This window comes from Gossypium raimondii, chromosome 9, assembly GCF_025698545.1.
Source record: "Gossypium raimondii isolate GPD5lz chromosome 9, ASM2569854v1, whole genome shotgun sequence".
NCBI lineage: Eukaryota > Viridiplantae > Streptophyta > Magnoliopsida > Malvales > Malvaceae > Gossypium > Gossypium raimondii.
Window position 1 is genome coordinate 49,266,503 of NC_068573.1, and position 107,130 is coordinate 49,373,632.

General features: G+C 30.1%; 10 protein-coding genes and 2 long non-coding RNA genes across 15 annotated transcripts; 9 read left to right on the top strand and 3 right to left on the bottom strand.

The window, feature by feature from the left end:
- The first annotated feature begins 443 nt into the window (after positions 1-443).
- Positions 444-1,093, top strand: LOC105800766 (monothiol glutaredoxin-S10). The gene has a single exon (XM_012632078.2). The coding sequence runs from the start codon at positions 519-521 to the stop codon at positions 825-827; it is 309 nt and encodes a 102-aa protein (XP_012487532.1). The 5' UTR covers positions 444-518; the 3' UTR covers positions 828-1,093.
- A 5,831-nt stretch (positions 1,094-6,924) lies between these two features.
- On the top strand, positions 6,925-10,248 carry LOC105800765 (serine/threonine-protein kinase PBL27). The gene is made up of 5 exons (XM_012632077.2): positions 6,925-7,414; positions 7,777-7,979; positions 8,061-8,250; positions 8,743-9,134; positions 9,230-10,248. The coding sequence occupies exons 1-5, from the start codon at positions 7,270-7,272 to the stop codon at positions 9,803-9,805; spliced, it is 1,506 nt and encodes a 501-aa protein (XP_012487531.1). The 5' UTR covers positions 6,925-7,269; the 3' UTR covers positions 9,806-10,248.
- A 423-nt stretch (positions 10,249-10,671) lies between these two features.
- LOC105800764 (ISWI chromatin-remodeling complex ATPase CHR11) lies at positions 10,672-17,125 on the bottom strand. 2 transcript variants are annotated; one of them, XM_012632075.2, is made up of 25 exons: positions 16,812-17,125; positions 16,298-16,429; positions 16,112-16,218; positions 15,856-15,962; positions 15,661-15,758; positions 15,345-15,524; positions 15,045-15,266; positions 14,643-14,777; positions 14,278-14,560; positions 14,131-14,204; positions 13,767-13,987; positions 13,603-13,690; positions 13,426-13,519; positions 13,149-13,337; positions 13,030-13,061; positions 12,843-12,919; positions 12,662-12,751; positions 12,510-12,579; positions 12,351-12,405; positions 12,209-12,264; positions 11,974-12,139; positions 11,627-11,805; positions 11,316-11,531; positions 11,138-11,236; positions 10,672-11,044 (listed from the first exon to the last, which is right to left on the bottom strand). In XM_012632075.2, exons 1-25 carry the CDS (start codon positions 17,016-17,018, stop codon positions 11,027-11,029), a joined length of 3,195 nt encoding a protein of 1,064 aa, XP_012487529.1. In that variant the 5' UTR covers positions 17,019-17,125; the 3' UTR covers positions 10,672-11,026. The 2 variants fall into 2 exon arrangements, with proteins under 2 accessions (XP_012487529.1, XP_012487528.1); XM_012632074.2 differs by having other exon boundaries at positions 12,209-12,267.
- Positions 17,126-20,003: 2,878 nt separating this feature from the next.
- LOC105800769 (uncharacterized) lies at positions 20,004-23,337 on the top strand. The gene is made up of 3 exons (XR_008188483.1): positions 20,004-20,362; positions 20,799-20,882; positions 23,284-23,337. It is a non-coding gene; the product is annotated as an uncharacterized LOC105800769 (long non-coding RNA).
- A 6,359-nt stretch (positions 23,338-29,696) lies between these two features.
- Positions 29,697-30,741, top strand: LOC105800767 (transcription factor bHLH148). Its single transcript, XM_012632079.2, has one exon. It carries the CDS (start codon positions 29,861-29,863, stop codon positions 30,530-30,532), a length of 672 nt encoding a protein of 223 aa, XP_012487533.1. The 5' UTR covers positions 29,697-29,860; the 3' UTR covers positions 30,533-30,741.
- Positions 30,742-38,718: 7,977 nt separating this feature from the next.
- On the top strand, positions 38,719-39,204 carry LOC105797785 (uncharacterized). Its single transcript, XR_008188694.1, has 2 exons — positions 38,719-38,865; positions 39,004-39,204. It is a non-coding gene; the product is annotated as an uncharacterized LOC105797785 (long non-coding RNA).
- Positions 39,205-50,493: 11,289 nt separating this feature from the next.
- LOC105800771 (probable WRKY transcription factor 48) lies at positions 50,494-52,244 on the top strand. The gene is made up of 3 exons (XM_012632082.2): positions 50,494-51,051; positions 51,417-51,560; positions 51,640-52,244. Exons 1-3 carry the CDS (start codon positions 50,681-50,683, stop codon positions 52,001-52,003), a joined length of 879 nt encoding a protein of 292 aa, XP_012487536.1. The 5' UTR covers positions 50,494-50,680; the 3' UTR covers positions 52,004-52,244.
- A 3,786-nt stretch (positions 52,245-56,030) lies between these two features.
- Positions 56,031-61,541, top strand: LOC105800770 (galactokinase). Its single transcript, XM_012632080.2, has 13 exons — positions 56,031-56,274; positions 57,399-57,583; positions 57,813-57,859; positions 58,055-58,149; positions 58,260-58,342; positions 58,410-58,478; positions 58,620-58,805; positions 58,903-59,037; positions 59,136-59,270; positions 59,800-59,870; positions 59,965-60,042; positions 60,494-60,635; positions 61,174-61,541. The coding sequence occupies exons 1-13, from the start codon at positions 56,112-56,114 to the stop codon at positions 61,282-61,284; spliced, it is 1,500 nt and encodes a 499-aa protein (XP_012487534.1). The 5' UTR covers positions 56,031-56,111; the 3' UTR covers positions 61,285-61,541.
- Positions 61,542-65,456: 3,915 nt separating this feature from the next.
- LOC105800772 (uncharacterized) lies at positions 65,457-67,392 on the top strand. Of its 2 annotated transcripts, none has more exons than XM_012632083.2 (4): positions 65,457-65,595; positions 65,861-66,549; positions 66,772-66,919; positions 67,049-67,392. In XM_012632083.2, the coding sequence occupies exons 2-4, from the start codon at positions 66,051-66,053 to the stop codon at positions 67,104-67,106; spliced, it is 705 nt and encodes a 234-aa protein (XP_012487537.1). In that variant the 5' UTR covers positions 65,457-65,595; positions 65,861-66,050; the 3' UTR covers positions 67,107-67,392. The 2 variants fall into 2 exon arrangements, with proteins under 2 accessions (XP_012487537.1, XP_012487539.1); XM_012632085.2 differs by lacking the exon at positions 65,457-65,595 and adding an exon at positions 65,641-65,703.
- Positions 67,393-72,505: 5,113 nt separating this feature from the next.
- Positions 72,506-75,196, bottom strand: LOC105798000 (galactinol synthase 2). The gene is made up of 4 exons (XM_012627861.2): positions 74,742-75,196; positions 73,767-74,087; positions 73,001-73,135; positions 72,506-72,908 (listed from the first exon to the last, which is right to left on the bottom strand). The coding sequence occupies exons 1-4, from the start codon at positions 75,039-75,041 to the stop codon at positions 72,666-72,668; spliced, it is 999 nt and encodes a 332-aa protein (XP_012483315.1). The 5' UTR covers positions 75,042-75,196; the 3' UTR covers positions 72,506-72,665.
- A 2,090-nt stretch (positions 75,197-77,286) lies between these two features.
- On the bottom strand, positions 77,287-86,940 carry LOC105800773 (E3 ubiquitin-protein ligase UPL6). 2 transcript variants are annotated; one of them, XM_012632087.2, is made up of 26 exons: positions 86,500-86,940; positions 85,678-85,775; positions 85,352-85,479; positions 85,029-85,140; positions 84,514-84,694; positions 84,166-84,348; positions 83,655-83,837; positions 83,206-83,278; positions 82,893-83,002; positions 82,473-82,777; positions 82,252-82,348; positions 81,707-81,850; positions 81,420-81,503; positions 81,245-81,331; positions 80,910-81,050; positions 80,671-80,796; positions 79,983-80,081; positions 79,777-79,844; positions 79,621-79,687; positions 79,307-79,477; positions 79,126-79,215; positions 78,735-78,815; positions 78,460-78,533; positions 78,268-78,339; positions 78,018-78,107; positions 77,287-77,838 (listed from the first exon to the last, which is right to left on the bottom strand). In XM_012632087.2, exons 1-26 carry the CDS (start codon positions 86,656-86,658, stop codon positions 77,772-77,774), a joined length of 3,090 nt encoding a protein of 1,029 aa, XP_012487541.1. In that variant the 5' UTR covers positions 86,659-86,940; the 3' UTR covers positions 77,287-77,771. The 2 variants fall into 2 exon arrangements, with proteins under 2 accessions (XP_012487541.1, XP_012487540.1); XM_012632086.2 differs by having other exon boundaries at positions 82,893-83,011; positions 86,500-86,939.
- Positions 86,941-103,769: 16,829 nt separating this feature from the next.
- On the top strand, positions 103,770-106,118 carry LOC105800779 (transcription factor MYB78). Its single transcript, XM_012632095.2, has 3 exons — positions 103,770-104,105; positions 105,071-105,200; positions 105,416-106,118. The coding sequence occupies exons 1-3, from the start codon at positions 103,949-103,951 to the stop codon at positions 105,933-105,935; spliced, it is 807 nt and encodes a 268-aa protein (XP_012487549.2). The 5' UTR covers positions 103,770-103,948; the 3' UTR covers positions 105,936-106,118.
- Positions 106,119-107,130: the final 1,012 nt, after the last annotated feature.

The following is a 107,130-nucleotide window of genomic DNA, read 5'->3' on the forward strand; positions in this document are numbered from 1 at the left end:
TATTGAAATTGATAAATGTAAAAATTTAATGACATAACATAATTTTAAAGTGTTAGTTCATCAAATCTTGATAGAATTCAAATTCAAATACCAAAGTAGACACAAAATATATAGATATTAAAGTGGAGCAAATTGCTAATTTTAAAGACTAAAAATTATATTAACACATATATATTGAATTTTTGGTAGATTCTAAGCGACAACTATCTAGTTAAATAGTTTGAAGAATACCACACAAGTCAATATCAAATCAAAAGGGTGATTTTGGGAGGTGGCATCCATCCAAATAATCTCAAAGGAACCTTCACTTTTCTTATTTTTTATTCATTATTTTCATTTACTTTTCCAATATTATAATGTATTTTCCTATTTCATCAATACCCTAAATTTCCCTATATATATACATATATAAGTTCATCAAAGCTTTACATCTATCACAAATCCAAAGCATATAGTAACAAATTAAGTAGCATTTGCTCCGAAACATAGTCTTCAACTTGAAAAAATATATCGGATCGATGGATCGGGTAGCAAAATTGGCGTCACAGAAGGCAGTGGTGATCTTCAGCAAGAGTTCATGTTGCATGTGCCATGCAATCAAGAGATTGTTCTACGAGCAAGGGGTGAGTCCAGCTATATACGAGCTTGACGAGGACGCCAGAGGCAAGGAAATGGAATGGGCTCTGATGAGGCTCGGCTGCAACCCATCGGTCCCAGCCGTGTTCATCGGTGGTAGGTTCATCGGGTCAGCTAACACTATCATGACCCTTCACCTCAATGGTTCCTTGAAGAACTTGCTAAAAAATGCCGGTGCTATTTGGCTTTAAATTTTAAAAGAGTTACAATTTCCCCCACAGCATGTAGCCCGGCTTTTAATTTGTATTGAAAATAAATCTATAGAGCCTAATGTATCTTTATATATATATATATATATGTACGTGTATATTTTATGCTTTGAAATTTGAACTTCATTGGAGTTTACTCTTGAAAGTCAAAGCTTTTGACTTTTTTTACCCAATAATTCTTCAAGTTGTTATAATCCTTGTGACTGGTATCAAATCGAAAATAGTTGGATGAGAGGATTTACGGTCAAGCTTTTCAATTTCAATCTACAAAAGTTATCTTTACCTCCATAAAAAAGATTAATATAACGTTTAATTCTTGAACTTGGCGACTAAGTTCATTTTGATTCCTGAACTTGACAAAAGTTATCTTTACCTCTAAAATCATGCCACGTCATCAAATTTAGATAGAATCCAAGTTTAGGGGCCAAAATAAAAGAAATTATCAAATTCAAGAACTAAAGAATATAATAACCCTTTCTTTTATAAAGCTACAATTACACCACATTTTGTAGTCATGGATCAAGATTCCATTCTATAAAATGGTAAGAGAAATTGGGATTTTGGTTTCTATATTACGTTTTTGTAGCAGTGGAGACAAATATATATGTCATTTATATGCATATATTCCATTTTTATAAATAAAATCCTGATTGTTTGCTTGAATTATATTCTTGTTAAAGTGTTGTTCCATCAATGCATATATTTTAGGAATCAAGAAATCAAAATTCTTGAAGGTATGGCGATGGAATCATTTCCTCATTTGGTTTTACAGTGATATATTAATTTAATTAAATTCCAAATTAAGTGTTTTAAGTGAAAGTTATTAGCACTCAAAACACAAAAGATTTCCTTTTATTATCATCACTTTGGGTTTAGGTTCTTCTTCTTTTCCAAATCAATCAAAGCAATTGCAAACAAAACATATTAATTCCATTTTCCAGCATTATGTGTGCCCATCCCCATGTGGAGAATATTGCTCACCAACGTCATGCCTTTATAAAGTCTCTTTGTCAATTCATTCAGATTATGGTAGAATCTCATTGTCAACCTAAATTTAATTAATCTCTTTTTTTAATTATTATATCATTTAATTTCTAATGAGAATTTTGAAAATTTTAGAAATTTTAAATTTGGACAATTCATCAAAAGCCAATCACATATACGCAGGATTGTACCATGGAGGGAGGCAGCGGTCACGACTCCCTTGATTAAATGGAGTAATAACAATTTTAGTCCCTAAAACTTATTAATACTTCCTTTTAAGCTTTTTTTAAAATATAATTTTTAATTTTGGCCTATAATTTTTATTTTGGTTCCTTCACTACCAAATTCCTGGCTATACATCCTTGTATATATGTATACGTACATGGGAAAGGTTCTTATATTTAGCTATGAAACTCAAAGGGGCATTGGTATCTATGCTCAATGCTTTTAGTTTATCGTTTCATATATTTAGAGTGTCGTCAGACATTCATTTTATGTCAATCTTTGATGACAAAAGGATAAAAAAGTAAACACGGAAAACTATAGCCACTATTTTGAGAATTTTCTACTTTGGGGGTATATATCCACAAAAAGCAGTTCATCAATGTGATGAGGCCGTTTCAATTTCAATACATCTTCTTGGGTCTATGGATTTAGTCCTCCTACTATGCTAAATTTAGAATTCAACCCCTTTAATTTGGCATAACTTGATTGTTATTTGCTTTTATAATTTTATTAGTAAATTCAAATGTATGACACCATTAGTTTCTACCGTTAAAAAACATGGGTTTTTTAAACAACTTTAAGCATCGAACTCGCACATTGTTGATTAGATTTAAAAATAGTTTTAATCATGTGACCGAATAACAACAAATATTTTTTACTTTTATCAGTTTAACAAGAGCGACTACCAATATTATCAATTTGAATATGCTAATTATATTATAAAAATAAGAGAAATAAATATGTTAAGCCAAAACTTGACCCAATTCTCATTTTGCACATTGGTAGATATTTGGTCGACGAAAAACTAATGAAATTTCAAGTTATATTACGCAATTTGGTTCAATGAATATCTTAATAAATGATTGAATCCAAAAAATGTACTATTTTTTTATATCATCTCAAATTTTGTTATTATTTATAAGTTGTGGATTTAGTTTATGCATTTTAAATTGATCAATTTTAATTTTTATATTTTTAAAATTTAAAATTTTAGTCATAGCACAAATGATAATAGTTAAATCATTGGGTTAATTTTGCTATTAATCCTATATTGTGCATAAATCATTCTATTTTAATTCTTATATTTTTCAATTTTAAAATTTCAATCATGCTTCAAATCAGACTCCTTAAATTCGTTATCACTCATCACTTCAGTTAATAAATTTCAACATATTTTTAACCTAAATTCTAGAGATATTTAAAGTCATCCCTTCAATTAAATGAACTATAAATATCAAATTATTTAATATCTCAAATTAAAATATAAAGATCAAATTCATTTTCAAGTTTGTTCATGGACTGAATTTAGGTATGATATTGGTCTTTTTTGGTAATTTTGGAATCGACTTGAAATACGGGCTTAATTTTGAACCAACCTTGATCAAATTAGGAAAAAGATTGGGCTTGGCTCAGCCCACCAACATATAATTTTCATTTTTAGGAAATATGATTTTTGTGATATATTTTTCCAACTTTACTCGCTGGGATCCTTGTCGAATAAGGTTCATCAAATTTGTATCGAAAAATAAAACGATATTTTGGATTTAAATATTTATCATATATAATAAAAATATATTATTATTATTATTATTATTTATAGAACAAAACAATTAGACATTAGAGGTTGATATTTGAGTTTAAAGCTTAATTACTAGGCTGGGTGGGGCATGGGTTTCAAACTTTTTGTTTAAAGCACACTTATTTTTTAAATTAGTTTTTTTTTTCAAGTGCATATTTTGGAAATCATATTTATGTCTAAATATCCTCAATTTTCAAATAAATGTTCAAGCGCTTTGACGGTTAATCTTACTCTTCAATAGATTTATACATATATATATATATATATATATATATATTTGCAATTTGATTGAATTTTAAAATTATGGAACGTGTCTTGTATTTTTGGACCAAAAAAAAAAGTCGCTGACGTCCTGACAGAGCTTTAAGAGAATTTTGTATTTTAGTCGGAGGGTTTTATATTTGGAGTTCAAGGTTTGTTTTTTATAATCTCCATCTTGTACTTTTCAAATTACTTTCTCATTAGTGAAGTCTCATTTACCTGTGATTTTTATTTTCTTAATTGAGGGTGTTTTACGTAAATATTTGTGTATTCGATTTTCTCTATTTTCTTATTTGTTATTTATACGAGTCGATCCCCAACAACTATCAGTTGCACTTAGCTAAATGCAAACTCACAATCTCGAACACAAAGAAATGTACTTAGCAGCCGGAATACAATTTAATCTAAGTAATTTTTACCCCTACATTATTTTATGTGTGAGCTTAAGAGTTCAAAGTTGAAAATTCAGATATGATGATAACACTTTTAAAAGAATTTGTGGATACTTAAAGAAGATAATTTCAAATTATATTCGAATTACAAAATTTCAGCATCAATAATTTTTTTATCCTCAAACTACAACCTCCTTGAAAAATAAAAAATAAAAATATTATTCATCGGCTTATTTCTTTAAATGGGCATGATGAGTAAAAGTATTCATGGATCAATCAGGTTAAAGTCCAGTTTTAAAAATTTTCAATACTCATTTTACTATTAAAAATATGTTTTAATTGATATTTTATATTTTTATTATTTAAATTGAATTCGAGGCAAAACGGCTTAAGATAAGAAAATCCTTATTCAAGTGTAGGTGAACCCGACCATTGGGCAGATCTAATGGTGAGGCATGCTTGTGTTCATCCATGGTGCAGTAAAAAGTATTGGCAAAATATTCATCTTGTCTAAAGAGTGATGGAATTTATTCCATTTTATCTTAAAATAGAAAAAGATACCTACCTTTTTTGTCCTATTTTAAAAGTTTTTAGGGTTTGGTTTTCTCCACTCCATTTATCAAAATAATTGGTTTACCATTTAAAATATAATATATTAATATAATTAAATTTAAAAAAAATTCTAATGTTATCAAATATTATATCAAAAGATAAATAAATAAAAATCCAAACTCAACCCTAATCCGGATTTATCAAACCGGATGCATAACTCAACTCTTGAGGGATCTATTTTCAAAAATTTATTTTTAATTTGAAAAGAAAAAGATAGAATAATTAGTGCATTAGTGCTCATATGATGATCATTTGATCAAAGTTGGTGCAGGCAAAAACAAACAAATAAATAAAATGGTCCCAAAAGGTAAAAACAGTAAAAAAAAAAAAGGTCTCATAGTGATTTTTTTTTCTAAAAAGTAAAAAAGAAAAAAAAATGTACTGACATACTTATGTATGGATAACTTGGCATCAAAGCTACTTCCTCGATATGCTATAGATTTCTCAAGTTTTTCTTAAATTAATAAAATTATTGTTTATTTTTATATATAAATTATATATTTTATCTTATGTTTATGAATGGGGTCAGACTTGTGTATAATATTAACACTATATATAATTGTTCAAGTTTAGAATAAATCTAAAATATGTATATTAAATTTTATTTTAAATTCATCTAAAATTTTTTGAATTTAACCTAATGCTTTTTGACACAAATATTGACTGAAACGTTAAAATTTTAAACATGGTAATTTATATGTACTTCATGCTAATATTTTTAAGTATTTGTTGACGTGTCATATAAAACAAATAATATCTTGTTAACATGAAATTCACGTTACTATAACTCAAATTGTCACACTAACATAATTAAAATTATTATTTTAATTAAATATTTTATTAAATAAAATTAATTTGATTTTTAAAAATAATAATAATCGAATTTAGTTAAAAGAATAAGAGTGAAATTGACCCCAAAAAATAGAAATATGAATGACTAAATGAGTAAAATATCTTTGGGAAGTTAATATTTTTACATAAATGGTGTTAATTTAAACAAAAATAAAGATCTTTGAAATAGTAATATTATAATTAATTAATTATTATCAATGAATTTGGAAAGTTAATACTTTTACATAAATAATATATTTAAAATAATGTTTTGGAAGTTTAGTATATATAAAATTATGATTTTTTTTTTAAATTTGAAGTCGTACAAAAATAGAGAACTTTTTTGTCAGAAACTGACATTCTATTCTAATATTTAAAATTCAAAAAAGGATATTTTTAAAAAAGTAATTAAAAAACATTAAATAATACCGTAGTTGGATCGAGCATCATGACATCACTACCTTTTTTTCTCCATCGCACATCTAAATCCAACGGCTCAAACTTCAAAACACCCAAAAAGGAAAACACGGATATCAAGCACACCGAATCGAAGTCCCCTTTATTTATTTTTATCTACTTTTCTTTTCTTAAATGTTATTTATATATATTTTTAGAAAAAATTAAAACATGTGTTGAGAATTTCCATCACAAGTGTGGAAAGCACATCTTCTAAAGTGGGACCCACACATTTTTTCTCCTTCCGACCATGATAATTATTTTATTACTAGAAACTGCTCCTAATATTTTATTTCTTTTTACCATAATTATTCGACTATCGGATGGGAAAAAATTCGTTTAATTCCTCTCATAATATAAATCATTAAAATTGTTTTTTTCAATTTTGAATAAACAAAATTTTGCAATATTAGTTCCGCCAAAAAACTAATAACATTATTTAAACATTTTAACATAATTTTAATCTTCATCTCTTTAAAATTTTATAATTTTATTTCCATCTCTTAAATAAAATTTCTAAATTTTGTCTCATATTATTCTGAGATTAAATCTTGCGGTGGGTCTAGATATATTAGTGATTTATTTTTATATACTCAAATCCTTTAAAAAGTATAAATCTAAATAATTATGGTAAAATAAGTTTTTAAAAAAGGTAACCATTTGGGAAATTAATTTTTACCTATCACTATACGTAAGCCACCGCTTTTCTTTTCTTTTTTTCTTTAATTTCCATCAAATTAAACCTTTTTCTTTCTCCTTCTCTTTAGTCTTTACCTTCTTACACAAAGTAAGTTTTTTTTTTCTTCGATTTGTTGATCCACCACTTTGGTTTCGATTTTTGTCTTTAATGGTCATTTGAAATCATATAGAGAGAGAGAAGCTAAAACAAAAGGATTTGAAGTGGGGAAGAAGAAAGGAGTTGGTAAAGATTGGATTTTTAACTGAGAAAATACACAAAAAGGATGGGGTTTTTTTTTCCTTCTTTTTTGGGAAGTAATTCTTGAACAATTATCTTTAATTTTGGGCTTTAAATTCTGGGTTTTATTTGAATTTTCTTGGGTATTTCTTTTTTCTTTTTTGGATTATGGGTGGGTGTTTTCCTTGTTTTGGATCATCAAACAAGGAAGCTAATAACAATAACAATAATGGTGGAACCACAGTTAAAGAACTGAGCAAGAAGGACTCAACTAAAGATAGCTCAGTTCCACAGTCTCAACATGTTAATAGAGGTAAAAAAATGTTTTTTTTTCTTCATTTTCTTAGCTAAACTGATGCTTTTAATTTATTGTTTTTTTGGGGGGATTAAATTGCTAGTTTGATCTGATAACATTATGTTTGTTTTAGGGTTTCTTTAGGGTTCTTTGATGAATTCTTTAGTTTGAATTTTAGTATTTTAGGCCCGTAATTGTTTAGATTAAATGCTAGTAAATGCATTTTGAGTGAGAATTTAGAATATTCAATAGAATGTAGTAAATAAAATAAAGGTTAAAAGAATTGCTTGTGATTTTTCAAAATTTTTTTATGTCGAAAAGTAATAAATTTTAGGATTATAGACAAGCATTTTGAGACTTTTATTATTGTGGTTGAACAGATAAATCGAAGTCTCGAAATGGTTCTGATTCTAAGAGGGAGCTACCTGTAGTGCCTAAAGATGGACCGACGGCGAATATTGCAGCACAAACATTCACTTTCCGAGAGCTTGCCGCCGCTACAAAGAACTTTAGACCGGAATGTCTATTAGGAGAAGGTGGTTTTGGACGTGTTTATAAAGGCCGCTTGGAGAGTACAGGACAGGTTCGTAATGGTTGCTTTAAATAGATGTTAATGACCAAACATAAGCTTTGTAATACTTATTTTTAGTTACGGGTTTGACAGGTTGTTGCTGTCAAACAGCTTGATAGAAACGGGCTACAGGGAAATAGAGAATTTCTAGTCGAAGTTCTTATGCTTAGCCTCTTGCACCACCCAAACCTCGTCAACTTGATTGGTTATTGTGCTGACGGAGACCAACGCCTCCTTGTTTACGAGTTTATGCCTTTGGGTTCATTGGAGGATCACTTACATGGTAAGGGTGGTATTCATAATACTTGCAGTCCTCTAGCTTTTGGTTTTTTATTGCACTGTCAATTTGGAAACTGAAAGACGCTAGGATTTATTGATGAAGCTTCGTATTGACTTTGGTAGAACCATATTTTCCTTATAGAATTGTAATCATAGCAAGAATGGTTTTTGTTTCAATGCATAACTGACCTATTGCTGATTGATCTTGGCTTCATTTATGCTGCTAGACAAATACGTAACTAGAAATTCCGTTGCTTTGGTGCTCATTTTCTTCCTCCAAGCTTTTATGTCAGTTTTTCTTTACATCCCACACGAGAAAAACTTTTAAATTGTGTTCCTGTTATTCTATTGTATTTAAGGTTGCGCACTCAAGATATGTTGTTTTGTCTTCAGTGGCATTTTACACTCTCATTTCATTAATGTGATATCAGGTTTGTATTAGAAAATCGTGTTTTTGGTATACCTCGATGGTTACTGTGTTTCAATTTTGTTTCAGATCTTCCACCGGACAAGGAACCTTTGGACTGGAATACAAGAATGAAGATTGCAGCCGGTGCAGCCAAGGGATTGGAATACTTGCACGATAAAGCTAATCCTCCTGTTATATATAGGGACTTGAAATCATCCAACATCCTTCTTCATGAAGGATTTCACCCTAAATTATCGGATTTCGGGCTTGCGAAACTGGGACCCGTCGGTGACAAAACCCATGTGTCTACACGTGTGATGGGTACTTATGGTTATTGTGCGCCGGAATACGCAATGACCGGCCAACTTACCCTAAAGTCTGATGTGTATAGTTTCGGTGTGGTCTTTCTTGAGCTTATCACGGGGCGCAAGGCCATTGATAATACACGTGCTCATGGAGAGCATAATCTCGTTGCATGGGTAAGTATCTTTCTCTTCTACCTGCCATGATTCCAAATTCCGACGTGATAGGCTTATTTATGTAGAATGAGTGTCGTATTTTATTTCATTTGTAGGCACGGCCACTTTTCAAAGACCGCAGGAAGTTCCCAAAAATGGCTGACCCGTTACTCCATGGTCATTATCCAATGCGAGGCTTGTACCAAGCTCTTGCAGTTGCTGCAATGTGTTTACAAGAACAAGCTGCTACAAGACCTCTAATAGGCGATGTTGTGACAGCCCTTACGTACTTGGCATCACAAACCTACGACCCAAATGCTCCTGGCAATCAAAGTAACAGAGTTGGTCCATCGATTCCAAGACCCAAGGAAGATGGATTGGACAGCCCGAAAGAGCACAGCCATAGAAATTCACCTGATTACAGGAAGAGGAATCACGCTAGGGAATCAAGCCTTGGAGCAGAGTTAGGTAGGAACGAAACCAGTGGTGGATCAGGAAGGAAATGGGGTTTAGATGATTCAGAACGGCACGAGTCTCACATAGACAGCCCTCTGAATACTTCAAGACCAAGGGAACGTAATCGTGACCTTGACAGGGAACGCGCCGTTGCAGAGGCTAAAGTATGGGGCGAGAATTTGAGGGAGAAAAAACGAGCAAACGCAATGGGAAGCTTTGATGGTACAAACGACTAGTGTTGCTGAAATCCTTTCCATTTTGCTCTTTCGATGAAAAAACATGTTGCATCATTTCAAGGATCGTCAAACGTGGAATCCTTACTTCAAGTCTCCATTTCTACCTGTTATCCAAACTTCAACTGTTGTTTGCTTTTGTCCTATAATCATCCTTGTAGTTAAGGGAAGAAGCACCACAAAGAGAGGACCAAGAGCGGTTGATCAATTTCGGGGATTAACAGGTAATGTTGGTACTTGTATGCAACATGTTAATCTATGTTTCTAGGGCCTTTTTTTGTTTTAGATTCATGTTACAGAAGATATTGAGATTCATGTGGGTTTTGTGTGGGGTGTCTCTCTATTGGTGTTTGCATCTTTTGTAATGGTACAGTTCTTTCTTATGTATGGATTTGTGAGTTAGCTCTGTTTTCAGCTTATACAAAGAGTTTTCATCATTATGTTAACAGCGGCAAACAAGTCGATCATCATAAATTCATAATCATCCTTTGTACTGTAAACTGTCGTTTTCTGATTATCATGGTTATCAATGGCAAACAAGTTGGATCGCTGTCGTTGATTATCAACGGTAGCAAGAAAAACTGAAAACCCAACTCAAACCAGACAATTTATAACATCCAAAGTTTATATTTTTATAATGTAAAAATTAAATACTTTATATTTAAAATAATAAAAATTATTAAAAAACTTAAAATTTAAAAATTAATATGAAAAAATCAAATCAAACCAAATTATAAACGGTTAAAAAAATTCAAAGAACCAGATCAAACAAATATTACCCCTAATCAATGTTAAACAATTAAAATTTTCAAAACAATTTGAGTTGAAGGTTTATGATAAAATCAAGTTAGATCAAATTAGGAATAAGATGAAAATTAACGAGTTCAATCCCTTGATAAATGAATTGGGCAAAATCCATACTTCTTGCTCTTCTAGTATTTATTATCATAGAAGAGAAAGCCATGGTTTTTTTTATCCCAATGGCAGGTAGCCAGTATATTTCAGTAAATGTAATGGACATGGTTACTGTTCTTTAAAAAATGACTTTAGTAATATACTCTCATTTACACAACTTCCATAACCTAATAAAACTAACACATCAATGATATTAATTAGACCTTTCCAAGTAGTGCGGGATAATAAGTTTTGTTGAATAATTCTAAAGTCAAGTCCATACAAAAAGTCGAGAATTATACCCGAGTCCCAAACAAAATCTGAGGCTTTTCATTTCCTCTTTTTTCCCTGCAAATTGAGATGAATATCACTTTAATATTAAGGGATATAAAGAAACAAAGTTCATCACCAAATTCTAAAAAGTTCCAGTAAGAAACGAACCGAGATCACGTAATCATCCATTGATAGCTGTTTTGGTTTCTTTGGTAAAGCAGGACTCTCAATCGGCTGCCTCCCACCTCGCTTAGATGGCGTCATGTTCTGAAAAAAAAACTAGAATAAACATAGTAACCTATGAAATATATAACTCTAAATAAGATAAAAGGAAGATATACTGAACCTTGGCAAGTTTCTTCTCCTTGCGGGCTTGTCGCTCCCTCTCGTCATATTCCTGATTTTCCTTCTCAACCAACCGGATGAGGGTATCGCATCTCCTTGCCAGCTCTTGAGTTGTCCGTGACTTAACGAACCAATCAAATCGAAACAAAGGAGACATTCTGAATGCTGCCTTCAATTCCTCCCAATTCCCATATCCAAGCTTGTGAACCATACATATCTGTTTTACATATGATGCACAGGCATAAATAACACAAATAAAACTAAGGTGAACCCAAAAATAAATCATGCGATGGAAAAGATTTAAAGACACACCATGAACCGATCACATTCTTCATTGTACAGCTTCCCTTTGTTTTGACCATACTGGATCTTCATTTCCAGCCATGGATTCTTGTAGCGATCCAATTTCTTGCCAATTGCTTTCTTGATCTCATCTTTTCTAGAGATTCTGGCTTCGCCTCTTTCAATGTTCTTTATTATCCTATCATAATCTGTTGTATAATAAAACTCACTAATTAATATAGCATTTAAACCTTGTGCATTATTCACATTCGTATGTTTACTTCAAATCATTTTAAAGCAAGCCGGGGAAACAATTACAGGTACATGAAACCAACCCAAACAAGGTAAAATATAGCATGGTATCAGATATCACTTGCCATTTAACTCCTTGTATCGTTCTTTAAAAACTTTAGCATATCGTTGAACTTCCTCCTCAGTTTTCCCTTCCATTTCTGAAGCAATACTTTTTATATCATTTCGTCCATACTTCTCACAAGCTCTTATGAAAGTATTGAAATCTCTTCTGCTCCATGAAGAAAACCCCTGATGCACTAAAAAATTAAGTTCAAGTAATCTATAATATGAACATAGCAAACACTGCATTCTACTCACCTCTTCTAATAGTTGTTCCTTTTCTTCCAATTCTTCAGCAGTTAGTGGATCTCCACCTTCTAGATAAAAGAGCCTTGGTCAAATAGGCACAAAGAAGATCGCGTAACATAAAGCAACGGCTTATATGGGAAAAGTACAATACCTCCAGGTTCAGCCTCATCAATTGAATCCTTTATCTGATTCTTCTGATGGGTTTGCTGATTTTAATGCATAAAAAATTAAATCAGAAAATGAATCACAACCAACAAGGAATTGATGGATGGAGTATATAGAAATTTGTATTTGCGCTATGTATCCATACCATAAGATAGCGCACTTCTTTCTCATACAACTCACTTAGCCTCTGAGTGTTAAAAAACTGGAAATCATGCCTGAGAAAGTGAAATATTTTATTAGCTACAGTTCTAACAAAGCAAAGTAATTAACAAAGCATAAGTTTCAGAAAGGGCTTACAGCTGAGGCATGCGAGGAATTCGAGGTTCCTTTGGTTTTGCTGGACCACCTTGGCGCAGGGTTTGTTTGAAGTACTCAGATTCTGAGTAACTGATTAATGGAAATGAGAAATACAAGTCAAATACGGATAAAAGATGAGCAATGCAAACTTTAAGCAGAAATGCTGAAAAAGGAGACTTACTTCCGCTTTCGCTCTCTTTTTGGAGGCTCAATCCAATTTTCAGTTGCAATTTTCTTGAAGTCAAACTTGTTTTCATCCTATATCCAGAAGAAGCAAAAGCACCAAGCATCAATAAAGGGCAGTGTAAATCACTAAGAAGAAATCAAACAGAAAGATTACAGATAAGAAGCGAGAAGGATGCTTTTACCTTGTCATCATCAAAATCATACAATTCAGCAGCTACAGAGACAGAAGAATGTCAGAAACCAAATGATTGTTTTTAAGAACATTAAGTAAAATAAAACACAGAAAGCAAGAGAGGCATACTATCATCCATCTTAAATTTAATAGCATCCTCTGTAAATTTCTTCATCTTGGCATCAAGTTCAGCTGTTGCTGCTTCTCCTTTGGCAATGATTCTATCAATGTCTTCATCCGTAACTGTGCTATCCTTGGAACTAAAGACCATTTCAGCACCAAATCTCACCATTTGAAGCAACTCATCTTTGTTAACAGCTGCATAAAACAAGATGTTGAAACGATACAGATATATGCTCGCAGAGTTGCATCAAGAAAAATAATTGCCTGCAAAGGAACTTCTTACTCTTCTGCTCTGCTAATCGTCCTTGTTGAATAACCAGAGCATCTAGGGCAAGCTTTTTGTAGGCCCTCTCTATCACCTTTTCCTCAATAGTGTACTGTTCCATAATAAACAAAAAAAAATAAGTCTACTGTAGCATAGAGTAACTTCTCAACTGGCATACAATGAGAATTTTCAGACCTCCGTGCAAAAGCGAAACACTTGAACTTCCTTCTTTTGACCAATTCTATGAGCACGATCCTGTGCTTGCAGATCAACTTGTGGATTCCTGCAAGGTTCCCCTTGTATCACCAATCCAACAAGGTATAAGAAAATATATATAATAAATGATGGAAGATGCTTACCAGTCACTATCATAAAGGATGACAACATCTGCTGTAGCAAGATTAATACCAAGACCTCCAGCTCTAGTTGATAACAAGAAAACAAATTTCTCACTTCCTGGCTTATTAAAGGCTTCAATAGAAGCATCACGGTCTTCTCCACCCGTATTACCATCAATCCGACAATAAAGGTACCCACGGAACATCAAATAATCTTCAAGAATATCCAGCAACCTTGTCATCTGAATACAACAAATTCCCACAGAAAAATCACAAATACAGAACTTGGAAAATAAAGGAAAACAGCAATAACTGGCACCTTCATATACACTGCAGAGGTATGTATTATATGCAAATGGAGAATTCTAGGCACCCTCAAAATTACCTGAGAAAATATCAGAACTCTAGAATCACGCTCCTTTAGCTTTGGCAGTAGCTTGTCCAAGAGAACCATTTTGCCTGGAAATAAATTAGTAAGGTCATCTTTCATTTAACAAAATTTGATTCAATATGTTCCGGGAAGTAAATTTACCAGCATTGGTTATAAGATGGTCCCCTGTAGTATATGGAGGTCCAGGTTCAGCACCTTGAAAAAGATATGGGTGATTACAGCATTTACGCAGCTGCATTGCAATGTTCAGAAGACGCTTACGCTCTCCGCCAGCATTAACAACTTCAAGATCTTTTTGCAGCAAAGCCCTGTAGTAATGTTTCTGCATCTGGGACATTCCTACTTTCAGGATAGTTTCCTTTTTGGGAGGCAATCCTTTTTCAACATCTGATTTCAATCTTCGAAGGAGAAATGGCCGAAGAACCTAAAGATTCAGGACAAAGAATCTTAGTTATTTGTACAAAACCATAGGCCTGGCATGAGTAGATATAAGATTTTTAACTTGCCTTGTGAAGTTGTTGAACAACTTCCTGCTCGTCATTTTCACCAGAAATCTGAAACCACTCGTCAAAAGTTTCGGCCGAACTAAAAATCTCTGGCAGTAGAAAGTTAAGAAGAGCCCAGAGCTCATGGAGATTATTCTGCACCAAAAATACCAAGATTATTACGTGTGCAAGTAATCAACAATACAAAGAATTATCAAAAAATCTTTTCAGTTGGCAACAAAAACTTATCCAAACAAGGAGACATGATACATGATCAACCAAATATTAAACTTAAACACAAGTTCGGTACCAGAAAATGGCATAGGTATTTAGAGGGCAACTGAGCAAAGCAGATGTCATGAATGGAATGAGACTAAAAGACTCAGTAAGCACTTCCATAGCAAATAACATTTGAACTCATACCTGAAGTGGAGTACCAGTAATAAGAAGACGGTAATTAGTGTTGTAGAGCCTCATTGTTTTTGAAAGAAGTGAATTCTCATTCTTGATCCGATGGGCTTCATCAATAACTATATAGCGCCAACTAAAACGACGCAAGGCAGACTTCTCCTTAATGGCCATCTCAAAACTTGTGACACAGACATCAAACTTCCCAGCAACAAGTAGCTCCTCACGAATGTATCTCTGTCAAAATTAGAAGACGTAAGAATCATAATGAAGAGCAAAAATAGTCATCAATGAAGCATGCAGAAAGCAACTTACTCTTTCTTCAGGATTCCCAAGAAATTTTACAGTTCGCAGGACTGGGCAGAATCGACGAATTTCATTCACCCAGTTACCGAGAGTTGATTTTGGAGCAACAACCATGTGAGGGCCAGTAATTCCCCGGTACTCATGCAGATAGCCCAATAAAGAAATAGTTTGCAAAGTTTTCCCAAGACCCTTTTGTTAAAAAATATTAGTAAACAAACATCAACTAATAACATATGACAAGATTATTGCGATAAAAAAAACCAAGCTTTGACATTGAACTTTAAACAATATGCAAACTATTAAAATCCATGGCTATGACACATACCATTTCATCTGCAAGAATTCCATTTATACCATTCTCATACAGTCGTATAAGCCAATTTAAACCAGCAAGTTGGTAGTCCCTCATTTTTCCTTGAATACCTGACAAGTGAGGAAAGAAAAAAGCAAAGAACATAAAAAAGAGATAAGAAACCAGTTGAACTGAGTTCTCCAACTGAGGGTTTCACAGAGAATTTACAAGTAGGTTGAGTGACCAATCGCGTGTTTCCAGACAAACCATCTTCTTCCTCCTTGAGGTACTCTTCATCTTCTTCCTCCTCAGTTACTTTTGATGAATGACGTCCCCTAAATTTAACAAGTGAAAGAAACTATTAAAAACCAAATAGAAAACAGCACCCATCACTTACAAGTTACAATCAGTAATATCATAAAAGCACCACAATCACGAGAAATCACCATTTCAACACCCTTGATAAAAAGAAGAACATGCATACCTTCCTTTCACCTTCTTTTGCGTTGATGATTGTTCACCTTTAGAAAAATGAGCAAACAACTCCGTCTGCTGCAAAAGATACTTCAAACGCCCCTTCCCCTTGTTATTCTACAATTAAACCAAACATCAGCAGCCCATGAATTACACATCAAATTAATAGAAATGAAACTTTCTCTATAATACGCACCATATCAGCATCAATGGCGGCATTTTGAGCATCCAATATTTCCTGAATCTTCTGCTTCTTTAGTTTCTCCATTTCTTTTAACCTCTCCTTTTCTCGCTTACTAAGATCTGGTTCAGCCCCGTTAGACTCATACTACAAGGAAAAAAAAACCCTCAAAACTCATAAAATATAAAATATAAACAATGAAGATGTTCTCGGCAGCTTACTAAAAATCCTAGAAGGAAAAACCATATTAAAGTGTAAATACTAAAATCTTAAAAAATATTCAGTTATCAGCAGACCTTAACTACAAATAACCAAAAAAATAAAGCTAGATCGAACAACTAAAAATCATAAAAATTCGAAAGCAACATAAGGGGAAATCCATAAAATTACCTACAAATAATCAAAATAAAGTGCAAACACTAAAAACTTAAAAAGCTTATTTTCAATTCTTGGCAGAAAGCTAGATCGAACAACTAAAAATCATTAAAAAAAATCGAACACGAAATAAGGGGGGAAATAGTAAAACTACCTCGTAAGCATCATCCGCGTTTGCATCAGGTGCAGCGTTATCATCTTCGTCTTCATCGGAAGCACCGGCGGAACGAGCGACGGCTTCGAGCTCTTCTTCATCGTCTTCATCGCCGTTGATCTGATCGTCGATCCTCTCTTCTTCCGATGAACTGGAACCATCGGATAATGCTTCATCGGACGACGTCGGTTTCGATAACTTCGCCATCTATTTCTCTCAAACAAGAGATTTTTTTTTCCTTTGTGTGTTTTCTTTTTTGTTTTGGCAGAGATCCACTTTTTCGTACAGAGAAACGAGGCGCTCCAAAATAAATGGGAGAGAGACGATATTTGGTGAGATTGTAGCCGTTAGATTTGAGTAAAGTGGAGATCTTAATGTTTTGAAGTGGATCGAGTGTCAAATGAGGAATTTCCCGCCAAGTATTCGGAAATAAGAATTTCCCGCCTAGTTAACCCGCTGACTCGGGGCTCGGGGCGTGAGCCAATCGACTCAATGGGGGAAACATGAAATTTGGGTCGTGCCGCGACAGTTAGTGACTTGGATTGGATGCACTGCGGATGATGTTTCGTTCATAGCAAAATTTTCAATCATACAGATTTTTATGTTAGAATATTTTTTTTATTGGTTATTAGTTTACATTTTTGTTCATCTTGGACATCGGCGCACAGGCAATCACGCATAATTTGGCGATAAGATGCGGGAATCATATACCTTTTCTAGCATCTCATGCGCACACATCTTGGTAACTCCCTCCGTCTTGACGATTAGTTAAGGTGGTGAAAGGAAATGGATAATCGTTAAGATGGTGGGTATGATTGTTGTTCCACAGTTTGGTTTTTATTTTGGTTCCCGAATCCACAGAAAATATTATAGTAATTCAATGTTTTATACATCCCAAAATAGTTAATATTGTAGTAATCAACGTACCTTATTTTGAGTTTATTGATAATTTTAAATATTTTTCACATATACATATTTATAGTCTAATTTTTTAATTTCTTAATAAATTATATATTTAAATATTTTTAATATATAGTCTGATTTGTAATTTCTTTCGAAATTATATGTTTTTGATAAAAAATAAATCATATATTATATATACATCCAAATATGTCTTTATTATATCTATGAAAATACATATGTAAATATAAGATTTAAAATTATTTATTAAGTTGAATAATTTAATTTAATAATTTTCCATTTTATTTTAAAATTATATTATTTAAAAGGATTGATCCGCGCATTAAAATCATGCTTTAATTTTGTTATAATATTATTGTTTTCGTGTGCTTTAAAAATATAAATTTCAAATCGATCTGCACATTAAATCGTGTTTTAATTATGTTATAATATTATTATTTTTGTATGCTTTAAAAATATAAATTTCAACAATAATGTTATACTAAATTTAAATTAATTATAAAAAATGTTATGACGATATCAGATATTAAAACATGCAAAAATATACTAAATTACAATGAAAAGAAAAATAAAATCATATTGTCTCAAGTTGACATTTCCAGTCCGAAGTCAAACGCGCTAATCCTAATCCACTGCGCTATGCGGCCCTCAATTGGTGAAAGCAGTTTTTTTTATTTATTTAACCTGTAAATTCAGCCTAGACAATCTAGTTCAAGTCATTTAGATTGGAGTTCAATCGTTTCATAATTTGAATTTTAGATTATTTTGAGTTTAAATTATTTTAATATCTGTTCAGTTTAGATTTGGTTATATAAGTTTAAGACTTGAGCTTTTTAAACTCAAGTTATTGTAAGTTCAAATTATTTTAAAATTTAATTATTTTAAATTCTAGTTAATCTGAGTAACTTATAATTTTAATTAATTTAAATTTGAATCTAATTTTCAAGAACAAACATTTTATATTTCCCAATGCTCTCGAGTTATTTAAGTTTTTTGATATGAAGGCTTAAAGTGTTTTAGGTACAATACAAATAAATATTCGAGTAATCACAAGTATCAAATTATTATAATATAAATCGTTTGAGTAATGACAAATAGAATTAAACTATTACAAAATAGTTAAATGAAGAACTAGTACAATCCATAATAAAGTCAATAAACTAGACTAAAACTCATGCATGACAACGACACATAATAGACCCAGATACCTATGTATATAATTGTGTATAATAAATTCCAAAATTGGATGCTTAAGACTCAAAACATTCACCTTTATCAATCATACATATACCTTATTGGATAAAATACTTCTTATATAAATTTATATAAAATCTACTCTTTATACACCCGTAAATCCATCACACGTATTTTTGAAGTCAAAATTTTATTTATTTTTTAATATTCTAGTTAATTTTTCGAAACACTTAGATTTTTGAAGTAAAATGTTTTAAAATTTAATATAAATTGTTTTAACTTTTAAATTGTTTAGTTAAAATTTTAAGTGCTACAAATACAATACAATCAAAGTATAATATGTATACTATTTAATTAATTATAAATACCAAATTATTACAACACAAACATATTAAAAGATGGTACAATACAGTCTAAAGTCAACAAATTAGACTAAAATCCACATATCGCAATCGGATATTATGAGAGCCGAATTCACACTAGAGGTGTTCATGAATTGAGTTGAACTTAAGTATGATAGCAACATACTTTACACTTGCTCAACCTTGACTTGACCTAAAGTGTGGGTCTAAAATTTTACCAAAGTTCACCTATATTTATAAATAATTACCCTAAACTCATTTTAAGCCCACCTATATATTTCGAATTAAGAAATACTTTTATTATTTTAAATAATTTTATATATTTGCATTTATTAATATTTTATATGTAATTGTTTTAATATTTTTAATATTTACATTACAATATTAAATATTATTATAAATTATACAATATATTAAAATAACATAATATAATATATTATGTACATAGAAAAGCGAATCACGTTGAATGTTTAAGCCACGCTTAACTCATATTTTAAACGATTTTATTTTTTAAGTTTACTTTTCAAATTTAATATTTTTATGTAAGTTGTTTTAAATTTAAGGTGGATGAATAGTCAAACCTATGAATAGATAACTTAAAAACAATTAAAATGTGATAAATTAATTATTAAAAAAAGTGATAAATTTGAAGGAAATGAAGGGTTATATTAATAGAAATCGAATTTTCTACCGCCAAAAAAGCAGCAACAAAATACAGAGCGAAATTTGAACAATGAAAGAGAATGAAAACGAAACAACGCGAAAAAAAAGAACTCCCTCGAAGTTCAGATATTGACAATCGCCGATCAAAGTTTTCTCCGGCGAAGAAAACCTCAAAGAAGGCAAGTGGTTTTAATAACCAGTAATTTATTATTCGTATCCCCATTGTTTCCTCTGGATTGCGAGCTCAATTCCCCCCCTCTGTTTCCGTTTTCGTTGTCATCGCAGATTGATCATAAAAAGGTTTACCAAATCGTTCGTTTCACTGACTGGAGATGTTTTGCCTAAAATTTCATTGATTTCTCTTCGATTTCTATCATTTCAGGTGCCAATTTAAACGGTGAAACCTCACAGGTATGAGTAATTCACGTATTCTTTTTGAAAAAAGAATACGTGGTTTTGAACGGGAATGGATTGCTGGAGGTTGATTAACTGTTAAGTTTTCAATTAATTATTAATCTGAAATTTGAGTTAGATTAATATCTGTCATTTCAATTCGAATCATGTTTTATGATGTTTATTCTCCGTGAAAAATGTAGCTCACGAATGAATCAACAAAAATTTCCAGGTTTCCAGCAAAAATCTGATAAAAAAATGACAAAATCCTAAAAACTGTTGAGCGATAAATCTTCAAACACAAGTTCGTTTAACAAATCCAAGAAAGTTCTAAGATGCATTGATCACTTTCATATTTAACGATGTTTAATTACACTCTGCCTGATGAGATTAAGAAAAACGACCACAACTCGTTTGTGGAAATGCTTATTTCTCTGCTTCTTGCTTTGGGCAGTAGCGGGCTTGCTGTTTTCCTAGTATTTGGTGATATATATTCAAGAATCACTTGCATTTTCACTGGACTCCCGCCAACTTGAAGGTACCACTTTTGCTTTTTTGGATGTCAGTGGCATTTAGTTAGTTATTTTGGATCTTCTTTGTGATGCATATTCAAGTTTTTGATGATATGCTTTGTGTATTGCGATTGTGCTAACATCAAATTGTCACTATATTGCACTATCCTATAGGTGAAAATGCAAGCTATTAGAATTCAACTCATAAAATTCAAACTTGATTAGATAATTATTGAGCTGAGCTCAAGCTCGAATCGCTTGAGTCATCGATCGAACCGAATTTAAGCTTAATAATACTTGGCTTAAACAGTTCATGAACCTTATCAAACTTTTTCATTTTCAATATTTATTTTAAATATTTTTATATTATTAAATTATGTTATTACTCTTAGTATATATTATTAATCTTAAGCTTAATTATCAAGCCAAGTTTGAGTTTGAATAGGTATGAGCTTAATTGAGCTTTAGTGCGAAAAGTACTAAACGAGTTTAATCGAGCACGAGCTCAATTATATCTCGAGTTGAGCCAAATTGAATCTCAAAAATAGATTTTTGATTGTGCTTGAGCTCCAAATTTTGATTCGAGTTCAAGTTTACCGGTATTCAGATTTGGCTTGGTTGCAGGGACATGCATGTCTACCCACCTTTATTTGTCCTTAACTGATAATTTGATGACACTCTTCTGGTCAATAATTGAATGTCTAAACAACTAAACCATGTGGAATCTGTCTTCGAAGAATTAGTTTTATACATAAAATACTAATTGCATTGAAAGCCATACATTTGGTTTATGCCGTAGTGCAGACCACTTTCAAATGCTTGTCTCATTGCACGTTCACGGTCAGGTTACATATTCTGGTTATTTCACCGCTTAGGTAAAAGTATCATAGAAGCTCTTATACTTAGAGTCAGATTGTATTTTACTCTGTTTACTTAAAAAATAAGTAAATTAATCATTATATGTAAGATTAAAGAGCAAAATTATTCTTCTTGTTAAAAATATCATCCATTTCTACTATTGAAAACTAATGTAGCTAATGAAATAACCAAATAGTTACACGTGGTGTATTACGTGTATCTTATGTTGAAGTATAGGGACTAGTTTACCTATTTTTAACTATAAAAATGAATGAAATTTTTAATAGAATGATCAGTTTGTTTCTTGATATAACGTACATGGATCAATTTATATTTTTTGAATAAGAGAAATAAAATGCAATTTAACTCTTAGTATTAGGGCCTCCATGATAATTTTACTGACTGCTTGATGTAACTTGTGTGTGGCTGTGGCATGCATTAAGTATAAACTATTAGGTCACACTTTCAAATTCTTTGGCGTTTCATATCTTTGCGTTTAACATAGGTAAAACAAGTCAAGGTAGCACTCACAACATTAATCTGAATTTCTAACATAATGGAACCAAAAGAGAACGTGACTCATGAGTTAGGTATGATTGTGGTGGGGGTGAAACACTAGACAACATTATGATGACTCCTAGAATGCACAATCACAAGCTTAAACAACATTTGTTAATTTTTATGTTATCAACTGTTTTTATTCTTGAAGTAAATTAAATAGTTATATGATAGCTATGATAAAAAGGCTGACTCCTAGAATGCACAATCACAAGCATAAACAACATTTGTTAATTTTTATGTTATCAACTGTTTTTTATCCTTGAAGTAAATTAAATAGTTATATGATAGCTATGATAAAAAGGCACAGTGAATGAGGAATGTAAGGCTCTTTTTTTTTTTGAAGTGGTTTCACAGAGGGGACAAGTTAGGGTCTAATTGACAGTTAGATAAATCATTAATAGGTCAATAAAACAAAGTGTGACAGTAAATTGATTAGTACTTAACTTAAAGAATGCCAAGAAGGAGATTTTTTTCCCTAGTGATATGTATGGTAAAGGAGGAAGAATTAGCTGGATTAATGTAAATGGTTTGGTGCAATCCACAAAACTTTTGTTTGTTTATGACCAAAAGCATGATTAATACCCACTTTTAGGTCCTGGCTCTACATAAGAATAAACTTTTAGGTCCTGGCTGTACATAAAGAGCCGAGATTCGATGTAATCCACAATGATTTAAATTGCTAAATAGTTAAAATTTTTTGTTTGTATGTTTTAATCATAGTTACTTTAAAGCAATGTTTAGGATGATAAAAAGAATATTTTGAGTTATCAATGAGAGATTGTGACATAATCATTGAATTTTTGCTTTCTATCAATAAGTGTCTTTGTGCTAAAGTACTGATTACTCATCAAGCAAGAGAAATTCAGCTCGTCTTGTTCAGACTGAAATGTTTAGACCATGTTCTTATTCATCTTTTTTTTTTTTGGTGAGAATATTCTTATAAATTATCTCTGATAACATGGTAAAACTGTTGTAGCTAATCATCTCAATGTATAATGCTATGTGTAGAGAAATTAGGCAGCAGAAACAGTCATTTCAGACTTGGTTAACTCAAAATCATGTACGTACTGAGGTGCTGAATCTTAGACAACTTCTTTCTCTTATTTATGTTATTAGAATTTTTCATTTTCTCAAATATGTTTGACATTTATTCAAATATTTTGTGTTGACTTTTACACATAACCAAACGAATATAGTTTATAGAAGAAACAAAATTACTCACAATTTGCATAATTTCAAGATGGATAATATTATCGGATAAACATTGAATTTATATATTAACTTTGGTTCAATGTGCAGTTCATGTATATCAATTTTATATATAAATTGTCGTGGTTCATATCTATACATAAAATTTTGATTTAATTGTACATATTTAAAGAAATGAATGCATACATTTATTTTCATATTGGATTAATATAATTGTCTATGTATTCAATATATCAATGTAAAAGAGTGCTAGTTTGATAATATTGCTAGTGATTTGTGAAAATTGAATTAAATTTAAATTTTATGTATAAAATTATACAAAATTAGTTTTCATGTATGACAATATACATTAAATTAAAATTTATATTTAATTTTGATATTTATCCTAATGAAATCATTTGTTGCTACAATGTCATCTTGCCAGCAAAATTTTACCTGTAAAGCACATTGTATAGGAACTGCCGTTTTCGTTCCATTATTTTGGAGTTTTTTTCTGAAACAACATTATTGTTGGAGTTATATACTTAGTATGGGGCCATTTTTTATTTCTTTCCTTTCTTGAGTTGACTTTTGCTAGATAATTTAAGTCAATTGACTGTTCTTTTTTTTTTTTAAATCTTTTTATTAATTGTTCTGCCATGAGATAAACTGATTTTGGTTTGAGCCGTGGTTCATGTGAAATTTCAGAATCTGGTTCTGAATTTATTGACGCAGTAATGAAGTATTATTTATTAGATTTGATGAGCTAAAATCGTTTCCCATGCAGGTTAGGCTTCAACTGGTATTCTTTCCTGCACCCTTTATCAGGTATTTTCCAAATTCTGTTCTTTAAAGTTTAAACTAGTAGGGCGGGTTGGTTCGGTTAAAAGATTGAAAAATCCACGTAAGCAATTAATTTCATACTTTAATCGATTAATTGACTTAACATTAGTGGATTCAGTTCATTAAACAGAAAATTTTTTTCTTTTGCTTCCTTCATAGCATGAGAAATAAAACAAGTATGGGAGGTTGGTTTGGGTTTGATTAACTTTTATCATACTTTATAAATATAAAAAATTAAATTAAAAGTTAAGTTAACCAGATCAATTATGCATTTCACAACTACTTACCAATTGATTTTATTCACATAATATTTACTTTTATCCATAATCCTTCAAATCTTTAAATTAAAGGAAAAAAATGTTTAAGGGCGTTTGAATCAATGTTCATTTTGTTGCAATAGCAATGACGTGAACTTCTTTCAACTAAATACAAAATCAAATTAATTATTATAATAGTAAACTATACTCAATAGTATTAAATTATTAGTAAGTTTATATTTTTGTCACTCAATTTTAAAAGTTATAAAATTGTTACTGAATTATTTGATTTTTTCATTTAATTCATTGGACTATCAAAATTGCCGTTGTATGGCATTATCTGTTTGCATCGTTTGTACTAATTAAAAGCTCTTATTTTTTTCTATTTTATAATTTAATTTTTTATGAAACAAGTTTAAATATCATGAATTTACTAATTAAATTTCAAACAACTTTCTTCTTTGGTCTTAACATTGATTGTTGATCTATTTGAATCTAAGATGTTTTTTATTATTTGTTGATAGGCATTGATTTCTACTGTATTGATCATTAAATGGTTGCATGAGGTTTACTAGTTTGAGACTTTTTTTAAAAAAAAAACTCAACATTCTAATGACTTAGATAAAATTTTTGAATAACTTAGTGTCTTACATAAAAATTTTACATGGCCAAAATATAAATTTACTAATAATTTAATAAAAATATCCTATTATAATCCACTTAACCGAAAGACTGTCAAATTTTTTTTCTGGTGCCGTTTAATGCTTTCTTCCCCTTTTTTGATTATCGTTTTATTATGTCTCGCATACGGGAGGCAATCGCTCTGGCACATCATAATTCCCAACTAGTGTTTTAATATTTTATAAACTTTATATTAATATTTCCTCGAACTAGTGTCCCTAGAATTCATTAGCATACACATGCTAAAATGATTTTTTTTTGGTGAGAATTAGGATTAGGTTCATGATTATATTAGAATTTGGACCATCCTGTTTTTTTATTATCCCGAGGTCAGGCAACCCTCTCTGTTTGTTGGCTGTGATTTCTTTACTGATAAAATGGGTTTTGCTTTTCATTAACGATAGAATCAAATCAATTTAATCATTCAACGTTTCTTTAATAATTTTATTATATATTTTAATCATATTTTTATATAATGTTTAGAATTATTTATAGTTTCTTTCCAACTCATAAATAGTAGGATAATACGTTTTGGTGTACTCAAATCTACATCTTTCTACATTGACAATAATATATATATCAATTGAGTTAAGACTCAATTAATATTTTACCATTAAAGTTTTAATTGGTAGGAAATTTGATAATATTTTTAATTGTTGTTGATAAAATGGGTTTTCTTTTCACTAACAATACATCATTATCTTAAATTTTGATTTCTATTTTATTGGTAGGAAATTGATAATGTTTTTAATTGTTGGTAAAATAATGGTGTAAATTTTTTTAGTAAGAAATATGCTTTAAAATATTCTATTGATGTATATGTTAATTGAATTTTACATTATCAATTTTACAATAATAATTAATAGTGTTATCAATTTGAATTTAATAATAATATTGTAAAAAAATTAATTATGTCAAAATGGAGAAATTAAAATTTGAATTTCAAGGAATTAAGATTATAATTAGACTTTTGAAATATTTTTATGTGATTAGGTTATAGGTGGGACATTTTCTTAAGCCATCATCTATAGTCATTATATATGGCTTTGACATCTTGTTGAACTTTTGTGATCGGGGCTAGTTTGGTAAAATACACATCTTTTCCCAGCTGGAAATTTAGTAATGGGGATTAGAGAGTAATAAGCTAGAGCCAATAAATGACAGAAGAGTGACGTACAACACAAAGATTTCTTTATTTATATAAAGGTTTTTTTAAAAAATATTTCGTCTTTGAATTATATCTATTTTTTTACTTTAGTACTTATGCTATAGCTTTGTTATACTTTTTGGTCCTTAGTCATTAACGGTGTTAAAAAAAATCACCAGCCAATTAGAATATGTCATTTGTTTCCATTGGTTGGGTGTTGACCATGTTAATTGGACGTTGACCAAACCAAAAAAATAAAGAAAGGTTGTAAAAAAATATTAAAAATTATAAAAAAGCTGAAAATTATAAAAAAAATTAAATAAAATAGTACAAAATATTAAAATTTGTAAATAATTATCAAATATTGTAAAAATATTTTAAAATTGTAAAAAAAGTTATTAAAAATTATGAAGTTTGTAAAAATTTAACAAATCAAATAATTCTTCTTCAATTTTCTTCGCAAATTCTAAAAGAACACAAGGAGAAGAAGAAAACCCTGATTCCACAATGGAACGAGCTTTCCAAAGAACCCAAATTCTCACCAATTACCTCTTATCTTGCCCACCATTGCTATCCCCAACCCTTTATCTTCGAACGCTTGTTTAGCTACTCATCGCTTGAACTTTTCGAGAACTATGAATTTGACATTAGGGAAATGAGGAAGCTGATAGATGGCCACAACGTGGAGGAACGAGATTGGTTGTTTGGGTTGATGAAGCAAAGGAGATGACTTTGAAACGATTTTTCACGAATTCTAATATTTTTTTTACAATTTTTAAATTGTTTTGACTCGGTCAATGTCCAGTCAATTTGGTTGACACTCAATCAGCAACCACATCATTAGCTACATCAATGGTCAACGGGGAAACATGTTGTGTTTTGAGTGGTTATTGAATTTTTTAACACCATTAACGGTAAGGGCTAAAAAGTGTAACGAAATTATAGTTTAGGTACTAAATTGGAATAGAAAAAGTTTAGGTATTAATATGAGAAAATGGGTATTGTTAGGGTCAAATAGTGAATAAAGCCTTATATATAGGATGATATAATTTTGTCCCTAAAATTAGTAACTAGATCCACTTTGGTACTTCTATTTTTTATCCATTTTGGTATTTGAACTTAGTAATTAGATTCATTTTAGTTCTAGAATTATAAAAGTTTGATATTGTCACATGTAGTGTTACAATAAATGGATTCACGATTGAATCAATCATACCATTGATTTTCAATTCAATAAGTTCTACTACTAGACAAGCAATAATTGAAAAATAAGTAAAAGTCATAAAAACATTAAATTGGGTCAACATTTTCAACTATTAGCTTTTGTCTTAGTTTTTTTTTTTACCTGTTTCGAATATTTTTTGATTCAATTGGTGCAATCCTTTTGTTTGGATTAGTATATCAATCGATTCTAGGTCCAATCGATTTGATCGATCAATACAATCATATTCTAAGAACACTGATCATATTATTTAATTTTAACAGAATCTAAGTTCATAGACTAAAATAGATTTTAGTTACCAAGTTTAAGTACTAAAAATTATATTACCCTTGTATATATGAAAAATCATATATATTTATAATGAAACTTATACGTCTTTTAAGATATTCGAACAATTAATAGAATCATTGTTGTTAAAGAAGGATAGGATTAGTTAGTTTCAAATAAAAAAATGGTTGGGATCAGAGAATTTGGGTTCCATTTGAAGAAAATGTAGAAGACATTATATATATATATATAATAAAGGCGAATATAAAAAAGGTGACGAGAAAACAACCCACATTGCACATGCATTTTTATTTTGTTACTTGTTTATGGTTTTCTTTTTCTTTCTATTTTCATTCCTCACCAATCCAATCATGATTGCAAAGAACGAAAACAATTTTGTCAATTAGTGGAAGCCAACACCCCAAATACATCCAACCATCATCCGCCACCTTAACGATAGTTTATTGACTGAAACCCAAAAAGCAAATCAATAACTCTTAACTACATTGATTTATGTAATTAGGAATGATGTTTGTAAACATGGTTTAGAACTTGTAAGTTTGTATAATTGTACAAAGGGTTTGGCTTAGACGACAATTCATTACTTATACTTTATGGCTTTTAGGTTCATTTAATTCAAAATTGCATCTACATCATATTGTTTGACTTAAATTGAATCAATTTTAGTTAAAACAAAAAAATTAATTTAAGAAAAATATAAATTTATAAAGATTAATTATTAGGTAAAATGTTGAATAATTTGTTTTCTAATAATATCTTTAATTTTTTCACCCCAAAGAACTAGTATATATATATATATATATATATATATATATATATATAAAAGTTTTAGATGATGAAAGTTTGAGAAAATGGATTTTATGAATGTAATAAGGATGGTAATGGGTCAATATTTGTAATTTTGTAAGTTATTAAATACTTCAAATATGCACAATTTACTTTGAAATTTGTATTTGTTTATTTCCCACATTAAATTGTAGTATTGTTATTTTCTTTCAAATATGACTTCATCTATAATCGATAAAAATATTTACATTATTAATGATAGAATTAAAATTTTAAAATTAAAAAATTAAAAAAGATTTAATTTTTATTTTAAAACAAAAATCTCAAATTTTATCTACGGATAATATATTTTGACCGTCAAGCTATATCTAGTGAAAGGATCGGAAACCGAACCCAAAACAACAATGGGAGCCCCTACCAACAGCAGACCGGGGCCGATTAATCGGACCGACCATCAACGTTTCACACCCACCACCACAAAAGCAATATATAAATAAAAGTATACCAATTAAATGGCTTAACTACAAATTTGGTGCCTAGGTTATATCATATTTTCACTTAAGTACGAGTTTTTTTAGTTAAAAGTAGTACCTAAACTACTTGTTTCATCTTATTTTACCCAAAATAATATACCATGTGTTTTTATTAGTTAGTATTGTTTTTTTTTTTAGGTAAAATAAGATAAAATTATAATATTAAGGTAAATTATATTTATTGTCACTAAATTATTATTAAATTTATGTTTTCATCCCACAACCTTAAAAAGTTATAAAATTATCATTGAATCATTGCTTAGAGCTTGTTAGCCAAACTTTAAAAGAACAGAAACATAACAACCCAGTTACTTAAATGAAAACTTCCGAATAGTTTAATGACCATTTTGTAATTTATTAAAGTTTCAAATTTAAAATGTAAACTTGCTAATAGTTTAGTGACCTTGGGTGTAGTTTACCCAATTAAATACACGCCTTGCTTTCATTTCCATTCCTTTATAAACCTTTTGCCTTCTTCTCCTTTCATCCTCTATTCTTTCCCTCTTCACTCTGTTGATTTCAATAACTTCTTTTGATTCCACTGAGCTTCAACAAATCTTCAGAATTTCGAATTGAATCCTTTTTTTTTTCTGTTATAATTCACCGAATCGTACGGTGAAAAGGAGAGAATATCTGCGAAATGGAATCCACTGTAACGAATCCATTGCCGAACTCGAATTCCGACCGTGTCAGAAGGAAGAAGAAAAAGAAAACATCAGCAGTGGCGGCGACGGCGACGTTGAAGACGAATCAGCAGCGGCAGAACCAAAACCAGAGCAACAATCACACCAGATGGAAATCCGAGGCGCAGCAACAAATCTATTCTTCGAAGCTGATTCAAGCTTTGAGTCAAGTCAATCTCAACGGTAACCATTCTTCTCCTTCGGCTCCGCGTCGTGGACGAGCCGTTCGTGAAGCTGCTGATAGAGCTTTGGCTGTAGCGGCTAAAGGGAGGACGAGGTGGAGCCGTGCTATTTTGACGAGCCGTGTTAAGCTGAAGTTTAGGAAGGAGAAGGGACAGAGAAGTGGATCTGTTTCTGCAGCGACGGTGATTGGCGTTACCGGTAGAAACCGGTCGAGGAAACAGAGATTTAGTGTTTTGAAATTGAAAGCGAAATCTGTTCAAAGGAAAGTCAAGGTTATTGGTCGGTTGGTTCCCGGTTGCCGGAAACAACCGTTAGCGGTTATTCTCGAAGAAGCAACTGATTATATTGCCGCGCTTGAGATGCAGGTTCGCGCCATGAGCGCTCTTGCTGATTTGCTTTCTGGTTCCGGCTCCGCCACCTCTAGCTCACCGCCGACCAGCCAGTGAAACCTTTTTTTTTGCTTAATTTCCAAGTATCATCCTCTTTATTTTTAATTTTTCTTTTCTTTATCTCCAAGTAATCGTCATCTCTCCTTGTTAATATACATCCAAGTACTTTTCATTTTTCATCAATTATTTTCCTCCATATTATGTACTGAAATATATATATATATTCCAAATAAAAAAAATTGTAAATGCTTGATTTGTAGAGTCAATCATTACTCATTGATCCTAAAAATCAAGAAATTAAACCTTTGTTTGTTTGTTTGTTTATCTATTTTAAAGGGTTTCATTTTGATAGGCGACAAATGAACCTTGATGCCATGCCTGCCTGCCTGCTTCATGATAGGTCTCCACTCTCCATTATCTTGGGATGATATCCATGCTGTGGTGTTTCCATTTCCATTTTTATTGTCAATAGTATATGAAGTATTTAAACGATACATTGGATTTGAAAATAAAAATAAAAATTTATAATTATTTAACTGAATTTGAACGATTTATAAATTAAGTTAAATTTAAAATTAATATTCGATCCATCGAGTTTAAATCAAATATCAAATTTTAAAATTTAAATTCTACGTTACCACTATTTGAAGTTTTGGAAGATCCGATGATAAAATTGAAAGAAACATTTATTTTATGAACTTTTACATAAAATTAGGTATGAAAGTTTGTTTGCACATGTGATACCCACTTTCATTCCATAGTGCCTTGAATTATATTGAGAAAGTACTGTAGTATGAGAATAAGGCTATTCTAATAATCTATATATATTAGTAGGCTTGGCATAGAAGATTATTATATCTCATATTCTTTTCATTAGAGTACATATGTTAAGGATAATAATTATCAAGGTGGAACAGGTAAGTTAGGTGAATCCATGTATTAGATCTTTTATTTATTTTTGTCGAGAGATTTATTATCATAAATACATATATGTTTGATTAATTATAATATAAAATATAATAAATAAAGAGACAAAAAGAATTGAACTAAAATTACTTATGACATATACATATATGACAAGACGAAAACTTAGATATTGCAATTATACATCGTAAAGACTCGAATATGAGACTTAAGGACTTTTATATTAAATAATTTACTGAATACATTTTGGAGTTATCAAAATTTAAATCTTGATTATTAAAATGTAATCTTTTATTAACAAATTATCGGGTTTTCATTTTATATATGGATGTTGTTGTTAGGGGAGAGAGAGGTGTTTATGTTTTTAATGGATTTAATTTATTTGATAATTTTTATTTTTTGTCTCTATTTGTTAAAATATGTATTTTTAGTCTTGAAATTAAGTAAACAATTTGTTATATATTTAAATAATATATATTATGATATGTCAACTAAATCTATCTATATTATAAAATTTAAATTGATTTTCTTGAAGTTGTTAAGAAAGAAAGTTGGTTAATGAATGTGAATATCCAAGGAAATCCAAGTGCAGGGAAATGTGGCAGGGGCGTCCATTATCCATATGGGTTAAAATGTTAAAAAAATGTCCCCACATTTTTCTTTTTTGCATTAAAAAAAGGTGCCCAAAATTGGGCACATGTGAGAGAGTGGTGTGATTATTGTATTCTTGCATTTCACCACTATGCCCCCATCCCATGTGATGCCAAACCCTCTTTCTTTCTTTCTTCTTTTTTTCCTTTTTTTCTCCCACTGTTCTAAAGTGTCGTTCATGACGCTTGGAATTCATTAAAGCATGGTTACAACAATTTTCGTATTTTAAAAAAATAAAATTTAATTTCAATACTTTTTATTTCTATGAATTTAATTTTATTTGTTAGATTTTAAATTCAAGCCTAATTATTAAATTTATTAATGTGACATTTTATAGCCATGTTACTAAAAAACACGTTGTAATGAACTTGAACTTGACGAAAAAGTTTTAACAAGATTAACAATTAAAGTTGAAGTTTGAAATCTGAAAAAGTAGATAAATTGAATTTCTAAAAGTAAAAATGCAAAAATTAAATTCTAAATTTATGAATAGCATTTAGACCAATGACATATTTTAACCTTTATTCAAAGTGCACTCAAATATTTTAATTATTGAATCCTTAGAATATTAATATCGCTAAATTTTCAACTTAAATAATGAGTATTTGGTACAATAAATAGGGGCGGTGCAAGGGTCTTGACTCTTGATCCTCTAAAATGTGAAACTATTCTTTTAGTCTATTAAAAATTACAAAATTTTAAATTAATTAATATAATGATAAAATTATAAATTAGCCCTTTAAATTTAAAAATTCAATTATCCTCCTTTTAAAATGAAAATTTGGATATATTAATATATGAAATTACAGCCTTCAAACAAGAAAAAGCACAAAAGCCATAATTGTTTATCCATCATATCAAACAAGAAAAAGAAAATGTCAATTATTTCATATACATACAATGCATTTGGCATGTGATCTATTCGTCTGTGTTTCATCCATGCAAAAGCTGAAAGTTACTGTGAGAATAATAATAATAATAATTACAGTGGGTGGTAAGGCATATTGTATTTTTCAAAATGAATTTCAAAATAATTATTAAAAATAAACATAAGCTCGAAAAATTAATTTTTATAGACAGTAAGAATACCCGATAAAGAATATAAGGAAAATAAATAAATAAAACATGGGTTAGATTTTGCATAAACTCAACTATGTTTATGTCTTTCACTCTATGAAAGGAACTTGATGTGTGTATATATATATTATATATTGATGGGGTTGTAAGAATCTTAACTTCTTAATTAAAGCTTAATTCAAAGTATAATGAGGACTAGGAGTTGGTTGACCTGTTAATTGATTGCAAGTAATAGGTCTTTGGAAAGCTCAATTATATATTAAGCTATCTAATGAGCTTTTTATCATTTAATCTCGATTTAGTTAAATTTGTTATTATTACAACAATTTAGATTACGTGAATTCAAATATATTTAAACCCATTCTAACTTTTATTTTAAAGGTAAAAATACGGGTTTTACAAATTAAAATCTTACCTTTTGATATTTCAAGTTGAAATCTTATTTCTCATGCAATATTAATAGTATTATTTTAAATGATCTCAATGAAAATAATATATATATATATATTAAACACTATTGCTTAATCAAGTGAAAAGGAACACCAACAAGAAATTTGGTGGTGTTTCAATTTCTAATTCCTTATTATTATTTTCATTTTCCCATTAAATTAATTAATCTTTTAAGGAAAAAAATGAAATATTGGGTGCCTTTCAAAAGTTTTTGATGATTAAATAAATAAACAAAATGTGTGTGTGTGTGTTTTTTATGATTTAGATTTGATAGCTAAAGCAATTCCCACTTAATAAGTGGTTGAGAGCTAAGTTTGAATGTTAATAAAATTCCATTTTAATATTTGATATATTATCAACAAACTTGCTTGATTCAAAAGCTAGAAAGCTACAATCCACCTTCTAATTCCCTAATTACCAATCAATTAAATTAAATTATACACAACAAATATTGGTTTCAAATAAAAAAATCATAAGCAATAATTGAGGAAGGATTAATTGAATTAATTTTTTTAAGGTGCAACTATGATGAAACAAAGACCATAAAAATAGATTAGGTTTTTGTTGATATTTATCTCATCATATATTAATTGCCTCTCAATATAATGCAACAAACATTAAAAAAGAAAAGAAAAAGAAAAAAAAGGAAAGGATTCTTTGTTTCTTCTCTAATAGCTTTATCTTATCAGCAAAAGAAAAATGCATGATATATATACACACATACATATAAAGAACTAAAGATTCAAACAAAATGTTGAAAATATATCATTAGTCTTGCATGTGACATGTCAATGTTTCACCCAACACCACGTATATTACAAAGCATAATATTTTTTTTTCCTTTCCATGTCAAGTTTGCCAATTCTATCTACCTTTATTTTGTGTGTGATTTTCTTATATATTTATATATTCGCGTCTGCACATTCATGCATGTATTACAACACGAAAATTTGAGATGACTTGTTATGACAGTTCACATCATAATATATTTTTTACAGAGTGATTTACATCATGAAGTGTGCAAAAAGCTATTAAACTTGAAAGTTTAACAATGTGAACGGGGTGAAGTTTTGACAGAGTTAGGGCTATATGTATTTTCTTATCTCCTTTACCTCAGTGGTAATGGGGTATTTATAGATAAGTGGAGACTAAGCGTAAATCCTAACCACTTGAGTTTTCTTTTCCTAAATGTAGTGATAGAATGGCATATGGCAGCCTAGACATTTATTGAAGTCGACTTGAAAGGACTAGACAAAGAGTCTATCAAATATGATGGATTGATGAGTGTTATCAAGAGCCCTCCCTAATATATTTTTTACAGGTCGTGTGAGCTTGACAAGTATGAAGTTTAGGTGAGAGCATGAAACCTAGTTCCTTTAGCGAAGTTGTAGTCATAATTCCGGGGTGCTTTAATATATATATATATGTTGGTTTTATTTTGCTTTTGTCTTGGAGGAGTTTAATGGACAAGGAATGACCCCTCCATGTGCGTTTAGGATACTTTAGCTAAAATCATGCGTGCCCTTTTCTTTCCTTTGGAGCAAGCCATGCCCCTATACTTTATATTTATATATGTAGGGGTGAAATTAAGAACTCGGTATTAGAGAGCTAAAATAAAATTTTTAAAGTCTAACCACTAAAGGTAAAAGTTGTTTTAAAAATTTTAAATTGAATATTTTATAAAAGGACTGGAATAGCTATTATACCATTTAGTTATGAGGTTATTCCACCTCTAATTACGCCCATGCACACATGATAATCATTTGATACATCCAGTGGAGTTTTTTTTTATTTATTTCACAAGTAAATTTAAAAACATGATAATTCTTTTCTTTTCTTTTTGTGATCAAGATGTTGTATGATGCATGAACTCTAATTTTTTAGGGTTTGCAGTTATTTCTTTAATAATATTATTTTCATGATTTTAACTTAAAACTTTTAATATTTAACTTGTGAAATTTAAAAATTTCATCATTAATATATTAAATAAAATTCTATATATATTACATCCGAAAAAATACATTGTATATAAACACATGTATCATTTAAACTTTTAACCATGATCGGGCGTAGCTAGAGGGGAATGACAAGGACCTGATCCTCCTAAAATAAAAATTTTTCATTTAGGCTCTTTAAAAATTCAAAAATTTTAAATTAGTAAATGTAAAATTACACTTTGCCCCTAAAATGATAAAAATTTGATTTAATCATTTAAAAACTATAAAGATGTAGACTATTAAAATGGTGAAATTGTATTTTTACTATTGTAAAAATTTTAATTTAATTTCGCCCTTAATTTTTTTTTTCGCTTCACCTGACCATATTCGAGTTTTATATAAAGTATTTTAAGTAAATTTCTAAATTTATCAATTGATGATAAAAGAATACATTTCTAAAATCATTTTAGAATATATATGTATATTAAGTTTTAACACTCAAACACTTCGATTGTGATCGTGTATATTAAATAATTTTATTTATCTTCTAATTCCGATAATTATAGGTTAGATTGGGTAAATAATTGACCAAAATAAAAGAAATAAGAATTATTAATATATTACAGAAATAAAATGTATAATTTTATTACATTTATAACGTGTAAAAATAGTTTTTCTTAAAATATTAATTTATAGAATGGAGGTGAGTTTCATGCCATTTTCAATTAACTACATGTCTAGCTTAACTAATATTATATATTATCATAAGGATGCCTTATTTAATGATAAAATTGAGCTTGCGTTCCTTCCTATGTAAATTTTATTTTATTTTTTAAATTTAACTCCAAATATATTACTAATATTAATTACTTCTATCATACGATTATACTTATATTTGTAACCTATTTATACGAATGTATATCTTGAACAACTTAAAAATGGCATAAAAATGTTGTTCCTCAACATACGAAAATATTAGTAATTAAAAAAAATTAATCATAGATAATAATCTAACTCACAAACTGATCATCGCATTATGTAAAAATTGGATAGGTTGGATCCGCGGTAGATGTGTTTATAAATTGGGAGGATGAGTCGACTTGACCTGTCTTGGGTTGGGTTTAAGTTTATATTTTTCAACTTTAAGACAGCTTGACCTGTTTTACTGATTATAAATAAATAATAAAATATTATTGATATATTTGTATAGATACATTTAAATATATATTTAAACAGTAAAATGCATTTTTTTAGCGAGTAGAAGTTGGACTTAATCGTAGAAAACTTTTTAAAATAGAACTGGATTTGGCCCGACTTATTAACATGTGCTATGTATGATTTCTAATTATGGCAGAGGCCGTAATTTAGTGGGAAAACTATTGGTAGACTTTTCAATTTAATTGTGCAATGAATCGGTCTTCTTATTGTCTATTTGAAAGACAGTGTTTTACTTTTTCAAAACTTTAAAATCATCAATAATTTAGAGGTGAGGCTAATAATTTTATTTAGGAGAAAAAATTAAAATTATAAGAATTTAGAGGGATAAAAGTTAAAATTTTTAGTTTAAAAAGACTTTAATTGCAGTTTTTTTTTTGGAAGGGGCCATCAATGTAAAATTTCTATTTATTCAAAAGTTAAAAGTATTTTTAAGAGGGACTAAAGAAGAAAATTTTCTATTTAACCAAGAAAAGGCCAAAATCCCTGCCCCTTGGCCTCGCCATTGCAATAATTGTATCAATCATTTTAGGAGGATTAAAAAGCTATGCTAAATTTGTGGTTAGATATGACGGGGGACATGTAACATGAAGTTTAATAATGCAATAAATTCCTTAATTAAAATTTTGAAGGTAATTTTCTTAAGTTCATCTTTTAAAAAAAAAGGAGATGCAGAAAAAAGAATAGAAAATTTCTCGTCTTATTTTATATTTAGGCTGACGTGATAAAAAGTATAATGGAAGTTTTATATTAATAGTTGGGTTACGTTTATCCCATCTACTTTAAAAACAAGTAAATTAAAATATATACATTAGATTAAACTAGTCATTCTATTAAAAGTTCTATCTATTTTTACTGTTAAAAGCTAGTCATTATAAATCAATATAAGATATTGTCTTGTTAATTTATCTGCCACACCAATTTGCTCTTTGATTTAATGTACATTGATTAATTTACCCATTTTTAATAAATGATGCAAAATATAGTCTGATTTCTAATATAAGATCTTTCATAATATTTTTACCATATTAAAATAAGATAAACGTGACATATCTAATACACTAACAAATCGAACCCTCCTCCCCAAGAAAAATAAATATTCCACAATCAGCAAGCTCGGCTCCAACCAAGGAGGTGACGCAAGGCGAACAGGTAAGCACCAGTAGTTGTCGTAAAAGCCAAATGAAAGATGAAAATGGAATGGACCAATTGATTTAAGTGTGGATTCCACCACCAAATATTGTAGATTTGAGACATTAACACCAAGAATCCTTCTCCTCCCTATCAACGGTGGGCCAAACAAGCTGAAAATGTTCAAAAACAAAAGCTATTGCAAGGTTTACGTACTTGAAGAAGGTCATCTCTTGATAGTTCGAAAAAAGCCTCGAGGTTGATATGTTGTAGATGTACAAGTGTTTACAATTTGATCTACGTATTTTAAATATATTTTATATCATATCTGAACTACATTTAACATCAAAAGTAACAATCAAATTAATGAGAAGACTCGATTGATGTATTTCTAGTACTTTGAAGACCCAATCAAAACAATTTAAAATTTCAGAATCAATTTAAAATGGGATAAATACCAAACTATACATGAATTCGATTTTGTGTGATTTTATATATGAAATTTTGATTTGATTAAATTTAACAATCTACTAACAACATTATCGAATTAACACCATTTTACGTAAATTCAATATGAAAACAAATGTATGTATTCACTTCTTTAAATGTGTACAATTGAATCAAAATCAGTTTCATGCATACATATGAACCAAAATTCAAGTTTCATCTGTATAATTGCACCAAATCAAAATTCATGTATCAAATTGTACATTGGACCAAAGTTATTGTATAAAATTAATATTTACCCCATTTAAAATCTATGAATCGATTAATTATTTTAATCAAGCTCTAGCCTAACAACAGTGAATAAGGCCTAAAATTGAGCCCATTTTTGCAATGTGCTTTTGGGCCGAATTATATTCATTTTTGGTGGCACTCGCAGCAAGCAAGCTTTCCTCGAAGCAAAAATATTATGGCGGGCGGCGGCGGCGTCTTTGTCTTCGACATCACCCACAACGACGCCGGAGAGGTCGTAAAATTTCAACATCTTCATCTCCAAGAAAGGTCGCTTCTTTATAGTCGATTTTTTTTAGTGTTGATAGCTAATTTCAGTGAAAAAATTGGAAAATTTCAAGCTTTGGGTTTCTTTTCAGTTTGGGATTTGATTCAATTTTTTTTTACTTACTTGGCTTTCTGTTGCAGGATTTAGCAGTGTATAAGTTGATTGAGATGAAACTTTTTTGCTCAGCAACAAGATCTTCAGGTACTAAATTGTATATTAACCCTAATGTTAATTTGTTTTATGATCTTTAGTGATGAAATATCATTCGTGACTCAATCAGGGAAACACTTGTTGTTTGAAATAGATATGCAGGTAGAAGTAAAAAGGTCAAATTCTGGTTTTGATCACTTTACCATACTACAGTTTAGGATCAAGTTATACCACATTAAATTACAATGATTAAATCTCTAAAAATCATAATTTGACCTTCGATTTTAAAATAATTCTATTTGAGTTTATGGCCCTCAATTTCTAATAACACTGTATCAATCATTTATATTACTTGGATTTGGATATGAATATAGTAGCTATAAGTTAGATGCCTACTGTTTGCATTAACTGCACTGAAAAATTTACAGAAAATGCCAATGCAAGTTTAGATGTTTTTATTTCTGATTTTCACGTCCATGCATTAAGGTATTTTTGATAAATCATTAAAAAATTTATTTCCTTAAAAGTGAAAATTATTTTAAATGTATTTAATAATTATTTCAATTTTTATTTAAATATACAATTTTAATAAAAGAATGTCGAATCCGATAAATAGGAAAATAGCTACTTATCCTTTAAAGTAAAAAATAATAAGTTTATTTTATTTTATTAAAAAATTAAAGTGATTCTTTTTAATTTTTTTTGAAATAAAGATACGTTCCACCAATAACAGTGATTAATTATCTCACCCCAAATATTTTCTAAATAAATAAACAAATCAACATGGAATATTTTGTTTTATCAAACATAGAGGTGGATAGTCCCTACTCCTCCCCATTTCATTAGTTTTGGAGAATGACATGATCCCCATGCTTACACACGCACACTTCATAGTCCTGTTTTAACTTAAAACCATATGCTTATGTCGCTCCGTTGATGCATGCATTTGTACAGTATTTGAATATAATAATTATTTTTATGTTGGAGCATAAATTTTTTCTTGTTAAGTTTTGAATTAGGAAGTTGTTCTTATATTGAGACTCGAAATTTATTTTTGTTTAAATTAATTCTTGAACTTAACAAATTTTCTCACGTTAGGACCTAAATTTTAGGGTTTTTAAAGAAATATTAGAGTTTAACTTGGATAAAAAATTCAAACTCTAATGTGATAACAACTATCAACGCCAGGGCCTAACTTGATTTTTATCATGAACTAAGTAAGGACTCTTACATTAGAGTTTAAACTTTTTATTCAAATTGGTCCTTGAACTTGATAGTTATTATTATATCAGAGCTTAAACTTGTCAATTTTTCTCGTATTGAAATTTAAAATTTAAGATTTTTAAGAAAATATTTATCAAATTTAAGTTTAAAAAGTGATTTAAATCTTATTTTTAACTGTTTGGTTCAAAATTTGAAACTCCGATAAAGAGATAGAATTGATAAGAAGTCCCCCACAAAGTACTTTTTAATGTGAAAGAGATTGTCGGCAAAACTTTGAGCTGAGCTGGTGAGATGACAAGGTTGTCTTAAAGTTAGCTGCTGTGTTAAATGGTGTCAGTTAAAAATCTGCTAAAAGCTTAATAATGTACATGAATGAACCATGTCTGCCAATGCTAGATTGGAAGCTACCATTGATTGAATGGACTTATTTTGTACATTTCAAAATACCCACTTCTTTTGTATGTGTCCTTTGGACCATTTTAGCCATTATAGATTAAGGGTTTTATATGCTTTTTAAATAATTTATCTGCGTAGTTGATGCACGAAATGCATGTGTTGCAAATGAAAGAAAATGGGGTTCCTAATTTTATGATTGGATTCTCCTCGTTTTGAATATAAAAAACTACTGTTATATATGAATTTTTATTTTGTGCGATTTTATAAATAAAATTTTTATTTGATTTAATTTTCACAAATCACTAACAATATTATTATATTAGTACTATTTTACGTTGATATATTGCATACACAAACAGTTATATTAATTCAATATGAAAATAAATATATGCATTCATTTCTTTAAATGTACATTATTGAGTCAAAATTAAAGTTTTATGTATGCATATAAACCACAATTCAAATTTCATATGTATAGTTGCACCAAATCAAAATTCATGTAACAAATTATACATTAAACTAAAAATTCACGTATAAATTTAATATTTATCTCTATTTAGGTGTTTTCTAAGTTTTTGCAGGCTAGCAACTCGTACATATACATTTTGGGATAATGGCCACTCCATGCCCACAAAATTGTAGACTCTGTCTTAAAATTTTGGAGTTGCTTTGCAAAATAACATAATCTGTACATATTTTTTGCTCTTTCCAGAAAAAAATGTGAAGTGCCATTTGTTCGAAGCCATCAGATTCAGACCTTTTAACATGTTTGATATTTACTATGATAGAGGCCGTCTGAGAAGAACTTAAAAAGGTTGTGCAAGGACGAAGCTAGAATATTACTTTAGGGGCAGGGATGAATTGATTAAATTATTGAAGGCTAAAATATAATTTTATTACTATATTAATATGTAATTTCATAAAAATTTAAGGAGTTCAACGGCAAATCTACCATTTTGCGGGACTAAGACCACTACCTACCTTTTTATCTTCGTCCCTTACAAGGGTGGCACCAAGGGTTTAGTAGGGGTCTGGCCCTCTAAAGTGGAAAAATATCATAATGGCCCTTTATATTTTATTAAAATATAAATGAATAAATTGTCAAATTATACTTTGACCTCAAAATGATACATTTTTAATTTGATCCTTAAAGATTATAGAGATATGAAGTAATACAACTCTGAGATTAGTTTACTCTAAAAAAATACATAACTCAATTTCGACTAGCTTCAGACTCTACCACCTAAGAAGGGGAGATTCTAAGAATGTGGACCATGCTTAGCAAAAGATACCTTATAACTTTGACGGCATGGGTTCAAATTCACCTCTTCATGTATGAACTCATCGTATGTTTAAAATCAACATGTAGAAGAAAAGCAAACGAAATCGACTTTGATAAAACTTGAGCGAAGATGTGTCCGATGATTTGATTTAACTTGCGAGGGTTTCAGCGTGCATTGAATTTGAAAACCCCACCAGCTGTTCCCTTCAAAGTACTGTTATTTCTTAAAAATAACGTATTCCAAGGTTGAACCTGTACTGGAATGCAAAAATAAAAAATAATAATTGTACCCTGCAGTGCAGAAGCAAACAAAAAGGTGTCGTTTCACGCTTCGTTGAATTGACCCTTGACGGTCCTCATATGACTCTACAATCAATCTCCCATTTCGAATTATCAAAACCTCCCTCAGTTTAAACCATCCTTGCACACCTTTTTCTTTTATAAGATTCAATTTGAAAAACTTAAATCCTTAACTTGATTAATTAGTGGTTTCATTTAAAATCTAATTTAATTTGTCCGTTTGACAATAAAAATATTATGGAGGCCCCAATATTGAGTGTCATATTATATTTTGCCTCTTCAACCAATAAAATGATCAAATTAGTCATTGCACATTATATCAAAGAGTAAACTGGTTCTATCTGTTAAAACTTTGTTCCTTTCTACTATTAAAAACTTGCTTGACTGATAGAATAACCAAATAGTGACACGTGGCGTACCACTTGTATTTTATGCTGACATACAAGAATCGATTTTTAACAGTAGAAATAGATGAAATTTTTAACATAAGAACTAATTTACTCTTTGATCTAATGTATAATCTAATTTATAGGGAGTATTTTGCTCATTTTTTTAATAGATGAGACAAAATGCAATTCAACTCCTAGTATAAAGGATTCCATAATATTTTTACCTCATTTGATAGGTTTAATTGAGCTGAACTAACTAGCTTTTATTGTCCTTTTTCCTGTGCTAAGACTCTATTTATGCTTTAAATTATTAAAAAAGAAATTAGAATGATTAAGTTTAGTTTTACGGTAAGATATAAGTAAATCATTGAACCTCTTTTTGTAAGTTTAAACCTTAACCTTATGTCTGAAGGTAAAACTTGATGAAGCTCGATTTTGTGATCTCGTTAAAAGTATAGTTTTAATTTCGTCTCACCAAAACATCACGTTGCATAAGTTGAACTTATGCAATTCCTAGAGATGTATGGGGAATAGTTCGTACTAGCATCTATCAATCTATCACCTCATTGGACCTTACGATGCTCCAGCTAGTCACCTCATATCGACTCCAACAATACTCTTAGTTGACAATCCACCACTCTATCACCCGTACTTATAGAGTAGATCATTTGATGGTTATAGCTCATACCAAGCCAACCTCTCTTTATAAATACTTCATCTTAGCACCAAGGCAAATTGACGAACGCAGAAGAGATCAACCATATAACCTTCACTCTTCTTGAATACCACCTCCAAAACCATTATCCTTAGTGACTTCCTTCATCACTCTCATTCTCAATCATCACTATTGTGCCACCCAACACATTTTATAGCTTATGGCTCTTGTTTTATTGGAAGTCGTTTTCTCTGGTTATTTTAAGAAATACATACGTTGAGTCATTTTATCTTTTAACATTTTTAAATTATTAGTAAAAGTATTATAGAAGTCTTTATATTATATTTCGAATTAGGGTCTGAATTTTTTTGGTCCAAATTAGGCTTTAAACTTGCAATTGTTCCCACATTTGAGCTTAAACTTTTTTTTATCTAAGTAAGGCCCTGAATTTGACAATTGTTATCACATTGGGACTTAAACTCTTTTTTTTTATTTTTTTGTCAAAGTTAGCCATTGAAAACACTAAAGTTCAAGCTCCAATGGGAGAACAATTGTCAAGTTCAGGCCCCAGTGTTGGAACAATTGTCAAGTTTTGGGACTAACTTGGACAAAAAGGTTTAAACCTTGGTGTGAGAACAATTGTCTAGTCCATACTCCAATGTAAGAACAATTATCAAGTTTAAAATCTAACTTGAAAAAAAAAATTAAGCTGAGAAAATTTGCCAAATTCCCACCTAATTTAACCCATGTTAAAATAATGCTTTATATATAATTTTGATACTTAATCGTGTAAATTAAAGAGAAAAATCAGTTTAGGAAAATAAATTAAAAAATGAAGGAATAAGTGGTAGTTGTCTAACTATAATATAATTTATATCTTCCTAAGCAATTAATTAGAAGTTTCCTTAGAACCGTCATTAATGTATAATTTGTCAACACTAATATTGTAACCCCAATATTTATTTATTTAGTCAAGCGATGTTTATCAATTAAGAAAATTCATTAAAACGACAAAAATAATGAAGACGAAGGTTTGATATTTATTTAGGGTTAATTGCATTAAAAGTCCTCAAATCTTGACTTAAAATTTAAAATTGATCCTAAATTTCAAAACATTCTAATTTAGTCATCAGAATATTAGTATCATCATATCGATCATGTCCTTCTGTAAGAACAGCCATAAGCTCAAGCATTAAGTGACAACTCAAATTTGATGTTAAACATATTTAAAACATATCGATCAAATTGTAAACAAGTGTATATATATTCGCAAGGACATGTTAGATTTGACATTTTAAAAATAAGAAATAATTAACCAACAAATTTCAACAATACTGTTATCTTTTAATACGGCAGACCCAAGTTGTAAATGTGGTTAGGTTGACGGAAAAACTTAATTGATTCGTTATCGATACATTTGAGCACTCAATTAGAAATGTTTTAAAATTTATGATTAATTTAAAATCTAGATGATAGTTTAAGGATGCTTGGTAGAATTAACCCTTATGTTTAATATTCAACAACATCGTATTCATATAGTTAGTTCCTTTTAATAACATATCTAGGTTTTAATATATTCATGAGACTCTTGTGCTGAATTTGATGAAATTATATCTTAACATAAAAATATTAAAATATTAGGGTCTGTTTGATTGCCAAGAAAATATTTTCCGTAAAATGATTTCGGAAAATGTTTTACTTTTTGTAAAATGATTTCTTGGAAAATATTTTCGGTGTTTGATTGAATCATGTAAAATATTTTCCATTGCTTGCGATTTTTGAAAATATTTTTCGGAAAAGTTGTTTTACATATATTAATATATATTAATAAATTTTATATTTTAAATTATTTTTACATATATTGCAATGATTTATTTATAATAATACTCAATTATTAAGCTACAATATTAATCATTATAAATTGAAAAAACTAATATCAAATAAATTATTTGTAATTGTGTTAAAAACAAGTATTGAATAATTAAAAAATAAGTTCTTGGAAAATCGATAAATGTAAGCGTTTTCTACGGAAATGAAGGAAGGAATGAAGGAGGCGATAGAGAGGAGAGCACGGAAAATGTCTTACGGAAATTGAAAGGGTAAGACATTTTCCCTAAAATGTAACCCATTTTCCAAATGGAAAATGTTTTCCGCCAATCAAACGCTGGAAAAGTTGGAAATAATTTTCCGGAAAATCAATTCCGTCAATCAAACAGACCCTTAATCGTAAAAAAATTATAAAAATATGTCAAATACATGGTCGGCTATACATCGGTAATAAACAATCAATCTATACATGCATTATATTCTCAAGAGAAATTTCAAACATCGCTAATTCTTTTTTAATTTTATTTTTTGGAATCTCAAATTTGATTCCGAAACAAACGAAATAGGTCGATATATATATATATATATATATATATATATATATATATATATATATACACTCAACTCAACGATGCAAATTTTATATATGATACATAAAAATATACAAGAGTTATCCGGTGGATCAAGTTGGTTTTATATGGTGTAGGTTTGAACTTTGAATCAAATGATTTCCCACTTTAAAATTTTTAAGTTATTTTTTGGGGTTAATTTGAGTGTGGGCATGTTATTTTATGTCTTGGGTTTTTTTGTGTTCATGTAGTTTGAGTTTGAGGGTTGAGTTTTTTCGATCAAGTCATACGGATTTAGACATGATCATTTAAAATATGAATTTTTTTAGATTATTTGTTTAAATTATTTTGATTTGGGTTGTTTAGGATTAGGATGGAATTGGATTTGAATTTATCAGATTAAATATTCAAATTCAGAACAAAATTAATAGATCTATGTACAAATATAAATATATATTCTAAATTATAGCTAACAAGACCTTGGTAGTATCGGTAAAAATTGAGACCTTAGGTGCTCGTGTTTTAGTTTCATCATGTGCAAATATCATATCTAGGTTCTTTTTAGATTATTTTAAGTATCATTATGTTGTGCAGGCGTATGTGAACATATTTCAATTTTTAATTCGTTGTAATTTTAATTCTAGCTGCACAACTACCAACAATTGAGTAGAAAAAATTAGTGGAAGTGAATTTCTTTCAAAAGTATTTAATCCAAATTCGAATCTTAAAGTCAACATTATTTTGAAGATTTTAAATGAACATTACCATTTGCTTGAACTTGTGGTTATAAAAAGAAAAAAAACAAAGGTAAACAAAACCATAGGTCACTAAACTATATATTAATAAGTTTATATTTTGTTCACTCAGCTTCAAAAGGTTACAAAATAGTTGCTAAATTATTTGAATGTTTTGTTTAAGTCACTAAACTATTTAGTCTTTTTCTTAAAAAGTTCAGCTGATGAGCTTCGAGTAATGATTCGACAATTGATAGAGTAGAACAATACCCGTCAATGAATAGAATAACATATTTAAGAGCTAAGCTGATCTAAATGTTGGTGTTAAAGATCAAAGAGAAAAGTTATTCGAATTTTGGTTCATAAATTTGTAACGTTTAAAGTTGTGTTATAAAAAGAAACTAAACTATGGAAGAGGAGAGGAAGTTCACTTTTTAAATTAACACGTGAGAGTAGAGGAAGTTATGCAATGACAATTTTAATAATCTAGTAACTTAAAACCAACATTTTAAAATAATTTACTAAATTTATTAATAGTTTAGTTAGTGAGAGACGGGTATAATCTAGAAACTGGCGGTGGGGGTAAAATTCGAAGAACAAGCGCCACATAAATTTCGCCTACATCACGCTCCAAACCTCATTGAAGCTTCGTCGTCGTTCACATGCACGTGAAATTGTAGAAAGGAACGATTTGTATTTCTATAGTCAAACTCTTAATCACAAAGTAATCCAGAGTCAACTCTTAATAGAGAAAATATGATAAAATGCTTTTTGTCTTAATTTCGTACTTTCAATATTTTATTAGGATTATTAATTAAACATATTAAAAAAAGTAAATAATTTAATTTAGATCTCAAATTTAAGCTTTATTATCATCTGATTTATTTTATTATAATTATTTTGATATATTAATTTAAATCGTGATTATATCTGTACTTATAATTTATTCCAAAATAATTAAAATAAATAAATTGTGTAGTAAGGAAATAAATTGATAGAGACATGGAAAAAACTTGATGGCCAAGAATAAGGAGTTGTATTCGAGAAATAAAGATACTTAAATTCGTTTTTCCTTTAAACAAAAAAAAAGAGGTTAAATTCAGGAAATGCCCTTCATGTCCTTTTTACTGACATTTTAATCATCAATTTAGACGTCAAATGTTAATTCACATATGACTGAGTATATTTATTGCATGGATAGTTTGAATATGAGATATTGAGAAACCAGACAATATCAGTAAAATGTATAAAAGCTTTTTCTAAAGTTGTATATATAATAGGTACATATGTATTTACAACTTGATTTACATGTTTTAAAATTGTTCTACTTCGTATTTGAGCCGGCATTTAACTGTCAAGCTAATAGTTAAGGTGAAAGAATATACTTTTAGAACTTAATTAGAAAGTTTTAATGTTCAAGGATCAATTTAGAATTGGAGTCGTAATTTAAGGATGTCTTTAGAAATTAAGCCAAAAAAGAAATGAAGGGGGCGTGTGTAAATATGATATCTTGGAAGCAAATCCCATCACAGGTGAAGGGAATATGCTAAAACCGCGTGAAGGTGCATGTGCTTTGGCAGTGGGATCGAGAAGCATCCACCGTTGGATTTGACACGTAGGATTTTCTTGCTACAGAGAGTTTTTCTTCTAATTTCTTTTTAATTTTACTAAATAATGCTCAATTAGTTATAACATCAAGGAAGAGAAGAGTAAAAGAGGGTGATAAAAAAGTTTTAATTCTAAAATTCATCCTTCTACTTTCATAAGAATTGAAAAGTTAGTCCTTTATTTTAATTAATTAAACATTGATCCTCATACTTTATAAAAAAAAAACTACAAAGTTAGTCCAATTAAATAACAATGTTAAACTATTTACTGTTAAATTTCTAACATGGGAATCAAAAGTTTAGTAATTTATATGCAAAGAAATAGAAAAATCAACGATTAACAATTTATATGCAATAAATTAAAAGAAATCAAGGGTTTAGTTTCCTATATTTACTATAAATAGGTCTAATTTCTGAATTTGTATAAAGTAGAAAGATCAAATTTTAATAAATTAAAGTAAAACATTAACTTCTGGAGGATGAAATTTATAATATAAAGAAGGAGAATGAAAATTATAGTTAGATAGAAATAAAAGAATTAACTTATCTTTTTTATTTTGCCTAGATGATGATAATAGAGGTTATTGGGTGGGTATATGACAAAATGGACAAATATAAACCACAAGAAATAAAAAGCAAAGTTTCATCATTGCAAGAACTTTGGAAACAGTCTTATCTCATATATTTTCCTTGAGATAATTGCTAATGTGCCATGTTTTATGTTCCTATTGGCAATCCTTTTTATTTGGATAATGTGGGATGAAAATAATAATTAAAAAAAAACAGTTATAATTCAAGGGTCAAATCCTGAATTAAACCTAATACGAAGATATATATGTATGGCTTGTCGAGGAAGAATGGTGCAAATGATGGAGTGGGGACTCTGCTGACGCGTTCATTGTATCAGCATCCGCAACAACTGGGTTAATTGCTATAAACATCCTTAGTTTACAGCTTCAATTTTAAATTGGTTCTAAACTCCAAAACATTCTAGTTTACTCTTGATGTATCAAAATGGTATCAATTAGCTCTTTTCATTGGTTAAATCATTAGTCAAATCAGATTGTAAATAGTATATGAATAATTTGAATCTAATATATTAAAAGGAAACAACATCACTAAAATTTATGAAGGGTATTTTTTTATAACATGTCATATTTAAATCGTTTGTGCAATAAATATAAATGTATTTGCTAAACAATAAAAATATTTTACACGAAAAATAAATTTATTTTTAGAAATCATTTCTTGAAAGTTATTTTTAGTGAAACAAACACGGTCTAATATCTAAGCTAATGACTAATAAAAAAATTTGTTTGATAGGATACTAACACTTTAAAGACTTGATTAAAATATTTTTAAATTTAGAGATCAATTTAAAATATATCATAATTTGAGGACGTGTCATGCAAATTAACTCATACAATGTTAACTAATTTAATTTAGAAAAAAACCGATTTTATGAAAGCAAAGCGCGCAAAATGAAGGGTCCCCCTCCACACACACAACCGGTTATACCGGTCTACAAGCCGCGTATTCGAGACTTGACCCAAAAGAAAAGGATAAATTACACTTAAGGTCAGTAAACTATTAGTAATTTTATGTTTTGATTACTTAACTTCTAAAAATTATAAAATAGGCATTAAACTATTTGAAAGTATTCATTTAAGTCCCTAAGTTGTTAAAATCGTTGTTGTATGACTTTTTTTTTTGTACTACCTGCACCAACTAGAAGCTCTTCTTCCCTTTTTCTTCTATAATTATTTTATGAAACAATTTTGAATGTCACAAATCTACAAACTAAAATTCAAACCGATCTTTGACACTAACCATTAGATCAATTTTGATCTAAGGTATGTTCTTCTACTCGTCGATGAGAATTGATCTACAGTATCGATCGTCGAGTCATCATTTGGAGTCTACTAATTGGACATGGGTAAAGCTAGAGTGGCGTGTAGGGGTCCTAACCCTCCAAAAAAAGAAATTACCCCTTTACTCCCTTGAGGATTTATAAAGTTTTAACCCAATTTAATGGTAAAATTATATTTTGACTATTCCTAAAATTTAAAATTAAATTATGCCCTCTCCAAAAAAAAAGTTTAAGTTTAAACACTTAAAATTATAAAATTTTACATTAATACAATAAAAAATTATATTTTAGCTCACTCAAATTTATAATTCAAATTTGACTCCTCCAAAAAAATTCAGGCTTCACCCTTGTTCCCAAAATTTTTTTAGAAAAAAAACTTAATAACTTAAATAAAAAGTTTTAAATAATTCAATGATTTAAATAAATTTTTTTAAATAATTTAATAATTATTTAATAATTTTTTGAAATTAATAACCAAAATACAAACCTACTAATAATATTTGAAAAAAGAAAAAGCAATAAATGGCTCCAACACCGTCCCTCCACCGTCAGCTACAGCAGTCGTAATTAACCGACAATTGCCGGTCACCTTCTTGTTGTATAAAATTCCAAGCTGTTCTCCAAATTCCCAACACGCAAAGTTCCTTTTCACATTTCAACACCCAAAAACACTTCCCATTTTCTCTCTCTGGGTATTTCTTTTTCTAATCTTATCTGATAATTTCTTACTGGTGTAATGCAATGCAAAGATAAAATAAAGTTCTGGGTTTGATTTGATTTTTTGAAAAAAAAAAAATATATTTCTTTTGCAAATATGAGATTTTCCGATGAGAATTCGACGGCAGCAGCCGAAAGTGGTGGTGGTGATGGTGGAGGAGATAAGTGGGATTCGTTAGGCTTCATGGAGTTGCTCGGTATTCATCAAGATTTCTTTGAATCCTTTATACAGCAGCCTGCTTTGATCCTTTCACCACCATTACTACAACTAGACACTGAACAGAAGCCTCAAGCTGGTCTCCAATTGCAGCCGTATTCCACCGTGTCGGAATTTTCAGAGTCTTTAAACAACCCGCCGCCAACGCCGAACTCGTCTTCCATCTCGTCGTTATCGAATGAAGCTGCGAATATTAATGAACAGAGTACTAACGCCGGTGATGATGAAGAACAAGACAAGACAAAGAAACAGTAAGTTAAAAGAGTCCGTCATAGTATCATAGATAACTTTATAGCATTTGTTAGATTCCATTTTATTTATCTTGAGTGAATTATTCTCTTAAATTAATTATTCTGTTGATTATTTTTACTATAAAAAATTAATATTTATAATTTAACACGTGACAATAACTTTTCAGTTATTTTATCGGTCACAATAATTTTAGTAGTAAAATGAATGAAATTTTAAAAAAATTATTCTTTAATTTAATGTGCATAAATTAATTTATCTATCTATATAAAATAAATCTATCTCACTTATGATTTTTGTTTTAAGAAACTTTTTTCTAATTCTTTTTTATTACATGTTTTTTTAATAATTTTATGGGAAAAATTAGGTTAAAACACAAAAAGAAGAACCAAAAAAAGCAAAAGGAACCCAGATTTGCATTCATCACAAAGACTGAAATTGATCACTTAGATGATGGTTATAGATGGAGAAAATATGGCCAAAAAGCGGTCAAAAACAGCCCTTATCCAAGGTACGTAAATATATTAATTAATTTAACCTTATTGTTGTGGTTAAAAAATACTTATTGTATATAATATCATACAAAGCAGAAGCTATTATCGTTGCACTAGTAACGGATGTGGTGTGAAGAAACGAGTCGAGAGATCGTTCGATGATACGACGATCATTATCACCACTTACGAAGGCAAACACACGCATCCGTGTCCGGTACAGCCTCGAGGAAGCGGTTTCGGTAATATCGGTTTGACCCCATCATTTATGGTCCATCATCAGTACCAGGATCAGCAACAAGAAGAAGTAGAACAACCCTATATGTATGCTTCATTGTCTCCATTGAATCCATGTTTTAGCCCTAATGGTTCTTCTTCAGCTTCATTAATTAGAGACCATGGGCTTCTTCAAGATATTGTGCTTCCAATTAAGACGAGGAACGAGGCTAATGAACAAGTGTAGGGTAAAAAAAAGTTGGGGTTTTAGTTAATAATTAATGGTATGTAACTTTTTTTACCTTTGGGGAGATTTATTTTTTGAACAAAGAGAACCCACTTTTTGCCATTACTACATGTATAATATTTTTATGCTTCCGGCTACCCTTTTGTATTTGGTTTTTTTCTTGCAGTTACCCTTTGTATTTAGAGAATTTTCACTAATGGTGTTTTTTTTAATTATTTATTCCATTTTCTGCTTTAGTCTAGTCATTTGTTTATTTATTTTTATCATTAATTTGCAGCAATGCAATGATGAAGAAATATTTAGGGTTAGGTTTTGTTTGGTTGACGAGAAAAGTCGTTAGGGAAGACTGGAAATTACTATACGTATAAAAGAGAAAATTCTTGAACTTTATGGAAAAACTCAAAAGAAGGTGCATTTTAGAATAAGAATAATATTCGATGCGTGCACAGTATATCATTTTATTATTGGGTAAGATAAAAATATTTGATAACTTAATAATTTTATTTACAAAATATTAATTATAATAGTTAAACATAAATAAATAAATCCGAAACTCAAAATCTAAAATCTTAAATTGAAATCCAAAAACTAAAATTGAAAAATAAAATAATTATAATTAATATTTAATTATGTTTATTAAGTTAATAGTATTTATTTTCAAGTCCTTTGATCATTTTATTTTACATAAATGGGGATGTGTCATCTTATAATTAACGATGGTGCATATATAAGACCTATATACTAATAGTACATCAAATATTAATCCGAATATGAATTATAATTATTATTTTTCTTGAATTTTAATTTAGAATTTATGATTTAAGATTTAAAATTTTAAAGTTTAAAATTCAGATTTCTCTTGAATTTTGAGTTTATGTGTAAATAAAATTATTAATATTTGTTTATAATCCATTCATTATTATTTTTATTTCACTAATAATTTATTGAAGAATCATATATACTTGGGGAAATTTACCCTGCCGACCAGCTATGCTTAAATGGTCTTATCAGTATATCTTTCATTTTATCTCCTATAGTGGGAGCCATACTATTGGGAAGAATAGATTTTTCCATACGCTACAACAGCTGGCTTCATACTTAATAGTCTTATATATGTGAATATTTTACATATACTTCATCCATTATACCGATCATCGAATTGTTATTTAAAATTTATTAATTGGACTTTTTAAAAAAAACTTAATAGTCTGGTGACTTAAATAAAAACTTTCAAATAATTCATGACTGTTTATAACATTTTGAGGTTAAATAATTAAAATGTAAATTTACTAATAATTTAATGACTTGGTATAATTTACTTTAAATATAAATATTTTCGATACCCAACCTCCATCACATCTATTCTTAAAGTTACACCAAGCAATAACGAAACAAAAACACAAAATACATATATGACCATGGTAAAATACGTAATACATGCGATATATTATAAAGATGATAAATATTTAATACATTGTGAATAAATAAAAAAATCTAAGTAAGTATAAAATGTTGTTTGAGTGCTAGAGATGTATAAATAAATTTTAAATTGGTTTGTGAAATTTTTATTCGAATAATTTACCTATATGATACATGCATAAATCATCAAAATTGAGTTTTGGGTACTAATAAAGCCCACTTCAATCTTGGATTATTGTTGGACTGCCCATTTGAAAATAAACTAGTATTAATCAAGCCTACTCCAATAAGTTTTATAAGAACAAATTACTTTTAATCATTCTATATATACGCTAGAATGTTGGGTTTTAATTTTTTATATAATTTAATTATATTATAATTATATATTAAATGTTTATTAAAATTTTAATATTTTTTAAAACAATTATAATGATTTAAATGATTTATTCACTATTTAAAATTTAATTTAAAATAAAATTTCTAAATATATTTTTATTAAATCGAATGATAAAACCATCGTATTATGTATAGATTATTTAATGTTAAATTATAATTATAGCCAACCTACTATATTTACATTTTAAAATTAGTATTTATATTTTAGTATGACATAATTTGACTTCTCTAATTTTTTATAATACACCATTAATTATTCGAGTTTTTTTTCAAAATACCCATTAGACTTATCATGTTGAAATAAATTTTTAATAATATCAAATTAAAATACAAATGGTAAATTATAAAATAGTCATTTATGTATGGTCTAAATTATTTTTAGTCACTAAACTTTAATTGTAACAAAATAGTCATTTATTACATTTTAATCATTGAACCGTTATCTTTAATTAAAAAATGTGACGGAAATTTGACGCGGATGATAATAGTAAACGTGTATTTCAGGTTGATGTTACCTAAGCCAAAAGTCATTCTAAACAAAAGCAAAACCTTTCTTTCATGAACCCTAAACAACTGCCGATGCAATCCTATCACTACCAAATGTCATTGGGTTAAGGCTTGAGCTTTCAAGGCTTCAATGTCCGAATCTGTTTACATAAATGAGAGCCAAAGAACCACCTCGAGCCGACCATATTTGGGTCCCTTAGCTGGAACTTTGACACCTACAAGCAAAGAGGACTTAGAGATTCCATATCTTAATCTTAGGGAACTTAACATAGAGCACCAACAAAGGTTTTCCACCTCTGCCATGCCCATTTATTTGGTCACTTGAGACCCAAACCAGAACCCATCTATATTTTAAGGGTCAAGACTCAAGCTATATATATATTTTGGAGAACATGGCTTTTGTCCTGCGTTATTTATTGTTGCTACAATGTTTTTGCATTGCGAATAGGATCTATTGCTATTTTTCTTCTAAATAGGCGGCGGCTTTTGGATAGTGCCGTCGTTGACGTTTTGACCCTCTGAATGGAAAGATACAAAGAAATTAGGGTGACAACCCTTTGACCCATTGAATTTATTTTGTTAGTTGACATCGATATGGATTGTATGTCAGCATGTCAACATTTAACAGTTTGATCTTTAATAAAAGTAATTTTAATAATTATTTCTAAATATTAATTAGATATTTAATAATAATATAAATCCTTTGCCACATAATTAACTATATTAAAATCATATATTAAACTCGATCAAGATGGGCCACGACACTAATTTTCTTTGTTATTGTGATTATACTTTTGCTAAACTATTCTAAAAACGTCTAGAATTTATCATTTTGTTTAAATAAACTATATTTTTATGGTTCAAATAAAACCTCAATAATTACTCAAACAAAGCCAACACTTAATTAACTTTTCATTTGACGGTCTTCCACCCATCTTTCAATTATTATAGAAGCACAATATTCACTCTAATAAATTTTAGCTTTTTGTTTAGTAGCAAAACACTTAGAAAATTCAAATTTCCATTTTATACATGTTTAAATGTGCTAGAATTCATGTCTTTCTAATTTTCACAACCATAAGAGAAAAATTCAATCAACAAAATATATTTTTATAGACTATCTAATTACTATTATTTTATATATAAAAGACTGATAAAATAATATTTAAGGATAAACGTGATTGAGATATTGGATTGATTCAAAATTTTAGATATATACACATATATTCGTTTTATTTTAATGGTATAATTATGAATTTCATCACTTTATTTATGAAAATCGACAAGATAGTCTCTTTACTTTATTTTGTTAGATTCAATCATCTTATTTTACAAAATTAAAAAATAATTCAATTGAGTACCGCTATTAAATTTGTTATTAAATTATTGAGTTACAAAATAAATTGACAATTCAACCATTTGTATGCAATCAAGTAACAAAAATCAATGGTCTGAGTTTATCAATAACTGGATTTACTTTTTTTTTTTTGGTAAAGTAAGAGGACCGAACTATGACAAATCAAATTAGAGGGATTAATTTCTCAATTTTATAAATAAAGGGATGAAATTTAGAATTAGACATATTTTAATTAGTAGAGCTGCCTGTCGTTATGGATATCTGCCACGTAATAAATAAATAAAAGAGCAATTATTATTAAAAAGGACCAATCGATTCGAAATTATTTAGATTTTGATACGGTGTGTTTTATTCGTAAGGGAATCAATCACTCAAAAAAAAAAAAAATTATTGCAGGCTACAGTGACCGGAAGAGAGGCAAAGAGAGCAATGGCGAAGCACGAAGACCTTCCGGTTCCGGTTTACTCTTCACTAGAACTGGTCTACGGCGAAGGATCTCAGCTGGAAGAAGCTCAGCTTCGGTTCGATCAATTGAAGTCCAAGTTTGTCGAAGTCTTTGGTCATTCTCCCGATGTCTTCGCTCGATCTCCAGGTTTGCTTTTCTATGTTCTCGCTGTTGCTGAGCGATAAGCAAGACAATTGACTTTGATTTTTTTGGATGAAAGACTGTTTCCTTTTTTTTTTTTTCTTTTTTTGTGTGTGTGTGTGTGTTAAATTCTAATGCTATGTTTAAGAACGTGAACTTGAAAATTTGAATTTAGGTTTCAATTACTCTATAAATCGTGAGGAGAATGAAATTTATACTTAAAATTAGTTGAGTTTCAGTATGATTATATATCTCGAATTCAATTAGTATGATTAAGAACGTGAATTTGAAAGATTTGAGTTTAGATTTCAATTACTCTATAAATCTCCAGGAGAATGAAATTTCTACTCGAAATTAGTTGAGTTTCAGTATGATTATATATTTCGAATTCAATTAGCATGATTAAGAACATGAACTTGAAAGCTAATGTTTACTTAAATTATTCAAGTTTCTGTTTGATTATATATTTCAATTTATATAGTATGATTAAGAACAGGAACTTGAAAGCTTTGAGTTTAGATTTCAATTACTCTATAAATCGTGAGGGAGTAAAACACATATTTAAATTAGTTGAGTTTCAGCATGATTATATATTCCGAATTCAGTTAGTATGATTAAGAACATGAATTTAAAGACATTTGAGTTTAGATTTCAATTACTGTATAAATCGTGAGGAGAAAAAATGTATACTTAAATTAGTTGAGATTTAGTGTGATTATATATTTAAAAGATATAGAAACATAAATTTCAGATTCACAGATATCCTTAGTAATTTCAATTTTCACATAGTAAATAAGCATCCAAGAAATGCATAGATTTGGGAACTAATCATGAATGCGATATTTATGTGTTTTATCACACAATTTGCACTATTTTTGAAATTCAAGTTCTGAACTCTACCTTAGAAGAATTTCTAGTTGTTCGCTGAGAAATGTTTTGAGAAAAATAGGCTACATTGATTGGCTAATCAAAACAATTAATTAAAATGGGAAGATAGTGATTTTTCACTTCCTCTTGTGAGTGGTTTGATAGTGATTTTTCACTTCCTCTTGTGAGTGGTTTGACTGTTTTAATTGTGAAAAGTGGTTATTTTTTAATCGTTTGATCAACTAATGGCTATTTATGTGTAGGGAGAGTGAACTTAATTGGAGAGCACATTGACTATGAAGGATACTCAGTGTTGCCTATGGCAATCAGGCAAGACACAATTGTGGCAATCCGAAAGCACAAAGAAGGGGAGGCTGAAAAACTTCTAAAAATTGCTAATGTCAATGATAAGTATGCTACCTGTACTTATCCTGCTGATCCTAACCAGGTAACTTTAGCAATGTTCTAACCTTCTGCTTTTCTTCTTCTAGTTATCCAGTTGATTAGGTAACTTGTTAAATGTTCATCTGCAAGTTTACCTATTTAACTACCATTCCCTGATTGCATTAGTTTCTATAGCATTAAAAAAAATGCTGACTTCCTTCTTTGTGTTGGTTTGTTGGCTTAAGGATTGCTCTTCATTTGAGTTAAAATGCCTTATATTGTTAATTGTGCAGGAAATTGACTTGAAGAATCATAAATGGGGCCATTATTTCATTTGTGGGTGAGATATTAAATTCTTCTTCTCCCTATATATGTTTTCTATTTGACAATGACAGTCAATATAATCTATTGATGTTTCTATCCTTTTCCCAAGTATGTGAAGACACTTCAGAGTGTAATATATATTGACTATTCTTGTATTGCAATCGATCCCCTCAAAATGGTGATGCTAGTATTGTCCATCCATGTTATTCAGGTATAAGGGTTTTTATGAATATGCCAAGTCAAAAGGAGTGAATGTAGGTAAGCCAGTGGGCCTTGATGTCCTTGTTGATGGAACAGTTCCTACAGGTATTCTTTTGCTCCACTTGCATGACTTTGATGGTAATTGAATAAAAATTTAGCTTTACATGGTGGTAGTTTGTTTCTTTATAGAAATTGGATCATCTTTTTTGTTTCAGGTTCTGGTTTATCAAGCTCTGCAGCTTTGGTTTGCTCAGCTACAATTGCTATTATGGCTGCTTTTGGTGTTAACTTCTCAAAGGTATTATATCTTTGCATTGGTAACCACAAGTCAAAATTTGAAATACTAATATCTGCGTCTTTAACAGAAAGAAATTGCCCAAGTAACATGTATTTGTGAACAACATATTGGAACACAGTCAGGTGGAATGGACCAGGTTTCACTTTTTCCTACATTTAATTTTCCTGAGTTGCTGTGATGCTTAAAATGCTACCTCATTATAATTTGAAGTTATTTAAATTTACTCTGTTATTATTGAAAATCGTGTGTAACTTACTACCCTGTTTAATTATTACAGGCAATCTCCGTTATGGCCAAAAACGGGTTTGCTGAGCTAATAGATTTCAACCCTGTTCGTGCAACTGACGTGCAACTACCTGCTGGTGGTACATTTGTGATAGCCCATTCATTGGCAGAATCTCAAAAGGCAGTAACAGCTGCAACAAATTATAATAACCGAGTTGTGGAATGCCGACTGGCAGCTGTAAGTTACATTTCCTTACTGAAATTACAACTTTTTGGGGGGTTTCTTGCATCATGGCATTTCTAATTCTACCGTCTTTGTTTGTCCAACGTTTCAGATCGTGCTTGGTATAAAGCAGGGAATGAAGCCACAAGAAGCAATATCAAAAGTCAAAACTCTTTCAGACGTGGAAGGATTATGTGTGAAGTTTGCTGGTGGTCAAGGTTCTAATGACCCTGTCCTTGCAGTCAAGGTTTCTATTATTTAATTTTCTACCTCCATGATATTGTGGTGATTTCTTTTTTCGTTAGAAATTATACAGTCTTACGTCAAACTTTACTTTTGCTTCAGGAATTCTTGAAAGAGGAGCCGTATACTGCTCAAGAAGTTGAGAAAATTACTCAGAAGGATCTTCCATCAATCTTGTGTGATAACCCAACTTCTTTAGATGTGCTAAATGCAGCCAAGCATTTCAAGTTGCATCAGGTACTTTTGGTTGAAGTTGAATAGATCGTTTATTTTTTCAAATTAATATTATTATCAATTATGATTTTTTTAAATTAATTGCTCTTATGTTCCATAATATTTACATTTTCTTCAACCAATAGTGACTTTTTGAGGTGCTTCTCTAAATGCAAAAAAATTGCCTTTGGACTTTTGTGTAGCAAGGTGGCTACCACTCACATTACACTTTTTTGAAGGGGGTTGTAACTTGGGAATAGGAAAGGGGTTGCAGATGCTAAGATTTGAATCCTAAGCCTACAGGAAAACCACCACTTAAGGGTGGCTGCATAAACCAATTGGGTTAAACCGTAGTTTCCCTTTACACTCCTCTTATTACCGGTTCCCTTACTGGAACTAGTACCAGTGATCCTGATATATTGTCTTCATCTTTATGCGAAACTTTAGGTCTTTAAACCGTTTTGTACATCTTTAACATTTTCACTAGAAACATTTTGATATACTGGGTTAAGTTATGGAGTATTTTAGTTATTTCTTGATTCTTAATTTCCAGAGAGCTGCTCATGTCTACTCCGAAGCCAAGCGTGTTTATGCTTTCAAGGATACTGTGGCATCAAAGTTAAGGTGACTTTCAAATTTTAACAATAGGCTATGTTCTGTCTGAATGCTGAAGTTGTTTCGTAACCGATAGTTAATGATTATTAATAAATTTGTGCAGCGAGGAGGAAAAGCTCAAGAAACTCGGCAATCTTATGAATGAAAGCCACCACAGCTGTAGTGTTCTCTATGAATGCAGGTACAACTATCAGAATGTACATCGAGTCTGTTGAACTGTTCGTAAGATTGTAACTGAAAACTTGTTAAAAGCAATTTAGTGGCCCTTTTATTGTTTGACATGAATCTGTCACACTGCTCCTTCGGTCATAACTGAAATCTCCTTAAAAAAGGATGATTTGCTACCTTCTTTCTATGCATGATACAGTTTTTTCGACCTATATTACTCGTCCTCTTTGTAGTACTGATCTTGACTGACGTGACTTTAGGTCTTGTAAGGCAATAATTACACGATAACTTTATCTTATATTACTGTTAACACTATTCTCCGTGATTATAGCAAAAATCGGTTGGCTTGGCTTGTTTTGCTTATGTGGGTTTTCTATGTACTGTGATTGTATTTTCTTTTGATGGCAAGCTCACATGGTCTGCTGGTTAGTGTCACTTATCTTACGTTTGTAATTTTTAACTAGCTGCCCGGAGTTGGAGGAAATTGTAAAAGTATGCCGAGACAATGGCGCTATGGGAGCAAGGCTTACCGGAGCTGGATGGGGTGGTTGTGCCGTGGCCTTGGTAAAAGAGAGTATCGTACCACAGTTCATCCTCAATTTGAAGGTATAGCTCTCCGTGCAAGCTCTCTCTATTTCCTTCCGTTTTAAAGGCATCATATTTGTACTATTAGTTAAGCTTGTAACTGTCCCGAGTCATTCCTGACACCAAGTGAGGAAGAAAATGACTAAAAACCCCTTATTATTACAAAAAATAGCAAGATGTTTCAATCTTTCTATATTTTTATAAGAAAATATTACTATGATAGGGATTTGAACCAAGACCACCATGATTTTTATAATTTCAAATTCACTATTTCAATCAAACCTTCGTTTGTATGTTAAACAAAATTTTTATAAATATTTCTTTTTCACCCATATCATGGATATGTCATAATCTATAATCTAGTATATATATACGCGTGATTTTATGTATATATATAAATATGAGCAAGCTTTAAATCCAGCTTTGTATATTTAAGCAAGCATCAAGTTAGCCAGTAAGAAAAAAATTGCACAGTTGACACGAGATCCAGGATATATATGTGTGTGTGTGTGCATGTATGTATATAACAGCAAGCATTAAGACTTTATTATGTTTTCAGGAACAATTCTACAAGTCTAGGATTGACAAAGGTGTGATAAACCAGAATGACCTTGGTCTTTATGTGTTTGCTTCAAAGCCTTCAAGTGGTGCTGCTATTCTTAAATTTTAGTATGTTTCATTTAACTTGTTGGTTGTGCCATAAAACATTTTCAATTTCACATGCCGAAGATTTAAAAAAGGGAAAATCAGTTTAGGGAATAGAGAACATCAAAATTCAATAAAAAATTGATCGTTTTGTGTATGGTTTTAGACAAATTGGACACTGATTTCGCTCTATGTAAATGGATTAGTGACGTTGAGCGGGTAGACATTAATTTATTTCCCGTCTGTTTCTCTTTCTTCAATATCATCTCTTATTTATCCTAAGACCGACTTGAATATGGTTTTTTTTTTCCTTAATTTTTGGAAGTTATTATTATTATAAATACAAAAAAAAAAACCATGAGTTGTACGTGGTAAGTATATTTTGTGCTAGCGAGCAAACATGACATGGGTGATTGTTTTGATTGTGGTGGAGTGGAAAGATATTTCTTTGTACGTAGTCTCCCGACCAAGGGACCCAATCAACAATGGTGGTGACTGGTGATCGAAGTTTGGAAGCTTTATCGATCAACGGTTCTTTGGTGTTCGAGTTATTAGCTACTTTAGTCGTTTTATCAATTCAATTGAATAATCAAAAAGTTGATTAAATAATTTAATTCAATCATTTTAACATCGACCAGTTTAGTTAAATAGTCACCAGATGTCCAGTTAGTTAAAATAGTCATTAAATACTCAGTTATCAAAATCTATTTTTTGTTGGTATAATAATCATTAAATGTTTGAATTTTTGTAATTTTTATAATTTATTTCTAATTTTAAAAATCAAAAGTTTATATAATTTAAAATTAAAATTAATTTTTAAAACTTTAAAATAAAAATTATAAACATATTCATAAATAAATATTTATTTATTTTTCTTATTTTCTAACATAATATTTATTTATTAAAATAGTAATTAGTACGAATCGTCTCGTTCGTTGCATGAAGAAAATTACTGAAAATTAGTTGTTGTTGTCTTCGGATTGGATGGTGGTCCATAGTGGATTGAAAAGATCCACGCCCACGTGCCTTTGTACCATTAAATAAAGTTAAAAATTATCCCAACTTCTGGCCTGCCCCCCCCCCCCCCCCAGGTCCCCATTGATTCAACTTTAAAATGGACAACCTATCTAATCTTATCATTATTATATTATTGTACACTATATAATATTACTTTTATTGTTATCATGAAATTATTTCGAAGATTTGATTTTGTACTTTATGATGCTCTAAACATCATATTTTACATTGGACACAATTTTACGAAATCTTAATTGAGGCGAAGCATAGAGAAGATTATGAACACGTGTATAGATCAATCTTCTTAAATACTTGCAAGGATTCGTATTCAGTTTGCAATAACGTTATACATTGTAGTGTAATACTACTATCTCAACTCATTTGCCAATGAAGCCGTGTTGTATTTGACAAAGTTCAGGGCTCTATTTTTTCCGATTATGAAGTACAGAATTATGACCTTAATCCATATTCCAACGAAGTTTTGGTAATTGTTGCGGGGGTTAGATCCTTTTAGGGAAGTTTTTTTAAGTGTTATTTGATTGGACTCTCAACAATTAAAGGTATTGGTTTTTGGGAAAGGTTTTGTTGTTTCATGGTCTGTAGAGAGTTAGTGTGGTATGAGTAGTTGTTTTGAGGGTTTGGTTTACAGAACTATAAACGATTTTATTGTACATCTACTTTTCAAGATGACATGAGAATCTTACCTTTAGCAGGGTTTGAACCCTTGAGAACATAAATAACATGTTGGGGAAGATGGTATTACAAAGGTAAGGCTATATATGTCTTCGTGGCTAGTTCAAATCCCGGTGGGTGTGTTTTCTATGGTTAATATTACACATAATACTAGCACCTTCCGTGAGCTATTACATGTCGCATTTTTATCAACAGAGGTGTTTTCATTCCGGGAAGTTGGGAGACAACTTTGACATAGAAATAATTCCTTCACCGTTTAGGGGGTCCATTAACTCCCAAATAAGAGAAATCTCGAGAGAGAGTTTAAACATCTCTCAACAACAGTATTGTCAAATGCCAAGACTATATAATTTTAATATTAAAGCTTACTTCATATTATGTATTAATCGTATATAAGTTATTCTTAAATTTATTTTAATTAAATCTCATCATTTATAAAGCGTTAGTTGAAATGAATTCCTTTAATGTTTTGTGGATGTAATATTTGAAATTATAATTGTAGTTATAAACTTTTCTCTAAATATCAATCCATATCCATAATGCCATAATTTTATTAGTTTCTAACATTTCAAACTAGCTCAATTACCACGTGGACCCTAGTGTTTTTCTTGCATTTTAGGATATTTTCATGATGTGACTGTTGAATTGTTTGAAATTCAGCCTCATATACTTTCCTTTCAAATTTTACATAATTTTCATAAAAATATGCTTTCCATCATTTAACTCAATGATAAATACATCATTTATTACTTAGGAATCCATTAATTTAAATCTAAATTCCACCTAATTCAATTTAATTATAAAACTAATAATGATTCAAATCTATTCAATCAAAACTCAATAAATAAATAACTAAAAATCAAACCCTAACAAGAAGTAACTCTTATTCAAAAGTGAAGTAAGATTGTTTGAATTTTGTTGGTATGATTAAACTATTAATAAGTTTACGTTTTGATCTAAAAAGTTATAGAAATATCATTAAACTATTCAAAAGTTTTCATTTAAGTCATTAAACTATTATAATTACTGCTGTTTGGTCTTATATGTTCTCACCGTTTGCATCAATCGAAAGCTTTTCTTCCTCTTTTATATTTTTTTTTCATGAAGCAACTTTAAACACTATGAATCTAAGAAAAAAAATCCAAACAACTATCTTTTCTGATCTTCAACATTGACCGCCAAATCGATTTGAACATAAAGTATATTCTTCTACCCTTTGATGAGTATTGATCTACCGCACCGATTATCGAATTGTCGCTTAGAACTTGATAATCGTACTTTTAAAAAAAATACTTAACAACCTAATGACTTAAATAAAAACTTTCAAATAGTTCGATGACTAAAACGAAAACTTTCAAATAATTCAGATACTATTTTATAACTTTTTAAAATTAAGTAATTAAAACGTAAATTTACTATTAATTTAGTGTGATAGGGTGTAGTTTGCTTTTATTTTCGTATATGAATGCATGGATGCACCCACTTGGGCAATAAACAGATTGGGGGGGGGGGACTCTCACATGGTAGGGCATAGAAATACAGCAAATTACGCCTAAAGTATCTATTTTTTTTTGCATTTGATTCAACTTTCTTTAAAAAAAAGAAATTGTATCATGAAACATTAGATTCATTACGTATCATCTCTTAAAGTTGATGCTAGGATTTAGGGTTATATATATATATATATATATTATATGGATTTTTCTTTGATGAATTATTGCAGCAAACATCGTATCTGATAATGTTTAAGCAAATGGGTCCAAAGCTTCCTAACTACAAAGCAATGAACTCAGCTGCAATTAAACCAAATACATTATTATTTTCTTTGATGACAAGTCACATTCTATGAGTCAGTAAAAATCAGTTAATTATCAACTTTTAAGGCTAACATGTGTCATAAGTCCCTTTATTTTTTCAAAATTTGAAATTTAGTTCTTTCAACTTTTTAGATTTCAAAATTCAGGTCCAATTGTTAATGTTGTTAAAATTATTTTGTTAAATTCAGTATCATTACAACATTATTTTTTAATTAACTGCGTGAGTATTTTTTTTTTAAATTTCAAAATGTCAAGTCACTAACTTTATTGAAAACATGTGATGGGTTCTAAATTTTACAATAATATGATTGATACATTTCAAATATTTATATGATTACAATCATAATTATAATATACGTAAATCAATTATAATCAAAATTAATGTTACATAATATAATCAAAGAAAATCAAATAACATCCAATTTTAATAAAGTTAACATTTATTATTTTCTTTTCGTTTATAGTTGAATTGCAAAAACCGTATTTAACAATGTTTTTAAATACTAAATCTATTTAATAATAAAAGGACTAAATTGATAAGGTTCCTATAATAAAGGAATCCACTAGGTAGTTTTACCCAAATTTGAAATCTGTCAGTTTCCACTTACCTAGTACTTTCCAATTTCCCTCCTCACCCTTTTTATCTTCCTTTTTCTAATTAATTAATTTAATCCAAAGCTATTAAAATTCTAAATTGCATTAATTGATTCGGTCGATATATAGATTAAGCTTTTGTAGACTGAACTAAAGTAGAGCCTGTCTCTTGTTTCAGCATTGGATCTGGGTATTTTTCTTGCTTTCACTGGAAGGTATATATATATACATGTATATATTCTTTTTATATATCTTACTGTTATTTATCTGATAAAGAACCCTTTTTTCTTTATTGGGTATTGATGAATGTGGGGTTTTCATTGGTACATTTTCTGGGTTTTGAATCGTTTTTATATTTTTTTTCCTGCTTTTTATGCATTGGCTCTGTATCCAATGCTTTTTGATATTTTTTTCCTTTTTTGGGGTTTTAGATTTTATGATTTTGTGATTGAATCTCTTATATTCTGTTGATTATTTCAGGGTTCTGCTCATTGGAGGTTTGATAGTGAAAGTGTTCTTCTGGGTAGTAAGTTCAATAACAAAGCTAAATTGCATTTATTTAAAGCCGTGTTTTTTGTGTGAATTTTTAAATCTGCAAAAATCCCCAAACTTGTAATGTATTTGTATAGATTGAGATTCTGAGAGTTAGGATTTTGATTGGTTGATTAATATGGCTCCTAAAGATAAAGATTTAGAACTTGGAATTGAAAATGGGGTCATTGTTAATGCTAGAGGAGAAAAAGAAGATTATAGCATAAGCCCTATTTCAGACATTAGCCGACCCGTTGTTAAGGTTAAAGGTGGTTTGGCCGATGATAGAGTGTCGTTGTCTGGTGATGTTTCGAGTTGTGGTAGTGTTTGTGTGGAGAACCCGAATGGTGATGGTAAAGATGCTAAGGAGAATCGATTAGCGAAGGAGAAACGTAAAAGCTTGGGTTATAAGAAACCTCCTAAACCTCCTAGGCCACCACGAGCTCCGTCCTTGGATGCGGCCGACCAGAAATTGATTAAAGAGATTGCAGAACTCGCGAGATTGAAACGTGCACGTTTGAAAGCCTTGAAGAAGATGAAAGCTACTAAGGGAATGGGAACGACATCTTCTAACAGTACCAACAACATGCTTGCTGCTGTGTTTACCGTCATTTTTTGTATTGTCATGATCTTTCAAGGTAATGTGTTCACTATCTTGCAGCTTGTGGTATGACCATTGCATTATTTATGGTGTATGTGATTTGTTTATGGCTTCGTTTCATTGTGATTGGCGGTAAAGATGCCCGATCTCTCTGTCTCAATTTATCTGGTATTCAGTTCTATCGGATGGATACTATATATGCAACCTCGGTTTCCAAGCCCGGAATATAGCTTAAAATTTGTTTGCCGTTTTTATGCAGGAATGTCATCCGGGAACAGACCGACAAGTTTCCAAGGTTCACCCGTGCTAGCCGGAGCCAGAACAGTGAAGGGCGGTCTAATTTCAGTCCAGTTCTCAGGGAAACAATCTGCCAACATACCAAACCAACCGGACTCGGGATCTCCCTAGTACGTAACCCTTCATATTGGGAACACAACTTGATATTGCATTTCTATGCGTTCTTGGTACTTAAACTGAATCAATTAAGATAATAGCAGCAATGGTAGTGATTTTCAAGTCTGCTTTCCTTTTTGTAGTTTAGTGGAACAGGTTGCGGGTCTAGACCCTTGGGAAAAGAAAAGATCTCCAGGATAAGCCATTTCTCCAGAAGATGTTTCGTATTAACAGCCTTGGTATCTCCGGAGTTTAACTTTTCCTGGTAATTCATCCCTGGACTCTTGTATGCTATTTGAATAAAGCTGAAAGGGATGGAGTTAAATTAGCATGTAAATTTTTGGCCTTGATTCTTAAATCTCAAATAATAATAAAGTATAATAAATTTGAAAAAACAATTGTACAATAATTATGTTCTTGCAAGTTGACTTACAAATCTGAACAATTATATGTGATTTTTGAGCCTGGACTCTGGATTCGGGTGTAAGTATTGGTACGACAATGACATTTTTAATTTTGTATTTCACAATCTTTCGCGTCATAGCCATAGTATATAACCGTGTTTAAATATCCATACGTTATTAGTGTGGGATATGAATATAGTTGAAGAAAAACGAAGCTTCGGGTTTTCTTTGTTGTTTCTTTCTCGATGGATTGTACAGCAAGTGATGTAAAAGTTTGGTCATAAAATCATAATCATGAGATGTTTAGAGCTTGATCTGATTTAGAGTATTTTAATTTTTTTAAATAATAGAATATTTAATTTGTCGAGTTCATGTGGATTCACGTGTGCCTGTTTGTTTAATCTGTCTCTAACTTATTTCCCGCGGACTTGATTATTTGATTTAAACTCGATCTGACAAATCAAAATTATAACTGGTTCTGATTCCGTATCCATCCGATATGTCATAATACATTGGTTAAATGTCAGCATCAGTTCCTATACTTGTACGTAACTTTTAAATTTAGTCCCTGTGTCTAAATTAAACTAACATCAACAAAGATTTGCTATTCTATCAATCTCAAAAACAAGTAATAACAGAATTTATTCAAATCATATTTAGTTATTATCGTTTAGATTAAGATCTAAGCTCCAAACACTACAACAAATATTACTTGCTACATTACCATGTTACGCTAATGGTAACCATTGGGTAAATGGGACCCACCAGGGATGCTTTCATTGCCACTTCCATACACAATCTTCAAAATCTCTTCCGGTGTTCGGTTGTAGGCGAGCGAGAATTGATCTCCAGCGAGCACGTTGCCTTGCACTCTGCCTTCGCCTCCCTCATTTACTGGGACCGTAAGGCTTTCATCTTTGCTCCCCGCACGTCCTAGTGTGTTTCTAAGGTTTGAAATCCGTCTCGTGAACTCGTCTACATCTATATCATACGGAGGACCCTTCTCTAGTCTAAGCGGATATAGCAGTGCTCTTATAACAACATCTTGCCCAGATTCTATCCCTAGGAGGCCTGTAAGAATAAGTGGGATTTCATGAAATCCTCTTTAAATCAACGATTGTGATTAAAAGGCAATATTAAGAGACTGTAGCCGTTTGATCAAGCTACGTTAAAAACTAGGAAATTGAGCAAGTAACCTAGAATTTGTTAAATTAGATAGTGAATACATTATTTTTTTCTAAACCTGTTTTTCTCCTTTTTATTTAATTAATTGAATTGGTTAAAAGGTAAATTCACGTTTCTCAATGTACACCTTATATGTAATGATTAACAATGGATTAGTGTTTCTTTTTCTCTCTCTTTTTTTCCAACTGATTTAAAAGGATCCTACTGCAACAAAGCTTAAAAAAACTAAAAAAATGGGTTAAAATGGTGGCTTACCTTCTTTGAAGTGATGCTAAAGAGCTTGGGGATGGTATCAACATAGCCAGTAAGTCAAACATAAGGGATCAAATAGGCAGCAATGAGAAAGCTAACATTCTTAGCATAAGGATTAAATGGGGGTTGCAATGGACTATCAATTGCTTGGTCTATCACTTTTGCAAATTTTGATGCACTTAAATCAAGTTGTGGCCTTGAGAACCCCCTCACTACGTTCTTAATTTCCCTGCAAATATACATATATATAATCCTCACATTCAAGTGCATACATACATACATACATACATACATACATACATACATACATACATACACACACATATATATAAATAGGTACTGACTTTATGTGGCCAACTTCTTGGTAACCAAATTGAAGGATCACACCATTGGTGATACTGTCAAGGTTAGCCTTTTGGGCACCAATAGGAGGTGGACAAGAAGAAATCAGCTTCTAAATACTCGAGGTTCAAAGAAAACTCCAACAAATCCACATGAAAGATGGGTAATATGGTGGCATTTAAGTCTAAAGGGTATGCAGAAGGAAGAAGGAGAGAGGTTATAAATGAAGAAATGAAGACAATGGCTGCAAAAGAAACAAAGCAAGGCGCCAATGCCATGGGTTTTACCTAATTGATATTGATGCATGTCTCAAGGGGGATTGCCCTTATATGTATATAGGCAACGGTGAAAGTACCTATGAAGTCCCACTATTAAAGGGACCGGATCAAATTAGTCCTAATGGACCAATTTAATCCCATCACTATAAAAAAAAAGAATAAGATAAAGTTAAATTGGAACACAATTAACATTTACTATTTTAAAAATTACATGAAAACTATTTTTTTTCATTTACAGTTCAACTCCAAACAAAATATTTCATTCGAAGAATCATAAAAAGCTTTCAAAATATAATCTTGTTAAACAATAAATGACATTTTTTGAACCTTAAAAATGTTACATCTATTCTAATTTGGCCTTATTTTATTTTATAGTATTGGAACTAAATCGATTCATTTAATAGTAGAATTATTAATTTAATATAGTTCTTATAATAAAGGGACTTACCAAGTACATTCACCCAAAGGATTGATGTGTATAACCACGAAGGATTTGGTTTAATGGAAACCATTGTCTTTGCACCATGGTTATTGGAATCGGATCGGATCAATTGGATTAGAATTCGATTGATATATTAGTCTAAACAAAAAGGTTGAACCGGGTTTTGAGCGAACTGTCTGGAATTTGTTGAATCGACGATTGATTCAAAGGAAAGAGGGATAATTTTTTGGTATAGTGACAAATTAAGCACTTAATGTTTAAATATTTTGTTAATTTAGCCCTTAATCAAAATAGAGTAATTAATATTATATATAAAAAGGGTCAATAACATCGTCACTATATATTATCTCATTCAATTACAAATTATGATCCATTATCACATTTCTATAATTTTGTCCCAAAATCTTATTACAAGAAGTTTTACACCGCTAGGTGAAATGGTTCCTATGTAATAAAACCATCAACCAAGTCAGGAAATTGTTTTGGAGGGTGAAAATTGAATTATAATTTTTATGAGAGTCAAAATATAAATTTGTTATTGTATTCGCTATAGCTTTATAAATTTTCTAAGGATTTAATCACAATTTCATAATTTTAAAGACATCAAATCACAATTTTACCATACATTAACTTATAATTTATCATATTTTAAAGGGCTTAAAATACAAATTTTCTACTTTAAGGGCTAGGCATCCCTAATCAAAAGAAATGAATTAGCAAAAATACATCTGTATGTTAATTAAGTAATATTAATAAAACTATTAACATAACTTAGAGGATAAATCAACATTTAGTCTTTAAACTTGAAAATTTTTCCACTTTGGTCTGTGAACTTTTTTATCCACATTAGTCCCTAAACTTGGTAGTTTTTCCCAATTTGATTCCTAAATTCGGATTATGTTAAGATATGATGATGTGATACTTAGAGATTAAGATAAAATATTTTAATATATATATATATATATTTTTTTGTATTTTTTAAATTTAAAGCTTTTAGTGTTATGCCATGGCACTTTCTTATAGCGCCACATCATCACATCTTAACTAAATTTAAGTTCATGATCAAATTGAAGAAAATTACCAAGTATAAGGACTAATTAATTAAACAAAAAGAAGAAACCAAATGATAAAAATTACCAAATTTAAAGACTAATTGAATAAAAATATTAGTTTATCCCTACCTCAAATTCACATTAAAGTATCGAAAGATTAAAAATAACATATAAATATTAAAATTTCAATGTTTAACCACTTCTTCATAAGTTGATATAAAAAATAAAAGACTCGTTAAAGATGATAATGAAAATCATGCATGTTGGTTATAGAAGAAAACAAAAAATTGCATGTTTTTATGTGAATATCATAGAAACCTTGTGAGAAGCGTGAGCATGTAACTCGTTTTCTTACCATATTATTAAATGGATCAATTTAATCCCTATATTATAAAATAAAATTAAACAAAACTAAATTGAAACACAATTAACATTTACTATTTAAAAGTTACTCAAAATTATTATTATTTATTTATAGTTTAACTCCAAATAAAATATTTCATTTGAATGACCATAAAAGCTTTCAAAATATATTTCTATTAAAAATAAATGACGTTTTTATATAAAAATGTTAAATCTATTCTAATTTTGCCTTATTTGATTCTTTTTTATAGTATTGGGACTAAATCGATTCATTTAATAGTAGATGGATTAATTTGATATAGTTCTTATAATAGAGAGGCCTACCAAGTACATCCATTTGGAGAATTGATGTGTACATATAACCAAGAAGGATTTGGTTTAATGGCAACCATTGTCTTTGCATCATGATTATTGGAACCGGACCGGATCAGTTAGATTGAAATCCGATTGATATATTAGTCTAAACAAAAGTGTCGATCCGGTTTTTGAGCGAACTATTTGAAATTTGTTGAACCGGGACAAAAACAGGTTGAATTAGCAATTATTCAAAGGAAAGGGGGCTAATTTTTTGGCATAATGACAAATTAAGCACTCAATGTTTACATCTTTTGTCAATTTGGCTGTTAATCTTTTTTTTTAAAGTTAAATTTCGCCTTCAACTTTTGAAAAAGAATCGAATTTGACCATTAACCTTTAAAAAAGAATCGAGTTGTTTTTTTAACAAAAATACTAGCTAAAACGTTAAATTTATAAACATGACAATTCATATGCATTTCATGCTTCTTCTTTTTTGAGTTTTTATGAAATTTTTAAAAGAATAAAAGTCAAATTGGCAAAAAATGTAAATATTGAAAACTAAATATATCATTATGCCAAATTTTTTAAATATTATGGACATTTAATGCTATATAACCTACCTTATAATTTTATATAAAATAATTAAATATACAAATCTAAATATTTAACAACGTTGTTGATTGAGTCTTAGCTTAATTGGTATGAGCATTGTTATCAATACAAGAGGACGTGAGGTTCAAGTGTGTTAAAACGTATTATCTTCTTATTTATGAGTTGAGGAGTAATCATGGGTAGTTTTAGACATTAAAAAAAACGATGTTATAGCATGATATTACTCAATTTTTATTATTGAATCGACTATTGTGACCTTTTAATTAAAAAAATAACAGCATATTACATAATAATAATAATAATAAAGACAACATAACAATATTCTAACATAATAGTAGATTAATTGCCCTAATTAATTAAGGGAAAAAAGGGTAAAATTTCAGAAAACAACTTATTTATTTCCCAGTATCATAACAGTGGGCATTAAAAAGCCACATACTCACCACTATAAAAACTTCAAAAAAAAAATTTGTTCTAAACTTTTATTAAAACACCATAATAAATATTAATAATTCTTATATGCTTGTTAAAATTTAAGCAGCTGAGGGAGCAGTCCATTGGGGGTTAACAACACCATCATCATCTTCAGACAAGGTAGTAGAGACCAAGGAACCAAGCTTTTCCGGTTCATCAATGGCGGCTGTCGTAATAAGATTATTATTCTTGTCATCCAAAGATTCATCTTCATAAATATCCCACCATTTCTTCACCAATAACTTTATGTCTTCCCTATCCATGTTCTCTTCTTTACCGGTGTACCTCCATGGCTTTGATCCCTGTAAAAACATTACATGCATTCGTGCATGTATATGTGTTAACTTCATTTCATCATGGATGGATGAATGGATGTAAGGGAGATGGTTATTACCGCAGCACAGTAGTGAACGACTTTGACTTGGTCAAGGTCTATATTTTCAGGGTGACGCCATAGTAGAGCCAAGACAAGGTTGTAAGTAGGAGGGATTGGTTTGTAAATATCCCTAAAGAACATATTCAGAAAGTCCTGCAATTGCAATTTTCCCATGAAAAAAAGGGGTCAAGTTTGTGATTTTATTGAGAACAAGAAAATCTTGTGCTTTAAAGAATATTAATTCACATCCAACTTAATTAAAGCCAATTTAAGATTATATATATTTGAAAGCCGATTTAAGATTATATACGGAATATAAAAATGGGGTCAAATTATTGTTTTAACCCTCTACTATACTCAAATTAGGCATTTTATGTACTTCCTTTACTTTATAATGGAAAAAAACACCATTAACTATTCTTTTTAAACAATGAAGTAGATTTTTTTCTTTAAAAATCCATTTTAATCAAAATAATTAATGTATGAGGAGTAACACAAAACATAGTTAGGGAAATGGGGACTTGGACCCCAAAATTTTATAACATTTTCATTAACCCTATCAATTTTTTTAAAAACAAAAAATTAATTAGACTCTTGAAAATTTTAAGCCTGCCAAGATTTTTGAAACTTTTAATTGGATTCTCCCAAAAATTTTTAAACTTCTCAAATACCCCCCTCCCAAAGAAAATTTAAACCTTAATTAAGTATAGAGGGACAAAAATCAAGATTTGACCTAAAAATTTAACTACACACAAACACAAAAAAAAAAAAAAAGATTAATTACCTGCTCAGCAAAAGAAGTAGGAGGGGTGACTTTGAGGGTCTCTAAGAGGCGACAATAAGTGAAAAGGCAAGGTTGATAAACGAACATGCCAGCATTGAAGTAGCGCGGTGGCGCCGACCCCATTCCAACTGGCCACTTCGTCTTTTCCGGGCATTGCTGACAATATCCGATCTTGTATTGAGGAGAATTGGACCATGTTTTCTCACAGAAACAGTCCATAACAGCATAAAAATACCCATCCTCTAACTCGAAAAGGTGATCAATATTGTCCATAACTTGAATGTCACCATCTAAGTATATCATTTTCTCATATTCCACAAACTACAAAAAAGAAATTAATTAATTTGATATATATTGATCACATCATGAAAAAAGAATTGGGAGTTAAAAAGAGTAATTTTACTATTTTATTAATTAATAATTTTATAAAATTTTGAGGGATTTTAGAAGGAATTTTACCATTTTGGTGGTAAATAGATTTACATAGCAACATCAACATGCATGTGTAAGTAACGACGTAAATATGTTACAAGAATCATGATGACGTATAGGCGGAGTTTAAAGGTGAATTTTTTTTTTGGTCCTTTTAATATGTTCAAATATGAGGTTTAATCCTTGTAATTTAATTTGACGCAATTCTTACGACTGATTTTTTTTTAACGTTGGAATGAGTGTTTTTAAGAGGGAAATCATTTTCGGTATTTTAATTAAAAGAGTATAAATTATATAATAATACAACGATTAAATTGCTTAAAATTAAAGTACATTGATTCTTTTATCAATATCTCGATTTTAAGTATAGTAAAAAGATAAAAAAAAATCATATTTTAATTGGATTTTAAATAGTTTTTCTGGACAAAACTACATAAGAATAACTAAACTAATCTACGTACACAACGTGCATATCGACTACATGGATGTCATGCATGCATGCATGCCAAAAAGTAAAGATTTTCTATTTTAAAATTTAATTACCTCCCAAATACGAAGTTTGGAATAATTGATGACATAATAAGCCATGGCGAACTGGGTCTGATTCTCCGGCGGATAAACCGATTCAATCTCTCGAACAATACATCCTTGGGACCGAAGGATCTCGCGGTGGTCGCATGGCACATCAGGGAGAACAGCCACCACCAAAGGGTACAACGATTTAGCCTTCCTTAAACCCTTGGCTAAACCAACAACACCTTTGACATAATCACCATTGCCGGCCAAGAAAGTCACATAAGCCCTGTTGGGATTATTACCAGAGACAACAACATTTGGGGACATGTTTTTTTGTTGGACCAAAAAAAGAAAAAAGGGTTATAAAGTTAAGGTAAGAAATAAGAGTTGAGAGAGACCGGGGAATTGGGGAACACAAAAGGTTTGGGTCTATTTATAAGCGAATTTCGAGATTTGAAATTTGAATTATAGTTTTCTTGAATTTAGTTTCATGTCGAGACATACTTACACTATACATCTAAATAAAGGTCTATCATTTATTTTCGGAAAATTAAAACTAGATGAACAGTCCAAAAATAAAGTTTATTATTTGTATGATTTCTCTTACCTAATATAAATATTTAGGTATGAAATAAAGTTAATGATGGAAATAATTTTGGAGAATATTTAATATTTACTTCCAAAAATGTTTGATTTAACACAAAGGGTTTATAAAAGGAGGAAATTATAGAGTTGCCTCTTCTCAACGTTTGACACATTAAAAGGCTTTGGAGCCTTCATTAGATCATCTATAGAGAGATAAATCCAACGGTTAAGAAACTAGCAATGAGTACATTTGGTGTTAATTTACACATGGCATTACCTTATCAAATTGGTAGTCGGTGGGTGAGGATAATTCATAGCAAAAAGGAGATAAAGCAACTAACATTTTGGAAGTTAGCTTACGTGGCAACCTTTTATTTTTTATTATTTTTTAATATGCCACGTGTTGATATTTCTTTCGCATAATATACAAATCGCACACTAAAAAGATTGAAGTGTCCAAATGCATTAAAATTATATTATTTTTGAAATAAATAATTTATGTTATTAAAGATGTGGGATATTGCCATAATAATTTTAGTGGAGAAATAAAAGGATGCGCCCTTAATTTGAGGTTAATTAATTAAATTATTTATATACGATTGAAATTTTAGTGGCTTTTGTTTCCTATTATATCATATTACTTATATGGGGACCAAACCGAATGTATTAATTGGTTATTAGAGTTGATAATATTATATCTATATAGATGATTTAATAAAATATCAAAAAAAAGGGAAAAAGAAAAAGAAAGGTTTTCGACATATATACGGAAGAATGTGGGGCTTGGGATTTTGGTTTAGGTTGAAGATGATGTTTTTAAAGTGGGGAATTAATTAAAGCTTTAAATAGCTTTTTGGAAACAATCGATATGGACTTACGGATACTCTTCAAACTATCTTATACAATATTATATGAGATACTTTATAATTAAACTTAAAAATATTTTTTTCATTTTATCAATTTCTTTCCGTTTTAATGCAGGTGAGGTGTGATGCTTTAAGATCATCCCACGTTATCACTAAATTTTTTTATATAAAAAAATTAGATGTCGATATGCAACAATTGAATAATTAATATAAAAAAAATACCTAAATCAAGTTTTATAGTGATTAGGAATAATCTATTGTGTTCTCAACCCAAATAATTGTGCTCATGTCATGGGGCATAGTGAAGGAGGGAGGGAATGGTTGGTTTTTTTTCCCTTTTATGATTTCAGCTAAATTAATTAAGCATATCTTCCTTTCATTCAAGAAATGCAATATCCCTGAGATTGTGTGTGTCTTAACATTGTAGATATGTCTAATTAAATACAAAGTTATATGCGCGTGCGCGTGTTAGGTTATTAGTTGGCATCAAAACTCAGCATCCCTTTCATTAATGCTCCATCCCTTTACATACATTTTTATTTATTTATTATATTTATACAGCACCCACCTTTTATTAATAATAACACTGACTGATTTAAGGAGTGTAATCGAACCAAGTCAAACTTGAAAGGTAACAAATTCAAGCTTAAACTCGACTTCAAGTTTGATATTCAATTCTAGCTCTTTCAAACATCAATTATTTGAATTATTTTTAAATTCAAATAATTCGATTAAGCTATTTATATTTGAACTCAAATAATTCAATTGAACTCATGCTTGTTCGTGCTTAAGCTCTTTTTATATATAATGAGTAAAGATGTAATTTCTTAATATAAAATATATTAAATAAAAAGCTCTGATTAAGCTCACAAACCGTACAAATCAAATATCACGATGCTCAAATTTGATTCGGTAATTATCAAGTCGAATTCAAATTTATTTCAAAACAAACTCAAAAAATTCGCAAGCACCATATCTCATTTACACCTAGCACTTACATGATCAATGAAGTCTAAAATATCACTCTGCTAAATGCCAAAGCCAAGCCTTGCAAAGATAGGATTCTTCGTGTTAAATGGGCACAATAACTAGAAAAAATGGTAAATTACTTGCAACATAACTCAGAGCAGACAAATGGATATTATTATAAATTATTATGATAATGATGAAGATGATGATGTTACTCATTTACAAATGATGATAATACAAGAATAATTGTATCACCTAGACCCTGCACTACCCTGGCCATCTGACCCTGCAAGGGTCATCTTGCAAATATTGTAGATTCAGAATCTACATTTTAAAACAGAATACACACACTGTCGATAACTCCATGTTTGTTTCTACATTTTCCCAGTAACCAAGCAGCAACCACACGGCTAACTTACCTACTTATCTTAATACTCACTGTTATGGTTCTTGGCCTTTTGGTCTCAACAACCATTCATCCCCCCTTCCAGCTCTCATGGTATCAGTTAGAAAATTTCTGACATTCCAATTCCGATATATAAGAATATAAATTACCGATGTGCACATATACTTCACTCAAACCTGACACCGGAGCCGGTCTTTGTCTACGTGTCGAGTTGCATATGTAGAGTACAACTCAACTCAAATCAAAACCAGCATCTGCATTTATAGCATATAGCAATTTGGTTTCCAGTTGCTCTTTGCTGCACCATAACCACAAACATCATGATATGGAAGTTCATTATATTGCAATAAAAGGTAAAGGAAAAGGCCGATATCTAAATAAGCAACCATGGTTATGATGAGCTGCTTCTAATCAGAATTTGACTCACTTTATTACTTCTAAGGTAAGCTGCTAATAGAGAGGGAGGGAGAGACAAACCTTCCGTATGGTGGAAGCTTTAAAAGGTTCATACAAGTCGCAGACGTTGGTAACCGGTCCAATGCTTCTTCAGAGGCACTTCCTGCGGCTCTGCAAAAGAGTTGATAGTAAAATCTTTAATTTCTGTTTCGGAAAAGGAGAATGAATGAATAAATACAGAGGCCAGAAGTGAGAAATAAGTCATGTCCTCAGTAGCTGTCAGCCACATGAAGTTACCATATTTCCAGAGTACATTTGGTACAATGATTACCTTTGTATGCAAAATAAAGGTTCAAGATATTTGAATCCCAGCAACGGTCCTCGGGAACAACCAGTCACAAACCTAAAAAGAACCTTATCAAGTTATTCTTCTCTCTCACGTTAATAATTATTGAAGCTAATAATTAAAAGTAGACATCATAGGAGGAGGACAATCACACAGATCACGGATGATGTAACTTACTTCAAAAATTTCTTTTGGTTTTCCAGAGAAAAGCTTTTGAGGACTTCCCAAAACATATCAATGACATAGTGCTCCTGTCAAGCAAAGAAGCGAAAATAAGTATAAAGAGCTGATTCTTGGTAAATACGACAGATAGGGCAACAAGTTGATCGGCAACGACTTGCACTCCTTTTTCACCTAAACAAAACTAGGAAAAGTGGAAGCACACTTGGTACATAATATGTAATAATCATTCGAATCCAACTAAAAAAAAATGAGAGCCATAAAAAACTTACACCATGATAGCCCCCTGCATAATTAGTGTTCTGTCGTAGGTCATCAACATCCAAGCTGTCAAGTGAACCTGATATCAGAAGCTGCAAAGAAAATAGATTCGGAGGATTTAAGAAAATGTCAAAATTACATTTAAGCAGATGCACTCAAGTGATGAAATTTATAATTTAAAAGATAACAAGATGTTTCAGCCAGTGTGAGTACAGTACTTGTTTCATGATATTATGCATGACAATCACAAATCTCGAGAAAAAATGCAATTCATGGAGATAACATTTTGATGGTTCATTAACTTTTTAAAGTTTAAAAGGAATTCCAAAAAACTCTGCCTATCATGTTTAAATAGGTAGATGGTAGCAGAAACCTGCAAAATTTAGAAGTAGACTAAAATACCTGCAACTCATGTTCATTAAACATATCAATCCACTCTTTCCGCATAAGTTGCTGAAATCCCCTAAGGAAATGTGTACTTTGTTGTCGTATCTGCAATGGCGCATCATTTCATTGTCTCATCATCATGGAAGGTAAAAAACTAAATTGCATTAAGATACTTAGAAATGAAGTATCTTACTACCTGAAAATTCAATCGGTGGTTAGATACAAGGTGAATAAATGTGATAACATTCTCATTAGTAACACGAATGTTTTTGCCTCCTGGAAGCAGCTCTTCTTCTGTTTGCTCTCCATATTCATTATTCACAATTACAAAGTAGAGCTCCAACCCTGAAATGTCCTCTTTATAATGCTGAGATCATAGCAAAGGCGAGGATTAGAATGCTAGAACCATGACATGTAGAGTGCGTGAAAGGGTGACTGCAATTAAAGTCACATCTTTCCATAAAGTATGAATGTAAGAGATATAAAAGGGAAAAGGTCAAGAAAAATTACCTTCAAGAAAATAAGGTGACGATATAACTCAGGGTCCAAGGAAGGCAAATCATTTAAATAGTTGTACCTAAGTAATTAAAAGAAAAAAAAAAACACGGATAAATATCTATATAATACAAGGTCTTCCAGAGAGGAGGAAACCATTCAAAACCTTACTTTTGTTTCAATTTGCTCAGGAAGAATGTTGCAAATGGTATATCTACAAGAATTCCTTCAAACATGGCCTACGAGGAAGGTAATATTATGCCTCATCAATAAGCCCATGATAGATAAAGCTGAGATCGCATACAAGCAAATTAAATATTAAACATAGACAAAGCATTGGATAGAATAGATTAAGCTTCTGCAATAGAATTGCGTACCTTAGCAAGGAGTGATCCCAAGAAATGGAAAAATTGGAGGTGTTGTTCATGTATCATTCCTGATCCAGGATTTGGGTATAAAAGGTGATCAGCTGTTTCCTGGGTAGCCATGCCAAGTAGTATGTCAAAAGAACATAAAATAGAAAACAATACATAGCAAGTGAGACAAGTTAACATGTGCAACAAAGAGGATCAATACCAATTACAACCAAAACTGACTTAAAATGAAAAACATGAAATCTTGATGAACTTTAAATAACAGACATGCCAATACGAGAAGACAACTAGTAGCAGAGGGTAATGATATCCTCTATTTGAATTCCATGAACTCTTCTATATCTTTATATACAGATTCCAATCTTATGTAAAAAAAAAAAGGGTTCAGATTCCAGTTGGTGTTAAATCCATCTTTATCTTCAAATATTTCGTTGAAATGAGCATCTCTTTGCCTCTTTTATCTTTCCCTCATTCAGCAAGAATTGAATATTAATATGCTCTCTCAACCTATTTGATCCAAAAGAAGCATGCCATCTTAAATCAGAAAGGTAAGGAAGCCCCAAGTGACATCTTTACTGTAAGTGAAATAAAAAATAAAAGTATCTTGTGGATATGCCCAACCAGCTTATTGAGAAATTACTTGTGTACATGAAAAGATGAAAAAGAGATAGCAGTAGCATAAATTAACAACCTTAAATAACCCATACTGCACGTCAAATGCAGCTCGAGTAATATTCTCCATAAAATCTTTGAAAATTCCACCGCCATCAATACCAGCTTCCTCCACTCCAAATTCATTGACAAATGTTACACGAATCTGCAGGGCAGCAAATGAAACTGCTTGTATCATTGTTGGGCAATGTCAAAATTGAAGAATCTAGATTCCTCCGGGAAAAAATAATAGAGTGAAAAGACCTAAGTAAAGCATACCAGTCCTCTAAGATCCTCTTCGGATAATGCACTCATCTGATTATACGCATCTTCCAGAATATGATCCCTTCGTATTCTGAACCGGTTTCTGGTAAAAACACCATGAGCCTCTTGTCTATGCCTGACTGAGGCTAGTTGTGACTGGAAGATGGAGATATAGAGAGAAGATAAAAAGGAAATTAAATATAAATGGAAAAAGAATGCATAGATTGGACCAATTTGTCACATAACTTCCCAACCTCTCAGTCCAATGAATTTATATTATGATAGTCACAACAGTTCAATCTTATTCTCCAAGAACCAACAGTTACAAACAGAGTTTGCTAGTTACTCACAGTGAATATTTTAACTCTGCTAGTGAATGGAATCAAGAAAGGTGCTTGCTTCAATATGTCATGCGCTTTTGTGCCTTCCATTACAGCCTGCTAGTGAAAGTTTGAGGTCAGAACAAACAAGTTACATCAGAAAATTGATGCTTAGAACTTAAAACTGCAATAGAGAAGCTATTACCTGAGAAATAAAATAGTCATTTACACCATCAGCATGGAAGTCACTAGGGGGAGTGAACTGCCGCCGGTTATTCCAATCTTGCAACTGTAAGAGCAGGTTTAAATAACAAAATCAGAAAGGCGAGAAAAAGAAAAGCATAATGTTTCCCTACATGCCATTTCTCTCAGGAAATGTGTCACTCTATTTATATTTATTGAGCACAACCCAGTTAATCAGCAATATCATGCACAAGAGAAAATATCAACAAGTGGGAAGTGAGAAATTTGACAGTTTATACTGGTATCTACCTGGGATAGCAGCTCAGAGGCTACAGTACCAACCCTACTTTGAATAGCTTCAACAGGGTGCTTCTTATGACCAGAAGTGTTGGAGATGAATTTCCCAGAACTGGGGTGAGCTGAAGGATTCACCCATAGGATCTGCCACAAAGCCTGTATTAAGGAGGAGAAGAATGTCAGTTAGACCTTCTTATGCAATTCCATGTAATCATAATAATCATGGTTTCCACAAATGCTATCATAAGGCTGATGGATATCCATAAATCATGTCCTTAATCTAAAGCAAGCACAGTGCAGTGAACACAAGATCTTTTTTCTGTATTAAGGAGGAGAAGAATGTCAGTTAGACCTTCTTATACAATTCCATGTAATCATAATAATCATGGTTTCCACAAATGCTATCATAAGGCTGATGGATATCCATAAATCATGTCCTTAATCTAAAGCAAGCACAGTGCAGTGAACACAAGATCTTTTTTCTGAATCAATATTTAAAAATTGCTTCATAATTTAAATAATAGTTTGCTGAACTACACTTTAAAAAATGAAGTCACCTGTCTCAGAATGACAATTAGGCATCTGACATCCTTCAAAGACAGAGGCTTCTCCTGCTCATAGAACTCCTCATTATCAACTATCATAAGCATGTGCCTAATCAACCAGAAAGAAGCTAGACTAGTCAGTCATCAATCTGTAAACAACATTTAGCATGGGATGAAACCTGCAACAAAAATTGCATAAAATTATTCTACCAGAAATCAAGCAATCATCTTACTTGTACACTGGACAAAAAACAGACAGAGGTAGCAGCCAACCAGGTGCATCTCCCAGAAGATATGAAAAGCGCTCAGGCAAGGACGACCACTTTTGATTTTGATGACATCGCTTCATAAAATTCCAAAGCACTGGAACAAGTTCAGTTCTATATGCTAGAACAGTCATGATTCTCTCTAGAGGTAAAGTATTGAATGTAACATGCAAAAAAGCACACGCAGCTGCAACAGCTGCCACCTCCTTATCATCTGGGACTTCATTATGTGAACCATGGGCAGTGGAAATCCCTCCAAATAACACATTAGTCTGCTCAGAAGAAACAAAATTAAAACCGTTTCTTTGATCTCGCAAAGAAATCACCAATTTTATGAGGAATAGCCAAAGTGATTTTCAAAATAACAGTAAGTGTCAAACTGCCTACCAATTGCACAAGAAAACGTGAATCAATAGCATTTGTTATCTGCTGTTGCAAATTATCATCCAAAACAATTTCCACTGATTCATCACCAATTATCATGTCATCCTCCCCAACTGTAGAACCTGAAGCCAAATAGTTACCCATGTGCTTGCAATGAAACAATTTAAAGATGAATTGCTGTGCAAAAAATTCAAGTCATGGTTGCAGTATCATAATAACAAAATCTATCATTTTCTTACTGAGCAAACAAAAAAAAAATTCCATCACCATATAAGAGGAAAGAGAAATAGATGACATATCAAGGCGCAAAGCTTACTTTCTCTGCTTGAAGATTTTATAGGAGGAAGAGCTTCCAATAAGAATGTTGTAACTGCTGCAAGGTCTAAGGCCTGCTCAAGAGAAAAACCAAAAGTAGAAAACTAGCTGAGAACCTGCTTAAATTAAAATTGAATTTCTTTAACATAAAAAGCAACTTTAATGCAAACATAAAAATAGATAATCACATTTGACACTAATTTAAACACCGCTTTAATGGAAATACTAAGAGTATAATTTGTATGACATGGGAGCCAGGGAAGCTATTTGAGTCTAACATCTGAAGGTACATGCATTTACATATAAACATATTCATAACATTCAATCATATCAAAAGGACAATATTGTCCAAAAGCCACACATGTAGAATCACTACGTTTACCACTAATGAACTACAGAAAAGCTTATAGCATAAAATTTTGGTGCAATTAAAAAAAATCAGCTTCTTACCATTTCAAATGAGCAGTCGGGCTGAGATAAAGCAGCACCTGTTGTTTCTAATATATTACCAAGAATGCAGGCATAACCAGGAAACTCATTCAACATATCAGTGGGAAGTACATTAGCATGGTTTTGCACACACAAAGCCATCTGATTAGTGTAGTATTGGGTCAAGCTCCGAGAAGCAAAAACCTAAAAAGTAAAACATTATAAAATTATAGCCTGTAACAAGCATAAAATAAAAACAGAAAAATAAATTGCAATACAAAATTTGCTACGGAAAATAAGATTTGGAATATTTGCAGCATTAACACACACACACAAAATATATATATATAAGCAATATGTACAGCTAGGTTGCAGAAAATGTAAAAGTAATAACAACCAACTAGAATAGAAACAAGAAGCATTAAAACTTGGAAGTTTTTCAGCACCACATACCACCACTATCGAGATTCAATTAAGATCAAAGAAAAAACTTATAAAGTCTCAAACAAAGTAGGATGTAGAAGAAATCTACCTCTTTTAAGTATGGGAATTTTTTCCATAAGAAAGGGATTGTAAGAATTTGGAATGAGAAACTCCACTGGGGATCCACATTTGTGCAAATACATGGACTCTGACCAACATGAGAAATCATACAAGCAAGCACATGCTCTAACGCAGATACTTTCCCAAAAGAACCATTAGCATTTATGTTTTCCTGCACGACAAAAAAATGGTAGTATCAGAAAAGAAGAAGGCCATCACTAAATCACAAGTCTCAAGATGCACAATGATGGTCGTAGGGATTTCAAAATGGGTACGTAAGAAGTGTATCTAATTAGAAGAAAACAAAACCTAAAAATAGGGTTGCAAAGATGCTTACCTTTGCAGTTAAAATAACTTCTCTAAACAGAGAGAATACATTTCTTTGCAAGAGATAACCAACTGTCTTACAAGCCCATGGCAGTTTAGGGTCTAATATCAAAACCAATGCTTGAAGCAATATGGCTGTTGATGCACTAGGCTCCTCTCCCGTCATCAACAGTTGATCTTTCAATTGATTTCTGCCCAAAAACTAATATTACCCTCTGAAACAGCTTAAAGACATGCACAGAATATATGCCTACATTAAATTCTGCCTGACATCATAGTGCAAGACACTAAGAATGAGAAAGGAGGAAAAGAGAGAGAGACATGGGTGCATGACAATATATATTAAGCTATCATCAACATTGGGCATTCAATTCCTTTCCCTGGTTTCAGTTTCTATTTTAGATCCCTGATATTCTAGAGAGCATCTAAAAGCTTCTTAAATAGAAAGGAACACAAGCTTGATGCAAATATAGAAATAAAAAATAGAGAACACCCAGCTGAAAAAAGAAGATTTGAAGCACAAACCTGTTGTGATGTATAGCCTGAATGCAAGCAAATGAGAGTCGCTTCAACCTGTAGACAACCAAAGAATGATTGGATAAGTAGTCTGTGCCTGCAAAGAGTTCCACGACATCCCCTGTTGCACAATTATATGTGAAAGTTAGAGAAAGAAAGAAATGCATAAACTAAAATAATCATATGAAATGCATAATAAGTTTACCATAAATATGCAAAAGTTAGAGAAAAAAAGAAAGATAAGCAGTTAAGCACTGCCACCACCATAATTATATGCAACACACAACTTATCCATAATACAACTATTCAAGAAGGGATTATAATTGAAATACCACTTTCTCGAACAAAATGCTGAATGAATCGGCAAGTCTCAACAAGAACAGAAAAATCATTCATATTCCATGCATTGACAAAGAAAATTAGCTGGCGGAGAAACTCTGAGTCTGGACCAAAACAATGCCTGCACAAAAAGGGCAGATCTGAATAAAATCAGAAAATCACATTAAAGATAAGGCATTTCAAAAAGCAGTAAAGCAGGCCCAAAAGAAAATGGTGTTTCAGTTCACTCTGTTGATATTAAATGGAGCTCTCTATAAAATGAACCAAAAGAGTTCTTGACAGGAAACATGTTAAAGACATTATAGATGTCCAAATATACCTGTCTACATGATGGCAGTGCTGTCCATAATTTTTGTAGAACTGCTCTCGCACCTTGGCTCGTTCAACTTCCACTACCTTTCTCCCTCTGAAGTATTTCTGCAGTTAATAATTAGTCAAGACTTTGCCAAATGTAGACCAGCAAGTTCTTCAAGACAAATCCAGACAACCATTTCGTTAACCTAAATTGACTAATAGAAAGGCATACTCTAAATTCATATGCGCCCTCTGCCGGTAACAATTCAATTTAGAAATAAGTATTTGATGTTGTTAAATCATAAAGCAGAAACACCTAAATAAACAATGCAGGTTTCGATTTAATAAAAACTAATTTATTTCACCACCTTATTAGCTTGGAGGATAGTTTAATGTATTTAAACCTGACAGTGAAGTTAATATACGTTAAATCACAAATTTTCCCAAGTAAACCTGAGAATGGAATTTAATCTCTTTCCCAGATATAAGGAAGTTTAAGGAAAACAAAGGGTAGTCTCTCAATCACATTCTACAATGCAATGACTACATCTACCTATAGTTTGACCCCCCAAAACTATATTAGCACTTACTAGCACAAATAAAGAGCGGCCTATACATAATACTAAACCTGTGCAATCTAACCAACTCTTCGCATTACAAACGAACCTAGAATTTTTGGAAACTGTCTATTGCATATGATTGTATTTAAACTAAACAAGCATGGAAATTCTCGAGAGAATAATTTTCAGCTCAATGCAAAAAAAAAAAAGGAAAAAATAAGTTCTTCAACTAAACCAAATAAAGTAATTAATGAAACTAAGAAACAGCCTAAATTCAAAAGCAAAACCTGAATCTTGAGAGCTGCAGAATTTTGCTGGCGCAACCAAAGACGGCGGTTGCGTTCCAAACGCGTTTGCTCAAGAAGTTTCTGCCTATCTCTCTCTTTGGAGCTCCGACCGCCCAAATCAACCCGTTTCCGAGTAGTCGGATCACCCGAGAAGAACATTCTCGAAACTCAGCAACTCCGCTAAAACCCAAAAAAGAAACCAAAAGCAATCAATATTCCCAGGGAGCGAAATCAAAGGCTTTTTCCTTTTAGATTCGATGAAGAAAGAGTTGCGCTAAACAATGTTTTTTTTATCAGATTGAAAATAAGAGATCGCTGAACGTGCGATGTTTGGTGTTTGTATAGAGAGAAAGTGGGAGGAAAATTGAGAATAATAATTCAGAGAAAAACAGTTAAAAATAGTGGAAGAAGAATTTGGGAGAAAATTTGTCGCGATTCCTTAATTTCTACTGTGAATATATATGATTTGAATTAAATTTGTTAATTAAAAAAGTTGAGAAGGCATAAAGGAAGAGTCTTTAAGAAATTCGGAAAGTGTGGGCTGCCCAATCCTTCAGAATTAACCCATTAAAGCCCAATTATCAAACCCTAACTTCGGTTCAATTCCAATCCAATCCAATCCAATCCCAACACTTTTGAAAAAAAATAAATTAATTTGGTGACTTTCATTACAATGGGATCTCATGTGATGCTTTTAATTAGCTGTTAGAAAAAAGAAAAAAGAAAAACATCAATCCACTATTGGTCAGGCCACGAAAGATTTGTATTAAGAAGTATAAACCAAGTCAACCATTTTTAATAGTAAAGGACAAAATTTTATTCCGCAACTGATTTAATAGGTTTATGTGGCTTGATCAAATGGCTATAGTTTCTTTTTTCTTTATCTTTTAACCACAACCGTTGATATAAAAAAAATTTCACGAAATCTCACTATAATAAGTCTCACCTTAGACATTATCTATTAATTTGATAAAATTCAATTATTAGTCATTGTACTATGCATAAGTTTTGATTTAGTCCCTATATTCTAAGTTAGTTAAGCTTAACCTTTGTACTTTTTGAATTGGTCCACGTTAGTCCATAAACTTTTCAAAATTTGAAACTCTCGTCTCTATACTTTTTTAAAATTTTAAAATTTCAATCTTCACCCCGTACAATAGAAATTAAACTTGATAGGTCAAATTTTAGTCTTTATGCTTTTCGAATTTTAAAAATTCCAATCTCGACTTAAACAATGGGCATTAAATTGATTGCTAAAATATTATGGCTTTTCTGTGATTATCACATGGAAATAACAAGTTGATATAATTTCACATATGCATTGATTTTTCAATTCCACTTTTGTAGCTAAAATAGTGCATGGTCAGTATAAATAAATGCATTTCTTATTCAGCAGATGTATTTCATATCTCTCGTCTCAAATAGACATTGAAGATGTGCAATAAATTGTTAAGGTTTCTTTTTCAATAAAAGTGGTAGGAAAAAAGAAAGATTGACACAAATTTCACTAAAATGTGTTATTTACGAAGGTTTATGGTTGATGTGTTGGTGAGTTAGTCCATCGCCTGATCCACTTTGGAAAGGCTTGGATTTATAATTTTCACTCTTATTGATTATTGAAAATTTGATATTGAGATTACCTTATGTATTACCAAAAATATTGTTGAATCATATATATGTAATTATATAATTACAAAGTTATAAAATTTCTATCCATAATCTTACCTTTTCTGATCCAAATCACCTGCTAGAATGCACAAAACATAATTTTTAGAGCATTATTAAATTTAGTTCGAAAAATATTAGATTTAATTCAATATTAAAATATGTTTAAAGTTTTTGTATTCGTTTATTTTTATTCTAAGGAATAAGCCTCGGTAAAAATATCTCTTCAGTTTTTCTTAATTTCGATATTAAACTAATTAGGTTCATTAACATTATTTTTTTTTGTGAAAATCATGTTGATTATTATTTTATTTCAAAGTACTGCATTAGTAAATTTAATAAAACAATTATCAATGTTAATAATTAATTAAATTCTTAAAAATAAATATAAATATAAATATAATGTAATGTTCAGAGATCACAAATCAAACCCTCCCGTAACGCCAAAACTTCAGCATCATCAGCCTTAACCCTCCGGCCCTTACAACCCATAATACACCCCAACTCATCCCTCAACACCACCCCAACAGCACATCGATCACCATCACCGATTCGCCTCAAGGGGCTTCCAAACTTCATTTATTAGATCCATCAATGTTCATTACAGAAACACATTAAGCTTCATAAGGTAATGAAAAATCTCCAGTGCTACACCAATATTATCATGAATGAACCTACCCCTATAAAAGCATTTTGAGTATGAGTTATCAATCCCCCTAAAACAGTCTTCAACCTAGTAACCATTTTATACACTAATAGGTGTATATTGAGACACACTTTTCAGGAATTCCCTACAATTCATCTCCCTCAACAGCCTCCACTCTGAAAAAAATCCCTCCACAGCCCTAATCACATCACCCTTAATAACATCCCAAAATTCCTGGAAGAAAAAGCCATTAAAACCATCAGGTCCCGCAGCCTTTTCCACCTCTCCTTCAGATATAGCCGCACACAGACCATTATTCATCTCAGCTGTTACCAAAATTGGAACCACCTCCAGACGCCATTCAAGTCCCTATCCACATTAGATTGAAACAGTTGTGCCTAAAAATATTTTAAAAGCATGATTTGATGATTACACTTGTTAATGAACTATATGGTCTGCCACCTTATTATTTAGAAATAATTTTTTGTTTTAAAAAGGTTGTCCACAAACCCATTTTGATGGGGTCAATAAAATAATGGTAGCTAGGTAAGTTGTTTGATTACTTTTAAGCAAATGCAAACTTTGAGTGGAATTAAATAAAATTATTAAAATAATAATAATAATGCTTGCCTTTAACCAACCTAATAATGTCTCGAAATGGTGAAGCAATACTAGAACTATCCAACAACAAATTTAACTATATATATTATATGTAAGAGTAGATATGTTTTTTTGGTATATCATTTCAACGTTTAAATTAAAATTTATACCTTTTTTATTCTGATTGATACTTGAAATTTTTAACTCGTTAAAATTAAAATAAATAACGTCGACCAATCAAATTATTCCGTACGCCATCTAATTTTAACAATTTTATAGAAATGAACTACAAGATGAGAAGGAAACTAATTTGAAACATAAATACTAAATTTAAGTAAAAGAAATATGTTTTAATGTATGGAGGACTGAGTGAAAGTTCAAACTATGAATTATGAAACTGCAATCAATCAAACTAAGAAAATAAAGCATCATTGTAGGAAAAAGTAGGAAAAAGATAGAAATCGGTGATTAATTATTGGAAATTATTGACTATAAATTATATATTAAAGAAAAAGCCACTGAATCTGGACAAGGAAACCTGTTTAATCCTTCCCAATATATATAGTATTTAAATTATATATTTTCATTTATTTATCTCATTTACTCGCATTCGATAAAAGTATGTCATGTGAAATAAAAGATCAAATTATATGTCTAATTAATAATGTGGAGCAAGCAAGAACCATGCCCCTAAAATTAAAAAATCTTTTAAACTGTATAAAATTATAAATTAATAATGGTGAATTTGTACTTCAACTCTTCCAAAAATGATAAGGTTTTAATTTAATCCTTTAAAAGATTATAAAATATTAACTAATTGACTTTTATCAAGATTTATAACTTATTTTCAAGTGATAATAATTATCCCAAACTTCACAATCTTATTTTATTTGAATTTTTTTGGTATATTATATATGTATATGGATCTACTCCATTAATCAACATCAACTTCATCATTTCCACATTTATAAATTAATTAATTTATCATCTTCCCTCTTCGATAGATATGTCCTAAATTTCTTTTGATGTTAATAGCTTGTGTATTCAATTTCCTTCCTCAACATGTATTTTCTAAAATTTTAAAACATTTTAATTATATCCTAAGTTATTGATATTATATCAATCAAGTTCTTTTGTTATTAAGACTGTTAAATGGCACATCAAATCTTATACAACTAAATTTAAGATGAAAATTTTATAAAAGAAAAAACAAAGCGTTGTCGTATAACTTTTAAAAGTAAGAACTAAAAAGAAAAAAAGGAGAAACGGTGAATGATAAAGATTTTGTAAAAGCTTTCAAAACCTCAAAATTAATATTTTTAGAATATCCCTTTTACACTATTAAATTTTTTTCTAAAATTTTCATTTTAAATTGTGTCATATAAGATCTAACGTGTCATTTAACAGTTAAATTAATGAAGGACCTAATTGACACAATTTCAATAGTTTAGAGATGTAATTAAAATGATTTGAAGTTTAGAGACTATTTAAAATGAGAATCATAATTTTGGGAATGTTTGGTACAATTAAATTACATATATTATCACACTCCACATCCTCCTCCTTGTCTCATCTCCATATTAAATTTCAATTTTGGCATTAAATTTTACGAGGCATGATTAAAATATTTAAAATTTTTAAGGATTTGATAACAACATTTAAAACTTTAATAGGTCTAATTTTTAAAAATACTTTGAAGGAAGCGACAAGAATTTTCAAAATTTTAAAGATAATTAATTAAAATTTTAAAAATCATCTTTTATTGTGTGATATTTTGAAATAAAATATATTCACTTAATAACTATGTAATAAATCAATGACATTGTTATTGAGCTGAACCAAATAAAAAGTTTTAATGGTATTAACAGTTGAGTTTATATTATTAAATTTGAAAATATGGGGACTAAATTCAAGTAAAAAGAATCAAATATACAAATATTAGAGGGACTTAAAACATAGTTTAACATTTTATGTATCTATGAGCAATTAGATTTCTAGATATTTGACATTAACTTAGCTAGATTTAGTGTAATTATATCAAATAAGAAGCTACATTTAGCACTTCGCAGTCCATCTTTTGTTGAATTTTTACGGCATCATTCATATTTGTATAACGATAATTTAGGAGGATTAATCACTTTCTTAATTTCAATTATGACAATAGATACAATGTATTGAGATATACATATATATTTCAAGCACAAATTATCATACCTCTTTAATTGAAATTTAATATAAATAAATAAGATAAATGTCGGATTTTAATCTTATTTGTAGAATCAAAAAATTCCATAATTAATGTTTGAGATAAAGATAAAATTATATACAAACTTTAGTCCAATGTACAATATCATATACTAATTTTAATTTTACGCAATTTTAATTTAATTTTCACAAACCTATGACATTATCAATATAGCACCATTTTACATATATATTAATTCAATATGAAAATAAATGGCGTATTTAAATTAAAGTTTCATACGTACATATGAACCACGATCAAAGATTCATGTGTATAATTGTGCAGTTGCACTAAATCAAAGTTCATATGTCAATTTACGGGACAAATCTCAAAATTATACATAAACTTTGATTGAATGTGCAATTTGATACATAAACTTTGATTTGGTGTAATTATACACATGAAACTTTGATTTATTTGCATATTGAATAAATATAATTACTTCTATATACAACATATAAACATAAAATGATATTATATTAATAATTGTGTTAATAATTTGTGAGAATTGGAACAAATCAAATTTTCATGTATAAAATCAAAGTTGATGTATACAATTGTACATATTAAACCAAAGTTTATATATAGTTTTGAGATTTATTCTTTTTTTTACACAATGTTTAAAGTTACTTATAGCTCCTCCCAACTCATAAATAGGAGGATAATGCGCTTCAGTGCACTCGAACTCGCGTTTTTCTACATTGACAACAATACACATATCAATCAAACTAAGATTCAATCAGTAATTTTGAGATTTATTCCTAATTTACATATGAAATAATAATTCAAAATTTTCTGTCGCCAAACCATGGTTAAACTTTTATACCTAACACATATTATATATATATTGTATACGCATACGCATGCCTCAAAACAGTCAAAGAAATTGAGAGACCAATTTGGCAAAAAACGAATACATTTCAAAACATATTAGTTTTGGTCAAAGACGCGTCCGATTGAGGGAGAGAATTAGAATGAGAAAAAAAAATCACAGTAATAATAAGTCTATAAACATAGGAGTTAATTTCTAATTATTATTATTATATAGAGGGTATTTAAAATTTATGTCTCAAATTGTATATATGTAATCTCTCTTTAAAAACATTAGGGTAAATTACATTTAATATCATTAAAATATTAGTAAGTTTACATTTTAGTCACTCAATTTCAAAAAGTTACAAAATGGTCATTGAACTATTTGAATTTTTTTTATTTAAGTCGTTGGGCTGTTAAGTTTTTTTTTTATCTATATAAAATGATTGACTAATGAGTTCTAAGTGACGATTCCAACGACCGGTATGGTAAATCAATACTCATCAACAAGTAAAATAATATTTTTTAGATCTTAGTCGATCTGATGATCAATATCGGAGATTGAAAAAGAAAGTAGTTTGGATTTTGGTTTGTAAATTCATGACGTTCAAAGTTGTTAATTTTATGGGGAAAAAAACTAAACTGTAGAAGAGAAGGGGGTGAGTATAGGCAATGCGAACAAATAATGTCATACAACAATGATTTTAACGACCCAATGATCTAAATGAAAACTTTTAAATAGTTTAGTAACCATTTTATAACTTTTTAAAATTAAATGATCAAAACGTAAAGTTACTAATAATTTAATAACTTTATATGTAGTTTATCTACAAAAATTAAGGAGATAATTTAGATATTTAATGCTAATTAATAATGGGAGAGATGTGATTGATTGGTGATGAATATGGTCAATGAAGAAACACCACCGTCCAATTAGAAATATCAACCCCATTCACCCCTAAAACCCGGGCTACCTTTTTGAACAAATGACCAAAAAAAATTTAATGGAAATCATGGTTGTCACTATCTAATTTCAAATTTCTAAATTTCATTCGTAATTAGGATAAATATGAAATAAAATAAAATATTTTTAAGTTAATACTTTTTTTAATTTCACCGTAATCGGCTGAAAAAGATTGTTGTAAGTTTGAGATTTTTAAACAAGTTTTGACTTTAATTGATAAATTTGTTAACAATATCAAACTTTTCAACCGTTCACTAAATTTGATTGTTGCTGTAGGTTCTTGAAACCCTAATTTTGTAGCTTCATGAACTTGGGGTCCATGGACTTGGAAGTGCAATTTTTTCTTAGCATTAAATTGCCAAGTGACAAATTGGGTCAAAGGCGGGGATGATGAACATATTCATTCATAGTCACCATCTGACTAATGTAAAAGTAGAAACACCTAAAACTCTAAGATAGTTGGGTGACAAAAAAAAGATAAAATTGAATAATTAAGTGATCATTTTGTAACTTTTTGTAATTAAGTAACTAAAAAAGAAATTTACTAATAGTTCGATGACTACTAATATAGTTTACCTTATTTCTTGGGGCTTTTTTTTCTTTGCATACTATCGGTAAACCTATCAATAGAACAGGTCGAATTGATTTTGAGTTGGATCAATATGAATAGAATCAATTCGAGTTTTGAAACTTTTTTAAGTTATTTTAAATCAAATAAATTTTAGATCAAATATTATCTATCTATCACCATTAAAAAAAAAGAAGGGAAAAATGCTACCAACAATAACTTAAACTTGATAGCGACAAGTGCTTGTATGAGCACGATAATTTTGAGTCACAAATCGAAGATGAAGACTTAGTTGGGAGACGTTTTTCCGATTTGTTTTAAAACAGATCAAACTAAATTTATATTATTCTAATTTTGAAATTTTTTATTTATTCAGATTTTCGAATCACAATAAATGAATTTAATAGTAATAATTGCGTGTAGGAACACTAATTCAAGTGTTTTTAATAATTTCGAGTTAACCGATTGAGTCTTAATTTAATTGACATCGGTATCATTACTAGTGCAAGAAAACGTGGGTTCGAGTGCGTTGAAGCGCATTATTCTCTTATTTAAAAATTGATAATGGATTATGTATAGTTTTAAGCATTATGATACTACACCCGTCTGAAAGAAGGTAAATAAAATAATAAGAATTTGAAAAATGAGTGTTTTGGGGGTCAAATTCTTATCATAATAGCAATGGGTTGTAGGAGAACCAAATCATGGGAATTTTCAATAAAATAAAAGGTTATCAATTATGACTTAATATCTTTCCATGTCAACATTTCATTTGCTTATTACTTTTTGATATACATTTCTCTAAGCATCATTACACAATTTCCAATGGTCTAAAAACTATATATTTATACTTGAAATGCTTCAGTTTCATATCAAAAGATATGCTTGGTACCCAAACTACATGCTACGCCTTTTTTAGTTAAAATATGGTTTAAGTACATGTAATTTTGTATATTTGAAATTTAATCTTTTTATTTTTATTTTTAAAATTTTGGTCCTTTAGTTAAATTCGCAGTGTAACATTTTGAAATAACAAAATATTCATTCAATAATTATATAGTAAGAAAAAGAAAATCGTTGTAATGAACCTAAATTTAATAGAAGAATTTTAACAATATTAACTATTGGATTTTTATTTTGAAATCTAAAAGAAGAAAAGAGATTAAATTCCAAATATCTGAAGAGCACGTGAACTTGGAGCATATTTTAAATTTTTAAATGTAATTGATTAATCTAAACTCTTTTTGCCACTCTTTGCATAATAGTTTTAAATGAATTTATTATAAAAAAATCCAGTCAATATTGGTAGTAAATACTCTTTAACATAATAAATTAAAGGATGGTAGAAGCTAGATATTAGGGGAAAAAATTAAAAGAAAATTAGGATTAACAAATTATCAAATCATTTTTAAAGTTTGAATTTTTATTAAAAATAATTAATTGATTTTGAATATTCTGATATTTTAGAGTATGCAAAAGACAAAAGAGAAGAGGGATTTGGTTATGGTGCTGGGGATTTTTTTAAAATTACGAAATTTCACTAAAATCATCATTAATACTGAATTGAATAATTAATTAATTAAAATAAATTTAGAATAACCTAAAGAATAGGGTTCCAACCTAAAATATTAAAAATTTCAAGCCCCAATTTCGCTATTTAACCAATACCTTATTCACTATTGAGGGATTTGTTGGTTTGATAAGCGATAAAATAATTTAAGAAATCTAAGTTTTTGTAGTGTTCGTACATTTGAAGTTTCGTGTTTGAATGACTTTAAAATGTAAGTTCATTTGTTAACATTATTATTAAATTCAGATTTATCACAACATCAATTTTTTGTTACATGGCTACTAAGTGAGTACTTCTTTTCTTTTATCCCAAAATGTCGCACCAGTGGATTTAACAAAACAATATTAACAATTAAAAATTTTGAAATCTGAAAAGTAAAAGGATTAAATTTTAAATGTATACAGATAAAAGGGAGTTAAAGCATAATTAACCAAAACTAGGGTTTAAATCCCATAAGAAAAGTGGGAAGGGATGGAGGAGGCGTGTCCTTCGTTTTGATGCTATGCTTGCTTTCCCCCCGCCACGCTCCAGTCCCGTAATGGGGGGTAAGCAATTAAAAAACTTGTCCTACTTTCTACATCAACTCATCAATTTTTTATTACAATTTTAGCATCATACAATTCAGAAATTGGTTTTTTAAGTTTGGTTAATTCAATATTTGTTTGTTTTAGTGATGACTGATGAATGATGTTTGGTATGCGTCATATGGGACAAACAATACTACTAATATTTTAGTTTCATTTTCACAAATTATAAATTTCGATAATATCTACTCTTTTAGATATAATATCTAAAAAGATTCATAACCCGAACAAATAAATAAGAAGATAATACGTTTCAACGTGTTTAAACTCGCGTCCTCTTACATTAACAGCAATGCTTATGCCAATCGAACTAAGACTCAATCGACATAAAGGAATTTTCTTACGTATATAAATGTGGTCGTTTCTATATTTATTTTCTCATTGTTTTTTTTTTAATAGATATCTTTCATATGTTACCATCCATTATTGACACATGTCACTAACTAACATTTTAATGGAAAAAATAATGGAACGGAGATTGAATAACTTATAATTTGATGATCAAATTATAATTTTTGAAGTTTAGGGTCACCATGAATTTGATTCATAGTTTAGGACCAACCCGAATACTTATTTACATTTCAAAAGAATTTTATTATTCGTGATTTTTATATATATATATTATACATAAAATAAAATATTAATTTTTAACCTAAATGAAAGAAAGAGTTGTTGAGGATTTCATGTTAAATGAATCTAAGATTCTTTTTGGTACTAAAGCAATAACTTAGTCAACATTGATAAAAAAAATTTTAATACCTTCTAAATTTGGGTAGAAAGATGATATTAATAAGGTGGCTAGAAGATGCACATTGGGACTTCATTTCTTCTCTCAACCGCCTTTACAACTGCAAGATATTTTGTCTACATCTATTCTAGTTACTACAAAACCATCTAAATCATCATGTAAAATTTAAAGAATTGCATCAGGTGGCTGTGGGAAGACAATAAGACCGAGTTCCAAATTAAAAGCCATGGCTGCCATACTATTTGCTACTCAATTTCTTTCAAGAAACACGTGTTTGTGTTTGAGATCAATTTTCCAATCACCAGCAACTATTCTTATGACATTTCGTAGAACACCATTGTCATAATCCATCTCACCGTTTCCACGAACAAGGTCGCCGCATCTTCCTTGCTAATACCAACCCATAATGGATATCCCTATATTTCTTGCAAATCCTGAGTGTTAAATACCATTTTCATCTCTGACCTATTGGTCATTGATAAATATATTGGCAATAAAGTTTTTTTTTTAATAAAAAAGAGTTTCACCCTAAAACTTGGCAATTAAATTCACTTTCATATCTATATATATGGATATTATTGTCCACCACTAAAATTTGATGTTATGACACAATCTCAAAATGTCAACTCATCAAATTTACATGGAGCAAAATAAATTTAGTCGTTAAATTTAGATATAACGTAAACATTAAAAAGTACAAATACCAATGTGGATTTAATGACCTAAAATACATTAACCCTTAAAACTCTATCACATTATAAATAAATGAAACATAATTACATTATAATAAATTTTAAAAAGAACTCAAAGCATAATAATCCATTGAAAAAATGTGTGAAATTATCTTATAATGGCATTTAAATTCTTTGCATCATGGTCCACCTCAATTTAAATCAAAGCACACTTTCTTAGGGTTTAACAAAAAATTTATTTCTAGTTGATATAATTATAACATTGTGGAGTAACATTTAATTAATACAATAATTTAATGGAACCTTTTTTTGCCTTGTGTGTAGGGTACTTAAAAAGCATTGAATTAATCCCGCTTCTATACATTAAATTATTAAAAAATTAAACTTAACAAAATTAATAAGAGAATTACTAATAAATAAAATAATTAAAATATTTTTGGGGATAAATATTGAAACTATATATGAAATTTGATCTAATGTGCGATATCGTACATGAACTTTTTTGTGCAATTTTATACATAGAATTTTGGTTTCACTCAATTTTCAAAAATCACTAGCAACATTATTGAATTAGCACTATTTTACGTTGGAAATTACATATACAAACAATTACATTAATCCAATATGAAATAAATATATTTATTTTTTTAAATGTGTATAATTGAATCAAAATCAAAATTTTATGTACACATATGAATGGCAATACAAGTTTCATATGTATAATTACACCAAATAAAAGTTTATATATCAAACTGTACATTAAAATAAAGTTAATATTTATACATTTTATATAAAACTTTAATTAAATATTAAAAATTATATGGAATGCTAGAATTTTTAAATATTTTCTTTTGGAGGTTACAACTAATAATCTTATCGAAGTTACCATTAAACTCAATCATTATGAGTGATAAACAAAATAAATTAATTCAAGAACTTAACTCACCTACATATGATTTACAAAGGTGGGAGTCGAACTTGGGATCACAACATTGTCATGTTTGAGTCACATTGATGTAAACCATATATGATTATTGTCTTCTCAGGCACTGGACGAGACACTCTCAGTCTACAAACCGATCACCTTTTTTTAGGCATTCGAGCATTTGATAGAGTCAAAAGTCCTTGAAAATTTAATTATATTATACATTGATTTATTCAACGTTAATGTTATACATTAATTTATACGATTTTTTTTAAATATTTTAATTTTTAAAAATTTAACTCAACAATCAAACTTTATTGGCTTTGCCCTAGCAAGAGATTTAACTTTGTCATTAAGATAATGTGTCATTGACTATAATAATTAATAATTACCCCCAGTTTCAACTTTCATATGTCCAAATAAAAAAGGGTTAAATTAATATTTGGGACTTGAACTTTGCAATTATTTTCATATGGGGGATTGAACCTTTTTTTTGTTCAAGTTAGTCATTGAACTTGGCAATTGTTCCTATAGTAGGGCTTGAGTAAGGTAATTGTTCTCATATTGGGGCCTAAACTATTGTTTTCTTCAAGTTAACCCCCCGAACTTGGCAATTGTTCACATATTAGGGCTTGAACTTGACAATTGTTCACACATTAGAACTTGAACTTTAGGGTTTTCATAGAAATATTATGGGCTAACTTGGAAAAAAATGTTCAGGCTCAATTGTAGAAATAGTTGCCAAGTTTAAACTCCAAAAAGTAATTTAACCCAATAAAAAAATGACTTGTAATTCTTTGGTTAAAATATACTATAGGTCATTGTTCTCTTCATACATTTGAAATCTAGTCCTACTTTTATTTCAAGGAATTTAGTTCCTTTACTTTTCGGATTTAGAAATGAATGTCCAATTCTTAACGTCGTTAAAATTCTTATATTATACTCAAATTCATTACAACATTTTTTTGTTACATGATAATTAAGTGAGTATTATTTTTAATTTCAAATTATTACGTTAGCTAATTTAATAGAAAAAATTAATATTAATAATTAGACCTAAATTTTCAAAACTAAAAACTAAATTCTAAATATAAAAAATATCGTATTAAAACATATTTTAACCTAATTAAAGGCAGCTTAATATTGACCCGACATACCTTCCAATTATAATCCTTTGTCATTAAACATCGGTTAAAATGTCAACCATTTACATTAAATATTGGTGGGTTAAATTATTTTGAGATTTGGACTTGATAATTGTATCATGTTGGAGCTTGAAACTTTTTTTTTCAAGTTAGTCCTTGATATTTATTTGAAAACCTTAAAATTCAAGTCCAATGTAGGAATAATTGTCAAGTTCAAGATCCAATATGAGAACAGTTGCTAAGTTCAAGCACTAACTTGGACAAAAAATGTTTAAACCTCAATGTGAGAATAATTGTCTAGTTCAGGCCCCAATGTAAGAACAATTATCAAATTTAAGGATAAACTTGGATAAAAAGAGTTCAAATCCTAATGTAGAAATTATTGCCAAATTCAAGCCCCAAATAATTATTTAACCCATAAAATAAATTATAATCAATATTCTATTTTTAAAAATAATAGTAAAAGTATATATTGAATATATAAAAAAATCTAAAATTAAAATTAAATATGCATTCAACTGATCCAATAGTGCCTTCCAATATAGGGAAAGGTAGCCATAACTATGGCTAATTAATGAAGTGGATATGGGGAAAACCAAGATTGGTCCTCAACTCAATTGGCCCTTTGTATATCTCATAATCGGTCGGGTTGGTGCAAAATTTAGGTCCGTTTTAAAGGTCTAGATTTGTCTCGGTCTGAAAAATGAGCCTAAACTTCTGTCCAAATCTAGTTTAAATTAAAAATACTAAACTTGCGATCAACCCGACCTGACCTGACCCGACCCGACATGCATGTATTTATTTATTTTAGATTATTTTTATATAAAACAAACTTAAAAACATTAAAATAAATATTCCCCGACAAATTGAAACACACTAAAAAAAGTTTTTCTACTTAAATAACATTAAAATAGTTGCAACTTAGCAAGAAAATGCGCCTAAGGGCATACCGATTGAAGTAGATTCTTCTTTTTGACCGATCAATCAAAACCCCTTCCCAAATTGTACAAGCTTCTTCTAAAGCATACGGCTTTCTGGATGTAGATGATGATATCTATACAGATGGGTTCGTATAACTCTTATATATACAATGAAGTACCACATGGGTGGATATATAGGAATCCAAATCTGTTGAACCACTCATGTTATGATTTTCTACATCCTAGGTCTTCCCATCCCGTCATCTGGCTTATGTTCTTCATGTAGCATTCAGATCGAATGATTCTATGAAATTACGTCGATACTCCCACATATTATGGGCAACGTACAGAGACATCTCTATTTTTCCCCCGGGGAATCTTTAGAATTACCATTGCTTAGCTTTCAATTTGCCTCTGGCCACCAAATGAAATGTGAATAACTCGTCCTTCTCTCTTTGAAATAAGGGGCGCTTCTGGTTCTGTAAGTGCTTGAAACAATTTTCTCTTCTCCATATTATTATATCTCTAGAGTCAATTTGAGTACCTTTATAGGATAGACCTCAACAGAAAACTAAAGAGTAACAACAGCAAGTGATTGAGTTCAGTAGTTTATTGTATAACTCTAAAATAGTAGCAAATTTAATAATAAAATAAAATATATACAATATCCAAATAATAACAAAAAAATAGTAGCAATATAATAGTGAAATGACAACAACAAAAAAATTTAGGCTGATTTGGGCCAAGCCTAAGCCAAAAAAGCCTACCCAAGACTCAACCCGTTTAGAAAATGAGCTTTATTTTTTGTCTAAACCCTCCCACTTTTCGGGCAAGCCTTCAAGCCTGGATGAGTGGCCCGACCCATGGTCAGGTCCAATACACATATATGCATAAAATATTTTCAAAGTATTATAAATAATTTAAATTAATCTCTAAATTTCAAAACAACATTATATCTATCATGTTATTCCTTTTAACCTAGTCATGAATTTAGGTATTATATCAACTCAAATTTGACCTGGGACAAATTTATAATACTTGAATTATAAACACATGTGTAGTTATTGTATGAACAACTTAATTCTAATGTATTATAAAAATAATAGTGTCAAAAAAATTACTCGTCAAATCTAAATTGTTCATGTAGTGTGTATATATACATTTACAATTTTATTCTCGTGTTTTAAATATGCTATAAGCAGAGACAAAGATAGGGACTGGCCGGGGCTTTGCCCCTAGTTTGGTAAATTTCTTGTATGTCCCTTGAAATATTACAACATTCTAAATATTAACAAATAAGGAAAATTTATAATCTCCTCCCCTGAATTTCTAAATATCTTAAATTACATTGAAAAGTAGAAATTTTGCTATCATAAATTCAATTGTAATTTTAAATAATTATATACCTATTTTAATTATATCAAATAGATTATAGTGTTTTTCGTAATAAGTTAATAATTCCTACTAAATTTTTACATATAAAACATACCTATTTGGGTCGGCTTATTAAATGATAAAATATATTTTAAAAAATTATAAAATATATAAATAATAATATAAAATAATATTTAATATTTAATTATTTTTAACAGTAAAATTGGTAATTAAATATAATTTAAATTGGGTTCGAGTAAAAACCTATAAAAAATCAAATTATAATAGTCCGTAAATTTAGTCTCACCCTTCATGATATTTCTAGCTTCGTTTATGGCTATAAGTTACATTTGAGTTGTCACTTAACACTAAAAATTTAATGGCTAAACTAATGAAAGGACATGATTGATGCGTTACTTGTTATACTCCTAGGTATTACTTGCATCACAATGAAAGAGCCTACGTTGTTATTGACATTTAGTAGGCAACGCAATGATACCATTGTCGCAAATCTACCATGGACACGATTTGAGTTGTCACTTAACACTCAAAAAAATTATAGCTAAACTAATGAAAGGACATAATTGATACAATACTTACGAGACTTGTTATACCTTTAGGCATTACTTGCACCACAAAGAAAGAGCCTACGTTGTTGTTGACATTTAGTAGGCAACGCCACAATGCAATGCCATGACACCATTGTCGCAAATCCACCAAGGACAATAGTTACAATGAGATCAATCTCATTTAATGATCCAAACTCTCCAAATTCACTAACCTCCTAAAAAGTCATATTCAGCTTATACCCTAAATTGAGCCTATGATTCGACCCTACAAGGAAGCTAGCATGAGATGGGGTTAGTTTCAGACAATTCTTCATCTATAAATACATCTCTCTACTTAAGAGGAAGGGAAGAGAGGAAAAAAACCCTGAAGCTCTGTTTCAATATCACCCAAGCATCGTTCAATTACTAAACTCAAAGGTTCCCCGCACTTTAAAAGGTGAGAACCACGTTTGACTCGACAGCTCTTTGAACTCTAGGAAAGGTCTGAGTTGCCCCCAATTGTAGTATCCAAGACTCTATTAGAACTTAATTGTTATAACAATATTTGATACTTTAAAGATCCGTTTGAAGTTCTAAAATAAAATAAAATTCTAAGTTATAGTTTAAGGACGTATGGTGCAATTAACTTTATATACTTATATATGTAATACTTATTGATTAATACATTAATTGCTAAAGCCTCCCTCCCCATTGAGAGAGCGTAGAGTGGAACATATATAGAATGGTTGTTTACTAATTGGTTGCATGCAAGTGGAATACAGAGGGACATAATAGAGTCATGCCCACACCTTCCCCAAAGCCGCCTAAACAAATATTATAGCACCCTACTTAGTAACAACATTTTTCAATTTTTGTTGAATTAATTAACTTCCTATTAGACTTTTTTTTTTAGTTACAAAGGTAATTAATTATAATCTAGCAGTGAATTTTTTAATTTCACAAGCGATGTTAAAATTTTTATCATATATCTTTAAATTATATTTAAAATAATAATAAAACTAAATAAAAGAGACACATCCCAATTTTTTAACTTTGCTTGTAGAGTAAAAAAACACTTCACGATTTAACAACTTTCAAAATTAAAAAAAAATATATGAAAAAAACATAAAAATAACCAAATTAAAACATAAAAAACTAAAACATAATACAAGGACTAATAGCATAATTTAACCCTTTTTTCTTTTGTCCTCCATTTTCAAATACCAACCTCCGTCTATAAAACCCCCCCCACTTTTAGCTATCCTCCTTGGATTAATCCTAACTCTCTTTCTATCTGTTTGCTTCCCTTTTTCTTCTCTGTCTCAAAAGATATTTATCTCTATCATCATCATCATCATCATCATCATATATATATAGTTTTATAAATTACAAAATATATATACCTTTATAATATCAGTCTCCCCATTAAAGGGTTTAAAAGAATGGATGTTAAAGCAAAGGGAAACGTACGAAGGGAAGAGGAGGATCATCAAATAGAGCTGAGACGAGGACCATGGACTGTTGAAGAAGATTTAAAGCTCGTTAATTACATTGCTGCTCATGGTGAAGGTCGATGGAATTCACTTGCTCTTTTCGCAGGTAATATTATAATACTATTACTATACAAATATTCTCCTTTTACTTGCTGTTTACGAGGTGATCTTGTTTTCATATCTCCATGTAATGGATATGGATTTGAGTTCGCCATAGACCAAAAATTAACCTCCAACTTCATATGTTTCTTTTTTTCCATCTTTTCCTGACAAAAGTGTGAAGTTTCCGACGAGAAAAAGAGAGAAAAATCTTGGGTTTTGATTCTTTTTTCGTGGATTTGTAGACGAGGGATAAATTTCATCAATTGGTCCTATATTTCATTAAAGCTTCAATTGAATCCTCGAATGGGAGTATCCAACTATCGTTCTAATCAGGTCCTTTTGTCAATTTATAGTTTTGGACTCAATTGTTAGCATGGAAAGGATATAACATGTCCTCAAACCAATCATATCCAAGCTGAGGAAATGACTTGATTGGAATGATAATTTAACTTGAGGATTCAATTGAAATGTTTTGAAGTTTAAAGATCAATTTAGAATTCTACTTGTAATTTGAGAATGCTCGATGCAATTAACCCTATATATAGTTTGGACCAAATTGTAAGAAAAGACAGTAAAAAGCTGCATGTTCCATGGAAATGCTGGAGGATTTGGGGCTTTGAATGTGAGGTTCATGATGTTGGTATCGTATAGGGAGAACCTAATCATCAAAGCATATAACTTTACCAAAAAATTTATTGTTTCTAAATACAAATATCCCAATGACATATATATTTATATATTTATATCTATACAAATTTGGTATTGTTGATAAAAAATTGAGGCACCGAGTCTCGTGTATTTAGGTTTGAGTTTCATCATACATAATTTTTTGTCATGTGTGGGCTTTAGCTTAGTGAGTCAAATTTAGTCTAGATTGCTTTGGTTTCTAGTTCATTGCTCGGATATGTATTTATAATTATATTATAATTAAAATTTATTTTACTTATAAAATTTCTTAAATATTTATAGGTCTCAAAAGGACGGGAAAAAGCTGCAGATTGAGATGGTTAAATTATCTTCGACCCGATGTTCGACGTGGGAACATCACCCTTGAAGAACAACTTTTAATTCTTGAACTTCACTCTCATTGGGGAAATAGGTAATCTTTTAACTCGGTTTAATTATGGTTTTAGTCCTTTTTTATGTTAAAATTCAAGATTTAATCGCTCTATTTTAGTTTAACATAATTTATTCTCTCTACTTTTATAATATTATTAGTAACTTCAAATCAATAACATTCATGACACAAATTTTTTATATAAAGTTTAGTTCTTTTAGACACAATTTACAAAGCTTTTTAATTTACTATTATAGATGGTCCAAAATTGCCCAACATTTGCCTGGAAGAACTGACAATGAGATAAAAAACTATTGGAGAACTCGTGTCCAAAAACATGCCAAGCAACTCAAATGTGACGTGAACAGTAAGCAATTCAAAGACACCATGCGATACCTATGGATGCCAAGGTTAGTTGAACGAATTCAAGCCGGCATCGCCTCCTCCTCCTCCACAACAGCCACCTCCACGGGGCAAATCGTTATACCACAAGTAGCCCTAAGTTATAACACCCTTGACAATTCCAGCACCGCAATCTCGTCGGAGACTCAAGTTTCACCAACATCAGATTTTTCCGATTGTTACGGTAACATGGTCCCGATTAATGAAAACCCGAACCCATATTACTTTCAGGCTAGCCAAATTGGTTCCTCTAATGATTACAACCACGGCATGGATTTCCAACCATGGTTGCGTGGAGTTGATAATATTACATCAGATCATTTCTTGGATTGTGATGATTTTTTGTTACAACAGCAATTTAACTTCAACATGTGAGGGAATTTTCAAGTAAAATTTAGAAAGAAAAAAAAACAAATATGGAAATATAGGGTTTGATTTTTCTAATTGCGTTTCAACTTTAGTTTGTATTTTGTAACCATCTTTTTTTCTATTTGAGGGGTGGGGATATTGTAATTTAAGACTTTTGTTGTTAATAATAATCACATTAATTCATATTAACTTGATCTCATTTTACTTTGAATTTTCTTTTTAAAATGATTTTTAATTAATAGAAATTTAGAATTTGTTTTTCTTATAGTTTATTTTTATTTATGAAAATAATTCTATTTTATATTTTTGAAAATTAAAAACACGTCTGCATACTAGAGATAAAATTTTATATATTTTAATAATAAAATATGAAAATATATTCCTATAATAGAAATATGAGAAATAGTCCTCAACCATGGTAAAAGATTATTTTGATATTTAAAAGATAATATTTTTGTGTTTATATTGATTTAAACCAATGTTAATTCATTATAAATTTAAAGTTAAACATTTTTATCTTTTGATAAAAGGTAAGGATAAAAATAAAATATAAAATTGAATCACGTGTGTTGACGTGTTTACCATCTCAGGTGTGACTTGAGTCCGCGTCATGCTAGTCGCGTTGTTATTAGGCTTTACCCTCCTCTTATAATTCACCAATAAAAAGAACCCAAAACTAATATAATAAAATAAATTACAATTCACCAGTTAATTCATTTGGAATAAAATAATAATGATATCAATAATTGGTTCCACTAAATGAGTTCAATTAAGAGCTATGATTAATATATAACATTCTTTTGGAGATCATGTAGTTGTCCATGGGGCATAAACCATAAGCTACTTCTACATTACACTACAAAAAGGTAATTAAAAGGCCTTTAATTAAACTTAATTAAATAAATAAATAACGCGTTAAGTTGGCCATTATTAGACACTTTTGGATTTTAGACATCCAACCTCCAAAATCAAACATAAAGTAAAATTTTTACTCCTATCTTAAATATTTTGATACAATTATGTACGTGAAATTTTAATTATAATTTAAATGTATATTTAGAGATTTAATTTTGATTTAATCATATATATTTAAAGAAATAAATACATCAATTTATTTTTACAATATATAAACATAAAATGATGTTATATCAATAATTATGTTAATAATTTATAAGAATTAAATCAAATTAAAATTTCATAT

Coding starts and splice junctions, on each gene's coding strand:
- LOC105800766 (XM_012632078.2), top strand. CDS start 519: ATGGATCGGGTAGCAAAATTGGCGTCACAGAAGGCAGTGGTGATCTTC.
- LOC105800765 (XM_012632077.2), top strand. CDS start 7,270: ATGGGTGGGTGTTTTCCTTGTTTTGGATCATCAAACAAGGAAGCTAAT. Junction 7,415..7,776: donor GTCTCAACATGTTAATAGAG/GTAAAAAAATGT, acceptor GTGGTTGAACAG/ATAAATCGAAGTCTCGAAAT. Junction 9,135..9,229: donor AGCATAATCTCGTTGCATGG/GTAAGTATCTTT, acceptor TTTCATTTGTAG/GCACGGCCACTTTTCAAAGA.
- LOC105800764 (XM_012632074.2), bottom strand. CDS start 17,018: ATGGCGAAGTTATCGAAACCGACGTCGTCCGATGAAGCATTATCCGAT. Junction 12,752..12,842: donor AAAAGAGAGCGAAAGCGGAA/GTAAGTCTCCTT, acceptor TCCATTAATCAG/TTACTCAGAATCTGAGTACT. Junction 12,580..12,661: donor ATTCCTCGCATGCCTCAGCT/GTAAGCCCTTTC, acceptor TCACTTTCTCAG/GCATGATTTCCAGTTTTTTA.
- LOC105800767 (XM_012632079.2), top strand. CDS start 29,861: ATGGAATCCACTGTAACGAATCCATTGCCGAACTCGAATTCCGACCGT.
- LOC105800771 (XM_012632082.2), top strand. CDS start 50,681: ATGAGATTTTCCGATGAGAATTCGACGGCAGCAGCCGAAAGTGGTGGT. Junction 51,052..51,416: donor CAAGACAAGACAAAGAAACA/GTAAGTTAAAAG, acceptor GGGAAAAATTAG/GTTAAAACACAAAAAGAAGA. Junction 51,561..51,639: donor AAAAACAGCCCTTATCCAAG/GTACGTAAATAT, acceptor CATACAAAGCAG/AAGCTATTATCGTTGCACTA.
- LOC105800770 (XM_012632080.2), top strand. CDS start 56,112: ATGGCGAAGCACGAAGACCTTCCGGTTCCGGTTTACTCTTCACTAGAA. Junction 58,150..58,259: donor TGATGGAACAGTTCCTACAG/GTATTCTTTTGC, acceptor TTTTTGTTTCAG/GTTCTGGTTTATCAAGCTCT. Junction 60,636..61,173: donor AGTTCATCCTCAATTTGAAG/GTATAGCTCTCC, acceptor TTATGTTTTCAG/GAACAATTCTACAAGTCTAG.
- LOC105800772 (XM_012632083.2), top strand. CDS start 66,051: ATGGCTCCTAAAGATAAAGATTTAGAACTTGGAATTGAAAATGGGGTC. Junction 66,550..66,771: donor TATTGTCATGATCTTTCAAG/GTAATGTGTTCA, acceptor GTTTTTATGCAG/GAATGTCATCCGGGAACAGA. Junction 66,920..67,048: donor CCGGACTCGGGATCTCCCTA/GTACGTAACCCT, acceptor TCCTTTTTGTAG/TTTAGTGGAACAGGTTGCGG.
- LOC105798000 (XM_012627861.2), bottom strand. CDS start 75,041: ATGTCCCCAAATGTTGTTGTCTCTGGTAATAATCCCAACAGGGCTTAT. Junction 74,088..74,741: donor CCAAACTTCGTATTTGGGAG/GTAATTAAATTT, acceptor TCTTTTTTGTAG/TTTGTGGAATATGAGAAAAT. Junction 72,909..73,000: donor TCGTTCACTACTGTGCTGCG/GTAATAACCATC, acceptor ATGTTTTTACAG/GGATCAAAGCCATGGAGGTA.
- LOC105800773 (XM_012632086.2), bottom strand. CDS start 86,658: ATGTTCTTCTCGGGTGATCCGACTACTCGGAAACGGGTTGATTTGGGC. Junction 84,695..85,028: donor CAGGCTATACATCACAACAG/GTTTGTGCTTCA, acceptor GTTTTTGGGCAG/AAATCAATTGAAAGATCAAC. Junction 78,340..78,459: donor AACCAAAAGAAATTTTTGAA/GTAAGTTACATC, acceptor GGTTCTTTTTAG/GTTTGTGACTGGTTGTTCCC.
- LOC105800779 (XM_012632095.2), top strand. CDS start 103,949: ATGGATGTTAAAGCAAAGGGAAACGTACGAAGGGAAGAGGAGGATCAT. Junction 104,106..105,070: donor TTCACTTGCTCTTTTCGCAG/GTAATATTATAA, acceptor AAATATTTATAG/GTCTCAAAAGGACGGGAAAA. Junction 105,201..105,415: donor CACTCTCATTGGGGAAATAG/GTAATCTTTTAA, acceptor TTACTATTATAG/ATGGTCCAAAATTGCCCAAC.